This window comes from Bos grunniens, chromosome 8 (assembly GCF_055505025.1).
Source record: "Bos grunniens cultivar Pamir isolate PY7600 chromosome 8, Bosgru_T2T1.0, whole genome shotgun sequence".
Classification (NCBI taxonomy): Eukaryota; Metazoa; Chordata; class Mammalia; order Artiodactyla; family Bovidae; genus Bos; species Bos grunniens.
This window is the reverse complement of record NC_141172.1, coordinates 69790331-69929501: the sequence shown is the minus strand read 5'-3', so window position 1 is coordinate 69929501 and position 139171 is coordinate 69790331. Positions and strand designations below refer to the sequence as shown.

Genomic DNA, 139171 nt, shown 5'->3' with positions numbered 1-139171 from the left:
CCAATTTTTTGACATGCTGCCGAGTTGCCCAAAACTCAGCAAATGTGACCAGGCACTCTTTATCAGAATTGGCTGAGACTTTATAAAATCGAAGGCTCATTTTGTCTTATTGCTTCAAAAAATGATGCTACTGGGATTTCCCTGATGCTCCAGTGGCTAAGACCCCATGCTCCCAATGCAAAGGGCCTGGGTTTGATCCCTGCTCAGGGAATTAGATCCCACGTGCCACGACTAAAGATCCCACATGCTGCAACTAAAAGATCCAGCACGATGCAGCTAAGACCCAGCGTGGCCAAATTAGTAACTATTTAAAAACTGGTGCTAAGACCCAGCGTGGCCAAATGAGTAAATACTTAAAAGGTGGTGCTAAGACCCAGTGTGGCCAAATAAATAAATATTTAAAAACTGGTGCTGGAGCCAACTTGTGGGAGAGGATGGGGTGTGCTCCCTGGGGTGCCCAGCATGCTGGGTTCCAGGTGTGCGATGCTTAGAGGAGAATGAGTGTGATCTCCAGAGTGAGGACACAGTGGCTGACACCCAGAGGTCTTAGGCCCCATAGACACAGCCAGCTGAGGCCACTTTCTGACTGGGGAGGAGGGAGGGGGGCTAGCGACAGTTGGTACCATCCCGTAGTCTGTCATAAAGTCTAAGCCGAAAGAAGCTCCCAGAATACTGCTGTCCCTGGGGTTTTGCTTTGGTGGTTTTAAATTATGTCCTCAAGTTTTGGGGTGTTCCTTTGCTCAGAAGGGAACCCAATCTCCCTCCCCTTAAGTATGGGCCAAGCTTAGTGACTCGCTTCTAATGAATAGAATAAGGTAGAAATGACAGCATGTAACTACTGAAAAGAGGGCCGTCAGAGACATTTCAGACTCTTCCTCACTCTCTCTCGGACTTCCTGCCGTGTGCGAAGCCAGCCGCCATGTTGTGAGGACGCTTAAGCAGCCTGAGGAGAGGTCCGTGTGGGGAGGAGCTGAGGCTCCGCCAACAGCCCTGTGAGTGTGCCATCTTGCAGGCTGATCTTCCAGCCCCAGAACCACCTTCAGAAACCTGCAGCCCTACATGACATCTTGACAATAACCTCACGAGGGACTCCCAAGCCAGAATCGCACAGCTAAGCCATTTCTGAATTTCTGACCCCACCGAAAGAACCTGAGATAATAAATACACGTTATTTTAAGCCACTAGGTTCTGAGGTTGTTTGTTACACAGCACAAGCTAACTAATATACTTCTTATGGTGGCTCTGGGTGGTGAGTTCATCCATGTCAACTTGTTCTCTTTCATGGACTCAAGGTACTGGCACAGTTTTCTCTGCTCTAAGATCCCACTGGCACAGACGTCTTAGTTTACTGGATACCCTACTTAAAACGTATGCCAACTCTTTGCTTGATAAAGAGTGAGTTTTGGTTTCTGAGACTGGTGTTGTACCTGAGAAGCAGGTCTCTGACCAAGGCTCTTCTACAGACCTCTGCAGGAGAAGACCCCGGAAGCTGGCTGACATCTGTCCTAACCACCCTGCTGTTGGTCTCTCACCCTTGTGTAGGGTTTGGCGGCAAGCTCAACACAGGATACCCCGTGTAGACAGAAGCCATGTCATGGATAATTCCATGGTGGGATTACATGGTTGGTGAGAATGCTGAGGTAGATTGAAGCAGGGTGGGTTCCAGCACTGCCCTCTCCTGATGTCTTCAAACCATCTCATGGGAGCTTCACACACGTGCCAGAGACAGGCACACAGGATGCCTTTTTGGTAATGAAGCACTTGCACGCGGCCAGCACCCAGGAGCCCCCTTCCTGACCCCCAAGGGGAAACCACTACCCCGATTCTTATCTGCTCACAACGCTTCACTCACCTATTTCACTCATCTGTCCACCTGGACACCAAACTTACCTCCAAACCCCCAGTCAGAGTCAACATGCAAGCAGTGCTTGGAAAGCTTTGACTGGTGTTCATGGCCGATAGCTGACTGGAACAGGGGCAAAGTAAAGCTTCAGACGCCCACCAGCATTGCCACACTGGACCCGCCCCCCCGACCCTGAGGCAGCCTGCACTTCTGCTCAGTGTGGGTGATGCAAACAAAATCACTCAACGTGGAAGCCGGCCCAGAGGGAGGTAACTCCAGGGGGCATCGCAACACCAGGCCCCCCAGTCAGGTGTTCCTGAACCCTCTCCACACCAGGCTCCCCAGAAGTCTCCCAAGAACCCTAGCCATAGGAGGCCTTCCGAGGTGCCTGGGCGTGAAGAAACAGGAGGCCAGCCCCCAACCAGAACCACAGAGCCAAGAGCCTGCCAATGACTCCTAAGCCCACTTCCAGGAAGACTGCTGGCAGTGATCACCCTCTTCAGGTGGGACACTGCCAAAGCACATGACCCAGGAATCAGGGCACAAACTGGAACACGGATGGCATGCTTCAGGCACACCATACATTCAGTGTCAACACCTGCCACACATCCAGCCTGCCCAGGTGTGCAGTGGGGCCTGCCACCGCCTCACGACCACCAGTCAGGGAAGCGGGTCTGGTGACTTCTCAAGGCCACATGCTGACCGAGCAGTCCACTCCGAGCTTTCCGCTGTGTGGTCAGCAAGCCATGGCCATGGCCCACATCCAGTACCGAGGTTCTTTGTAAATAAAGCTTTCTGGAACATACAGATGTTTCTGAACATCTGTTCATTTACAAAAAATCTATGTCTAACTTTGTGTCAAGACACTACGGCTAGTTTAAGAGCCAACCGAGACCCTATGGTGTCCAGGAAGCTAAAAATATTTATACCCCGAACTCTGAGCGGCCCCGTGCTGCTCTAGTCGCCCAGGCCCGACCCTTAGAGGAAGGCACCAGGCTCTCTCGCCAGAATGGAGAGTGGTCACAGACCTCTTTGTGGACACTGAGGACACAGGACAGATGACTGACGCATGACCCAATGCCAGGCGAGGAGGCGGCTCGTCCAAAGCCCACTTCCTACTCAGGGAGTCACCCCTACCTTGGCTCCCTCCTAAAATAAAGCGAGGGGCCTGCTGGCACACTACCAACTCCTCTCCCACTTGTTTATCTGGAACTTCAGCGGTAGCATTTAGGGTCCAACCCCCACAGGGTCACCACCACCTCTGACAACTCTGCAGGCAGCTCAGGGCGCATGTTCTTCCACAGCCGGGGAGCAAAGCAGGTTTTACTTTCCAGTCTGGAGCTGTTACTTCCTCTCCCTCCCAGGCTGGATCCAATGCCCACAGCTAACAGCCGATCCAGAGCACCGCGGCCTCCAAAAACCTGTGGCAGAGACCATCCATCTGCAGCTTCAGGGTCACACCCAGAAAACATCAACAAGGGAACATGGAGGCAGCAGCACCCAAAGGATCCCCCAGCATGACTCTTCATCGCTAAGAAGTCAGAGCGAACTCTTCCAAAAATGTGGCCAGAGTGAAAGCTTAGTGATTCTCCCAACTTTCTGATCAAAACAGCTTTCTCCCCCAGATTGGCCTTGGTCCTACGCTGACGAGACTCTATTTCTTATTAGACAGTCAGCACCAGGCAGAGCACTGCAGGAAGCAGGGATGACACTCTGGTCGTGGGGGGCGCCCCTCTCTCAAGCAGGTACTGGCCTGCGAGTGACAAGTCCTGTCATTCTGGGATGAGTCCGATCCGGGCACAAGAGGGACAGGGTGGAATTACAGAGGAACCCGACCCCAGCTGATACCTCAGCACAGAGTAAAGGCAGACATCTCAAGTTACCCAGCCTGGGAAACGCGCACCCGCTCCACTGCAGACGCAGCACACCTGCTCCGGTCTACTGTCCTCTCTGCAGGGCGGACACAGCCCCAGCTGACTCAGCCTGAGAGGTCCAATAATAGCCATATGGGAACCTTAAATAGACCCAGGAAATGAAAAATGTCTCCATAAAATCAAGATCTATGACCACTGAACAAACTCTGTGTTAGACAACATATGAAAGACACAGTATGGAAAAGAAAAAGACTTCTGAAGTAAAAAATGGGAAGGGAGAATGAGAAAGCTAGTATATTGACAGAATTGTCTGGTCAGAATACAAGCAGTCTACAAAACAAAAATAAAATAGAAGGTAATGCACAGTTGGATGACATCATCCACTCAACGGGCATGAGTCTGAGGAAACTCCAGGAGATACTGAAGGACAGAGAAGCCTGGTGTGCTGCAGTACACGGGGTCACAAAGAGTTGCCCACTGCCGAGTGACTGAACAACAGCAACAACAATACATGCTCGTGTCAAGTGAGTAGAAGAGATAATAGCTGTTGTGTGTGTGTGTGTTAGTCGATTAGTCGTGTCCAACTCTTTGTGACCCCACGGACTGTAGCCCACCAGGCTCCTCTGTCCATGAGATTTCCTAGGCATGAATACTGGAGTGGGTAGCATATACTTGTATGAGTCATACATGTATGTGTATTGTCTATTGGGTAAATGCTTCGAAGTGAAATTGTTGTGTCAGTGGGTTAGAGAATTTTATACCTTTGCTCAGATAATGACAAAGCCCTCAAAATAAAAAGGCTGGATCATTTTAACTCACACTAAGAGTAAACATTCAGAAAACTAAGATCACGGCATCCGGTCCCATCACTTCACGGAAAATAGATGGGGAAACAGTAGAAACAGTGAAAGACTATTTTTTTTGGACTCCAAAATCACTCACAGCCCTGAAAATTAAAAGACGCTTACTCCTTGGAAGGAAAGTTATGACCAAACTAGACAGCATATTAAAAAGCAGAGACATTACTTTGTCAACAAAGGTCCATCTAGTTAAGGCTATGGTTTTTCCAGTAGTCATGTATGGATGTGAGAATTAGACTATAAAGAAAGCTGAGCACAGAAGAATTGATGCTTTTAAACTGTGGTGTTGGAGAAGACTCTTGAGAGTCCCTTGGACTGCAAGGAGATCCAACCTCCACCTAAAGGTCCTGAGTGTTCATCAGAAGGACTGATGATGAAGCTGAAACTCCATACTTTGGCCACCTGATGTGAAGAACCAACTCATTTGAAAAGACCCTGATGCTGGGAAAGATTGGGGGCAGGAGGAGAAGGGTATGACAGAGGATGAGATGGTTGGATGGCATCACTGACTCGATGGACATGAGTTTGAGTAAACTCTGGGAGTTGGTGATGGACAGAGAAGCCTGGCATGCTGCAGTCCATGGGGTCGCAAAGAGTCCGACACGAGTGAGCAACTGAATTGAACTGAAGAGTAAACAAGTTTCCCTGTTTCCCTACACCCTCGCCACATTGAACTAGTAAAAATGGGGCACCACAGTATTGTGGTTTAATTTCCATTCACATCACAGGAAAGGTTCTTGTGCCTTTCATGTACAATGTGGGCTTCTCAAGGAGTCTGGATATGAAGAGGGAAGAGCTCGTTGTTTAGTCGCTAATTCATGTCCAACTCTTTGTGACCCCATGGACTGTAGCCCACCAGGCTCCTCTGTCCATGGGATTTCCCAGTCATGAATACTGGAATGGGTTGCCATTTCCTCCTCCAGGGGATCTTCCGGACCCAGGGATCAAACCCAGGTCCCCTGCCCTGCAGGCAGATTCTTTACCGTCTGAGCCACCAGGGAAGCTCAATTCCATCCATAATTCCCCCTTAGTTTGCCTTCAGTGGTGTGGTCCAAACCATGGGAGATATTTGATAGCTTCCACGTCTCTCATTCCTTCTTCACCACAGTCCATATGGGATTCACAGCACGCTTAAGAAAAAATATAAATATTGCACATACAGGGGCAAGAAGTCAGAGGCTGTATCTATAAATCTGTCAAATTAAGGTATAGATCTTGGGTCTAAAAAAAATTAAGTGCTATTGTGTCCACATAACTGGAGGGAGAAGATTAGACTTTCACATAACCTGTCAAAAGCCTGTGGGTCTCCAGTGGAAAACCCCAGGTATTATAAAAAGATTTTTTTTCTATGCTTCTACCACTTCTAAGTTGATCCAAAAAAGCAGATGTGATAGGTATTGTAATTTTTTTCACTGATATATATCCTTGCACAAACAATTATTTTCAACTCATCCCTTTAACCGAAGCAAAAGCTCTTGGGCTTTTCCCTCCTGTGCATCTCCACTCTGCCACAAGGAATTAATATCAGCTGTATTTTTAAAACATTGATTGATTTTTCCTTTGTGAACAAGTCTATTCATATTATTACCTTTCCCAAGAAAGAAATAGACAATTGGTTATTTTGTATGATACATATGCTTTTATTGCCCCTGAAAGAATTTTCCAGTGACTAAACATACTTTTCCATTCCTTTAGAATCTTGACCTGGCTATTGGTTTTCTCACCAGAATAAAAGGGAAGCTAGGAAATAAGTTTTGTAATATTGACAAGTCATTCCTACTTATTATAAGACTTCTCGAAGCTGATCTCGAAGTTTTGGTAAGATATTCCAAGAGTCCAGAAAACTTATCTGCTTTTAAAACTTCTGGGCTTCTCCAGTACAGCTCTGCTTAAAGTGGCAAACTAAGCTGTGGTCAAACTCCTTTGTTCTGTAAGTCCTCTGAGGGACTAACTATATCTTCATACTTCTTAAAATACCAAGCCACGTTTCTCTGAGTCTTGGCCTCTTCATTTTGCTTAATATTGTTCCTGGGTTTTAGAAGGACAAGGTAATAATCCAAAAAAAAAAAATCAAAGGGCTTTTTCAAAGAGTTTATCCAGTAGTGAGACAAAAAGCTTTTCCTGTAAGATCGAGAATAAGAGCAGGATGCCCTGTTTTACTACTTCTCTTCAATATCTTATTGGCAATTCTATGCACTTTATTTTGGCTATCATTACATCAGCTCCACCTCAGATCATCAGGCATTAGATCCTGGAGGTTGGGGACCCCTGCTCTAGGGGGTGTTCCCTCTGTTGTTGGGGGTGGACTATGTAGGCGGTGTCATAGGCCTGGTTGCTAGGGCCTACCTTGTGTGGAGGCTGCCAGCTGTTCATTAGTGGTACCTGGTCCCAAGGAAGCTGGCTGCAGAGCCCCATGGGACCTGGAGCTAGTGCTGGCTCACAGGTGGGCATGGCCAGGGTCCAGAAAACTCCAGGGCTGTTGCCCACCCACTGGTGGGTGAAGCCAGGTCCTGGGGTTAGTGCCAGATGACTGGCAGGCAGAGCCATGCCCTGGAGTCTGGCTACAGGGCCCAGGTATCCCGAGTTGGGGTCAGATCACTGGTGCAGGCTGGGGGTAGGGGATAGTTCCTGACACAGTTGGGGATCGAATCCGGCGTGTCCTGAAGCTTGTATTGGCCTGCTAATAGGCAGGGTTGGGGCCCATTTGGTCCTAGGACAGGGTGTCACCTGCTGTGTACAGGTTGCGTCCACAGTCTGCAGGACTGTGGTTTTCTTGCATTCTGCCCCCTGGTGGATGAGGCTGTCCAGAGGCTAGTGAAGGTTTCCTGGAGGGCAGGGCCCTTACCTGCCCACTGGTGGGGGAAGCTGGGTCTTGGCCCACTGGTGGGCAGTGCCATGTCTAGAGGCATGCCTAGAGGTGGCGGTGAGCTCAGGACGTCTTTACTCAGCTGTCTGATGATGGGTGGGGCTGTTAGTTGTTTGGCTTGAAGCATCCCAGCACTGTGGACAGTGACTGCAATCATGAAATTAAAAGACACTTGCTTTTTGGAAGAAAAGCTGTGACAAACCTAGACAGTGTGTTAAAAAGCAGAGACATTACTTTCCGACAAAGGTCTGTATAGTCAAAGCTATAATTTTTCCAGTAGTCATGAACAGATGTGAGAGTTGAACCAAAAAGAAGGCTGAGAATTGAGGCTTTTGAACTGTGGCACTGGAGAAGACTCTTGAGAGTCCCTTGGACAGCAAGGAGATCAAACCAGTCAATCCTAAAGGAAATCAACCCTGAATATTCATTGGAAGGACTGATGCTGAAGCTGAAGCTCCAATACTTTGGCCACCCGATGCAAGACCTGACTTATTGGAAAAGACCCTAATGCTAGGAATGATTGAGTGCAGGAAAAGAAGGGGGCAACAGAGAGTGAAACAGTTGCATGGCATCATTGACTCAGTGGACATGAATTTGAACAAATTCTGGGAGATAGTGAAGGACAGGGAAGCCTGGCATGCTACAGTCCTTTTGCATGCTGCAAAGTGTTAGACACGGCACCCCACTCCAGTACTCTTGCCTGGAAAATCCCATGGACGGAGGAGCCTGGTGTGCTGAAGTCCATGGGGTCGAGAAGAGTCGGACACGACTGAGCGACTTCACTTTCACTTTTCACTTTCATGCATTGGAGAAAGAAATGGCAACCCACTCCAGTGCTCTTGCCTGGAGAATCCCAGAGACGGGGGAGCCTGGTGGGCTGCCGTCTATGGGGTCGCACAGAGTCGGACACGACTGAAGTGACTTAGCAGTAGCAGCAAGCGTTAGACATGACTTAGCAACTGAACAACAATAACAACATCCCAGCAGTGGTGCCTACAGGCTGTTGGGTGGGGCTGACCAACCTCACCCAACTCATTAGCTACTGGGGCTAATGAGCTAGTGGGAAGATCCCACCATAGTGCCTATGAGCACCCGTGTCCACCAATAGAAGAAGCTTCCAAGTATGGCTGTTACTGTTCAGTCGCTAAGTTCTGTCCAACTCTTCGTGACCCCGTAGACTAGCCTGCCAGGCTCCTCAGTCAATCCCCTTTATGGATCACAGTCTTGTCATGGCAAAGGGGCTTGCTTAATTCAGTGAAGCTATGAGCTATGCTATGCCGTGCCACCCAAGATGGGTGGGTCATGGTGAAGAGTTCTGACAAAACATGGTTCACTGGAAAAGGAAGTGGCAACCCACTCCAGTATTCTTGCCATGAGAATCCCATGGACAGTGTAAAAAGTATAGCTGTTACCAGTGTCTATACCCACAGCCTGAGCCGCACCCACCCACTGCCTCTCTGGGACACTCTTTAAGACCAGCAGGCAGCTCTAACCCAGCTTCCCATCAAGTGACCACTTTTGCCCTAGGTCCCAGTGCATGTGTGTGCTCTTTAAGACTGAAGTCTCTGTTTCCTCCAGTCCTGTGGGACATGCAGAATTAGGACCCTGCTTGCCTTCAAAGCCTAAGGCTCTGGGGGTTCATCTTGCTGATGCAGGATCCCTGGGCTGGAGAGCCCAACTGGGGCTCAGAACTCTCCTGTGGAAAAACCCTGCAATATAATTCCCTACTTGGTGGGTTGTCCAACCAGGAGTATGGTACTTGATGATATTATGAGTCTGCCCACTCCAACCATCTCAGTGTGGTTCCTGCTTTATGTCTTTAGTTGTAGAAGATCTATGCTGGTAGGTTCCTGTCTTTTTTATCAGTGCTTGCTCTGCAAATAGTTGTAATTTGGGCTGCCCGTGAGAGGACCCAAGCTCAGGCTCTTTCTGCTCTGCCATCTTGCCCCATCTGTATTGTGATCTTGTTTTCAGAATAAAGACATGCAAGGGGGCCTCTCCTGGTGTCTCCTCCCCTTCTCTGCCTCCTCCTCCGTTTACCTTTCCCAGTTCTTAGTGGGAGGTTTCCTTGCTTGAGTACTCTTAGTGTGGAAGATGCACTGCAGCACCCTCAGTCCAGGGAGGGCACATCACTTCCTCTTACTTTAAAAAAAAACTTTGTAAGCACTTCAGCCCTCCTTCCACCACACCTATCTCTACAGTATTCCAGTCATGGCAGGGTGATGTTATGAAACTAGTACTCCTCAGTTTATCTTTTCCATCTCAAAACTTCGTGTGCCCAAGACTGGCATGGCGGGACCCAAACTAGAATTGGCCGAGTATGTAGGGACCCTCAGGGTATGGTGCCCCAGTGGAGTTTGGTAGGGGTCCTACCTCAGTGGCCTTGGTGCAATAGCCCTTTGCTCTTCCCTTTCAGAGGTCCTGCCCTACTGCCCCTCTGTTCCCCGGAAGTCACGTGTTTCTTGCTTTTGCTGTTCCTTTTGTGGAGGGCACTCTGCCTTCATCTTCAGAGGAAGATAGAAATGAACTCTTGTCAATCAAGTGTCAGGTCACTTATCCCTTTCTCGGAGGACGTCCTTAGTGCCCACCTAAAGTATTAGCCTTGTCAGTGTTCATCATGTTTATTTAAGGTAAGCTTGAGGAGAGCCTGAAGTTGCCTTGTTTTATATCCAGTCCAAAGAGCCCCTGACCCACGACAGGCACTCAATTGTTTCACTAGTGGTTGTTTATCTTTTCACTCTTCTCTCCGTTGGAAGTTCTCACCTTAGAAGAGTTTGTTGGAAATATCAAACAGTACAAGAAAGGCCATTAGGTACAAAATACTCATGTGTTTATGAATTCATGACCAAATTAAATATGCAATTTTATATAAAAAGAGGCATGTGTGTGTTTTTCTCCCCCATCCTCCCGTTCTCCTCTAGAGTTCTGAGTGACGCGGGTGCAGGAGTGTGTGTTCTTGCTGTGTGACCCACTCCTTCCTTCTCGCTTTTATGCCTCAGGCTCAAGCTTGCCCTGTGTGAATGTGTCTCCTGCTCTGACTCATGATTTCTGGGCACCAGGTTCCTGGGGGACTGGAATTCAGCCCCTCCTCCATCCCTCTCCTCCCTGCCCTTCCCCTGACTGGGCTGGCCCAGGTCCCCCACAGCCTCCCCAGGTGGTATCTCTGAGTCCCACCTGGGCTTGCTGGGCTCCTGGAGGTATGGACTGGTTCTGACGGAGCTATTGGAAGGGGTGCCGAGACCCTGCCTGCTGGGATCCTGCTGTGGCCTCTCACTTGTGAGCCTCCTGCCACTCCTGAGCCGCCTTCCCTTTCTGTCCCTGCTGGCCTTTCTGCATCCTCATCTTTGGGCCAGACGCCTCAGGCCTGTAAGCTCATGGAGACCTAATTCCCCTGCTGTTGGATTTCAGGTCCTGGCTCTCCCACCCCCCTAGAGTTCTTGGGAGGCCCCCATGGCCCCTCCTACACCCTTCCCAGAGTGAAGGGGCTGGTGCAGAGCAGCACACCCCACCTAGGAGGTTCCCCTTCTGTCCCCTTCACCTCAGCCTCACCCTGAGCTCAGCAGAAGTGAGCTGACCAGCCAGTAGAGGGCAGCACATGTCTGGTTTCCAAGCCTGCCACCTGGAGGACTTGGAGGGGAGGCAGCCATGGCCTTGAAGTCTAGGGCTCTCGGACACCAAGGGTCATAGCCATTGAAGACGCACTTGACCTGCCACCTCCTGCTCCTTCTCTTGACAAGGCCTTGACCTCAAATCTCTAGGTCTTGGCACCACAAAATTGATGCAGAGGTTCCATTTTTTGTGCGGGGGGGGGGGGGGCGGCGGGCGGTTGCTCTATGCCAGATAATTGGGGGTAGAGCCCCCCACACCGGGCCCTGGGACCAAAACCCAGTTCCTCTCCTTAAAGCATCTTTCTTAGATGAGATGAGTCCTGAGTGCTGAGGACAGGAGCTCAGTCTCTCTGGCTCCACCTTCATCAGAGGGACCCTGTGTTCTGAATCTAACAAGGGTGTGTGGAGTGAGATACAAATCAGAATCAGAAAAGGGGGAGAGGGTCAGTTGTGGCCCAGCTTTCCCCCATGGGCTGCAAGATACTGTCTTAATCCTCCACCATCCTCCAGTCTCCTCCCTCCTCTTCTCTGGACTGACCTTGGTTTTGCTCCTGTTCAGTTCCCCCATTCTTCCCTGTTATCACCAACCAGCACTGAGTAAGGTCACGTACTTCATTACGATCCTTCTTTACAAAGACTCCTATTCTCCATGTCAGTGCCCTTTCCCCTGACCTTTGACCCCTACCGCATCCCACCCCTTCAACACGGTCATATCCTATGGAGTTACCTGCTGAAGCTGACAACAGATTGATTCTCATGATGGGTCCAACACCATGGTGATTCCTGAGCCCCCCCTCCCCGCCCCTGCAATCTCATCCCCAGCATGCTGAAGGCATGCACCATGCCCTCCAGAGTCAGTCAGTGGGGCCAGGACATCCTCGGTCACAGCCGGTTACACTGCTTTCCTGAAAAGCATCGGAGTCAATTTTACCACCTCGACCATTGCCTCATCCACATGGGGTCCCCTGCTTGGCTTTATAAGAATGAGAGCCATCCAGGGTCTTTTTCTGCTTTTCTTCTTTTGAGGGGACAGAGGCCACAATGCTTTTGTCGGTGGTGATTTTGTTCATTGTCTGCGTATTTTTGCAAAATTTACCCTCTCCCCATTAGAAGCTGTGCTGGCCAGCAGCGGGGGGGAGGAGCCCAAAGGAGCATGGGATTGCTGTACTCAGGTCCCATCACCCTCTACTTTCTCTCCCCCTGTTCCAGTGTTTCCTTTTGTTTCCATCTCCAAACCTGAGCGGTAAAGGATGGGGGGAAAGAGAAGTTTCTCATTGCACCAAGAAGCACTGCTTCCAGGGCTGAAGCTCTGAAAAACCTCTGCCACCTTCTCAGGCCTGGTTGCCCACAGCCCGGAAGCAATGCTGGCAGAGGGCAAGCCTTCTACTTGCGGCTTCTGGCAGCTGCACCACAGAGGTGGAAGCCTGGAGTTGGGCTCTGAAGGCTTAAGTTCTACCCTGACTTTTCCAGTGAGGATTTGAGTAGGCTCCATGTGGAAAGGCCCACAAAGCCACTATAACCCTTCAATTCCATAAATGGAGACGTGGGGCCAACAGAGGTAGGACCCTGCCTGCCCACTGCTGCTCCCTGGGAGGGGGCTGCCTGTGCAGACCAGGACACACAGCTTCCCAGCAGGAGAATTTCCCCTTTGATGCTAGGGTTCTCCGACCCACAGACAAGATGCCACAGTCCTCAGCTCTCTCCCCGATGCCCGCCTCCAAGAGTTGTCTCCCGGCCAGCCATGGAATCAGGACCTCTGCACAGGGCCACTGCTCTGGTCCACGAGGCCAGGCTCCCTCCTCTCTGTGCTGAGCTATGTTGGCTGGTGAGAGCAGCTCCACCCAAAGGGTCCTGGTTATGCGAGTCCTCTGTCCCTGGGAGGTGGAGGGGGTGATGCGGAGGAGCAGAGGGGCAAAGACAAGTGGGGACAACAGCAGCAGGGTCAGAAGAGGGTGGCAGCATCTCAGACCACAGCCGAGGAGGAGGATGGGGACGCCGAGGAGGCGGCCGAAGAGGACGCCGAGGACGGACTATTCCAGAACAACCAGCGCCGCTTGGGCTGCCGCTTCAGGTGCAGATAGTCCTCCTTCTCGCGCTCCTTCCGGGCCCGCTGGTAGTGGTCTTCCTCCTTCAGGTACCAGACGGGTGGCCACCGGTGTTTCTCGAAATACTGCTGGTTTTCTGGGGCAGAACGGCAGTAGGGCTGGGTGAGGAAGACGCAGGAGGAGGGGCAGAGGGACTCCCACCCCTGCCCCGCTGCCATGGAACATGCCTCTGGTCCTCCTAGGCCCACATGCCAACCCCTGGGGACCAGAAGTGGAAGCCCTGCCTTCACTGAGCCCCCAAAGAGAGTCAGCTGCCCAGGGAGTGGAGCCGACGGTCCACACTGGGGAAAGGCATTTCCACTTGCGTCTTTCTTCAAAGGCAGAGGGAAGATCCTATCAAGGCTTGGAGAATAAAGCAGGCTGCGACAAGGGATGAGGGAGAAATGGTGAGAAGAGCTGTGGGCAAGAAGATGCTCGGCCTAGCTGGGCTGACAGCAGGTGCAGCTGGCAGAGCTGAGGTTCTGAGAGGGGAGGTGCGGGGGGTTGGGGTATGCAGGAGCTCAGATGGGAGGGAAGGCTAGGCTGAGGGGTTTGGACTTCTTCTAGAAGGTGTGGGGGCTCCACGAAAGTTTGGGACCAGGGAAGTGAGGCAGTTGGAACTGTGCTTTAGAAAGAAAATGCTAGAAGGGTGACGAGGAGAGAGCAGGAGTGGGAGAACTGGTAGAGTACTAGGGAGGAGGGTCACAGCAAAGCAGATGGTGCCCAGTGAAGACCAACTGGGGGAGGCCAGCCACACCTCTCCCTGGATCCCATGAATCCTGGACCCCTGGATTCCTGTCAGGCCCCAGGACCTGAGACATCAATTAAGCAGAGACCAAGCTGCAGGGACCCCAGAGGATGCCCAGATCTGTGTTGTCCAAGCTGTGACTTGTGCCCATTCCCAGGTTATGAAATTAATGTCATGAGTCGTGAACAGTATTAAAAACAACTGATAAATTTTTCAATATGTGTACTCGGTCACAAGGTAAAATGTAATTCTTGATAAGCTAGAGGGGTGGAATGTGGGGATGGGAGGGAGGCTCAAGAGGCAGGGGATATATGTATAATTATGGCTGATTTGCATTGTTGTTTGGCAGAAACCAACCAACATTGTAAAAATCAACAAACAAAAATGGATTTCTTATTGTGGAGTTTGATCCACAAACATCTAAAAAACACCACCTCTAGTCTGACTGTACCTGTGAAAAGCAGAAGCTCAGAGGGGCAGAGTGAATTGCCCACGGTCTCTGGCAGGCTGGGGCTGGGGGGCCGCCCTCCACACCAGCGCTTTTTCCAGGACCCCTCCGCTGGGCTGGGTGCATGTTTGCAGGCTACTCCCCACCCACAGGGGTCTTTGGCAGCCTCTGGGCGCCCTGGGATCAGGTCAGAGGCTTGGACCCAAGGAGAGGGAGGCGACAAATGCCGCTGGGGATGCTCACCTGGGGACATGGCCTTCATGTCTCGGGGGAACTTGCGACACACATTGTTGTAGTTGGTGCAGATGTGGTGAAGACACCAGTCAGCCAACTGGTACGCACAGTGGAACTGGGAACAGACAGGAGCATGTCTGTGCTGGGACCGCTGGGCCAAGGTCTGCACACAGATGTCTACTTTTGCCTTCAGAGCCAGAGCTTTGGCGCAGGTGGCCAAAGGCCCTGAGTCACAAAGAACCCACCTCAAGTGGCAAGGCCACACAAAACCACGATGGAATGACATGGATTTGCTCCTTGGCACCATCACCACCACCTCACCCGTGACCTGCCCCCAGCAGCCGCAGAAACCCACAGTCCTATGAGGTGGCCTCTTACTGGGTCTGCCCTCCTCAGATCTGACCCCTCGTCCTCCATGCTGGGCCAGAGCAGCCTGCACTAAGGTGCTGACAACTGGGCTTAGAGAGCTGACCACCCAGGCATATCTGCATTATTTTAACTTCAGAAACTAATCTTTACAATGTTTGGCACCCTGAGGGCTCGTAGGGGAGATTTTGCTTGCCTGTTCTGGGTGGCTCAGACAGTAAAGAATCTGCCCGCAATGCAGGACACCTGGGTTCAGTCCCTGGGTCAGCAGGATCCCCTTGAGGAGGAAATGGCAACCCACTTCAGTATTCTTGCCTGGAGAATCCCAGAGACAGAGGAGCCCGGCAGGCTAAAGTGCACGGGGTCGCAGAGAGCCAGACATGACTGAGCAACTGACACTGTCACTTGGGAAAATGGAGGAGGAAGTTCATCTTAGATGGAGAGTCCCCAGTGTGCCTTAAATGACCCCAGCCGGCAGCAACCACGTCTATACAGGGCTCTGGTTTCCCTCCCCGGCCCAACGGTTGCCTGAAGTCTCTGTCCCTTCCTACCACAGCCAGCCTCTTCTCTTGGCATGTTGGGGTGAATCCTCTGGCCTGCAGGATAAGATGGGTCTGCCCACTGGGGGAACCAAGTCTGTCAATGGGTTTCCTTCCTACCCACCACCTCCCAAACCCTCCCCATTTGCTGCCAACAGGCAGAGCCCAGAGCTGAGAATGTTGCAGAGATTCCTTCCCTGTCATCCTACCTGAGCCAGTTCCAGGAACACAAGGACGTCCCCGTCGATGTCCACCATCATCTGGGTTGCTTCCATCAGCCCAGTCACTGTGTACTGCTCTGTGACACACACACAGCCAGGAACGGGCTGAAGAACCACAGGAGTGGACAGGCACTTCTTTATCCCCTCCCCGACCCCAGCAGGGGCCCAGAGCAGGGCAAAGAGAGGTCCGGGGCAAGTCCCAACAGGCCAGGAAAGGCCATAGGAGATTTAAGTCTGCTCCTACCAGTGAGGAAACCAGGATTGGAGCAAGACTTTCCCACTGGAGATGAGGTGGGAAGTGAAGGCGGAGACTAGAATAACCTATGAAGCTTTTTAAGCTACATATGTTGCAGCAAGGAGTTATACAGGTGGGGTGAAAGCCCCCACCCCTGAGAATCAGCCATTGATACTGATGGGAGAGGGTATTAAATCTCAAATTTGCTAAGAACTATAGATTAGAACTAAGGATTAAATCAAGTTGTTCATTTTAATTTAAATTTTGTAACAAATTGTGTACTAACCTTGCATTTCATGTTAAGACCTTTCTAGGGAAGAAGTAAACACTTTGAGTTCTGAATTTTAACTATCAGTATAAACTGATAAAGTATTTTATCTTTAAAAGTAATATGTCTCAGCTGAGTCCATGGGAAAAGACCTAGAAACAACAGCCATCCCAATAGCAAAAGCATTGCTAATGCAAATACTGTAGCCTTGAAATCCCATTTCCAACTACAGGAAGCCAAGACTTCTTAGAGAAATGGCTGATACGGGTATGGGGCAGGAAATGTACACAATGAACCTGGCACATCTTGTCATTCCAGAGCATCGAAAGCTCTTCTAGAGACTCTGCAGCCAACTTGAGAAGACTTCTACAGGTTAAAGGAACAGCAGAGTATCTGAGTTTCCATAAAGCTAATTGCAATTATTTAAAACCGATAGCTGGAATCAAGATTGCCGGGAGAAACATCAGTAACCTCAGATATGCAGAGGGCACCATCTTTATGGCAGAAAGTGAAGAACTAAAGAACCTCTTGATGAAAGTGAAAGAGGAAAGTGAAAAAGTTGGCTTAAAACTCAACATTCAGAAAACTAAGATCATGGCATCCGGTCCCATCACTTCATGGCAAATAGATGGGGAAACAATGGAAATACTGAGAGACTTTATTTTGGGGGGCTCCAAAATCACTGCAGATGGTGACTGATGCTGTGAAATTAAAAGATGTTTGCTCCTTGAAAGAAAAGATATGACCAACCTAGACAGCATATTAAAAAGCAGAGACATTACTCTACCAACAAAAGTCCATCTAGTCAAAGCTATGGTTTTTCCAGTAGTCATGTATGGATGTGAGAGTTGGACTATAAAGAAGGCTGAGTGCTAAAGAATTGATGCTTTTCAATTGTGGTGTTGGAGAAGACTCTTGAGAGTCCCCTGGACTGCAAGGAGATCCAACCAGTCAATCTTAAAGGAAATCAGTCCTGAATATTCATTGGAAGGACGGATGCTGAATCTGAGACTCCAATACTTTGGCCACCTGATGTGAAGAACCGACTCATTTGAAAAGATCCTGATGCTGGGAAAGATTGAAGGCAGGAGAAGGGGACGACAGAGGACAAGATGGGTGGATGACATCACTGACGTGATGGACATGAGTTTGAGTAGGCTTCAGAAGTTGGTGATGGACAGGGATGCCTGGCATGCTGCAGTCCATAGGGTCACAAAGAGTTGAACACGACTGAGCAACTGACCTGAACTAAAAACCAATAGAGTATGTTCAAGTCCAAAAATTCATAATCACATGTAATATTAATAACAAAAAATCAACTGGTCACTCTCAAAAGATGATAGCAAACAAATGTGTGTCTTGAAAACTGGTAAACAGGGACTTCCCTGATGGTCCAGTGGCCAAAACTCTACACTTCCAATGCAGGGGACCAGGTTCAACCCCTGGAAAGGGAGCTAGATCCCACATGCCGCAACTAAAGATCCTTCGTGGCACCACTAAGACTCCACTGCAGCCAAATAAGTACATAAATATAAGAGAAAAGAAAAGCAACTGGTGAATTAAAATACCACATATTCACCTGCCTTTCCTACATGAACTATTCTACTGGGAAATCAAACCATAGGTGAGGGAAAGTTTCCCTCCTTTTGAAAGTATTCTAACAGATTAAAAAAAAAAAAAAAAGACCGAACTGGAATATTACCATTTCACAACACTTAATAAATGAATGGATCCAGGCAATAAAATTCAAAGGCTGCTAACACCACAAAAAGCGAGAAAAGCAGATGATCTATGTTTCTTGATGAAAAGCAGAAACAGCCTACAAAATGTAGTCTCACCAAAAGAAGACTGGATCTAATCTAGCCTCTAGACCTGAAGGCCAGTTGATAAGACGGAAACATGGTGGACTACAGAAAGGCGATCAGTAAAAAAATCTAGGTTCCCTGGATCAGAGGGTTTTTCCAACATATCCCAAGGGAAAGTTCTGTTTTTGTTTTTAACAGACAAGGAACTTACAGATTAAAAAAACCTTAAAAGATATATAAAAAATAAAATCATGCTATAGTGTTTCAGGATGCACACTTGGATGATATAACTATGAAGAAGAGTAAGGAAGAACAATCATAAAATCTTAGAGCAATAGGCAGAACGGTTACTTCGGGGTGGGGAGGGCCTATGGTTGAGAGGGACAGACTCAGGGCTCTGGTGTGGCGAGCAAGGCCCACTTGGTTTGTAATAATTTGTTAAGATGAACACATATTTCATGTTTTTTGTGCAATATTTAATATTTTAAAAATTAAGCTTAAATTAATAACTTCATAGTAAGCTTATATCACAAAACATGTCACTTATTATACAACACTTGGCATTTTCCACTGTTCCTTGGCAAGGTACATAGAAACATATTTTTTAAATGTGTTTTTTAGCGATTATGAAGCATTTCCCAGGAAAGGCCATTCAATGTTATTTTCTATAAGCCTTTCCATGCAGCAGTGAGAGGTAACATTATTAATGGCTACCTTGCAAAAGCCATCCACGTGTGCTTAACCAGTGTGCCTGTTTGACTTGTCTCTGATTGCTTGCTATGATGAAACAAACTTAAAGAAACACCTGAATACATTTTTTTTTCATTTGGGCCATTTCTGTGTAGCAAATCTTTCAAAAGTTATTTAGTCTAAGAGTTTTGGACTATTTTCTGTGTTCTGGGAATGCTGCACCACTTTTTCAAATTGTTGTAGCTGTGATCTTATTTATTTTTTATTTATTTATTGGTTGAACCACTCAGCATGCAGGATCTTAGTTCCCTGACCAGGGATCGAACCCGTGCCCCCTGCAGTGGAAGTGCAGCCTTAACCACCAGACCACCAGGGAATTCTGCAGTTGAAATCTTTAGAAGCCTCTTACTCCCTGCCCTAAAGCCCTCAGTGTCCCCTGGCCTGCCTCTGCAGGCTCAGCTCTTAACATTTGATTCTGGTCAATCATTTCCACCTCTTCCAGGGACCAAGCGCCACCTTTCAACTCATTTCTCATCATAGGATCGCTGCTTCCCTCATAGCCAAGTCCCAATCTTGATCATCTGCCGAGGGCCACAGCAGCTCTGACACCAGGTCCTTCCCTGAACCTCAACTCAGTATCTGAGGCCTTGCTCTCTGCTGCCGACCCACCCAAGGACATTAACCTGGACATCAATGCCAGTACAGGTACCAACACCAACATCAATGGAACACACATGCTGACTCCAGCTCAGGAGCACCACCTGTCGGCGGGCACCACAGGCTCCACATGACTTCTCATCTGCACTGCACCATCTCTCCTCCTGCCCTGGCATACCAAGCGCTGCTCCTTGGTCTCCCTCCTGCCCCAGCCCCTGCTCCACCCAAGCCTCTGGGGTTGGTCCATCCTGAAACCTGAGCTCTAGCTCACAGGATCTTCCAGGAATCAAAGAATTAGGAGTGACCAACAATTAGGTCAATGTTTACTGTGTTTCTAGAAGAAAGAGAAAGGGAAGGTGGAAGAGAAGAAGGAAATGACAAAGGGGAAGAAAAACGAAAGGAAGGAGGAGGAGATGCAAGGGTAGGAATGAGGAATGGTGTTCTGTTCTTTCTGGCTTCTTAAGCTTGCCTAACTGTGGCCAAGCTGAGAACCTCGAGCCCTGGCATCTACTGGTGCCCACTTGCTGCACCGCAATAACCTCTAGAGAGACCTATAAGGTGACCCCACCAAGCATCCCTCTCACACATTTCCTTACATCCACGTCCTCACCACAACCCCAATACGCACCGACGTATCTCACGCTATGTAAACGTATCCCCTTGGTGCTGGCGGCCTGTCCCCTAGGAGGAGACAGGTGAGAGAAGAAATCACGACTCCCAGGGGGTCCCCTGACTCCTCCTCCTCCCTGGAGGCCCCTCCCCTGGGCTTAGCTACCTGTGAGGGCGACCAAGTGTGGCAGGCAGAGGCGGTTGGCCAGGATGATGAGTTTCATGTCGTCCAGGTCGGGGCTGGAGGTGAACATGCCAGTGTACAGGTACTCCAGCACGGCCTGCATGCAGCTCTTGCTTGTGTAAGGAAATACCACCTGCGGGTGGGAAGGAATGGAGCAGGCTGCAGCAAGGTCCAGCTTTAGGGAAAGAGCAGCAGTTCTGAAGAACTCAGAAGGCCCTGGCCTGGACAGTTGGTCTCCCATAGACAGGCTGCCACCCCTCTGCGGTCCCTGGACCTGCTCAGAACCCCTCCTTCCCCAAAGGCTAATCTTCCACACCAACAGCCTGCAATGAACCCATCTGCTGAGCACCTGTGAGCAGGGCTCCAACAGCTTTTAAAAGGACCTGGACTCGCGTTAGCATCTTTCTGGTTTGGAGGAAGCATGAAGGAGTCCTTCCAGTCACCTGCACCTGGCCCCACTCTATCCTTCAGGGAGCAGTGCAAGTGGGATGTGGATGAACGGAGCGAACACCAGCTGGTCTCTCTGGGCTGCTTGAAGCTACAGCTCTGGGCCTCTGGGATCTCTCCAGAGCGGGACCAACACAAAACTGCTTTCTCATCAGCCGCCAGCCTCTCCAGGCTGCACTGGGAATTGGCTGGAACTTTACAGCTGCTTCTGTGACTCTGGAGAGTTCCCATCTCACACGTTGCACATCTCAACCCACTCATGCTTCAGGGAGCAGAGACAACTCAAATCTCGAACTCTCCTCTTCACCTCCCAGAAGGACTCCCTTTCCAGTGTGTGCTAAGTCGCTTAAGTCATGTCCGACTCTGTGCGACCCTATGGACTGTAGCCCGCCAGGCTCCTCTGTCCATGGGATTCTCCAGGTAAGAATACTGGAAAGGGGTGCCCTTCCCTCCTCCAAAGGATCTTCCTGACTCAGAAACCTTAGGAAATGCCTTCTCTGGGTTATAGGATGCTATGCTCTAACATTCTTTGTTCAGCTTTTCATTACAGTGCTTGCTGAGCACTGACTAAGGGACCAGAGCTGAGAAGGGTACTCAGCAGAAATAAAAGACCTCATCCGCATACTCAAGGGAAACCTCAGATCAGCTGGAGAAACTTGGTGTGGACCCTTGGAACTTTAAGTAGATTCACAAAGGAGGACACTGTTAACTACAAGGCTGAGGAACAGACAGTCAGTGTCAGAGTTCAGAGAAGGGTAGAAAGGAGGTCAGACTTGAACCCCAGTCTTGATTTGGCTAGAACTCCCACTGACTCCTGATGTTTCCTCTAAGTAATTTTCTACCCACTGACTCCCACCCTACACCTTGACTATAAACTCCACTTGATCATGCTCAATTAAGAATTAAAACCAGTTCTATACTGAGGTCTCTTTTCCCCTATTGCAATAGTTTCTGAATAAAAAATCTGTTCTTACTGCTTTAAGAGAAAAGTTTTTTCTCAACTATAGAGCTAGGATGTGACCATAATTGCCCATCTTGGTATATTGCAAAGTCCTTGGCTATAGGAGCCATCTCATAAACTTCTCTTGGGCCCATCACTTGGTGGTTTGTACAGAGTCAAGGCTGAAGGAAGCACCATGAAGTGACAGATGCCTCAGATGGAAAGGGAGTAAGCCTCTCTCCCTCCCAGCTGTTTCCATCCTAGCCTTACCTCCCTGGTGGAACTCTCCACAAATGGTCCCCCAAACATGGCAGCCATCCAGTCACAGCTAGAAATCAACAGGGGCTTGTGGGCGCTGATGGTGCCATCATCCAGGATGAAGGTCACATCTGTTGGGTGAGAGAAGATGCATCACGTGAGGATGGGGTGAAAGAATATGGGACAACCAACCCCTCAGGTCGACACTGCTCCCAGATGACTGCTTCCTCCTGAAGCCACAGTCTGTGAGCACCACATGACCCAATCTCAAGCTCGGGGCTCTAGGTTTCAGGAGCAGAGTTGTGGTATCTCCAGGACATCAGTGGCTGAGATGACTCAGAATGCTACTCGGACCAACCCAGATTCTGCAGAAGGCTCCTGGAGGGAAGTCCCCTGCCTTTGGGACCCCAGCTCCTAAAGCCTGTTTCATACCTGAGAAGGTGCCTTTGGCCAAGCACTCCTTAACCCGGTTTGTTCGGCGGACATGGAAGGCCTTGGTGATCTCCTGGTTCATGAAGGCCTCGTTGTTGAGGATGTTGGCCACCATCATGCGCAGATCAAAGACCTCAAGCAGCTCAGCGATGTGGGCGATGTGCATGAGGTCTCGCTCGTTCTCGTCCAGCTCCCCCGTGTACAGGTACTTGAGAACAGCCCGGAACGGCCCTGGCTGGATGGAGTTGTCCATTTTCACCACCACCATCAGCCGGGATTTATAAGTCAGTGGGTCTTCTGTCATCTCTTCCTGGATGCTCACAAAAGCTCGGCTCCAGGAAGACAGCACTCGACCCCGCCCAGGCAGGTACCCTGTCCCATTGCCCCGTAAGATCCCGTCGCTGGTGGATGCCTGGAGCCCAACAGGCCCAGAGCCCCCGCCCTCCTCCACACTCTCACACACGTCAAAGCTGGCTGCCCGGAGCAGGAAGTCCCGGCCATGGTGGTGGTGGTGGTGGTGATGGTAGTGGTGTTGATCAGGGTGACCCCGGTAGTCCTCTGAGCGGGGACCCCCTGACCCCGAGGGTCCCCCCAGCTCCCCCTCACTCAGGTCCATGAGGAACAGGTCATAGAACTTGGAGGAGGATGTGGAGAGGTAGATCTTGTGGGCGAAGATGCGCACCCGCTCCTGAAGCACAAGGATGACGTCTGCACACAGCGGGTCCTCCAGGAGGTGGGCAGGGCACTCCTCGCTGCTGGAGGGGGGGTCGGGCACCACAATGAGCGGGGGCGGCGGCTTGGGGGGCAGGAAAGGCGCCTGAAGCAGGGGCCACTGCACATTGCGGAGGTGGGACTTCCAGAACTGCAGGTGCCGGCGGGAGATAAGCGCTGCCCGGATGGCGTTGTCGAAGACATCCTTGATACCGAACTGCGCCACCACGCTCGTCTCGTAGTAGGGGATACCCAGCTCCTTGGCCACCTCTCGGCCCTTCTCCGGGGGAAGGATCTCATTGGGCTTGATGGGCCTGGCACATTCAAGAAGGGAATGTGGTGGTGGAGGGGTGGGGGGCAGGGAGATGCATTCCCCAATCCTGTGTGTTTTTCACCTGACTGGGGGTGTACCTGCTGAGGATCTAGGTCTAAGCCCCATTCCCGCCCTGCTCATTTCCACTCCCTTTCTCCTCTGTTTGGCCAGATCCTACCATTCTTTCACTTTCAAAGCTCACTTCTAATCCCTTCTTCTTCCAGGAAGCCCTCCATTATCTATGGTAGGCCTGGGTGATCTCCCCAGCTCAGAGTAGTGGGAGGGCTGACTACCTCTCTGGCAATTAGCATGCTGGTTTTTAACATATTCACCTATCCAGTTCGTCTCCCAGCAAGACTATAAGCTCCTTTCATACAAAGATTACCTCTCCTTCTCTCCTCATGATGCTTAGCCCAGTATTGCCCACTCAGTGTGTAATGGATGGATGGATGGATGGATGAAAGAATGACCATTCTTACTGGCCCCCTATGTGAGTCTGCTTCAAATGGAGGGAGAGAAGTGAGGCTCTGTGCATTCTCTCAGGGCTGAGCAGGGAGTTGAGAGACACACAACTTCCCCCCACCCCCTCTTCCCCTTCCCCATCTGCCACCTTTCCCTCCCTAGGCACCAGGACTCCCTACCTAGTCAAGGGTCTCCTGGCCCTATTGACAGCGTCCAGGTCAGCATAACGCAGGTCCAGCTGGCAGCCCACCAAGATGACAGGTGCTCGGGGGCAGAAGTGCTTGATTTCTGGGTACCACATGGTCTTGACATGGTGGAGGGAGTTGGGGTTGGCAATGGAGAAGCACAGAACCACCACATCAGATCTGGGGTGGGAGAGAGTGAGGTTATAGGCAGAAAAAGCTAGTGATAGGTTCCCTGCTGCTGGAACAAGGGAGAACACATACCCAATGGCACCCCTACACTGCAGTCCCATAACTGTCATATGGATCGGCTCACGTGATCTCCCCCAAAACATTTAATCATAGCACTTCCTATTTCTGTACCCCCAAGTTAGCACTGGAGAGATTTCAAAGACTCTTGGGTTGACCTCACAGCTCTCTTGAGATTTAGACATGACCGCTTTTACCATCTCATCTGAACAGCCTTCCTAATTGGTCAAAGTCCCAGTGTTACTGGTTAACAGGGGAGAACTGAAACCAGGCCGCCTGACTGCAAAGCCGGCTCCCTGCCCAGCCCAGGCTGCCTTCCCGTCAAGGGTCTCCCAGGGCTGTTTTCTCCACTCCTTCCTCCCAGTTTCACAGAGTGAAACTCCTTCCACTCAGTTTCACAGAGTGTCCTCATACCTCAGGGAAAAACCCCATCCACTTGGCTCCCTGAGGCAGCGGGGGTCTTCCCTACCTCCCATAAGCAAAGCGCCGGTCTTTGTGGTGGTCTCCGAAGGTGTTCCAGAAGCGGAGAGACACGCTCACATCGTCCACCACATCTCGGGAACATTCTAGCACTTGGTGGGGGTGGGAGGGGGTGTGGTGGGACAGGGAGAGGGGAGGGAAGCGAAGGCAGTGGTTCCTGGGGGCCCTGAATGCCGACTCGGGGTGGGGTTAGCTCACTCCTGGGTCCCACAGCATGGGGGCTTGAGGGACAACTAGAGTCTCCCTCTGTGTGTCCTAGAACACCTGAGTCCTCTAACAAGAGCTGGCCAGGACAGAAGAGACTCCAGAGGACAGACAGTCATGGGAGTGATGCGATCTCCCAAGGAGCCTATCCTTGTTCCCAGCTGTACCTGCCAATCAGATGTTTCCCAGCCTTGGGTCTTCTGGTATCATTAGCCAGCAGTTTCTTTTCTCCCGGCAGCTCTCATCTCTCCAAAGCACCACCCCTTTCCCAGCTCCAAGGCTTCCCATTACTGGGGGCTATGTTACACAAGATGCCCCAGGCTTCTGCTCAGACAAACACAAAGGGCTGGGGACCCCTCCCCTGGAGTGGACTCCCCTCAGGCCTCTCCCAGGGATCTGTGCTCTTCAGCTGCCTCTACTCAACCTTTAAAGGGCTTCCGTGAGCTTAGCATAGGGCCCCTCTGGAGAGATCCCTGGGGAAGAAGCCCAGATGAGTGAGGCCATAAACTTACAACCTTACCTCTTGGCATACCCGATACTGGTCAATGGTCCAAACCGTGGGCATGTGGGTGGCAAGCAGCTGGTACTGGGTGAGGGTGGCATTGCAGGCCCGGGCACAGATAAGCCTGGTCTTGCCCACAGCGTTGTCCCTCACCACCACGCACTTGATGGTCTCTACGTTTGGCCTTTCATAATCCATGTCAGAATCCATTAATTGGGACCTGAGGGAGAGAAGAGAAGCAGTCAAGACAACTTCGCACACCAGCCCCTGAGGGCCAGGGCCAGCAGCTCTTCTCTGCCGGGGCTGCCCCCTCTCTGAGCATTTGAGCAGAGAGGAGGACAAGGGAGTGGGTAGCTTTCCGGGCACAGGCTCCACAGGGGCCCGAGGAGACAGGAGTCCCTTCAGGCTGAGAGGCACAGCTCCACTGGGTGAATCTCTGGTCTTCCCCCTGTTGTCTCCATCCTCCAGCAGCAGGGCTTCTGGTTGGGGAATGCCAGAGAGAGATCCCAAGGCGGAGTCTGCTTGGGGGCTGGTCCCCACTCTCCTGGGAAGAGAGGTGTCTGCCTAGGCAGCTCATTTATCATCTGCTCTCCTCCTCCAGCTTTGTCTTAATTTTATTTCCTCTTCAGGTCCCACTCCAGCTCATAGCTACACCCCTTCCCCACAGTATATGGTGATGTATTTTACAACTTAGAAAAATTCTGTATCCCTAAAACACGTAGTGTTTCTTTTGTGGAAAAAATATTTATGAGTGAGATTGTATGATATTGTGGCAGGAGGTTGGGTGGAGGACAGTAGAGAAGTACCAGTGAGTATAAATTTCATATTTTGTACCCAGCACATAGCTCAACACTTAGATATTGTTCAATTAAAAAAGAAAGAAAGAAATCACCTAGACCTGCATTCTGGTTTCATCTCTATTAGTAAAGAGCTACATGCACTAAGAGAGGCAGGTTTCCTCTCAGATTCCTCTTCTGTGAGTTATAGGTTTCTACATTATGATCTTGAGTTTTTTTTCCTAACTCCTGCTTTCTGATTTTAAATGTAGTATCTCCTGTAAATGTGTGATTGCAGAAATCCTCTGGTTCTGGGGAGTCTGAAGAACAGAGTGTCACCTAAACATCAGTGTGTCATGGCTGGGATATTTCTATACTGATGCCCCAATATGTTTTTGGCCAGATACTAAAGCAGCCTAACTTCAGCCATGAAGTACAAACATTGCAGATATTTCAAACACTGCAATGCCTCTGTGATGCACAATGCCCCATGTCATTTCTCCTGCTTATTGGCAATGCCTCATCATTGTTGTATAAATATGCATACCCTGTTGCATTCCCCATTTATTTCTAGTTCTCATCCCTATGATTTATAGCCATTAGGACTTGGCGAAAAGAGGAATGAGAAGGAAAATACATTATTCTTAGCTTGTGAGGTTTACTAAAAGATTCTTACTCCTTGGAAGGAAAGTTATGACCAACCTAGACAGTGTATTAAAAAGCAGAGACATTACTTTGCCAACAAAGGTCCGTCTAGTCAAGGCTATGGTTATTCCAGTGGTCATGTATGGATGTGAGAGTTGGACTATAAAGAAAGCTGAGCGCCGAAGAATTGATGCTTTGAACTGTGGTGTTGGAGAAGACTCTTGAGAGTCCCATGGATTGCAAGGGGATCCAACCAGTCCATCCTAAAGGAGATCAATCCTGGGTGTTCATTGGAAGGACTGATATTGAAGCTGAAACTCCAATACTTTGGCCACCTCATGCGAAGAACTGACTCATCTGAAAAGACCCTGATGCTTGGAAAGATTGAGGGCAGGAGGAGAAGGGGACAACAGAGGATGAGATGGTTGGATGGCATCACCGACTCAATGGACATGGGTTTGGGTGGACTCTGGGAGTTGGTGATGGACAGGGAGGCCTGGCGTGCTGAAGTTCATGGGGTCACAAAGAGTCAGAAAGAACTGAGCGACTGAACCGAACTGAACTGAACTGTGAGGTTTACAGAGAAGGCAGGCTTGTTAATATTCTGTTCAGGCACTGCTGTGTTATGGGAGACTTTCCCAATCTCTTTCTTTCCTCTTCCTTCCTTCCTGCTCTAGGCTGGATTAGGTGTCGCTCCTTATCCTTCTGTAAGCTTGTGTTCCTATCATTTAATGTGCCAGATTGTTTCCTTTTATTTATTTTATTATTATTGGCTGCACTAGATCTTTGTTGCTGGGCGGGTGGGGGGGTTTCTGTAGTTCTGGCAAGTGGGGGCTACTCTGCGTTGCAGTGCGTGAGCTTCTCACTGCAGTTAGGTGGCTTCTCTGTTGCAGGACACAGGCTCTAGGGGCATGGGCTTCAGTAGTTGTGGCTCCTGGGCTCTAGAGTGTAGGCTAAGCAGTTGTGGCACATGGGTTTAATTGCTTAGAGGCACTTAGGATCTTCCCAGACCAGGGATCAGACTCATGTCCCCTGCATTGGCAGGCGATTCTTACCCACTGTCCCACCAGCGAAGACCCCACGTTGTTTTCTAAGTTTCCGTTTCTGTGCCTGTATCTCTGACTGGCTGAAGTGCCCTCCTGTTAGGGACTGTGTTCTTAATTATGTTTGTTTCTAGCACAGTGCCTGGCATATCCGGAGGACTTTGTTGAATGAATAAATGAATGAATTTAATTGACCAAACTCTGAATAAAGAAACAATTTAATCAAAGCCTATCTGTTATTTACCTGAATACAATGTATTAATACAGTAGTTGAATCTTTGATCTATTTGAATGACTGTTTCTTAGCTGTTTGGGGCTGAAATACCTCTAAATTTGATTGCCTCCATGTTCAGACTGAGGAGTTTGAGCAAAGAACAGGTGTGGGAAATCCCTTTTCTTTCTTCAAAGCACCCAGACCACAGAGGCTGTTGCTATCTACCTATTAACAACCACGACTCTTTAGAATGACTCAGTGACCATTTGTGATTCTGTTCAATTTCACTCCAAAGAATTTATCCCCGTTTATTTTTTTTTTAATATTTATTTATTTGGCAGCGTTGGGTCTGAGCGGTGGCATCCAGGATCTTTTATTGTGGCACCTGGGCTCAGTAGTTGAGGCTTAGTCACATGTGGGATCTTAGTTCTTTGATCAGGGATGAAACCCATATCCCCTGCTTTGGAAGGCAGATTCTTAACCACTGGATCACCAGGCAAGTCCAAATGTATCACTTTTTCATTTCACTGTCTTCTCTTCCACTCTTTCCCTCTAAATTGTTCTATATTTCCAGTCCAGCATATAAGTAACTTGGAAGCCATCATTTTGTCCTAACAAAGATCTGAAAAAGCAATAAATGAACAACTCTTAGACCCATCAGAGAACTGAGGTCAAAGGGCAAACTTCTATCACAAAAACTGGGGAAACAGTTAAGCTACAGAGAATCACACTTACTAAGCAGACACCTGCAAGAGAAATCCTCCTTTGAATCCAGCATCAAAGTATCAAAAAACTATATGTGTGGATAAGTCTGAAAATTAAAAATACCAAGAAGGTCAGTCTTAGAAGGAATCCCTCTAAGTGAGGAGTTTTACTTCCAGGAGCTCTGCCAGGTTCTCGAAGTGAAGATTAAAAAAAAATCCTGTTGCTTCCGGCAGGGCGGAGGGGGACACTAGCAATTGAATCAGGGTTTAGGAGAAACTTTTTTTTGGTGTTCTTTGGAAGGAATGATGCTAAAGCTGAGACTCCAGTACTTTGGCCACCTCATGCGCAGAGTTGACTCATTGGGAAAGACTGATGCTGGGAGGGATTGGGGGCAGGAGGAGAAGGGGACGACAGAGGATGAGATGGCTGGATGGCATCACCGACTCGATGGACGTGAGTTTGGGTGAACTCTGGGAGTTGGTGATGGACAGGGAGGCCTGGTGTGCTGCGATTCATGGGGTCGCAGAGAGTCGGACACGACTGAGCAACTGAACTGAACTGAAGTGTGGTTTTATTAACCATTCAAGTACAGGAGGATCTGGGAGTGTTAGTCTCAGTTGTATCCGACACTTGGCGACCCCCATGGTCTGTAGCCCACCAGGCTCCTCTGTCCATGGCATTTCCCAGCAAGAATACTGGATTAGTTTGCCATGCCCTCCTCCAGGGGTTCTTCCCGACCTGGGGATCGAAACTGGGTTTCCCGCATTGCTGGCGGATATTTTACCATCAAAGCCACCAGGGAAGTAGCATCCAGGAAGATGTGGGCAAAATCAGGATTTCAAAGTTTCAGCATCTTAACAGTATGAAGGAAGTCCCTACATACTCTCCTCAAAAATGCTTTTCTGCAGCTTTTGATATGAACAAATCATATTCTTCTTTAGCTTGTTGATGTGGTGGATTACGCTGAATGATTTTCCGATATTAAACCAGTCTTGCATACCCGGGATAAATCCCACTTGGTCATGGTGTATCATTCTTCTTATGCTTGATTAGATGTGCTAATGTTTTGTTGAGGATTTTTGCATGGACATTTGAAAGATATTAGTCTGTAGTTGTCTTTTCTTGTAATGTCTTTTGTTTTGATATTAGGGTAATGCAGGCCTCATAGAATGAGTTAGGAAGTATTCCCTCTGCTTCTATTTTCTGGAAGAGACTGTGGAAAACTGGTAGAATTTCTTCTTTAAATGTTTGGTAGAACTCACCAGTGAACCCATCTGGGCCTGGTACTTTCTGTTTGGGTATTTTATTCATTACTGATTTGATTTCTTTAACAGATACAGGCCTATTCAGATTGTCTATTTCTTCTTGTTTAAGTTTTGGTAGATTTCTAATCTACCAAATAGAATTGGTCCATTTTATCAGGGTTATCAAATTCATAGACATAATAGTAGTTCATAATATTACTTTATTATTCTGTCAACATCCCTGGGATTAGTTGTTATGGTCTCTGCTTCTTCCTTAAAATTTGTAATTTCTCTCTCTCTCTCCACCACCTCCCCCCACTTCTCTCTGTCCCATGAACCTCATGGGAGATTTCTCAATTTTACTGATCTTTTCAAACATCCAGCTTTGGTCTGGTTGATATTCTTTATTAATTTCCTGTTTTCAATTGTGTTGATCTTTGCTCTGGTTTTTATTTGTTCTTTTCTTTCTCTTACTTTGAATTTAACTTGCTCTTCTTTTTTCTAGTTTTCTAAGATGAAATCTTAGATTATTGATTTTAGATCTTCCTTCCTTTCTAACATGTGCATTCATTGCTACAAACTTGCCCCCATGCACTGCTTGTGCTGCAGCCCACAAAGTTTAATACATTTTATTTTTACTTCCATTTAGTTCAAAATATTCCATTTCTCTAAATCCTTTTTCATTTGACCATGTGTGATTGAGAAGTTATTATTTAATTTCCAAGTATTTTAGGATTTTCCAGTTGTTTCTGTTATAGATTTCTATAGTTTTATTCCATTGTGGTTTGAGAGCAGACATTGTAAGGTTTTTATTCTTTAAAACTTGGTAAGGAGTGTTTTATGGCCCAGACTGTGATCTATCTATCTTGGTGAATATTCCATGTCAGCTTGAAAAGAACATGTATTCTGTTGCTGTTGGATGAAGTAGACTATAGATGTCACAGATGCAGTTGACTGATGGTGTTGTTGAGCTCAACTAGAATCTTACTGATTTTCTGCCTGATGGATCTGTCTGTTACTGATGGAGGCTATCGAAGTCTTTAGCTATAATAGTGGATTCTTTTATTTCTCCTTGCCTTTCTATCAAGTTTTGCTTCATGTATATTTTGACACTCTGTTGTTAGGTGCATTCACATTAAGGATTGTTATGTCTTTGGAAAAATTATGCAGAATTGACTTTTTTTTTTTTCCATTGCATGTTGCCCCTCTGTAATCCTGATAATTTTCCTTACTCTGAAGTCTGCTTTGTCTGAAATTAATATAAGCATCCCATCTTTCTAGTTTTAGTGTTAGCATATTTTTATCTACACTTTTACTGCTTGTCTATATCTACATTGCCTTTTTTTCCCCCCCAAACATCATGCAGTTGAGTGTTGTTTGTTTTTATCCAGTTTGACAGTCCCTGCCTTTCAGTTGGAGTATTTCAACCACTGATGTTTTAATTATTATTTATATAGTTGAGTTATAAATCTAAAATATTTGTTACTGTTCTGTACTCATTGCCTTGTTCTTTGTTTCTTGTATTGACTTCCACTTTTTCTGGCTTCTGTGGGTTTAATTGAACACTTTATATGATTTCATTTTTAACCTCTGTTGGCATATAAGTTTTACTTCTTCTTTTTCTTTTTGTACTTTCTAAGTAGCTGTCCTTTGGTTTACAAAGGGCAACTAAGCCTGTGCACCAAAACTGCTGAACCCACCTGCTGCAACTAAGACAGTGCAGCCACATAAACAAATAACAAGAACTTAAAAATAAACTAATCCAAGTCCTTTTTCTAATAACACTGTATCATTTCACAGGCAGTACAAATACTCCATAGCAATGCACCTCAACCCCTCCCTCCCATCCTTCATAATACTGCTTTCATTCACTTCACTTATCAAGAAGTTATCATCACTACATACATTTTGGCTAGTATCATTTGGAACGAATTGTTGTCTGTCCCATCAAATGGGCTTCTCTGTGGCTCAGACGGTAGACACCTGCAATGTAGGAGACCTGGGTTTGATTCCTGGGTTGGGAAGATTCCCTGGATAAGGGAATGGCTACCCACTCCAGTATTCTTGCCTGGAGAATTCCATGGACAGAGGAGCCTGGTGGGCTACAGTCCATGGGGTCACAAAGAGTCATACACGACTGAGTGACTTCACTCCAGAGTTTTTGTTGGACCAAATGAGAATAAGTAATCTTAGAATGTCATTTGTCTCTAATCTGAATGAAATAGTCAAACTTCATAGCAATATAATTAATATAGTTTTCACTGAAGAATCAGAAAGTGGTTTGTGGTTATATTTACTAGTGGATAAGCTCCAGGATGACATTCTGGCTGTCCAGAGTCTAAATAGTTACTGGTCCAGAGTCGATGTTCAATAAAGAACTGTTGAATATATAGACCTTCTTTCAAAAAAATAAGTAAAGGATTTTAATTTGCCTTTTTAAAAAATCTGTCTTATTTTATTCCTTCTCTGAAGCTATTTTCTTTACGCAAATCTTAGTCTTTGAATTCTATCATTTCTTTTCTTTCTGGAAAAAAAAAAACAACCTTCCTAAATGCATATCTTGCAAGGCCCAAGTTTCCTCAATTTTTGTTTGTCTGAGAAAGTTGTTATTTCTCTTTTTACTTCTGAAGAATAATTTTCTTCCACAAAGAACCCTGGTTTGGTGGGATTTTCTTTCCTTTCACACTTTAAGTATTTTACCTCACTTTCTTCTTCTTTTTTTTTTTTTTACAATTCTTATTCTTCATCTTCTGCAGGTAAAATGTTTTCCCTTCAGGATTCTTCTTTTTTAGAATTGTAATTCAGTTTATTCACAATCAATCTTGAAACCATACAATTAAAAATTTTTTTTAAGTTGGAGCATAATTGCTTTACAATGTTGTTAGTGTCTGCTGTACAACATCTTGAATCAGCTATCTATATATATACACATATCCCTTCCCTCTCGAGGTTAGGCCTCTTTTAAGATTCTCTTTTTTTTCCTTTGGTATTTTGTAGCTTGGGTATGAGATGCCTATGCATAAATTTTTTTAAATATTTTTCCTGCTTGTTGTTCTGTTAGTTTCCTACATATGTGGTTTGGTGTCTATCATTTATTTTTGAAAATTTGAAGTCATTATTTCCTCGAATACTTCTTTTTCCTCTCTTTTCCTTTTCTCTCTGGTATTCCCCTTGTGTTTATGTTACTTCTTTTTTCAATTGTCCCACAGTTCTTGAATATTCTGTTCTGCCCTTTTAATTCTTTTGTTTTCCCCTTTGTAGTTAGGTTTCTAAGTTTCTGTTGACATTGATTCAAGCTCACTGATGCTTCCCCTTCCGTTGATTCTATTCATGAGGGCAGGAAAAGCATCCTTTATTTCTGTTACATTGTGGGGTTTTTTGTTACTAGAATTTCTTTTTAATTTTTTTCTTGAAGTGTCCATCGCCCTGCTTACATTTCCTATCTGTTCTTGCATGTTGCCCACTTTTCTATTAGAATCATTAGCATATTATTCCTAGTTGTTTTAAATTCCCGATGTGGTAAGTCCAACATCTCCACCACATCTGTGTCTCATTCTGGTGCTGGCTCTATCTCTTAAAACTCAATGAGTGTTTTTGGTTTTGGTCTTTTAGGATGCCATATAATTTTCTGCTTAAAGTTAGACATAAGGTAACTGGTAAAGGACCTGAGCTAAGTAGGTGTTTAGGGTAAGGTTTTATTTTTGTCTGGCTAGGAGAAGGTGTTTACTGTAGCGGTTGCTGTCAGAGACTAAAATTCCCTTGTTGTGCTTGTTTATCTATTCTCTGTTGTCTTTGGGTTTCCCTTGAGACTTCTTTGTCAATAAAGTATAATACCTTCTCTGTCGACTTTCCTGGTGGTTCAGACAGTAAAGAATCTGCCTGCAATGCAGGAGACCCAGGTTCAGTCCCTGGGTTGGGAAGATCCCCTACAGAAGGAAATGGCAACCCACTCCAGTATGTTTGTTCGGAGAATCCCATGGACAGAGGGATTTTAACATTTTCTGCTATCGATACTTCCCATTACATATCTCTTCCTTCCGGGTAAAGTTTATATCTTTTTACTGGTTCTCACCTCTAATTCATAATAGAATCTCTTTTGGGGAGCTTTAAAATATATGTTCGGTCTGTAGAAAATTATTAAAATGAACAGAAGTTAGGATATCTCAGCACAGAAGTGATAACTATAAAACAAGAACCAAAAGGAAATTTTAGAACTGAAAATCCCATTATCTGAAATTAAAAATTCACTTGAATGTTATTAACAGAGTTTGAACACTGCAGAAGACATAATGAGCGAACTTGAAGAGAGATTTGATAGATCGAAAGAGCATTCCATCTGAAGAGCAGAGGTTAAAAAAAACTGAAAGAAAACAGGGAACAGAGTCGGGTGACCTTCGGGACAACACCATGGAATATGTTTGGAATTGAAGACTGAAAAGAAATAACTAACAAATGAGAAAAAAAAATGGCTGTAATTTTCTCAAATGTAGTACAAAACACCAATTTACAAATTCGAAAAGCTTAGAAAGTCCCAAAGAAAGATAAATATAAAGAAAACACCACCTGGGCACATCATAGTAACAAAGAGAAAATTTTGTGCATAAAAAAAATTTTTTTTGCATTCAAAAGACCAATGAATGACCTGACTTAAACAATGGAGCTAAGAATTAAAGTGGTGAAAGAAACCTGTTGACTCATTACTCATTCATACCCAGTGAAAATATTGTTAAAAAACAAAGGTAAAATGAAGAAATTGTGGCAAATCATATATTCTGAATAAAGCTACAACAATGAATGTAACTAGAATAAACACGTCAATTATAAGGCTGAAATTCTCCAACTGGAAAAAAGCAAGCTGAAATTATAAGCTGTCTACAATATGCTCAGTCAGTCACGTCCCCCTCTTTGGGACCCATGGACTGAAAAGAAAAACCAATAATCTCAACCATTCCACTGAAAGTAGCATCAGAAACATTTGGGAATGCATTTACAAAAGATGTATACAATCTGTACACAGAAAGCTTACCAAATGTTGTTAAGATTAAGTAAGAAAGGTCTAATATAAAACCACCTCATTGATTGTAAGACTCAATATTGTTAAAATGTCAATTCTTGTCAATCATCACTTTCAATGCAATATCGATGAAAATCCCAGGACTTTTTTAATTAAATATTTTATATAAAACTTATATCGAAACACAAACAATTTCAGAGGAAAAAGAGAACAATTGGAGGACTTAAACTACCTGATTTCAACACTCACTATAAAGCTATGGTAATCAAGGCAACAGGCTTCCCAGGTGGCTTACTGGTGAAGAATCTGCCTGCCAGTGCAGGAGCAGCAGGAGACGCAGTTCCATCCCTGTGTCAGAAAATCTGCTAGAGGAGGAAATGGCAACCCAGTCCCGTATTCTTGCCTGGGAAATTCCACAGCCAGAGGAGTCTGGCGGACTCCAGTCCATGGGGTCGCTAAGAGTGGAACACGACTGAGCACACACACACACAATCAAGGCAACGTGGTATTGGCACAGGAGAGAAAATGAATAGATCCATGGAACACAATATAGTGTCCAGAAATGGAACATATAGACGGTCAATTGAATTTCAACAAAGGCAGTAATATTATTCAATGGGAAAAGAAAGTGTTTTCAATAAATGATATTGGAACCGCTGGATAAACATATGGAGGAAAAAGGAATTTTAATTCCTACCACACCGGCCTCACAAAACTGATACAAAAGGGTGGAGCTGGAGGCTCCCGGTTCCTGTCTCCCCTGCCCAGTCCCCAGCCCACAGTCGCCCTAGCCTTGTAGGACCTAGTCTTGTGCCGCTCACCCAATACTGGACTCCCCACAACCTAAGTCCAGCAGAGCGCGGATGTTTCGGGACAGCTGGACGAGCCCGACCCACGTGGGGACCTCCTCCTCCCGGCCGGTTTGGTTTCCTATGCCAATTAGCCACCAGCAGTTCTGTTTCCCAAAGGCTTTAAAGACTCTACAGGGAAGAAAAATCTCCAAGAAAGGCTGAATGGAGTGGATTCCTCTAGCTTGCCTGACTGCAAGAGCAGCAGTAGGGTCGAGAGGAGTTAGTATGAAGTCCTGCGTGTGAAAGTCAGACGTTGACCCTGGCATTACTGCAACGCACAGGTAGTGATGGAGGAGATCCGAAGCCTATTTGTGACCTGAATTCAGACCCACCGATGGCAGTCTCTGTGACCTTCATCCTGTCGACCCACCTATTCACTGAGTATCTGCTCCAGTCAGGCACCTGGCTACTAAGATGCTAAGAGCAAACCTCTGATTCAACAACTTTCCCCTGGCACAGAGCTGCCACGTGACTCTGGAGGCAGTGATACCCCTCCCCTGCACCCACACTGTCAATGAGCCTGGGAGGAGCAGAAGCTGAGAGCCAGTAGAAGGCGGTAGTCAGAGGACTAGAGGTAGCTCAGGAGGGTCGTTGCCCCTGAGAAGGAATCTGGTTCAAGAAGAACCTTTAATGCCAACTCTGCGTGCTTCGGCCTTCCCAGGTGGCTCCCTGGTAAACAATCAGTCTGCCAATGCAAGAGATGCAGGAGAGGAGAGTTCCATCCCTGGTCGGGAAGATTCCTGGAGGAGGAAATGGCAGGCTACTCCAGTATTCTTGTCTAGGAAAGCCCATGGACAGAGAAGGCTGGTGGGCCGCAGTCCATGGGGTCAGCAAAGAGTTGAACACGACTGGGCGACTGAGCACGCACGCGGGCTGCGTTCAACTCGCCGTCGAGAGGGAGACGGAGATACTTATTTTTCCGGCACTGATTGAGCAATTTCCTGAGTAAGACAAGGCGGGGCCACCTCCGCCTGCTTTCTCCGAAAGCTTAAGTACAGTGCGCCCGGGCGGCGGTATACAGAAGAGCTCCGCGGCGGTATACAGGAGAGCTCCGCGGCGGTATACAGAAGAGCTCCGCGGCGGTATACAGGAGAGCTCCGCGGCGGTATACAGAAGAGCTCCGACGTCTGGCCATCAGAGGCCGGCTTTCCAAGTTCCACGGACGACCGTGAAGATTCCTCATGACCATCAACCTGCGGGGACCTCGACAGCAAACACTGCCCGACCGCAAGGGGCAGCACGGACGGAGGGCACCGGCCTCCTCGATTGCCGGTGGCCCCAAACTTCGGTTCGGGTGCCTCGTCTTCGTCATGGGTGTCGTGTTGCGGGTGAGTACCACCGCGGGTACGTACCACCGCGGGTACCACTCCGCAAGGCGCGCCGGGTGGCCGGTAAATGGCGGCGGGAAAAGGCCCGGCGGTGTGCATGCCCGGGTCAGCTGCGGCCGGGGCCTGTCCGAGCGCGATCTACCGTGGGCTGAATGAGGAGGAGGAACAGGTTCAGGGCCTGGCAGGACCGACCCGGGCCCAGAGGGAGAAGAACCCGTGTTCTCCGTCCCGGTTCTAGGTTGTCTGGCTGTCCCAGAAGTAAATTCCAAAGGAAAAATAATAGAAAACTCCTTTGCAAGCCTCTCAGCTCCCCTTCCTTCCCCCCTCCTCCCTCCCCTCTCCCTTCTTCCTTTCCCTCTCTCCTCTCCTTTTATGTTGAGATTCTAGAATATGCTCATCGCATCTATTCTTCCCCTCGATTTTTACAGAAAAGTAGCTTTCCCACCCTCCCTTGCATTCAGCACCCCTTCTGGGCTGCTGTCGGTCATTTTGCAAATTCCTTCCACTTTCTTCCGCAGCAACCCACAGGGCTTACAGGGTAAATCCCCAGTAATCAGGCGGCTAGCCTCAGGGGCTCTGTCTAGTTTAGGAGGAAAGGGTCTGAAGATGTTATTTTGATTTCTGTTTTGAGTCTGAAACAGGTGTGGCATGCATCCTGAAAAAACTATTTAATGGCTGCCCTGAACTCCAGGCGGAAGGGTCTACGGTTAGCCTAGCTGTGTTTTTACTTGTAAAAACAACTACCCACAGCCACACAAATCTTAGAAGAAACAGGTCTCAGAGCTCAGGAAGACCTTGAGAACGAGTCTGACACTATGGCTTTGTCACAGCTGATGGGGTTTAGAGTAAAAGAGAAACCCTGTATGATGTTACTTACACTTACACGTGCAATATAAAAATTACAACAAACTAGTGAGTAACACACAAAAAAGAAGCAGACTCAGGGATACAGAGAACAACCTGGTGGTTACCAGTGAGGAGAGGGAAGCAGGGAGGGGCAAGATAGGGATGAGGGGAAAAGAACAGTTATTGTGAGATTATATGAAATCCTGTGTGTGAATCGCTTGACAATTGTAAAGCAGTATAGAATTTAAAGAATCTTTTGTTCAAAAAAAAAGAAAAGAAAAGAAACGGTGCAGCTTTTAGGGCCCATTTGTCCCCAGGGAGGAAAGAGTAGTGTTGTTTTGGGTGACCTATCAAGGGAGAGTGAAAATCAAACTAGACCCTAAAACAGTTACGTCAGCTCCAGGAAGTAACCTGGGCACACAGCAAGGTCCAACTAGACTCTGCAAACCCAGCTAACAGTATTGCATCACTTTCGGGGTGTAAGTGCTAAGAAGCACGAAAGGAAATCCCCACTCGGGACTCATCTCTGAACTTCACCAGCTTGGTAGCAGAGTGGACAAATTGCTGAGCCGAACTGAAGACACTTCCACAACCCATCGTCCGTTCTCAGTTGCTTTCTTTCTTTTAATTGGCCAAGGCTCAAAGGCTGCAGGAATCAAGGTTCCCAACCTAGGATCCAACCTTGACCCCTGCAGTGAAAGTGCGGCATCCTAACCACTGAACCACAAGGGAAGTTCCCTCGTTTCCCTCTCTTTTGTCCCATGCTGCTGCTCCACCGCAGCCCTCCTGTCTCCCTCCTCTGTCTCTCTCTCTCTCTCACACCCCCAAGCCACCCTCCACACACACACACGCCACAAGTCTGTGAGTGGCAAAGTCTCACATCTCCACCGCACCCTGGTGCACCCCAGTGTTTGTCTCTCAAACAGCGTGCAATGGAGATTACACACCAGGAAGCCTCCTCCTCGTCCATCCCAGCCCCAACCCCCTACTCCAGTTACTTTGACTTCGTTCTTGTGATCCTGGCACTGTGGGACTTTTCCCTCCATGTCCACACCTGTTCCCTGCCACTGGGAGTCTTGTCCCATCTGCCTTGCAGCCCTTCCAGGCTCTTTTCACCTTGGTAACTTTATGGGAATCTCTGTCGCTGCCTCAGGTTTCTGTGGCCAGAACTGCCCTGAGGAAAGGAAGGACCTGGCCTTGTCCCCGGTGCCCCACAGCCCCTGCACAGGGCTACTCAGCAGGCTGCAGACAGGACTCCCCCTGAATGCGTGGGTGGTGTGGGTTCTAAGATGCCTGCACTAATGTTACTGTTTTGTCCTGCTCTGAGAGGAATGGGGGTATTGATCTGGGTGGTGGGAAATGTGACCAGCAAGCTGGGGGCAGAACAGAGATAACTGGATGTCAGTGCTGAGGGATTGCCCAGGTCCATAGAAGACTATTTCAAGTTTTCATCTGATGTTACCAAAGATTTTTTAAACCTACATTTGTAGTGTTAAAAGTGTCAATTCATCAGGAAGACATCTTAACCATAAATATATTGTGCCTAATAAAAGAGCTTTAAAAATACATAAAGCACAAATTGATGAAATCAAAGGACTATCATATCACCCTTTAATGAAAATGAAAAAGAGTAGTAACATTATTGAGCTTCCCCAGTGATTCAGTGGTAAAGAATCTGTCTGCCAATGCAGGAGACACAGGTTAGATCCCTAGGCTGGGGAAGATCCCTGGAGGAGGAAATGGCAACCCACTCCAGCATGCTTGCTGGAATATCCCATAGAGGAGCCTGGCAGGCTACAGTCCATGGGGTCACAGAGTCTCTCACAACTTAGCCACTAAACAACAGCAAAAGTTAACACTGTCAACCATAATGGGAATTCCTCTGACCGTTCAGTGGTTAGGACCCTGCTGTCTTATGGAGGGCACAACAGGTTCACTGGGTGAGGAACTAACATTCTCAAAGCTGCACAGAGAGACCAAATTAGAAAAAAAGAAAAATCAACCATCTTGATTTAATTGACATTCAGAGAGCACGCTTGCAACATCTAATGAAGACTCATTCTTTTTTGATGAATGTGATACTTCCACTAAGATAGACCACATTCTAGACAATTTAAAAAGTGTAAATAAGTTTAAAAGCAATGAAATCATATAAACTCTGTTCTCTGACTTTAATGAAATTACATTGCTAGTCAAGAATGATCTCTAGAAAAAGACTCCAAAATTTGAATATTAAGCAACATCCTTCAAATCATTATGGTTCTTAGATGAAATCAAAAGAATTTTTTTTTTGAATTTCAAAACAAATAGTAATGAATATATACTAAATGGAAACTTGTGAAAAGCTGCTAACACAGTGCTTAAACTGCAGTTTTCAATTAAAGTGTGCTACTGCTGCTGCTGCTGCTAAGTCGCTTCAGTCATGTCCGACTCTGTGCGACTCCATAGAAGGCAGCCCACCAGGCTCCCCCATCCCTGGGATTCTCCAGGCAAGAACACTGGAGTGGGTTGCCATTTCCTTCTCCAATGCATGAAAGTGAAAAGTGAAAGTGAAGTCGCTCAGTCGTGTCCAACTCTCAGTGACCCCATGGACTGCAGCCTACCAGGCTCCTCTGTCCATGGGATTCTCCAGGCAAGAAGAGTACTCGAGTGGGGTGCCATCGCTTTCTCCGAATTAACGTGTGAATGCATGCTAAGTCACTTCAGTCGTGTCCTACCCTTTGTAACCCTATGGACTGTAGCTCGCCATGCTCCTCTATCCAAGGGGTTCTCCAGGCAAGAATGGAGTGGGTTGTCGTGCCCTCCCCCAGGGAATCTTCCCGATCCAGGGACTGAACCCACATCTCTTTAAGTCTCTTGCATTGGCAGGTGGGTTCTTTACCACTGGTGCCACCTGGGAAGCTCTTCCAATTAAAGATGTTCTATTAAAAGAATAGGGGGTTGGGAGAAATGGGGAGTAAAATTTTTTTTAATTAAAGAAAAAAAAGCGACCTGAAGATTCACATTTTTAAATCACCATAAAATAAGTGCAAATTGAACTCAAAAGAATAGGGAAAAAATAATAATATGAGTAGAAATCAATGAAATAGAATACAAATAATGAAAGGAATTGACACACCAAGTGTTGATTCTCTGAAATGGTTAACAAAATTAACAAACCAAATTTTAAAAGAAAAAAGGCCAAAAAACAAAAAGTACCAATATCAACAATTAATGATAAGATATTATAACAAACTCTGCAGCCATAGAAAGGACAATAAGGGGAACTTAGGAATAATTTCATGCTGATAAATTTGACAACTTGAATAAAATGGACAAATTCCTTGAAAATATTATTTAGCAAAAGAGATACAAGATGAAAATAAAATCTGATTAATCCTATATCTTTTTATGAATTAGAATTCATCACTTAAAATCTTACAGCAATGAAAACTGCAGGCCCATGTAGTTTCATTGAGGAATTCTATAAATATTCATAGAAAAAATAATATCAGTCATATACAGATTCTTTCAGAAAATATGAACAGGCAACAGTTCTTCACTGTTTTATAAAGCCAGCACAACCCTGGTATCAAAAACTTACAATGACATTACCAAAAAAAAAAAGAAAATACCAATGGACATCTATTATAAATATACATGCAAAAATCCTTCATGAAGGGACTCCCCTGGTGGTCCAGTGGTTAACACTCTCCCTTTCCAACACAGGGCTTCCCTGGTGACTCAGATGGTAAAGAATCTGCCTGCAGTGGGGGAGACCCAGATTTGATCCCTGGGTTGGGAACATCCCTTGGAGAAGGGAATGGGTACCCACTCCATTATTCTTGCCTGGAAAATTCCATGGACAGAGGAGCCTGGCTGGCTACAGTCCATGGGGTCGCGAAGTCAGACACAACTGAGCGACTAACACTTTCACTTGCATAGTTTGAAATCAGGAAGCAAGATGCCACCAGCCTTCCTTATCTTTTTTAAAAAATTACTTTGGCTCTTCGGAGTCTTTTGTGGTTCTGTAAAAAGTTTAATTATTTGTCCTATTTCTGTGAAAAGTGCCATTGAAATATGGATAAAACTTGCATCAAATCTATAGATTTCTATGGGTATATGGACATTTAAAAATATTGATTATTCAAATCCATAAGCATGGACTGCTTTCCCATTTATTTGTGCAGTTTTCAATGTACAGGTCTTTGACCTTCTTGGCTAAATTTATTCAACTTATTCATAGGAATTTTAATTTTTTCATGCCATTGTAAATTAAATTGTTTTCTTATTTCTCTTCCTGCTGGTTTGTTATTCATGTAAAGAAATGCACCATATGTTTTCATATTGATTTTTATATCCTGTAACTATACTGGCTTCATTTATTAGTCTTAAGAGGTTTTTTTAAAATGGAGTGTTTAGCATTTTGACGGTGGTGTTGGAGAAGACTCTTGAGAGTCCCTTGGACTGCAAGGAAATCTAAAGCAGTCCATTCTGAAGGAGATCAGCCCTGGGATTTCTTTGGAAGGAATGATGCTAAAGCTGAAACTCCAGTACTTTGGCCACCTCACGCAAAGAGTTGACTCATTGGAAAAGACTCTGATGCTGGGAGGGATTGGGGGCAAGAGGAGAAGGGGACGACAGAGGATGAGATGGCTGGATGGCATCACTGACTCGATGGATGTGAGTGTGAGTGAACTCTGAGAGTTGGTGATGGACAGGGAGGCCTGGCGTGCTGCGATTCATGGGGTCGCAGAGAGTCAGACACGACTGAGCGACTGATTTGATCTGATACATAATATCATGTCACCTGCAAAATGTGACACTTTTACTTCCTCCTTTCCAAGTTGGATGCTTTTTATTTCTTTTTCTTACCTAATCGCTCTGGCTGGGACTTCCAATACTATGTTAAATAAAGATGACAAAAGTGAGTGTCTGTATCTTGTTCCTGATCTTAGAGGAGATAATTTCAGCTTTTCAGTATAGAATGTGGTGTTTGCTGTGGCCTTGTCACATAGGGTTGTATATGTTGAGGTGTATTTCCTCTGTGTCTGCTTTGTTGAGAGTTGTATCGTAAATCAATATTGAATTTGTCAAATGCTTTTTTTGTACCCATTGAGATGATCATATGACTTTTGTTCTTCATTTTATTAATGTGGTATATCACACTGACTGATTTGTGATTTTTTTTGATTTGTAAATTTTGAACCGTAGTTTGCATCCTTAGAATAAATCCCACTGATTATGTTGTATGGTCCTTTTAATGTATTGTTGAATTCAGCTTTCTAAAATTTTGTTGATGACTTTTGCATTTGTGTTCATCAAGAATATTGGCCTGTAAATTTCTTTGTGTGTGTATGTGGCTGACTTCTAGTCGACCTGAATATAGGCACTGAGATCTTCCCCTTTGGGATAGTGTTACTGAAAGTGTGTGTGTGGGTCTGGCTGCTCTCTGCCCAAAAGCCAATAAGCAGGCCAGGTTGGTGGTAAGGAAAGTTTGCTTTATTTCAGATGCGGACAACTGGGGGGCGAGAGTGGTGAACATCTCTCCGAAGGCCGACTCCCCGCCCCCACCGGCAACCTGTGGGCAAGAGCTTTTATAGACAGAAGTGAGGAGGGAACCACATATAGAAACAGCAGAGTCAGCTCTGATAGTCATCTTCAAATTGGTCATCGGTGGTCTGACCAGCATCATCTTGATTGTTTTAGGTACAGTTCCAGGGTCCATTTGTTTCCATTTCTCTGAGGCCAGTTCTTGGAATTGTGGCACCTCATATCCTGGGTACAGTCTGGTCATCATGTAGTTAACTTCTCCACTTGGGGTTTCAGTATCTGTAAGACAGCTCAGCATGAAGATGCTCAACATCACTCATTATCAGAGAAATGCAAATCAAAACCACAGTGAGGTACCATCTCACACGGGTCAGAATGGCTGCTATCAAAAAGTCCACAAACAATAAATGCTGGAGAGGGTGTGGAGAAAAGGGAACCCTCTTACACTGTTGGTGGGAATGCAAAGTAGTACAGCCACTATGGAGAACAGGGTGGAGATTCCTTTAAAAACTGGAAATCAAAATGCCATACGACCCAGCAATCCCACCGCTGGGCATACACACCAAGGAAACCAGAATTGAAAGAGACATGTGTACTCGAATGTTCATCGCAGCACTGTTTACAATAGCTAGGTCACGGAAGCAACCTAGATGTCCATCAGCAGATGAATGGATAAGAAAGCTGTGGTACATATACACAATGGAATATTACTCAGCTATTAAAAAGAGTGCATTTGAATCAGTTCTAATGAGGTGGATGAAACTGGAGCCTATTATACAGAGTGAAGTAAGTCAGAAAGAAAAACACCAATACAGTATACTAAGACAAATATATATGGAATTTAGAAAGATGGTAATGATAACCCTGTATGTGAGACAGCAAAAGAGATACAGATATAAAGAACAGACTTTTGGACTCTGTGGGAGAAGATGAGGGTGGGATGATTTGAGACAATAGCATTGAAATATGTATATTATCATAGTTAACTAGATCGCCAGTCTAGGTTTGATGCATGAGACAGGGTGCTCAGGGCTGGTGCACGGTGATGACCCTGAGAGATGGGATGGGGAAGGAGGTGGGAGGGGGTTCAGGATGAGGAACACATGTACACCCATGGCTGATTCATGTCAATGTATGGCAAAAACCACTACAGTATTGTAATTAGCCTCCAATTAAATTAATTTAAAAAAAAAAGACAGCCCACATATGGCTCAGAATATTATCTATAGCCCTTGAGAAAGAACTAAAGATCCTTGACTAAGTTTAATGACTACATTATTATAATTTGGTCTCCTTTGACTATTTTCCTTTGTTTCTGCATTTCTCACTTCTTTGATGAAACTTATTCTTGGACTGAAGTTTTCCATAGACAAGAGGCAGGCAGAGGACGTAGTGGGGGGAGTGCAAGGACCATAGTGTCCTGCTCCGTTGCAATAGGACAGGTCTTGGCACATGCTCAACTACTGGGAACTCTTAAAAAATATAGTAGGCTGCTTCAACAATCCCAAGAGTTTGAGAGATGACTAAGAGCAGGGGTAGGGCTGAATGAAAAATTCATTTCCTACACAAGGCCACTCCTTCAAGACTGGGAGAGAGGTGGTTGTTTCATCTACTGTCTAGAAACAAACACAGAGAATCAAGCAAAATGAAGAAACAGAGAAACCTGTTCCAAGTGACTAAATAGATAAAGCCTTAGAAAGAAGCCTTAATGAAATGGAGATAAATAATTTAGTTGACAAAGGGTTCAAAGTAATGGTCATAAAGAAGCTTGCTGAACTGGGGAGAAGAATGGATGAATACAGTGAGAACTTCAACAAAGAGATGGAAAATATAAGAAACTGTCAAATAGAAGCCACAGAGCTGAAACATACAATAACTGAACTGACAAACAATAGAAGGGTTCAGCAGCAGACTAGGTAAAGTAAAGAAAGGATCAGTCATCTCAAAGACAAAGCAGTGGAAACTTCCCTGGTGGTCCGTGGTTAAGACTCCAGCTTACAATGCAGGGGAAAGTGAAAGTGAAAGTCGCTCAGTCGTGTCGGACTATTTGGGACCCCATGGACTGTGTGGATCACAATAAACTGTGGAAAACTCTGAAAGAGATGGGAATACCAGACCACCTGACCTGCCTCTTGAGAAACCTGTATGCAGGTCAGGAAGCAACAGTTAGAACTGGACATGGAACAACAGACTGGTTCCAAACAGGAAAAGGAGTATGTCAAGGCTGTGTATTGTCACCCTGCTTATTTAACTTCTATGCAGAGTACATCATGAGAAACGTTGGACTGGAAGAAGCACAAGCTGGAATCAAGATTGCCGGGAGAAATATCAATAACCTCAGATATGCAGATGACACCACCCTTATGGCAGAAAGTGAAGACGAGCTAAGAAGCCTCTTGATGAAAGTGAAAGAGGAGAGTGAAAAAGTTGGCTTAAAGCTCAACATTCAGAAAAATAAGATCATGGCATCTGGTCCCATCACTTCATGGGAAATAGATGGGGAAGCAGTGTCAGACTTTATTTTGGGGGCTCCAAAATCACTGCAGATGGTGATTGCAGCCGTGAAATTAAAAGATGCTTACTCCTTGGAAGGAAAGTTATGACCAATCTAGATAGCATATTCAAAAGCAGAGACATTACTTTGCCAACAAAGGTCCATCTAGTCAAGGCTATGGTTTTTCCAGTGGTCATGTATGGATGTGAGAGTTGGACTGTGAAGAAAGCTGAGCACCAAAGAATTGATGCTTTTGAACTGTGGTGTTGGAGAAGACTCTTGAAAGTCCCTTGGGCTGCAAGGAGATCCAACCAGTCCATTCTAAAGGAGATCAGTCCTGGGTGTTCTTTGGAAGGACTGATGCTAAAGCTGAATCTCCAATACTTTGGCCACCTCATGTGAAGAGTTGACTCAATGGAAAAGACTCTGATGCTGGGAGGGATGGGGGGCAGGAGGAGAAGGGGACGACAGAGGATGAGATGTCTGAATGGCATCACTGACAGGATGGACGTGAGTTTGAGTGAACTCCGGGAGTTGGTGATGGATAGGGAGGCCTGGCGTGCTGCAATTCATGGGTTCGCAAAGAGTTGGACAGGACTGAGTGACTGAACTGAACTGGACTATACAGTCCATGAAATTCTCCAGGCCAGAATGCTGGAATGGGTAGCCGTTCCCTTCTCCAGGGGATCCTCTTAACCCAAGGATCAAACCCAGGTCTCCCACATTGCAGGTGGATCCTTTACCAGCTGAGCCATCAGAAAAGCCCAAGATTACTGGAGTGGGTAGCCTATCCCTTCTCTAGCAGATCTTCCCAACCCAGGAATTGAACTGTGGTCCCCTGCACTGCAAGTGGATTCTTTACCAGCTGAGCTACCAGAAAGCAATGCAGAGGATGTAGGTTCAATCCCCAGTCAGGGAACTAAGGTCCCATATGCCACGGTGCAACTAAGCCCATGCTGCAACTGCTGACCTCACACACCACAACTTGAGAGTCCATGCACTGCAACAAAAGATCCCATGTGACAAAACTAAGACCTGATGCAACCAAATAAATAGGCAAATATATATTTTAAAAAATGTTTTAAAAAAGACAAGGCAGTGGAACTCACCCAATCAGAACATCAGAGAGGAAAAAGAATGAAATACAGTGAAGATAGCTTCAGGACCTTATGGGACAACATTAAAGGATATTATAGGGCAATACTGCATTATAGGGCTCCAAAAGAGAACTAGAAAGGGGCAGAAAACTTATGTGATTAAATAATGGCTGAAAACTTACCTAATGTGGGGAAGGAATCAGACACCTAGATATAGGAAGCTCAGAAAGTTCCAAATAAGGACCTTAAAGAGATCCTTACTGCTGCTGCTGCTGCTGCTGCTGCTGCCTTAAAGAGATCCTTACTAAGACACATTATAATTAAAATGTCAAAAGTTAAAGATAATGGAGAGAATATTAAAAACAGCAAGAGAAAAACAACTTGTTACCTACAAGGGAACCCCCATAAGGCTATCAACAGACTTTTCAGCACAAAAATTGCAAGTCAGAAGGGAGTGGCACAATATATTCAAAATGCTAAAAGGAAAAAAACGTCTAACTAGTAATACGCTTCATAGCAAAGTGATTATTCATAAACAAAACAGTTTTCCAGACAGGTGGCGCTAGTGCTAAAGAACTCGCCTGCCAATTCAGGAGACTCAGGAGATGCAGGTTCCAGCCCTGGGTGGGGAAGATCCTCTGGAGGAGGACATGGCAACTCACTCCAGTATTCTTGCCTGGAAAATTCCATGGGCAGAGGAGCCTGGTGGGCTCCAAAAAGTCGGACATGACTGAGCACATTATGGTTATGGTGAGACAAACAAAAGCTAAAGGAGTTAATCACTAAACTGGCCTTAAAACAGATGTTAAAAAAAATTTTTTTAAGCTGAAAATAAAAGCCATCAAATAATAACAAGAACAGATATGAAAGAATAAATCTCACTGGAAGGTAAATATTTAGTAACAGTACTGGTTTGATTACCTATAAAGCTAATATGAAGCTTAAAGACAAAAGCAGTAAAAATAACTATGATTACAATAATTAACAAAGGGATATTCAAGATGAAAAGATGTGAAAAGTGACATCAAAAATGTACAATGTTGGGGGTAGGAGACTAAAAATGATGAGCTTTAGAATGGGATCACACTTGTTATCAACTTAAAATAGACTGTTATAGATATAAGTTGCCATATGTAGGGCTTCCTGGGTAGCCCAGCTGGTAAAGACTCCCCTGCAGTGCAGGAGAGTCCGATTCAATTCCTGGGTTGGGAGGTTCCCCTGGAGAAGGGATAGGCTACCTACTTCAGTATTCTGGCTGCTGTTGCTGCTGCTGCTGCTAAGTCACTTCAGTCGTGTCCGACTCTCTGCGACCCCAGAGACGGCAGCCCACCAGGCTCCCCCGTCCCTGGGATTCTCCAGGCAAGAACACTGGAGTGGGTTGCCATTTCCTTCTCCAGTGCATGAAAATGAAAAGTGAAAGTGAAGTCTCTCAGTTGTGTCCGACTCTTAGCGACCCCCTGGACTGCAGCCCACCAGGCTCCTCCGTCCATGGGATTTTCCAGGCAAGAGTTCAGTATTCTTGGGCTTCACAAAACAAAACCTATAGTTAATACACAAAAGATCAATGTCTTTTAAAACCTGAGGATAGTTCCTTAACGTTTGATCCTGTGATCTGATTTTTTGTTTGTTTGCACTAAGTATAATGCTTATTTGTAAAAGTGTGTGTGAGTGTGTGTATGTGTGTGTGAACTGCTTGAGGAGGGAGAGGGAGTCTCCTCATGGGCCAGGGTACCTGATTCTTGGTCCACACACTTGACTTTGCTCCAGGGGGTACAAGCCATGGCCACGAGCTTCCTCTCAGGGCACCTGGGTACAGACACAGGGATGATGTAGGGGACCCAACAGGGACAGCTGGCTGGATGAGGAGGAGGAAGGGGCAAGCTCCTGTCCCAGGTCTCCTGACAAGACAGTGGAGAGGGGACAGGCTTCTGCTGTCTGCAGGTCAGGATCCCCTCAGTCCCCCTCATTGGGTGGGAAAAGGATCCAGGCTTGTGCCCTGCAGCCCCCGGGCTCCTGCTGAGTGTTCAGAGCTGTCCTTGCAGGGCCTCTGCAAGGCCCACCCTGGCCTCCATGGGCTGCAGGGGGAGTCCTGTGAGGGGAGGCCTCATCTAAGTCAAGGGTCACAAGGGTGTGGGCACAAGCTGAGCTTCATCCTTTAGTCAAGCTTTAAATACGAGGCCCTCTCGTCCTCCACCTGTTGACTCTTCCTACCAACCTCAGCCAACACTGGAGTGTCAGAGGACAGCGAATTACTATTGACCTTCAAGTCCCCAAATAGGAAAGATTCAGGTGCTACTGGGGAACAGGGCTGGGTGTGAGGCCAGTCAAGTTGGCTCAGGGTTTTATGGGAACCTTGAAGGAGCACACTCATGGCCTCATTATGACTCTGTCTGCTGTCAGCACCTTTGGGCTTTCTAGGCCCCTTCTTGCTTACAAAAATAATTAAAGATTACATTTCGGACTCAATAGGTATAAAGATGAATATAACTGAGATTGAACTCTATGCAAATAGTTTTGTATGATTTCAAGATTTTTTAAAAAATTGGAGTGTAATTGCTTTACAATATTGTATTATTTTCTGCTGTACAATGAAATGAATCAGCTATATGTATACACATAGCCCTCCCTCTTAGACATCCTCAATCCTCCAGGTCATCACAGAGAATGAAGCTGAATTCCCTGTGCTATACAGCAGGTTCGCACTAGTTATTTATTTTACATGTGGCGGTGTGTATATGTCAATCCCAATCTCTCAGTTCATCCCATCCCTCCCTCCCCCACCTCCGCCCCCGTCCCATGTCCAGATGTGTGTCCTCTACATCTGTGTCTCTCCTCCTGCCCTGCAATAGGTTCATCTGTACCATTTCTCTAGATTCTACATATATACTGAAAAATTTTTCATGGGCCACTGATGGGATCATGGACCCTAACCTGCAGCCTGCTGTGCCCAGTGGAGAAGCTAGCTTGGCCTAAGGGGAAATGTGTTGAAGAGGTGTGGGGATGGACAGGGCAAGGGGCAGTGTGGGGCCACACAGTCGGATGAGGAGGGGCTCTGCAGCCTCAGAAGACCCCACCAGCATGGGAAAGCCTGGGGGCGGTTGGGGCTCTATAGGAAGAGGGGAGAAAATGGGGTACAGGGAAGCTCAGGAGTTTCCCTGGTGGCTCAGATGGTAAAGAGTCTGTCTGCCACACGGGAGACCCAGGTTTCACCCCTGGGTGGGGAAAATCCCCTGAGAAGGGAATGATCCCCTGATCCCCTGGAGAAGGCAGTGGCTACCCACTCCAGTATTCTTGCCTGGAGAATCCCATGGATAGAGGATCCTGGCAGGCTACAGTCCATGGGGTCGCAAACAGTTGGACATGACTTAGTGACTAAACAACAACAATCAATATAAAATACTGCTGGACTTTTTTTTCTTAAATATTGTCTTTGAAATTCAGAACGTATTTTTCACTTGCAACACATCTTGATTCAGAGAAGCTGTTTGAAGTGCTCCATTCCCATAAGGACCTGGTGATTACTCTATTGAACAGCACCACCTGGGCCTCTAGAACTTAGAGAAGGAAGTCCTAATTCCTGTTCTCAACGAGCTCGTAGTCCTTAAGAGACACAAAGAGGCACAGAACAAATACAGTGATGAGGGAAGAGCCTTCAAACAAAGCCCATGCCATTGGGCCCTGGCGGGAAAACAAGAGGAAAAATGGTCCGACCTGTAGAGAGTCACAGTGACCCAAAGGAAGGGGGTTCTGTGATCTGGAACTGAGCTGAAGACTTGGAAGAGCTGTCACAACCCGGGACCCCATGTCCCTAGGCTTGACCTTCACTTCCTGGGCTTTCCTCCTTCAGTGACCTCAGTCTTCCTTGCAGGATCTGTCTCTCTCATCTAATTCATATTTATTAATAGTGAAAGATGCTCTTAAAAAAACCCAACCTTTAAAACCTTTCCTCAATAATGTGTTATGATGATGACACTTCCTATTAATGATAAAAAACTAACTCTTCAATGATGATGATACAGCAACTAGGATGACTTCTGAAAAAGAATGATGTTTCTTCCTTATGCTCTTCTTATTGGATAATTAAAAGTAGGTGGATCAATCAATTAATTGTAATATATGAAACCAGAAGAGTACTGCAAAAATATGAGAAAAAATTTCTTACCACTTTGGAGAGGGGAAGAACTTCTTCAGTATGACAACAAATTATAAAACTTGCCTAAAGGATATATAAAAATTAAGAAAGCCAAAGGGAAGGAATCATAACAAAGATAAAAACAAACTAGAAAAAAAGTACTCAGAACACAAATCACACTTAGAAATGTAACTTCCTTAATCTGTAAGGATTCATAATGAACCGAAAGAAGATCAACGCGAAAATGGTAGACATGAACATTATAAAACAATTAGATCAACAGACATCTATTGAATACTCCAGTCAAGAACAAAATACATTCTTCTCAAGTGTGCATGGAACATTCTCCAGAATAAACCTTATGCTGCTGCTAAGTCACTTCAGTTATGTCCGACTCTGTGCGACCCCATAGACGGCAGCCCACCAGGCTCCCCTGTCCCTGGATTCTCCAGGCAAGAACACTGGAGTGGGTTGCCATTTCCTTCTCCAATGTATGAAAGTGAAAAGTGAAAGTGAAGTTGCTCAGTCCTGTCCGACTCTTAGCGACCCCACGGACTGCAGCCTACCAGGCTCCTCCATCCATGGGATTTTCCAGGCAAGAGTACTGGAGTGGGGTGCCATTGCCTTCTCCAAATAAACCATATACTAGCTCATAAAACAAATATCAATATATTTAAAAGGAGAGCCATAATAGAACACATAGCCTCCCACCACAATGGAATGAAATTAGAAATCACAAACAGGAAGGGATTGGGGAACTTCACAGCTATGATAAAATTTAAACAAGACACTTTCAAATAACCAGTTAGTCAAAGAAGATATCAAAAAAGAAATTGTTAAATATTTTGAGATAAATGAAACTGAAGATACCGTATACCAAAACTTATGGGATATAGCTAAAGCAGCTGAAAACTTAGAAAGAAATTTATGCCTATAAATGACTGCATTAAGGAAGAAGAAAAATCTCAAATCAATAACCTAATACTATTCAGTGACACACTAGAAAATGAAGAACATACTAAAGGTAAAGCAAAGAGAGGAAGGAAATAGTACAGATTCGAACAGAAAGTAATGAAACTAAAGCTAGAAAAACAACAGAGTCCGTGCTGATGAACGTGTGATGGATCTTGTGAGGCCCTGGCCCTTCTGCTTGCCCAGGACTGCAGTAGAAACAGGAAAAGGCCGTTCTGGTCCCACCTTCTGCCCCAAGAGGAAGTGGTGAAGGAGGGAGATCAGGTTCATGGAGGGGAAGGGAGCCAGCTGTGGTAGACTGGCTGCTCTAAGAGATGTTATGTTACTTATTACCTGTCTTGTTTTCACTAGCTGTCAATATATTCCTGAAACCTAAAGCAGACAGCACAGAGCAGGTGCTCCTATGGTTGTTGAATGATTGAATAAAGGCTGCATGTATGCCACTGTGTGGTTATTATAATATTTAGTAATAAGCCTCCTAAAACTAAAAATTTCTGATTTTTTCAAAATTATTACATTGAATATATTTGAAAATAAAACCATATATGTTTTCTGATGACGTTAGTAGGTGACTTTCTAGAAGAGTAGAATCTGGGTCAACCCACCAAGCATATTTTGTACTTGTAAATATACAAGTGTATTTTTACTGTAACCCAGCCTCACACACACACTTGGGCACAGGTGCGTCCAGCTTTGGTTCCTGGAATTCAGTAGCTTTGATCTGATGTTGTGGGTCTTTCTTTGTTTTATTTTTCCTAACTGTGAAAAAAAAATTTCATGTGATCCATTTATTTATTTATATTTTTGGCTGCGGTAGGTCTTCATTGCTGCACGTGGGCTTGTTCTAGTTGCAGTGAGCAGGGGCTGCTCTTCAGTGCAGTGCCCAGGTTTCTCATGCAGCGGCTTCTCTTGTTACGGAGCGTGGGCGCCAGGCACGAGGCCTCAGTAGTTCCAGCCCTTGGGCTCATTAGTTGCAGTTCGAGGGCTCTAGAGCTCTGGCTCAGTAGTTGTGGTGCGTGGGCTTAGTCGTTCCACAGCATGTGAGATCTTCCTGCACCAGAGATGGAACCTGTGTCCCCTGCATTGGCAGGCAGATTCTTATCCTTTGTGCTCCCGGGGAAGTCCTAAATTAAGTTTTAAGAAAAGAATGAGGTTGCATCCTAGTTTCATGTAGAAATTCTTGTCATTGTGGATGCAGCCTCCTGTTTTGAGATGGTTTCAAAAAGTCAAAATTGGTACTTAATTTTATCTTTTCACCTTCCCTGGAGACTATCGCATGCTTTCATTTCCTTATTTAGACTACTGATAATGGTGCAAAGCGTCTCCGCACTTGTGGAATAACTATTCTTCTGTTTTCCTAAGTGCCCTCATATATATTCCTCATTTGAGTCCCATATATCCTGGGATGGAGTGCCTGTCCTGATGTGGTGGGTGGGAAAGGACTACTGGGGCAGAAGAGACTGTGTGGGGTGCTGGGAGTGTTCTGTGTCTTGACTGGGTGATGGCTACTCAGCTGCATACAGTTATCAAAGCTGGAGCAGATACTTAAGAAGTGAGGATTACTGCAGGGAATGGTCTGTAAAAATAGAAACTATCAAAAGGAATCAACACAAAATTGTAGGGCTGAAAAGTCAAACAGCTGAAGTGAAAAATCCACACTACACGTGTTTAACTGTGCAATTGACCGGTAGAAGAAAGGATCGGTGAGCTTGACGATAGGACAAAAGAACACAGGACAGATAGCCTCTGCATGTGCATTTCCTAAAGAAAGCGGAGTCCCTGGTTTATCTCTTCTAGACAGGGAAACAGTTGGAGATCCCTTTGAAGAGTTTGTTGATATTATCAAACAATACAAGAAATAGCTACATTATCCACTAGCTAGAAGAGACTCGTATATTCATGAATCCATGACCTAAATACATAACTTTATATAAAAAGAAGCATGTGTGTACTTTCCTCCCCCTCCTTGCAGTCTCCTCTGGAGAAGCTGTGAGTGGCACAGGGGCAGGGGTGTATGTTCTTGCTGGGTCATTCACTCCTTCCTTCCCCTCTTTGTTCCTGCATGGGTGTGTCTCCTGCTGTGACTCAAGATTTCCAGGCACCAGGTTTCTTGGAGACTAGAATTCAGCCCCTCCTCCGTCCATCTCCTCCCTGCCCTTCCCCTGGGAAAGGGGCCCCAGCCGGGCCTGACTGCCCACAGCCTGCCCCAGTGGTGTCTCGGGTTGCACCTGGGCCTGCTAGGCTCCTGGAGGTGCAGACTGGCTGTGACAGCTGTCGGGAAGGTATCTTGCTTGCTGGGGTCCTCCTGTGGCCCCTCACTTGTGAGCCTCCTGCTACTCTGGGGACACCTTCTCTTTCTGTCCCCACTGGCCTTTCTGTAACCTTCTCAGTAGGCCTGGTGACTCAGCCCTGCAACCTCACAGAGACCGTTTTTTTTTTTTCTCTCTCCTGGACCTTAGGCCCTAGCTCTTCTCCCTTTGAGTTGCTAGGAGGCTCCACAGTCAGGCTTCTGTCCCCTTCCCAAAGCCAAGGTGCTGAGTACAGAGCTGTATCCACTCCCAGGGGCTGCCCTTCTGCCCCTGCCCATTGGCCCCTCTGCCTCACCCTGAAGCCATGGCAGCCCTCCAGTGCCATCTCTCCTCTGCTCCACAGTCTGCTCCTGCTCAGTTATCCCCGCTTTCCTCCAAACCAGCACCAGATGTCCTGTGACAGCTCACAATAGGAAACTCCCATCGTCCAGCTCTGTACCTTTTTTCCTGACATTTCACTTTTTCCCCAATCTCCCCACCCCAACATGGACACTACATCTCCTGTGGGGCTCTCTAACAGTTAGGAAGATAACCGTGAGAAGATAAGTGCATTCCCAAGATGGCATGTATCTGTTGTTATGTTGGAGCCCTTCAACCATCCTTTCTCCCAAAAACCTCAATCACCAGCATCCTGAGAGCCAAGAACTTGTGAATATATTTGAAAATAGATTATATTAGATTCTTGATGATGTTCTTACTAGAACATGGGGCTTCCTAGAAGAAATAGAATATCTGGGTTAACCTAGAGGGGTATTTTTTCCTACACACACACACACACACACACACACACACACACATAAAAATACCCATGCACTCTTTTGGTTCTTACCAACAGTTTGTTCATTTCGGTCTGGAGATTGGGGGAGCTATGATGTTAGGGTTGCTCACAACTGATTCCATGTACTTGTTCTGCCCCATGATGGAGAAAAGTCAGGCCCAGGACTGGAGTTGAGAAGTCAGAGGGTTTTATGTTGGGGCCGGGACAGGGGCAGGTCTGTACAGAGCTCTTCAGAATTCTGCAAGTGAATGAGGGCAGACCCTGGCAGAGTATTCACACCTTCAGAGGGAGCATGAGATCTTCAGAGGGGGAATATCATCACCGTAGGGAGGGAAGACCCCGTGGGAGGGAAGTGGTCCAGACAAAGCTCACCCCCATCCTGTATGCCCTGGTCTGTAGCGGAAAGCAGGGACCTGCATTTCCTGGCTTCCCTGGTGGCTTAGATGGTAAAGAATCTGCCTGCAATGCAGGAGACCTGGGTTCAATGCTTGCGTCAGGAAGATCCCCTGGAGGAGGGAAAGGCAACCCACTCCAGTATTCTTGATTGGGAAATCCCATAGACAGAGGAGCCTGGCAGGCTATAGTCCATAGGGTCGCAAAGAGTTTAGCAAGATTGCAACTAACACTAACTGTTATAGAAAATAAACATACCATTATGGCAACAATCAGATAATACATAAAGGTTCCTATGAGCAATCTCTCTCCAGCACTGTCCTGTTTGGCTCTTGACTGCAGCTAAGGACAGGGAGAAATCTGCCCATGAAAAGATGTCCCAAAAGGTGATGGGGTGACACATGACGTCACCCATACCATTCTCAGCTGCCCCAGGAGAAAGAGTAATGGCGATTACAGTGACTGCTCCCTCCAAAGCGGATTCATTCTGGTGTCTTCTTGTGTCCTTCCTCTAAAGGGGAGGATCCCACATGTGACTAGGCTTTTGAAAGCATAACTCCTTCACAAGAGAGGTCTGAGAGAAGCCTAGTGGTATTTGAATCTTGTTTAATGTTTTTTGATTGTAACTAAAGGGCAATAAGAAGTACCCTTTGCTGATCTAGAGGTGTCTTCCTTATCTGGAAGTTCTCTGCGTGGCATAATTCACAGGAAATCTGAAAACTTTTCCCCTAAGATCAGGAAAAAGACAAGGATGCCCCACTGACAACTTTTATCCACATAAGTACTACAAGTCCAAGCCAGAGGAATTAGGCAAGGAAAAGAGGCATCCAAATAGGAAACCAAGAAGTAAAACTGTCGCTGTTCTCAGATACATGATTTTATATATAGAAAACCCTCAAGACTCCATCAAAAACTCTTAGAATAAATGAATTCAATAAAGCTACAGGATACAAAATCAGCATGAAAAACCATTGTATTTCTTTATATTAATAATAAACCAGCAGAAAGAGAAATTAAGGAAATAATGTCATTTACAATTGCATCAAAAAGAATAAAATTTCTAGGAATAGATTTAACCATGGAGGTAAAAGATATGCATATTGAAAAGAAGACATTGAAGAAGACACATCTGTGACAACATGGATGGGCCTTGAGGGCATTATGCTAAGTGAAATAAACAGGACAGAGAAAGCAACTACAATATAATCTCTATTATATGTGAGATCTTAAAAAAAAACAAGCTCAGAGATACAGGAAACAAATTGATAGCTGCCAGAAGTAGGAGGCAGCAGGGTGGGGTGGGAGAAATGGGTGAAGAGGATCAAAAGGCAAAAAGAAAAGAAAAAAGGACTGGATGTAAACTGAGAGTTAACAGACTCAGGAGAGTGTATGACTGCAGGCTTTAGCACAGGGACTGGGGAGGGTTTTGCGGGGCTGGTTAAAATGTCTCTTGCTTCCTCTTGGTTCTCAGTGTCATGGTAGGTGATGAGGCTGGGGGTACACAGGACCTCCACCAGCCCAAGTCATCAGTTGCATCCAATCTGCCTTGGGTTCTCTCTGGCAGTTTCCCTCCCCAGGACCAGCGTAGACTCCCCCCTCCCCTAGTTGGACTGTTAACAAAAGACCTGCCTCAGGCCTCAGGGGTCAAGGGACAAAGTGTACCTTTTTTAAAATTGTTAAATTAAAAACAAAACAAAACACGGGGATTCCCGGGTGGTCCAGTGGTTAGGACTCTGTGCTTCCACTGCAGGGGCACAAGTTTGCTCCCTGGTCAGGGAACTAAGTTCCCACATGCCATAAGGCAGCCAAAAATAAAATGAAAAAAAAAAAAAAAAACACAGACACCTTTCTCCGACTTCCCTGGTGGTCCAGGGGTTAAGAGTGTGCTTGGCAAAGCAGGGACAGGGATTCGATCCCTGCTCCGAGAAGATTCCATATGCTTTGGGGCAACTAAGCTCCTGCACCACAACTTCTGAAGCCTGGGCTCTAGAGCCTGTACTCCACAACAAGAGAAGCCAGGGCAATGAGAAGCCCGCCCACCAGGACCAGAGAGTAGCCCCTGCTCTCCGCAACTTGAGAACAGCCAGTGCGCAGCAATGAAGACCTGGCACAGCCAGAAATGAATGAATTAATTAAAAAATTTTTTCCAAACAAACAAAACCCCAAACTTTCCTCAAGTCACACAGGGATTTATTGACTCTGGATGATCAGAATTCAGAGCTCTTAGTGGACATGTTGGTATTCTGGTCCACAATTTAAAAAAAGAAAAAAAGAATCCAATACAAGGTCTGGCTGTGGGGCACTGCTGTGACAAACAACACATACGAAAGCTCTTCCCCACCCTGGGCCCCCACCAGGCTTCTGAGGGGGCAACTTCGAGAACACCTCCCAGGGCTGCCCGGCAGCCCAAGACAGAAACCCTTGTTTCCAGTCTGCAACATTCTGACAGGAAGCAGGCCTGTGGCGCTTCCTGTCCAGAAAGCAAAGGCAGAGAGGGATTTAACTCCTTTTGGAACCAGGCTCATCTGAGAGTAGATTATTCCTTTCAGTGGAAGAGGTTTTCATAATAAGGGTTCCTTTCTCTTTTTATGTTGCATGACTAAATCTGAAAGGTGCTGTAACAGACTTTGATGGAAACTTTAAAAAAAACAACAATTTGTACTTGCCTTGCTGTCATAAGCACTCACACCCTCATAGGATAGAGAGCCCAGCACCAGTGAAGTATGGGGGACAGACTTGGGCTCGGGAACAGCAGAAGTATGGAGTCCGTGGGGAGAGCCCACACATATCAGAGACCCTCTGGGAGGTGAGAGGAAGAGTAGAAGAAGATACTGGGAACCCTGAGGAGTGAATGCTAGCTTTTTAGGTACCATCAAAGGCGGTATGGTACCTTTTTAAAAATAGATTTTATTTAAAAGCCAGTATTTATTGATTTGTCTGCCTTGGGTCTTTGTTTCAGCAGGGGGGATCTTCCTTCCATCCTGTGGGTTTCTTTCCTTGTAGTGCATGCACTCTCTAGTTGTGGAGGGCAGGACTCAGTAGCTGGGGGTGTGCCAGCTCAGTAGCTTGAGGCATGTGGGATCTTAGTTCCCCCTCTCAGGGATCAAACCTGAGATCCCTGCATTGGAAGGCAGATTATTAACCACTGAAGCACCAGGGAAATCCTGATTTGGTAACTTGTTGATCCTGGCAAACTAGGGAGATGGGACAGTCCAGGGTGACTTGGACCCTTCTCTGAGCCTGATGATAGGAAGTGCTGCATTGCCTCAATGTGAATGGTGACCCCAGTTTGTGAAATCAGAGACATTCAGAGTTGTGAACATAAAATAGGACTTGGTGGATGTATTCATCTGCAAATAAAGTGTTTCAACTACATAGTCACAGCCAGGCCACGTTCTTTCTCCTGGATGCCACTTATATTGGGGCGGGGAGTTATTCACCAGACTCCAAAACGTTCTGTTGGGTAGAACTTCAGGTTTATAAAATAAAAGTGACAAAAGTAAACTTAGAAACTGTGCTAATGATACTTCAGATCTTTGAAAAGTAGAGTTCACAACAGGAAAATATGGTGTGTATCATTTGCCTCTGGGGGCTTCCCTGGTGACTCAGTGGTAAAGAATCCACTTGCCAACACAGGAGACTTGAGTTCCATCTTTGGGTCGGGAAGATCCCCTGGAGAAGGGAATGGCAACCCACTCCAGTATTCTTACATGGGAAATCCCATAGACAGAGGAGCCTGGCGGGCCACAGTCCATGGGCTTGCAAAAGAGTTGGCCATGACTTAGCAACTAAACAACAATTCTTTGCCTTTAAATAAATACTTATTTGTAATTCTATAGTAAAGTGATTATTAACTATTTATATGATATAGGCCCAGGGCAAAAAGGTTCACCAGGTCTGTCTCATTTCCTAAGTACTTAAATCTCAGAAAGTGCAAGTGAGTCTGGCAACCTCCTCATTTTTCTAACAATTCAAGATTTCTTAGTTGACCCATGACTCCCCTACAGTACAGTACAGGGCACCTCTTGGATCTCCTTCTTGGCTGTCCATGTTCTCTGGCCTCCTTGGGGCCCTGGTCAATGAAGGGCGGGGCGGGGAGGAGCAGAAGCTGGGAGTGGGCAGAAGGCAGTAGTTAGAAGACAGGTGATTCATTCATTTTCTCAACCCGTGGGGCATTAGGACCTGCCTGGAACGAAGGCACAGACCTGCCTGGCGCTGAATGAAAAACCGTGTCACACGCGGTTCGCTGGCGGAAATTCCCCTTTTGGTAAAGCCCAGGCTCCTCTCCTGAGCCACGCGTGGTTGGCTGGAAGTGGTAATGATTATATCAGCAAGCACTGGCTCATTCGCTACCTCGGGTGGCGCAATCCCAAGTAGAGGTAGGCTAAGCTAAACAGCTGAGCTCCGCTCCGCGCACCTCGCAGGGGTGATCGCGCGCCCCACGAAACACACTTTCATTTCTGATGGCTCTGGAGGCTGTCACCCCGCGGCAACCTGGACAGCGAATGCTCCCCGATGGCACCGTGCAGCGGGGACAGAGGGCAGCGGCCGCCTCGAGCTCCCGGGCAGGGTGCACCCAGGGCCCCAGGCCTCGACTCCGGGGCCCCTGGGCTCTCATCTTCACCGTCTTGGGTGTCTTGTTGTTGGTGAGTTCCCGCCGCGAGTCCTGGCTCCAAAAGGCGCTCTTGGTGGCCCGGAAAAGGCCCGGGCGCGCCTGGCTGGGCAAATCCCGTCAGGACCCGCCTGGGCAAGTCCAATTCGCGGCGTGTTGGTGGGGGGCGCTAGAGGAGTGCGGGTCCCTGGCATCTACTTGCTGCCTGGAAGATCTGGCTCCTTGGAGAGCCTGACCTCTGGATTGGCCCCAGGCCCAGGGAGCATCAGGTCTCATTTCTTTCCTTTCCCTTCCCTTTTCCCTCTGCAGACCCTCCTCACTCTTTTCTCTCTCTTTTGCTATTTTGCACTGCATGTATCTTCTAAAACGTGTCCTTTGTAAATCATTAAGTGTAGGCTCCATCTTCCCCCCACCACTGCCTTAAGCACCCTTACATTTCCTTTTCTCTGAAAGGAGAACAACTTCAAAATTGCTTCCAGCTCCTTGCACTTTATGAATAGAAACCACCAATCAACTCAGCTTGGGTCAGATTCTCACCACTTTCTTTCAGAGGGGAGTTGGAGGCTCTGGGTGTGTTTCAGCACTGCTGGTGCTGCTGAGTTGCTTCACTCGTGTCCAGCTCTGTGCGACCCCATACACGGCAGCCCACCAGGCTTCCCCGTCCCTGAGTGTGCGTTTTTAAGAAGCTCACCATGGGAAAAAATGTGCACACTTGGCACCGCTTTCTTGCATTGTTTGAGGCTCTTTTCAAAGCTGCTTAGAGGGTCAAATAAAAAAAAATTAAGGGTCTAACAAAGTTACAGGAATCGTGAAAATATGCATCTTTCATTGACCAAATTAGTACCAAAAATCTGGAAAGAAATAGCATTTTGTATTCACAGGAAGTATAGAATTCGTTTTTAAAGTATCGGTTTGTAATAGGTAGGACTCATGTTGAACACACGTGATGAATGGGTCTGGGTGCCTGGCAAGTATCCAGTGTAGCCATGTGCATTGTCTGTTGGGTAACTCCTTAGAAGTGGAATTGCTGGGTCAGTGGGTTAGATAATTTTACACTTTTGCCTAGATAATGACAAACTGTTCTCCCAAAGAAGACTGGACCATTTTAACTCACACCAGGAGTCCACAAGGGTGCCCTATTTCCCTGCACCCTTGCACACTGAGCTCAAACGGTAAAGGATCTGCCTGTGATGCAGGAGACCAGGATTCGATCCCTGGGTTGGGAAGTTCCTACGGAGAAGGGGATGGCAATCCACTCCAGTACCCTTGCCTGGAGAATTCCGAGGACAGAGAAGCCTGGCGGGCTACAGTCCATGGGATCGCAAAGAGTTGGAGACAACTGAGCGACTAACGCACGCACGCACGCACTTGCACACTGAACTTTAACACTTTCCCAGTCTAAGAAGTAAAGATGGGGCACCACAGTGTCATGGTTTTGATTCTTCCATTCCAGTAGAGTGTTTCAAGGATCCATGAGATTGCTGAGACTGGGAGTGGATAACCAGGAGACCCCAGGTTAGGACATAGGGGAGGGCTCAAAAATTCAGACAATAAAAGAGCTAACAAAAATCTTGACACAAATTCTTTCAGACAACAGGAGTTCTTCACTAGTTCTTCTAAGGCCAACATAACCCTAATACCTAAACCTAACAGAAACATTTGAAAAGAAGAAAAAATACTTTTAAATACCCTTCCTAAAAGCAGAGGCAAACCCCATTCCTTTACAAAGCAAATAGTTAACTAAATTCTAGATCTTTAAAAACTATGGCAGAAACATCACATAAAGTAACTATCCTCTAATTAAAAATTTAACACATACACACAAACCAGTGTAAAGGAGAGAAGCTATATGAACAGCTTAACAGATGCAGAAAAAGAATTTGAACTGACACTTAACCCCCTGTAATGAAAAGGTGAAAGTGTTAGTTGCTCAATCGTGTCCCAACAATTTGCAACCCCATGGACTGCAGCCTGCCAGGCTCCTCTGTCCATGGAATTCTCTAGGCAAGAATACTGGAGTGGATTGCCATTCCCTTCTCCAGGACATCTTCCTGACACAGGGATTGAACCTGGGTCTCCTGCATTGCAGGCAGAGTCTTTACTGTCAGAAAAAAGTCTCATTTTATCAGGGTAGAAGGGACCTTCCTCCAAATGATGAAGGCCACTCCCTCTTGGAGTCACATTAGAGATTAGGATAACTGAGGAAGGGGCATGAGGGAATGTTTTGAAGCAAGCTAATTTCCATGATCTAGATAGAGGGTTTGGATTTCCCAAGTGTATGCATTAAAAAAAAAAAAAAAAACAAAAACCTCTTTGAATGGTACCCTTAAGATTGTGCACGTCTTTCTTTGGAAATCTTAACATTGAAGTAAACTGTAAAGAAATACTGAGCTTGAGTTACTAACATAATGCCAATGTATTAAGAGTTGCAGATATGAATTTCATCATAAAAATAAGACACTTAGGAGAATGGACAGAGGGGGATGGATAGAGAAAGAAATATGTGATACACCTAAGTTACAGAACTTAGGTGGTGAGCATATAAGAGTTGAGTGAATGAATCTTAGAACTTTGTTGGATGTTTGAAACTGTTTGTAGCAAAACATTGAGGGAGAGAGTCTGTGAGAGGAGAACCAGGGAAGAAAGGAAGGCATAGGATTGTGAGGGCAGGGAAAGGAGAGTCCACCAATTTGGGGTGACTCGAAGGAGGCCCGGACTGGGGAAGGGATGATTAGGGACACATATGAGCTTAGCTGTCCCCAAATACTTAACAGGTGGCATTTTATCTTGTTTAGATCCAGGCAGTTGAACTGGCTCAACATAAGCTGCTTCCAGTTTAACTTTGTTTTTCTTTCTTTTTTTTTCTCTTCATGTCACTTTCTACTTTAAATCACTCCCAGATTAAAGTTACAAAACTATACAAAACCCTTTGTTTCCTGTATCATCTGAAACATAGCTGCTGACATGACAGATCCCATGACTGGACACTTGAATGTATATTTCCCACAAATGAGGACAGTCTCCCCCCAAATGACAATACAACCCTGAACGTCAGAACACTATCATCAACACATTAATCCTGGTGGAAGCCTCAGGCTCCAGTGATTTCAGACTGGCCCCATTGTGTCATTTTTAGCACAGAGACTTGGCTAAAAACCCTGTATTGCTATTTCTTCTTTCTCCATGTGATTCTGGTATTTTGTGGAACACTGACAGCTTCCTTTTGGGGACCGCGTGTTGGATTAAAGCCACAAGTCCATTACTCAATATGTGATTCTATATCCTGATTATGAAAAATTGTATGCATGACAGAGCCGTCATTTGTGAAAATGTATGTGTGTGTGTGTGCACGCACATGTGAGAAAGAAAGAGAGAGCCTGAGAGTATTCACACATATGGTCAAATAGAAGAAGTCAAGACACAAAATAATGGATGTTTTCTCTAATCCAGGGGATCTCTATGGTTTCTGTATTCTTCTAAAAACAATTTTCCTTGCCCATACTTTCTGGGCTTCCCGGGTGGTGCTAGTGTTAAAGAATCAGCCTGCCACCACAGGAGATGCAAGAGACTGAAGTTTGATCCCTGGGTCGGGAAGATCCCCTGGAGGAGGAAATGGCAGCTCACTCCAAAATTCTTGCTGGGAGAATCCCATGGACAGAGGAGCCTGATGGGCTACAATCCATGGGGTTGCAAAGAGTTGGACGTATCTGAGCACATACTTTCTGGCATAAACATATTTTAAGAGGAAGGAATACAGGGGGAAAAACTAAAGTATAAGTTACTTGCCGGCACAAAAGGCCAAAGAACAAACATGAATGAGAGTTTAGAGCTGGGAAGCAAGGTCCCAGTTCTGTTTGATTTTGCAGGTAGTGGTCAAGGAAATGTGGGGTGGATCCTAGAAGGGGTAAGAGTGTGGAAGCCACTCATGCCTGTCCCTGCTTTGTCCCCATAGGTCAAAGCTGCTTCAGCCATGTCTGTAAGGAAGGATGAAATTCACCAGCAGTCATCAGCCCCACTGGAACGGAGCCCCCAGCAGAAGTTATGTCCACCAGGTAGATTCTAAGACTGGTCTCCAACCCTTGTCTTCATGTCTGTGTGTTTATTTCTGGCTGTGCTGAGGCTGTGTTGCTGCATGGGCTCTCTCTAGTTGTGGAGAGCGGGGCCTGCTCTCCAGTTGCGGTACTTGAGCTTCTCCCTGGGGGCTTCTCCTGTTGCAGAGCACAGGCTCTCGGGTGCACGGGCTGCAGTAGTTGCAGCCTGTGTGCTCAGTAGTTGTGGCTCCCGAGCTGTAGAGTGCAGGGTCAGTATTTGTGACACGTGGGCTTAGCTGCTCTGCAGCCTGTGGGATCTTCCCAGACCAGGGATCGAACCCATGTATTCTGCATAGGCAGGCAGAGTCTTTACCACTGAGCCACCAGGGAAGTCCTGGCCTTTCTTTTTACTGTTTAATGTGCCAGCTGTGAATGTGACTTGAATGTGTGGCTTGTAATATATTTCTGTTGGCAGTGCTGGTCTAGGGTATGTGTTAGATGAAGAATCAAAAGATGAAAGCCCGGTTGAGGAGAGTTCCCCTTGTGGATTCCACAGATGGCCAAAAGAGGCCTCCCCAGCCACACTGGCAGCCTCAGGGTATCCTGCGGGGATTTACTCACCAGCTTTTCCCTTCCTTCCCAAGATTCTATATGAAAGAAGCCATTGGAGGTTGTGCCGCATACACCAATGGGATAGACTACACCAATCATTCAAACACTCTCCCTTCTTGCTTACTTTGCATGACTTGCAAATCAGGTACAGAACCTGCAGTCTCCCATGCCTGCAGTTAGGGTGCTGAGTGATGAGATGGGATTTAAATGGGACGAGGAGTCAAAGACCTGATTTCCAGCCCAGCTAGGTCTTCATCCTGTCTTAGGTCAGTAAAATAATGAAAACAGAAGTTATTTGCATAACGCATGCCAACTGGTAGGGAAGTCTTTCAGAACATCAGCTGGAAAGAGGAGAATAACGTGTCCCTTGATGAAGGGGGCTGGATGGTAACAGTGCAGAAGGCCTGCGGGAGTGGGGCAGGGCTGGGTTTGAGCTGTGTGATGTGTCTGATCCTGGACCAGGCTCCTGTGGGCGCCATGCCCTCTGCTCTGGGGTCTCAGCCTCTCTCAGCCTTCATGACCTGAGGTCCCTCTGCCTCTCCAGCAGGGCATCACCCGTTGGGACATCACCCAAGTGTTCCTCTCCATCCACAGCATCTCAGATTACACGTCACCCCAGCCCACTTGCTCCTCATTTGTGATCTAAAACATTTTTCTTCACAACCCTGATGCAATCCGTAATGATGCACAGTCCCTTTTGTATGCCTCTATTAGTGACACGCGAACAGTGGCTGTTCTATGGATGGTCTATGTGTGTTGCCACAGAAAATGACCCCAAAATTACTTAAAAATAGATTAATTCATTTATTTTTGGCTGTTCTGTGTCTTTGTTGCGGAACAAGGGCTTTCTCTAGTTGTGGTGAGGGGGGCTACTCCTTGTTGCTTCTCATCGTGGTGCACAGGCCCTAGAGCACAGGATCAGTAGTTGTGGCACACGGGCTTAGCTGCCCCGCAACATGTGGGATCTTCCCAGACCAGGGATGGAACCTGTGTCCCCTACTTTGACAGGCGGATTCTTAACCACTGGACCACCCAGGAAGCCCTCTGAATTACTTCTTGAACTGAGTGGATGGAGATCTGGGTGGTGAAGAAGGGTTGAGAGACATATGAGGGAAACACACCCTCAAAACCTTATCTTTGGTCTCTAGGAGAAGAAGAAAAAAATTGCTGCACCCTGATCAAGGACACTGAGTGTCGGTGCAAATCTGGCACTTTCCATGGAGAAGATGCACCTGAATTCTGTCAAAAATACAGCACCGGGTGAGACACAGGAGCCTAGGGGGGCTTCCAACCCACAGGAGACCCCAGTTTCCTTGTACCCACTTCTGTCTCCTGCTTCCGTGAAGCCCCTCCCACCTCCCAGAGCTCGTTGTGCCTGTGGGGTCTCCTGAGCCTGCAGCAGTTCTCCCTACCACCACTGTTTGTCCTGCACGGCTTTCCCGGTGGCCCCTTCCCACGTCTCCTCGGGAGCGGCCTAGAAAGACCGAAGTGCTGACAGCAGACAGAAGTCATGAGGAGGCCATGTGTGTGCTCCTCCAAGGTTCCTATAAAACCGGAGCCAACTCGACAGGCCTCACACCCAGCCCCTTGTTCCCCAGTAGCACCTGAATCTTTCCTCTTTGGGGACTCGGGGGCCAATAGTAATTCACTATCCTCTGATGCTCCAGTGTTGGCTGACATTGGTAGGAAGAGTCAACAGGTGGATGAGAGGGCCTCATATTCAACTTTGACTAGAGGATGAGTGAAACTTGCGCCCACACCCTTCTGACCCTTGAGCTGGACGAAGCACCCCCGCCTCACAGAGCTTCCCATGCAGCCCAGGGAGGCCAGGCGGGCCTTGCAGAAGAAGCCCAGCTCCTGAAGGACAGCTCTGAACACTCAGTAGGAGCCTGCGGGCCGCAGTACACAATATTGGATCCTTCTCCCACCCAGGGAAGGGGAGTGAGGGGACCCTCCCCTGCAGACAGCAAGAGGCTGTCTCCCCTCCACTGTCTTGTCAGGGGACCCAGGACGGGAGGCTGCCCCCTCTTTCTCCTCATCCAGCCAGCTGTCCCTGATGGGTCCCCCTGTGTCTGTACCCAGGTGCCCTGATGGGAAGGACATGGACATGAACTCTACCCTCCGGAGCAATATCAAGGGTATGGACCAAGAATCAGGTACCCTGGCCCATGGGGAGGCCCCAGTTCCTGGAGAGCTAGCAACCATGAGCCAGAGACTACCCATGACTCCCTCTCCCTCCTCAGGCCCTTCAAGCCTGATGATTGGAATTGTAACTGGAATTGTAATCACCGTTTTCCTAATCGGATGTGTGGTATGCTACTTGAAAGGTGAGGTTCTAGAAGGGAAGGAGATGGTGCTGGCTCCCTCCTCCATCTCCCCAATCCTCCTGTTCCTTCTGGCTTGTCTCTGATCTTGTTACCCAGGAAACCCCTCCTCCTCCCACCTCTGCTGGTCCTACAAAACTGATCACATCGGGCCCCCAACTCAGCTGACGGTCTCCTCTTCCCCCTGGCCGAGTCTGGTGGGAGGAGGCAGGAGAAGAGGGTGGTTCAGTAGCACTGCACAGAGATTTTACATGGGTTTCATTTTACTTCATTTTCTCCCTTCTCTTCTCCTCCCTGAGGGTTCTCCAGATTCAGAACGTCCCGCTTGCAGTCACAGGCCTGGGGCTCTTTGTTCAGTGTCTGAACCCCCAACCTGCACCCTGTCCCTAGGAAGGGAGGTGTGGCAAGAGCGCCCTCCCCACCATTCAGTGGATGTCTCTTCTCTTCTAAGTCTCTTTAATGAGTGCTGGCACAAGGTGATCGGTTTCTCCAGCATCTGGCGGCCTCAGACCCTCGGTAACTGCATCTACAACAAAGCCCAGGGTGGACATGGTCCCCGGTTTGTCCTATGCTGTTGTCCCTGACTCTCTCAACTGGCCTAGGGGCTCTAGGCTGAATGTAGGAGGGAGACTGGCCTGCTGAGAGCTGTCCTATGGCTGGTTGGCAGCGCTGGCCCTGTCCTTACTGTTTGAGACACCCTCACTCTGTAGCCCTGGGGCATGGGGGGTGTCAGGCAGGGGTGCTCAGTTCCCCTTTGCATCACACCACAGTCTGGGTGCCATCAGCAGAGCCCAGATGTGCTGAGTCTATGCCCACTTGGTGGGCACAGCACAGGTGTAGGTGGGAAGGCAGAACCCACTGTGTCCCCTCAGAAGCTGTAGGGGTTTGTGGGTTTGTGATTCCTGGGTCAGTGCCTTGGTTTTTCAAGGCCCTTTTCTGGCGCTTATGTCCCCCAGGAAGGTCTGGTGCTCTGGACTATGCACACAACAACAGGCTGAACAATGGAGATTGACTTTCCATTCTGGTCCCTTGGCAGAAAAAGAAGCTGACAGAAGACAACGCCCAGTCCCGAGATGCAGCAAGCAGACTGTCTGTTGCTGAGTGTGGGGCTCTGGCCCTTCTGCTTGCTTGGGACTGTGGTAGAGACAGGGAGAGGCAATGGGTCAGGTCTCCTCTTCTCTGGGGAGGTGGTGATGGAGGGAGAGCGGGGCATGGAGGGAAGGGAGCCCCAACCCCTGCTCTGGCCCACTGGCAGCTCTGATGCTACTTCTCATCTGTCTTGTCACCACATCCCTCGTCTAGAACAGGGCAGGCGAAGGGTAATCACTCCTCCCATCACTGACCCAGTGATGGAGTCAGAGCTACATAATATTTTTCTGTGTGACTGTTACATACTTTTAAGCCATTCCTCATCATAGTGGGAATTTCACGTTTATTTCAAAAGTATTGTTAAGTTGAATCTACTTGAAGTAAAATTTCTTTGTCAACATATAGAAGTATTTTCACTATGTATATGTGTGTGTGTGTGTATATATATGACGTGGGCATGGCAACCCACCCCAGTATTCTTGCCTGGAGAATCCCCATGGACAGAGGAGCCCAGCAGGCTACAGTCCATGGGGTCGCAAAGAGTCAGACATGACTGAGTGACTAAACATATGTATATAATATATGTATACATACACAGATACACACACACACATACACATACAGAGACGTTTACAGTTTGGGGTCGTATCATTTCAATAGTTTTGAGGTTTTTGAGTATTACCTTAATTTATAAATTAATCTAGGAGGAATTGAGATCTTTTAGCTATTCTATATTTTTCTTATGAAAAGAGTTAGCATTTTAAGTTAAGAGTTTTATAATACCTCAACTCCATGTGTGTTTTTCTTCAGTAAATTGCTCATTTCTTGTTGAGGCTGTATCTTTGTATTACAATGTTCTATAACCTTATGAGTGTATCCAACTCATAATTCATTATAGAATTTATTGTCATAATTTTTAACATTCATCCATCCACACATTCACATTTAAGTATTATTGTTGAACCATTAGAGTTTTATAAGAACACAATCGTATATAAAATAATGACTCTTCTGTCCGCTCCCTTCAAAGATCCTGCATTGGTTTTGATTTGCTTATGGCTGCATCTGCCAGAATTTCAGAACAAGGTTTACTAGGCTCAGTTCTGTAACCTAGGACCCCCGGTTAAGACCAAGGCTGCTCTCCATTGTGTTTTACAGAAACCAGCAGCACCTGAAGGACCTCAGAGGAGAAGATGGCTGCTGGTTCCAACAGATGTCACTGAAAGCGAGTGTTTTTTTCCTGGGCAGGGGATCAGGAATGGAGGGAGGAGGGACTGTGTCCTAATTTCTGTCTCCATAGCGGTTAGGGCAACTCAGAGAGGGGATGGCTTGTCCATGAACCATCGGGACTCTAATTCCCTCCCTGCCCCCTCCTCTTTTTCCCACCCTGCACCCCTCTGTCCTCTAACAGTGGCCCCTAACACCTCCCTGTCCTTCCCTCCTCCACCATCCTCTCTCCTCCCTGGTTGCTCAGGGCCAGGTTGACCCACTCTGAGACATCCAAGAGGTTGTGCTGTCCAGCAGGGCACCCCCTGGCCCAGGGAGGCTGTGGAGCACCTGTCCATGCATGCTAAGTCTCTTTAATCATGTCTGACTCCTTGCAACCCCATGGACTGTAGCCTGTCAGGCTCCTTAGTCCATGGGATTCTCCAGGCAAGAATACTGGAGTGGGTTACCATGCCCTCCTCCAGGGATCATTCCAACCCAGGATCAAACCCATATCTTACATCTCCTGCATTAGCAAGCAGGTTCTTTACCACTGGCGCCACCTGGGATGCCCCGAGGACCGCCTCAACTGTGGCTAAATCTGATAAGCTGTATTATATAACTCGATACTGTTGTTCAAGGAGTTGGTAGAAAAAAGGACTGTAATTTATCTTAACAGTTTTTTTTTTTTTTTTTTTTGTATATTGATTACATGTTGAGGGGCTTCCCTGGTGGCTCAGATGGTAAAGAATTCACCTGTAATGCAAGAGAACAGGGTTCAGTCTCTGGGTCAGGAAGATCCCCTGGAGAAGGGAATGGCAACCCACTCCAGTATTCTTGCCTGGAGAATCTCATGGACAGAGGAGCCTGACAGGCTACAGTCCATGAAGTCACAAAGAATCAGACACACAACTGAGCAACTAACACTACATATTGCAGTGAAAAAAATTCTGAACTTACTTTTAATTGGAGGATAATTGCTTCACAATGTTGTGCTTGTTTCTGCTGTACAGCAACATGAACCAGCCATAGGTGCACATATATCCCCTCCCTCTTGAGCCTCCTTCCAACGCCCCCATCCCACCTCCCTTAGGTTATCACAGAGCACTGGATCGAGCTCTCTGTGTTATCAAGCCACTTCCCATTAGCTATCTATATTACATATTGAAATGAAATTTTTTAGAATACTTTGAGTTAGTACCATATTTTATGAAAACTAGTATTGTTATTTTTCATGTTTTCAGTGTAACTGTTAGAGAATATAAACTTGTGTTGGGTGCCCTCCTTATGTACTGTGGATGGTGGTGTGCACAGCATTTCACACACACAGCACTGAATCTGCAGCACAGTCCATGAGGCGGGTGGTGTTTCATCCATTTTAAGGTTAAATTCTTGCTCAGAGTCTGTCCCCATCCAGCTCTACCGCAGTGTCAGGCAGTGAGGCCGAGCGGGGTGTGAGGCTGGAGACCTTCCTCCCTCCAGGCCTTTGCTTTGTCCCCAGTGCAGAGGTGGCAGCCAGGGGGCCTCACCCTCCTGAGAAAGGCAGGTGCCCTCCTCTGAGGTCTGTTGCCCCTCGCTGTCCCACCCTCTGTCTCCTATCACAGATGCCTTCTCCCTCTGTGACAGTAGTCACCTCTTCCAGATGGGCCCGCATCCCCTGCTTGGGGCAGGACTCTGCTGACCTGGACTGCCCCCAACTGCTCTGGGTGCTGGCGAAGTCCAATGCCCAGTGCCTGTGTGGCTTGTTTGCTGCTGGGAAGCAGGTTGGGGGCGCAGAGCAGCAGGCTTACCAGCAGGGGGAGCTCCTCCGGTTCCCATCCTGAAGTCTAGGCCTGAATTGAGGGTCCTTGGCCTTTGTGAAAGCCCGTTCCAACTCTGTCTCTGTGACTTTCCCCCAACCTAGGCCTGAAGGTATTCTTCAGTGAGTTTGCAGCTATCTTTTCCTTGTGACTTCTGTGATTCACTCCTGGGGCAGTTGGGCCTCACATGAAATGAGATCCTTGTGGCCAGAGAATAGGCCTGGGTCTCTCCGGATGCCTTGTGTGAAATGCTGCCAGTCACCAAGAAGGGACAGGGGACCTCAGTCAACACCCCGATGGATGCCTTGGAAATGCTGGGGCAAAGGTTGACAAAAGAGACAATTCAGGAGCGCCTGCTGAACTCAGGAAAGTATTAACATGTTTATGAAGAATGTGAGACAGGCTCTGCTGTGCCCTGACTGAGGACCTCAATCTTTGAGTTCAGGACACACTCCTAATAGACTTCTAGTTTTTATTTGTATTTGTTTGAAATTTGTCATTCATATTAGTATGTATGCATTTAATGATGTAACTTATAATGAAGGTGTTAGTCACTGAGTCATGTCCAACTCTCTGCGACCCTATGGACTGTCGCCCACCAGGCTCTCCTGTCCATGGGGTTTCTCCAGGCAAGAGTACTGGAGTGGGTTGCTGTTTCCTTCTCCAGGGGATCTTCCCTACCCAGGGATGGAACCTAGGTCTCCTGCACTGCAGGCAGACTCCTTACCGACTGAGCCACCAGGGAGGCCCCGTAACTTGTAATATACACCATTAAAGTGCAAACATCTTGTATGTCTTGGTACTTTTATGTTTGTGCATGTATTTAAATGTGTAGAAAAACATTTTGCAAATATAATTTCTAGGTTTATGTGGGCTACCTGGTTGAGTACTGGCAATCCAAAGCAATTAGAAATACAAAAGGAGGGCATTCCCTGGCTGTTCAGTGGTTGGGACTCTGCGCTGAGAGCCCTGAGTTCCATCCCTGGTCAGAAAGTAAGATCCTACAAGCCATGAGGGAAAAAAAAAAAAGTAAGATCCCACAAGCCATGAGGCAAAAACAAACAAACAAAAACCTACAAAACAACAACAATAAAGGAGAGCAAGCCCACTGCTGGGGAATTTGACCACTTTGGGATTGCCTGGTGACTTCTTTAGGGTTCAGGCTTTAAACATGTCAACTTTATAGTTGGGTGAATATTTGTATTTTTCATAGGGAGATGTTAACACGTGAGCAGAGAGGGAGGGGAAGTGGCACCCCCGTGCTGTGTCTGGTGACCGTGAACTGGGCTGTCATTCCCCGGGCTTCCTCCTGCTCATCTGGGAGGTTAGGGTGGGACATGGGTTAGATATGAGTGTCAGATAGTTTCTGTGTCACGTCTTTTCTTATCAGTGACCTTCATTGCATCTGGGCTCAAGAAAGAGAGGACAGGGATCTGCCATAGTTTCTGGGAGGAAGAATGGATGGGCTCCTGGGTTATGTTTAGTGTTGGCTTGCTCTGCACTAGATGGGTTCCCCTTGATACTGGTGCTCTGAGCCCAGAATTGCCTTTTTGTGTTTGAATTGGCTAATTAAGGATCTCAGCCCCTCTGTAAGCTTTGACCTTCTGCAGAAAAGACACAGAAATGCTGATTCTTAAATACTGTGAGAACTGACCTAAAATGCCTGCTATATTAGGGTTTTGTATTTTTTTTAATTAAAAAATTTTTTTTTTACTTCTGCTAAACCCTTCTCCATAGTATTCCAGTCACTGCAGGATAATTTAATGGCAGAAGCAGTTCTCAGGGAGGTTTTGGTCTAGTCCATCTCAAGGCTTGTATGTTGTCTTCCCAAGGTTGATGTGACTGGTGTGGTCAAAACTGGAATTGCCTAAAATGTAGGTACAAATGGATACAGTGTGTGGAGTTCTCTTGTGTTTTGAGAAGGGCCGACCCCCCGTGGTCTTGGTGCTACATCCCTCTGGCCCTGATGTCCCTCCCTCTCCTGGAAGTCAGGTGTTTCCTGTCTTTGCTGTTCCTTCTGTGCAGGACACTCTGCCTTCATCCCCAGAAGGAGATAGAAATGAATTCTTCAGTGGTTAAGACTCTGCACTCCCAATGCAAGGAGCCCGGGTTCAGTCTCTGGTTGGGGAACTGAGATCCCACACACCACAACTAAGCATGTGCTCCGCAACTGAGCCCGTGTGCTGTAGAGCCTGCACATCACAGGAGAGGAGCCTGTGTGCTGCAGTGAAGAGTCTGCACAGCTAAAATAAATAAGATACAATAAAATTTGAAACTGTCACCTATATGTTACAAAAAGCATGTGCATTTGTAAAACAGTTTAAAAAAGTAAATAGTCAAGTGTCAGGTCACTTGTCCCTTTCTCAGAAGACTTCCTTGAGTGCCCATTAGAGTATCAGCCTTGTCAGTGTTTGTCATGTATATTCATTTGTACCCATTTATTGTGTGTTTTACTAATGAGAACCTTCAAGAAACGTGAAACTTGACTCGTTTGTTGCTTTCCAGTGGGTGCTTAGTCGCTCAGTCGTGTCCGACTCTTTGCGACCCTGTGAACTAAGCCTACCAGACTCCTCTGTCCGTGGGATTCTCCTGGTAAGAATACTGGAGTGAGTTGCCATTTCCTACTCCAGGGGATCTTCCCGATCCAGGGATCGAACCCGCGTGTCCTGTGTCTCCTGCACTGCAGGCGAGTTCTTTGCCTGTAGAGCCATCCAGGAAGCATTACTGCATTATGCCAATGCAAATGTGACAATTTAAAGTGTTACTTGAAGACTGGATGTCTGTTCAGGTTTCTCCTCAGTAATGAATTTGTGACCAAATTAAATATGCAATGTCATATACAAATTTTATGATATTGAACCAAATAAATATTCAGTGTTATATACAAATTCTGCAGTTTTCTATAAGCATGCAATTTAAAGAATTTGTGGCCAAATTAAATATGCAATGTTATATACAAATTTTATAATTTTATATAAATAAGCAATTGGATGAATTTGTGACCAAATTATATGGCAGTTACATAAAAATTTTGCAATTTTATATAAATATGCAATTTTATGACTTTGTGACCAAATTAAATATGTGATGTGATATACAAATATTATAATTTTATATATAGTTTTATACATTTTGACATGTGGAATGTTATAAAAAGTATAAAAACTATCAAAATGTTATGAAATTATATAGTTTTCTATAATATACAATTTTATGACTTTGTGACCAAATTAAATATGTGATGTTATATACAAATAGTATAATTTTATATATAGTTTTATACATTTTGACAAATGTGAAATGTTATAAAAAGTATAAAAACTATCAAAATGTTATGAAATATACAATTTTATGAATTTGTGACCAAATTAAATATGTAATTGTATATAAAAAGAGGCATGTGTGTGTTTTTCCCCCATCCTCTGGTTCTCTGGAGCAGTTCTGAGTGAAGGGTACAGGGGTGTGTTCTTGCTGTGTGACCCACTCCTTCCTTCTCCCTTTATGCCTCAGGCTCATCTTGCATGGGTGTGTCTTCTGCTCTGACTCAAGATTTCCAGATGCCAGATTCCTGGGGGACTGGAATTCAGCCCCTCCTCTGCCTGCCTCCTCCCCTCTCTTTCCCTGGGAGAGAGGCCCCAGCCTGGCCAGGCTCCTGCACAGCCTCCCCTCTGTGGTGTCTCTGAGTCCTGTCTGGGCCTGCTGGGCTCCCTGGAGGTGCAGACTGGCTCTGACAGAGCTCTTGGGAAGGGCTGGTGGGGCCCTGCTTGCTGGGGTTCTTCTGTGGCCCCTCACTTGTGAGCCTCCTGCCACTCTGGGGCCACCTTCCCCTTCTGTCCCTGCTGTCCTTTCTGCATCCTCATCACAGTGGGTCTGGTGGCTCAGCCCTGCAACCTCATGGAGACACGACTCCCTTCCCCTGGACCTTAGGATAGGATCCCCCACCCACCTAGATTTCCTGGGGGAGCCCCGTGGTCCCAGCCCTGTCCCCTTTCCCAGAGCACAGGTGCTCGTGCAGAGCTGGACACCCCCTGACTGCCCCCACTCCTGCCTGTGAACGATTACATATTACATCAGGAGTGGGAAGGAAAATATTTTAGATCACAAATCAGGAGGAAGAGGTGAATTTATAATTACTTGAAAATAAATTCTTGAAAAGCAGTGTTGCCTGTGTGAGACCCCTATATCAGATCACCTAAGTTGTCCTTGAATGGAGAAGACTGACTGGGCCTCCATTTGTTTTTGTGTCTGTTAACACTTTATGAGAAGCTGAGGGGTGGGGGGTGGGGGGGTGAGGGTGTTAGGGGCAATATTATATAATCAACAGGCTTGAGCTTCCCTGGTGGCTTACATGATAAAGAGTCTGCCTGCAATGCAGGAGCCACGGGTCCAATCCCGGGGTCTGGAAGATCTCCTGGAGAAGGAAATGGCAACCCACTCCAGTATTCTTGACTGGAGAATCCCATGGACAGAAGAGCCTGGCAAGTCCCAGCCCATGGGGTCACAAGGAGTCGGATATGACTGAGCGACTAACATTTCACATATGGGATGCATCTGAGCAGTTTTACAGGATAGGTAAGAGCACGTATTAGTGCAATTAACCTAAAATTTAGTGTTTTAAAACTACAGCCTTATTCTTGTTGTTCAGTCACTCAGTCATGTCCGACTCTGTGACCCCATAGACTGCAGCATGCCAGACTTCCCTGTCCTTCACCATCTCGAAGAGTTTGTTCTAACTCATGTCCACTGAGTCGGTGATGCCATCCAACCATCTCATCCTGTTGACTACTTCTTTTCATGCCTTCAATCTTTCCCAGCATCAGAGTCTTTTCAAGTGAGTCAGCTCTTCCCATCAGGTGGCCAAAGTATTGGAGCTTCAGCTTCAGCATCAGTCGAATATTCAGGGTTGATTTCCTTCAAGATTGACTGGTTTGATCTCCTTGCTGTTCAAGGGACTCTCCTGAGTCTTCTCCAACACCATGGTTAAACAAGCATCAGTTCTTCGGTGCTCAGCCTTCTTTATGGTCCTGCTTTCACATCCGTACATGACTACTGGAAATACTAGAGCGTTGACCAGACGGATATTTGTCGGCAAAGTGATGTCTCTGTTTTCTAAAACGGTGTCTAGGTTTGTCACAGCCTTTATTACATCACCATTTCTAATGGTTCAGTGTAGATTGGTTCTCTGATACTGAGTCTGACCAGACTGGGGCTGTGGTCCCTTCAAGGCCTGAATGGAAAAGGACGTGCTTCCAAGCTTACACATGAGGTGGGGCTGGATTCAGTTCTTGGGGCAGTTGGCAGGAGGCTGTCCTTTGTCCTTGTGATGTGGGCCTCTCCATTTATTGTTTAGTCGTCACTCAGTCATGTCAGACTCTTTGAAACCCCATGGCCTGTAGCCTACCAGGCTCCTATGTCCGTGGAATTCTCCAGGCAAGAATACTGGAGTGGGTTGCTATTTCTTTCTCCAAGAGATCTTCCCAACCCAGGGATCAAACCCAAGTCTCCTGCATTGGCGGGCGGATTCTTCACGGCTGAGCCACCAGGGAACCCAGTCCTCTCCATATGTCTGTGTGTACCTGCTAAGTCGCTTCAGCTGTGTCAGACCCTTTGCGACCCTATACCAGGCTCCCTCTGTCCATGGGATTCTCCAGGCAAGAATACTGGAGTAGGTTGCCATGCCTTCCTCCAGGGGATCTTTCTGATTCAGGGATTGAACTGGCATCTCTTAGGTCTCTAACAATGACAAGCGTGTTTGTTACCCCCAATGCCACCAGGGAAGCCCGGACCTCTCCATAGGGCTGAACAAAACATGGCGGCTTGTTTCATCAGAGCAAGTGAGCAACTCGGCGAAGGAGAGTGGGGTGTGGGAGCTGGGGAGGAGTCACCATCCTTTTACCCTGATCTTGAGACATCCCATTGCTTCTGTTGATCCATTTCTCGGTATTTTGTCTGAAATTCTGACAGGTCTGAGATCCTACTTGCGAGTTAGTGAGTTTTATTACCACAGTTATTTATGTGAGTCTTTATGAGTGTGCATGTATACCTGGGTAGCATGTATATATCAGTATACAAGTGTATGTGTATGCATACAAACATACATGCTAGCCAACTGTGCACACACCATCCCGTCGTGAGATCTGGATCAAGGATCAGACTGTTTCGTTGCCGAGTAAACGTAGCCCTGGTTCCACACAGAGGGAGAGGGTAGAGGCACGTGTACCTGTGTGTGCAGTGGGGTTTATGCATCAATTCCAGGTTATGAAACTCAGAGCTTAAATGGATGGCTGACACATCTACTCCTGCTCTCCTCCTCAGTAAGAAAGATCCTGTATTTTCTTCTGGAATAGAAACAAAGTCTCTTTTGGAGGAAAGAAGCCTAGAATGTGAGTACACAGCCCTGATGGGCAGGGGACAACCTCTAGTCCCTACAGGGCAGTAGCCAACCTCTCCCTTCTAAAGCGTGTTGCATGCTAAGTCGCTTCAGTCATGTCTAACTCTTTGCAACCTTATGGACCTTAGCCCACCAGGCTTCTTTGTTCATGGGATTCGCCAGGCAAGAATACTGGAGTGGGTTGCCATGCTCTCTTCCAGAGGATCTTCTTGGCTCAGAGATGGAACCAGCATCTCTTAGGTCTCCTGCACTGATAGGGAGGGTTCTTTACCACTAGCACCACCTGAAAAGTCCTGCTAACCAAACAGCCTTTTAGCAAAGTTGTCCACAATCTTTGCTCAAAAAACATAAACTTTAAGCAAATCTGAAAAATGTCATGTCCATTTTATACATTGAAGATAATAGGATTAAAGGCCAGAAATTTGTCCCCAATAGTAAAGATAAGCAGGGTGCACACAGTCTCTCTACCTGGATGTTAAACATTCAGTCTATGGAATTTCATTAAATACATATAAACTTTTAAAGATTTTTTGACATCCCCCAATAGTTTGAGTTGGACAAATAGAAAATACAAAACTCAGTTTTTGGAATAGATTTCCACAACAACATGAAGTGACTTTTCACCCATCCCTTTCCTGGGTCCTGAGTCATCTTTGCCTCTTTTTTCTTGACTCCTCAGACTCAGGTTTTACCATGTCTCAGCACTTGACTGCTCTTCCTCTGGTTTCTTTTGTCTTTTCTGTCCCCTTGGGCACACCTCATGCTCTCCCTGCTGAATCACAGCAAAAGGTCTCTGGCTTTGACAGCTCTCTCTGTCCTCCATTATGCTATGATCCCACAGGAGTCTGGAATCTTCCTGATGCAAACCACTTCCCAGGATTTCCACCCCTCCCTCCCTGGAGAGTGTCCAGACAATGTCTTATTAAGCACTTGGCTTTTGCTCCATTCTCTGAGTTGCTGAAACCATTTCCACACTAATGAGGATTTTAGTATACCTATTAGCCTTGTTAAATAATCATGGATTATAGAGACATTTGGGCTTCCCCGGTGGCTCAGATGGTGAGGAATCTGCCTGCAATGCAGGAGACCTGGGTTCAATCCCTGTTGGGAAGATACCCTGGAGAAGGGAATGGCAACCCATTCGAATGTTCTTGTCTGGAGAACCCCCTGGACAGAGAAGCCTGGCAAGCTACAGTTTGTGGGTTGCAAAGAGTTGGACACAACTGAGTGACTAAGACACATATAGACACTTATGTGACAAAATGTTTTTGTAGTATTATTCAAATATCAAAAACTACAAAATAATTAAAATGTTCCCAACGGGATCCCGGTTAAGTTACTGGTGTTAGACCCATACAGTATGTTAGGGAGTTATCAAAAGTAACGTAGCAAAATAATTAATGAAATGAAAAAATGTTGGGAAAAAAGTGTTTAAAAATGTTAAGAGGAAAAAACAAGATTATTAATAGTATTTACCTGTGGTGGTTTTAAGGCAGGTGCATAAATTCTTTGATCTTTTTCTTTCAAGATATATAGCTGAACATGTGGTGCAATTAGTGACTCATCTGTAATCATCAGGACATGGCAGAGGTGGCTATACATGACCAGCTGCTAGAACTGGGCTCTCCCTTCCAGATCGAAGGGCCAGCAACAAGCCAGCACAGCAAACAGGTCCTCAGGACAGCCCGGTAACCGTCTTTTAGGGCACTAAGCCATGTCAAAGGGGTCCATGTCCACGTAGGGCATTTGGCCCAGAGTCAAAAGCTAGCTCCCACAGCATCACTCTGAAGGCCCACAGGTCACTGGCACTGGAGAACTCATTATTAACCAGACTTTCAAGGGCCGTCCACCAAACCCGCCTGTTTTCATTGTCCCCCAGGCATTGACATAGTCCGTGGGAAACAAGTCTCTGCAGACGGCATTGTCTGCGATCTTAACTTGAAGTGTGTCCTCAGCGATACAGTTCCTAACAGCCACATCTTGGTGGAAGACTTCCCTGCTGGACAGACAGCTCATTCCTCAGGCAATCTGAACAGTCATGTGAACCAAGTCTTGTTGAGAAACCGCCTGTGGATTATGGGCCTCTACTAATTGGCACTGCCGTAAAAACAATCTAAGATTCCCCCAATTCATGTAAGCCAGTATCCCCATGGGCTTTTCTCCTTCTATACACACCCTGGTGATAGGAAGAAGATTTCTGTGATGAAGACCTCATAGCTTACAACTCTCAGTGAGCATCATTGTCACCTGAATTTCAGAAGCTTGATCTTTAACTGTTTTTACAAATACTTGCTTTTCTTTATTTGGATCTTTTTCTTTTTTCCCTTTAGCCACAGACTTTATTGTTTGAATATTTGCAACTATTATTCTATACACTTTTAATTTCTTCCAAAACGCTATGCTCCATATTGCTAGGTCACTTCACTCTCCATTTTATTCTACGTTTCCATCAAGCAGTGTTTCCCCAAATCGCAATCTGCCTGATTGTGTGTTGTTGTTGTTCAGTTGCTAAGTTGTGTCTGTCTCTTTGTGATGCCATGGACTGTAGGCCCCCAGGCTCCGCTGACAATGAGATTTCCCAGGCAAGAATACTGGAGTGGGCTGCCATTCTTTCTCCATATTTGGATCTTTTTCATCTACTAAAACCCCATGGAAAATATGCTCAAAAGTATCTTATTGAAGTTCATCTTTTAGAAGTATCCTCTCCCTGGATATTGCATTACCCTTCACCTTAGCGTTGGCCTCCAAAAGAGTGACACTTCTCAGGTCATTCTTCTGTCTTCTGTCTTCAGAACCCTTCTTGAGTGCAAATAAAAACAAAAAACCAAACTCTGTTGCTATGTCAGATTCGATATCATCAACATAGTTCAGAAGTGACAATGCAAAGCAATTTTTTAAACAAAAGCATGTTTATTATGCAATCTCAGACAAAGTGCAATCAGGAGGGAACCTGATTATACTTTAAAAGAAAATGCACTCAGGAGTGAGTCTGGAATCAGAAGCAGCTTTGGTATTTGTTGGACTGTCATCCTCAGCCACTTTTGCCCAAACACGCAGAATGGATGGGTCTGGTGCCCTGTCTGCTGGGCTGCAGGCCCAATTTCTTAACACAGGGCAGACTAACTGGGCCAGCCACCCCTGTGCTCAGTGGGCAAAGCTGATCACTCTCCTGTCCTCGTGGGGCCAGCGGGAGGGACTGACTGAAGACAAAGCACCGTGGGTTACACTTCAGAGGGGTGTGCTGCAGGAGGACGGTGCCGGTTTTACTGATTGCAGCCCCATCCACTTCTTGTTCCATCTTCCTGGCTTCCTCCAGTTCTGGATTTAACACCAATTAACCTCAACTTTGGCCCCTTACCTAGATTTCTCAAGAATTTGATCTGGCTATAAATAGGAAGAGGAAAAAAATAAATAAATAAGAAAACCTTTTTGCTGTGCTCAAAGACTCTGCATAACCATCCTGCTTTTAAAAAACAGAGTATAGCACCAGAACACTACATCTTATTCCCTTTCATTTCCTTTTATAATCGTTGAAAATCACATGAGGTGCTTTGGCCGAAAGTCAAGCTTGTTCTAGACCTGTGACTACCCTACAAAGCCACAATTACATGAAGGCTCTGCAGAGCTCCACCTTCTCACCCCACAGCACAAACCCCAGTTCCTAGCTAGAGACCTGGGCCAGGATGCATTTCTTGGTCAGCCTGCTCTCTTACCTTCTTCTAAGCAAAAGCAGGAAATCTGGAAATGAGTTTTCTAAAATAAAGCAAGGCACGTTCAGGAGATGGTTCAAATGGCAATAATTTCGTACTAATTATTTTTCTAGATCATTTGAGGTACTGGAGAAGACTCATGAGAGTCCTTTGGACAACAAGGATTTTGGCCAACTGATGGGAAGAACTGACTCATTGGAAAAGACCCTGATCCTGGGAAAGATTGAGGGCAGGAGGAGAAGGGAGTGACAGAGGATGAGATGCTTGGATGGCATCACCGACTCAGTGGACATGAGTTTGAGCAGACTCTGGGAGATAGTGAAGGACAGGGAAGCCTGGCATGCTGCCGTGCATGGGGTAACAGAGTCAGACACAACTGAGTGACGGAACAACAGCAACAAATGAGGATTAAAGTCATGGACATTGGATGCTCAGTGTATGGGACCATTGAATAAATTCACTCTGTTACTGTTGAATCACTGTGATTACTGCAAATGTAGAAACTGCCTGGAATTCCCCTTTCAAAAAAAAATTTTTTTTTTTAGGACTTCGATGTTGGGCTTGTGGTTAAGCATTCACCTGCCAATGCAGGGGAGACAGGTTCTGTCCTTGGTCCAGGGATATCCCACCTGCCATGGGGCAACTACGCCGGTGTGCCATAACTACTGAAGCCCACACGCTCTGCAGCCCATGCTCCAAAACAAGAGAATCCACATCAATGAGAAGCCCGTGCATTGTATCTAGAGAAAGCCTGAGCATAGCAATAAGATCCAGTGCAGCCAAAAATAAATAAATACGTGAAAAAATAAAAAAAAGATTAGTTCATGTCTAAAAAACAATTAGCATTGTTCAAGGAAATGCTTGCTTACAAGCATTTGGTTTGCTGGGAGAAATAATTACACTAAAGTAAATTTTATCATATTAAAAAGGCCTCTCTTATAAACAGGGTCAAACATTGTATATTTAAAAATAATATTTATTATATGTTTTGTTAGACATATTTGCTGCAGAAGATTAAAATGATACATATATATAGAAGCCTCACTGTTTTTCCATCATCTAGACATAGCACTCTCAGCACATTCAGTTCAGTTCAGTCGCTCAGTCATGTCCGACTCTTTGTGACCCCATGAATCACAGCATGCCAGACCTCCCTGTCCATCACCAACTCTCCAAGTTCACCCAAACTCATGTCCATTGAGTCCGTGATGCCATCCAGCCATCTCATCCTCTGTCGTCCCCTTCTCCTCTTGCCCCCAATCCCTCCCAGCACCAGAGACTTTTCCAGTGAGTCAACTCTTTGCATGAGGTGGCCACAATATTGGAGTTTCAGCTTCAGCATCAGTCCCTCCAATGAACACCCAGGACTGACCTCCTTTAGGATGGACTGGTTGGATCTCCTTGAAGCCCAAGGGACTCTCAAGAGTCTTCTCCAACACCACAGTTCAAAAGCATCAATTCTTCAGCCCTCAGCTTTCTTCACAGTCCAATTCTCACATCCATACATGACCACTAAAAAAACCATAGCCTTGACTAGGTTTTTCTAGTAGTTATGTATGGATGTAAGAGTCGGACTATAAAAAATGCTGAGCACAGAATTGATGCTTTTGAACTGTGGTGTTGGAGAAGGCTCTTGAAAGTCCCTTGAATTGCAAGAGATCCAATCAGTCCATCCTAAAGGAAATCAGTCCTGGGTGTTCATTGGAAGGACTGATGTTGAAACTGAAACTCCAATATTTTGGCTATGTGATGTGAAGAGCTGACTCATTTGAAAAGATCCTGATGCTGGGAAAGATTGAAGGCAGGAGAATGGGACGACAGAGGATGAGATGGTTAGATGGCATCACCAACTCAATGGACATGAGTTTGGGTAAACTCCAGGAGTTAGTGATGGACAGGGAGGTCTGGTGTGCTGTGGTTCATGGGGTTGCATAGAGTCAGACATGACTGAGCCACTGAAATGAAGTGAACTGAACTGAATAGATACACAGATGTAGAGGAAGGACTCGTGAACTCAGCTGGAGAAGGAGAGGGTGGGACGAATTGAGAGAGTAGCATTGAAACATAGCCACTACCACATGCAAAATAGCTAGCTAGCGGGAAGTTGCTATGTAATACGAGGAGCCCATCATGGAGCTCTGTGACGACCTAGAGGGTGGGATAGCGGGAAGTGGGAGGCAGGCTCACCAAAGAGTGGATAATATCCTTATGGCTTATTTGTGTTGTTGTATGAGGAAAACCAACCAAACATTGTAAAGCAGTTATTCTTCGATTAAAAATAAATAAATACAATCTGAAAACTATCATTCAACACATCTGTACTGTCATCTAAAGCTATATGGGATCATCTTCTATTCCTAGTTATTTTTCCACTATAAGTGCTTAGAAATGTCATTAAAGGTTTTGAAAATATGATTTTAATAGCCACAAAGTATTGTTTAAGATATCATACATAAATAATGAAATTTCAGTCTCAACATAGAAACATAATACCAAAAAAGGTTTCCATTTTAAACTAAAGCTTGCATTTTAATTCAGCTTAATGATAATTCCTCTGACGATCTAAAATTCTTAGGAAAAGTAAATTATGTGGAGTCCTTCTTGCTTTCATCTGTTATGCCTTATTGTCATTTATTTCTAAGGACTCTTGGACTTTTGACATTTTGCCTTTGACTGTAATTTTTGACTGAGATAAAATCTTAAATTTAGGTGTGAAGAATGTCAAGAAGCAGTCTTGTAAGTGTGAATCACTCAGTCATGCCCAGTTATTTGTGACCCATGGACTGTAGCCCACCAGGTCCTCTGTCCAGAGAATTTCCCAGGCAAGAATATTGGAGTGGGTAGCCATTCCTTTCTTGAGGGGATCTTCCTGGCCTAGGGGTCAAACCCAGGTCTCCTGGATTGCAGGCAGATTCTTTACTATATGAACCACCAGAGAACCCTGACCCTGGTGGACACGGATGTAAAAATCCTCAAAAGAATATTAGCAAACCAAATTGATGAATACATTAAAGAATCATAACACTATGATCAAATGTAAGTCATTCCATGCCTTCAAGCATGATTTAGTATCTGTACATCAATCACTGGGATACACAATATGAGCAAAATTACGAATAAAATCCCATGATCTTCCCAATAATTGCAGAAAAAGCTTTCGACAAAGGGTAACATCAATTTTGATACAATCTCTCAATACAGTGGTTATACATGGAACATGCTAAAGGGTACATAAGACAAGCCCACAGCTAACATCCAGCTCAGTGGCAAAGAGGTGAAAAGTGACAGTGAAGTCCGTCGGTTGTGCCCGACTCTTGGGGACCCCCCCTACCAGGGATTTTCCAGGCAAGAGTACTGGAGTGGGTTGCCATTTTCTTCTCCAGGGGATCTTCCCAGCCCAGGGATCGAACCTGGGTCTCCCACAGTGTAGGCAGACGCTTTACCATCTGAGCCAACAGGGCTTTCCGTAAAAGATTAGGAAAGAACAAGGATGTCCACTCTCACCAGTCTTGTTCAACATAGTAGTGGAAGTGTCCTACCCAGAGGAACTAGGCGAGAAAAGGAAATTAAAGGCATCCCCATCGGAACAGATGAAGTTACACTGTCACTATTCGATTACGACAGGATTTATATGAAACCCTAAAAACTCCACCAGTAACAACTATTAAAACTAATAAACTCAGCAATATAGCAAGATATGAACCATCAGAGAGAGAACAAAACAGTCCCATATACAAATGCATCCAAAAAAAAAAAATACTGAAATAAATTTAACCAAGGGGCAGAAACATCTGTACAGTCATGGGCTCCAAGACATAGAGTCTGGGTTCAAATCCCAGCTCACCTGCTGACCTGCAGAGTGACCCAGGGCAAATTGCACAATGATCTGAGGCTCAACATGTTCAACTGTAAAATGGACACAAACCCAGTATCTCCTCCCAGGGCTGTGAAACTCCAAGGAAATGCTTATTTAGGCCTGGGGGTTGGAGTGTCTCCAGGAGCCTCTCCTTGTATGAAACTCCTCTAGAAGTGGGCTCTCCTGATCCTGTGGGTGAGGGTTAAGGGTAGAGCCTGGGAACCAAACGGGACTGGACAAGGACGAGGACAAAAATATACTAGCTCTGTGTCAATGAGGGAAGCCACCTCCTTTCCAGATCTCAGAGTGGGGCCTGCACCGAGGGCCCGGGGGATGCACAATCAGAAGTGATAACTCCGAACCCCCCACAGCAGGGACGGAGCCTTCCTGGCAAGAACCTTCTCTCTGGTCCAGGCTCCAGTGTGATGTGGTGCTACTCCCTGAGTTCTCCATGTCTCCACCAGGCAAAAAGCTCTCAGGAGCTGAAGGTCTATTAAACCACAGGTGCCTGAGTGTCAGAATGACACAAGGACTAACAACATTGAAAATTAGCTATATAAAAAAAAATGACAGAAGTACAGATGAGGCAGGGGATGAGAAGCAGAAGGATTGACTACCTCTCAAGCTGTTAGCAGAAATATCTCCACACTATCTCAGCAGAGCCCACAGGAGGAAAATATAATGGAAAAGCAGGCTATGCGTATATCTCTACACTGCTGGACCCAGAGACCCAAGTCCCAATCCACCAGCATTGTTCTGCGTATCCAGACATGGAGAGGAAGAAACACAGACCTTGCCTTAGGAAGTCTCAGCCAGACTTAATATATTGGGGTTGCTGAGCCTAGTTACATGGTCACTATGGACTCAGACCCTCCTCCATGCTCACATTCTCTGTTCTCACAGAAACATACACGATTCACTACGGAGAACCCTCTGAGGGTACTTGTGTATACTAGAAACTGGCAATGGTCAAATGCAAAGAGAAGACACAGAAATGGAAATATGCCTCTGTGGCGCTCTACAAATTAAAAAAATTCTGAAGTTCTTGATACTTGGCATTTTAAAAAAAGCTTCTTAATATGTAAACCCAGAAAGGACATTTCCAGGAGAAAGGACAAAGGAATCGTCCCTTTGGGACAATTTGGTATCCATATGGAAAAGTAAGTTGGATCCCTACCTCACAAAACACCACCAAACCAATTAGACACACACTAAGAACCAACCTGGCATCTGATCCTATCACTTCATGGCAAACAGATGGGGAAACAGTGTCAGACTGTATTTTGGGGGGCTCCAAAATCACTGCAGATGGTGACTGCAGCCATGAAATAGAAGACGCTTACTCCTTGGAAGAAAAGTTATGACCACCTAGATAGCATATCGGAGAAGGCAATGGCACCCCACTCCAGTACTCTTGCCTGGAAAATCCCATGGATGGGGGAGCCTGGTAGGCTGCAGTCCTTGGGGTCGCTAAGAGTTGGACACGACTGAGCGAATTCACTTTCACTTTTTACTTTCATGCATTGGAGAAGGAAATGGCAACCCACTCCAGTGTTCTTGCCTGGAGAATCCCAGGGATGGGGGAGCCTGGTGGGCTGCCGTCTATGGGGTCGCACAGAGTCGGACACGACTGAAGCGACTTAGCAGGAGCAGCAGCAGCAGATATCATATTGAAAAGCAGAGACATTACTTAGCCAACAAAGTCCGTCTAATCAAGGCTATGGTTTTACATTGGTCATGTATGGATGTGAGCATTGGACTGTAAAGAAAGTTGAGCGCCGAAGAATTGATGCTTTGGAACTGTGGTGTTGGAGAAGACTCTTTAGAGTCCCTTGGACTGCAAGGAGATCCAACCAGTCCATTCTAAAGGAGATCAGCCCTGGGTGTTCTTTGGAAGGAATGATGCTAAAGCTGAAACTCCAGTACTTTGGCCAACTCATGCCAAGAGTTGACTCATTAGAAAAGATCCTGATGCTGGGAGGGATTGGGGGCAGGAGGAGAAGGGGATGACAGAGGATGAGATGGCTGGATGGCATCACGGACTCAATGGATGTGAGCTTGAGTGAACTCCGGGAGATGGTGATGGACAGGGAAGCCTGGCGTCCTGTGATTCATGGGGTTGCAAAGAGTCGGACACGACTGGGCGACTGAACTGAACTGAACTGAAGAACCAACAATTGAAAGAAAAACTTTACAAAATTTCGAACAATTTTTGATGAAGGAATATCTTTTCTTTCAGTTGAGGTATTGTTGATTTACAATAATTTGTTTGTTTAAGGTGTACAGCAAAGTGATTCACTGATTTCGCCTCTCAGGTGCTTCCTTGGACAAAACTCATTCCCTTTGGGAGGCCCGTGGACCATGCCCTCGACTCACAACAGCTAAGAATCCTGAATACGCAAAGCAGCATGTGGTGGTGCTTGTGGGGGGTTTTAGACTGAAGAAATTATTCTAACACGACAGAGGAAACAAGGCCAGAGGTTAAGAGAGGATCTCCAAACCTATCTTCCAACAGGAGGACCTGCTCCCTTGAATGTGGGCGCGTGAAACGGCACTTGGGAAGGGAAGAGGTGTGTCATGAATATTGTGCGTGCAGAGGACGAAGTGGTGTGTAGAGAGGATGCGCAGGCACGTCCCAGGACACTGAGCACAAAGACACAGTGACTGGACTCTCAGCCCTGCTTTGGGGGTATCGCACGGTCTCCACCGCTGACACAGGGGGAGCAGCTCACACGTGTCCTGGAGAGTATGGTCACATGACCTGGCCCTGGCCAATCGGTGTGTTCTCTCCCCCCTGGCCACCGTGATTGGCTCAGGACTGGTGCGATGACCAATCGGGGCCCAGGGCCGGGCCTCAGGCGGGAATCAAGGGAAGAGGAGCTGGCCTTCTGCCAGAAGGGGTGGGGCTGGGTGGGGTCAGGCTACAGCAGTGGGAGGGGCGTGAGGTCAGCCTGGGGCAGTTGGTGGCCTTCCTGAGCCCATCAGGGCAGAGCTGCTGGCCTGAGAATGAGGCCACTGCTGAGCCCAGGGGTTGAGAGCGCCGGTTCCTGCTGTGGTCCCGGAGCTCCACCTGAAAGCGGAGGGAAGCCATCTGCCTGTGAGTCCTCTCCTGCTTGTCTGTCAGCTTGTTTGAACCGCGCTGGGTTTTCTGTCCAGCTGGCTAAGTGGAGACCCTGGAAATGCAACTGTGTGGGTTTTGGCTGGTTTCAGGGAAGAAATGCCAGATGACACTTGGAGACTCCAGTTTAATCTGGATTCAGGTCATATCTCTTGAAAGTGAAGTGAAAGTCCCTCATTCGGGTAAGATTCTTGTGACCCCATAGGCTATACAGTTCATGGAATTCTCCAGGCCAGAATACTGGCATGGGTAGCCTTTCCCTTCTCCAGGGGATCTTCCCAGTCCAGGGATTGAACCCAGGTCTCCCACATTGCAGGCAGAGTCTTTACCAGCTGAGCCACAAGAAAAGACAGAATACTGAAGTGGGTAGCCTGTCCCTTCTGCAGTGGATCAGGATTCCCAACCCAGGAATCAGACCGGGGACTCCTGCATGGCAGGAGGAGTCTTTACCAGCTGAGCTATCAGGGAAGCCCAGTATCTCTTAAGGCCAGCTATTCATTGATATCTCTTAAGGCCAGCTATTCATTGTAGGATTACCCTAATTAGTCCTCACAGGATTAAGGCAGCAACCTGCTAAGGTAGCAATCGATGTCTTTTTTCTAGAGGACAAAACTGGGGCTCAAAGAAGGGGGTAACAGGTAACACAGCTACAGCAAGGAAGTGTGTACCTAGACAAAATCCCCAGATCCTGCTGTTAGAACTCAGGAAAGCCATATGGTGTGGCCTGACAGGGGCTAAGGCACCCGGCCCACACTGGATACTGTGGGGACCTGACTTGCTAAGTGCCTTCTGGCAGCTCTGAGACTCACAAAAGCAATTTGCACTGAAGAGAGGAAGGATACCTCCCTTCATCCACCCCACCACACCCTCCAGGTACTCCCACACCCTGCCCCCTTTCTCTGGCTTTGTGAGGGAATAAGAGTCACACTCATGTGACCACATTGGCTGCCCACTGTGCACGAGCTACCAACTGGAGCTGCTACAGGAGAGGCCACGAGCCTTTGCCCCTGAGTACCTCTCTTTCCTTTGCAGTGTGGGGGCCCTCCTCCACACCTGCACACCAGAGGCCTTTTCTGAGACATGTAGGGACCCTCCCTCAGTTTGTAACAGGTTACATCCATCGCTGTCCTTTCAATGCCTCCCTTGAAACTCAGCTCATGAGCTCCTTTGTTTACATCATGGCCCACCTGGCTGCCACAGGAGGGACGGAGCTGACAATGAATCCAAAGCTCAGATCTCACAGCCGGAAATCTGTACAGAAAGGACCTGATTATTCACACTGTAGAGGCTGTAGTAGGTTCCAGGGATCCGTAACCAGGGCTTGGGCCAAAGTGACTCCACAGCTGTTTTAATGCCTGGGGAGGGTTCTGGCTATAGTGGGGGTGTGGTGAATCTCCTGAGGTTCTGAAGGCCCCCTGTGTGCAGGTTCATGGTGCAGAGAGAAGAGAAGGCAGAGTCCTTCCCTGGAGGTGGTCACAGCTTATGGTCAAGCCAGACAGGCAGGCAGGGCACGATAGCACCTGAGCTGCCTTCATGAGTGAATGGTGTGGGGGCAGAGGAAGAGCATCAGGTCTGCTCCCTTATGTGGTGCCCAGGGCAGGTTGTCACCAGACTAAACACTATGGTGATGACCATCACTCCCGTCTGCAAAGGGTTTGCCTTGGTGTGTGTCTACATCTGAGCAGTCAGGCCGTCTCTAAACTACACTGGCCGTGGGCATTGCCTCTCCTTAGAACTTGATATGGTTCATCTCTTCCTTCCTGAACATTCATTGCCAAGAGGGTTTTGGGGCCACAAGGATGTTGGGTTGTTCTCTAGCTTTGTCTCATGAGGAATGCTTTTCCAGTTGTTGGTGTGGTTTGTTTTTCCAGCTCTCTTTCCTGGCTTATTTTGTGAATTTGTTTCTGCCAGAGGAAGAGCTTCGGATCTGCCTTCTGGCTGAGATGTGACACTTACAACAGCAGCACTGACCTGGATATCACGACCATATTTGCCAAAAGGGCTTTGTTTTGCAAAAGACATCTTGAAAGTACCTACACTGTCCTTTCAAATACCCAAAGGCTATTTGAAATGAAATAAAAAACAAGAATTCTCAAGTTTAGTCTTACAATATGTGGGGAGTCAGAAAAATCCCCGGAGAAGGGAAACACTACCCACTCCAGTATTCTGGCCTAGAGAATTCCTTGGAGTGTATAGTCCATGGGGTCGCAAAGAATCAGACAAAATCGGATGACTGAACACCAACAGCCATGAAGTTTCACCATTTGTCAAACAGAGATACCAACAGTATTTGCACGACTGTGTGCATGTTCAGTTGCTCATTCGTGTCCAACTCTTTGCAGCCCTGTGGACTGTAGCATCCAAGATCCTCTATCCATGGAATTTTTCAGGCAAGAATACTGAAATGGGTTGCCATTTCCTCCTCCAGGGGATCTTCCCCACCCAGGGATTGAATCCAGGTCTCCTGCGTTTCCTGCATTGGCTGGCGGGTTCTTTTCTGCTGAACCACCTGGGAAACAAGTCAGTACATCACTGGGTTATCCTAAAGTACTTAACTTAGAGTCTGGCACTCGGGTCATTCTCACTGGTGATGTGAATATTCAGTCATATCATTATTGCTCATATGATAATGGAATGGCCATGCTCACAAAGGAGAAAGAATAGCCTTTCCAAGTCCAATTAAATCCTTCACCACACATACCTTCTTTAAAACTTCTGACTTTGAAATAAACATCAAGCATAAAGACATTGGTTATGGCCACCAGGAAAGATCGCGTTGTACTAATCAGTGACGAGGCTTCTTCCAGTTCCAACATGCATGCGTTGTTTCCCCAGCACAACCCAACACTTCTGTGACAGCAGCTGGGGGTCCTGCAACTTAACTCAGTGTGGACTCTGCCTATCTGGGGGTAGTTCCATACCCCACAGGTTAAAGGCTCAGCCCTACAAGACCTTCCCCCGACTCCCACCATCATTTGCAAGCCCAGAATGTCACCTGCCCTCTGACCCACCGGCTACCCGTTCAGAGGTTCTAATGACTTTGGGTTCTATTAATTTGTCGAGTGGTCACGGAACTCAGAGAAACATGTTGCCTAGTAGATCACAGCCTTATTGCAAAAGGTAATAAACTCAGAAACAGCAGATGGAGGGGTATCCCTCCATATATATCCCTCCACACATACACAGGACAAGGTGTGTGTGTGGGAGGCATGGAACTTCACACTCTCTGAGCCTCACTTTCCCCAAATTTGCATGTGTTCATCAACCCAGAAGCTGCCCAGACTCTGTTTGGGGGTTTTTATGGAGGAGTCATCACACAAGCACAATTGATTAAATCACTGGCTGTTGGTGATTGCTTCAAGCAGAAGCCCTTCTGGCTTTCCCAGACATGGTGGGCGGGGGCAGGGGAGGGACTGAAAGTTCCAATCCTCTAACCATGTGCTTAGTTACCCTGGCAAGCAGCACCCCTCTTTGGAAAGCAGGCCCTCTTCGAAAAGTCACCTCATTCACCTAACAAGAGACACCTTGTCTGCTCTCCCCACTTAGGTAATTCCCAGAGTTTTAGGAGCTCTGTGCCAGGACCGGGGGACAAAGGCCAAAAATGTATTTCTTATTATTAATACAAATCACAAGATCACAGTGACCCCAAATTTCAGTGATGATTTGGTTCTGTAGCCTTAAAAGTTTTTCAGCGGTTGATTGGACCTTTTTTAAAAAAAACTTTGGGGCCACATCTCAAGGCATGCGGTGATCTTAGTTCCCCAGCCAGGGATTGTACCCACACTCCCTGCATTGGAAGGCAGAGTGTTAACCGCTGGACCACCAAGGAAGTCCCTGATTGGGCCCTTTTTAGGTGAAACTGTTATCGTGGCATAAACTAAATGGTTCAAGATTTCGAAAAGCTGGAGCTGAGCATGAGCCATCTTCCTGTGGTGTCTTCAGATCATTACCGATTTTTCCATGGCCCCTGCAATCCTGAGCTTTCCCATGAGATGAGTCAGGCCCCAGGAAGCCTGTTGCCTGCCCCTGCTCGAGACCAGAGTCTCTTCAGGGGCCGGCTGGGCACAGGCAGCGTGCGTGGTGTGTGCGGGTCCACACCAGCCCGATTAGTGGAGAGATGTCCGCGATGACTCATTCCCGGGTGTGCTCTGATTCCAAGAAGTGAGAGAGTTTGGGGAACAAGATAGCCTCGGAGAGAGCCCAGCCACACGACCTTGCCCACTGTGAGACAAACTTGGGGCTTATGAGTGCTTCCCCAGGGAGAAAGAAATCCACGGATTCCACTGGATCCTCAAACAATGACCCCCAAAAGATGAAGAGTCTTAAAGTGGGATTTCTCAGCCTTGGTGTTGTTGGCGTTTAAGATCTTGCAGCATTCATAAATGCAACTGAAAATGTCCCCAGATGTCACCAGTGTCCCCTGGGCCCAAACATGAGGGCCAGCTGGACAGGCTGGACCAGGAGCAGGGATGAATGAAATGAAAGTTGCTCGGTCGTGTCTAACTCTTGGAGACCCCATGGGCTACACACAGTCAATGGAATTCTCCAGGCCAGAATACTGGAGTGGGTAGTCTTTCCCTTCACCAGGGGATCTTCCCAACGCAGGGATCGAACCCAGGTCTCCTGCATTGCAGGCAGATTCTTTACCCGCTAGCCCCAAGGGAGGCCCTAGGGAAGCCCAGGAGCAGGGGTAGGGGGATGCAAAAGGACAGTGAAGCAGGAGGAATGGGGGCAGATAAGCAAGTCTGCCCTCCTGAAATGTCTGCTGGCCCGGTCGTCTGCAGTTCTGACTGGGCAGGGTGTGGAGGTCACAGAGGCTCAGAGGTGTGTGACCCCCTTTGCTCCCCCTGGGCCAGCAGGTGTGTGAGGCTGAGCCGCTCCGAGGCAACATGGGCTTCGAGCCCCACACAGATGGGGCCTCTGTGTGCAGCGTGAGCCTTTCTCCCGAGTCAGGAGGTTAATTGTTGAAAAGACATCCCATGATGACCAGGGGAAGACTGGCCTGGATGAGGTAGTGGTCAATTGGTGGATCTTAGGGACACAGAACATTGAGTGTCCCAGGTGGGGCTTCTGATACCGATGACCACAAACTGGGGTGGCAGGAAGGCTTAAAACGATACTATTGATTCTCTCCCAGTTCTGGGGGCCAGAAGTCTAAAGTCAAGGGTCAGCAGGACTGGGCCCCCTGACCTGGGCTCTGGAGCAGCATCGCTCCCAACTCTTCCAGTTTCTGGGGCTCCAGGTGTTCCTGGGTTTGTGGCCACATCCCCCCAGCCTCTGCTTTCTCCTCACACGGCCTCCTTCTCTCTGTGTGTCTCTCCTCTTCTTATAAAGACACCCATCATCCTGCATAAGGCCCACCTAATCCACTGTAACTTTATCTAAGTTGATTTCATCAGCAAAGACCCCATTTCCAAAAAAAGGCCCCCTGGCAAATATGGGGAGTTGGGATGTGGGTGTCTCTTTTGGAGGGCATCATTCACCCCGCCACAAAGCTGAGCCTTTACACACGAGCAGTTATCCCAGGAATGGGGGGAGCTCACACGGGACCCCTCGAGTACAGCCATGGGTGGGGGAGGCACAGTGTGTGGTTGGAGGGATGAGAAGGGCAGGTGGTCTGGCGGGGACCAAGCCTCGGCCTGGCTGCCTCGGTGTAGGGTTCCGGGGTGTGCACGGAAGCCCCAGAAGTCATCAAGATGCAGGTTCTGACTTTTAGCAGGTCTAGGAGTGCCCCACAGTGCGCTTCTCACCTGCTCCCAGGGTGTATAAACTGATGACCCTGGTCCATGCTTAGAGGTGCGAGGAGCGTGCAGGCCTGTTTCCCAGGAGCTGTCAGAAACTTCCCAAGGAGGCCCCCCTGTACAGTGTCCACGCAAGTCCCCGATCCCCTGTCCAGTGCCCCAGAGGTACCCCAGACAGAGACCTGTACACAACACTGGGTGGCCGGGCCAGGAACCCAGTGGAGGGGGAAGTGGTGAGTCTGGAACAAACGTGCTCATAACTTTGCGTATAGGACAGATGGAGGCTGAGCCTGGCCGACTGGCTGTGACCACGGGTGATCCACTTGCCCCCCACCCTCCGCCAGGCACCATGGGCCCAGAGGAACTCAGCTTAAAAATTGCTTCCCCAGCCACCCACAAGAGGGGCCCTCATTGTCAAATTAGGATCTGACACCTTGATCCAGAAGACGGCCCCCGAAGTCAGTTTCACACATGAAGGTCCAGGAGAGGTGTCATGTCAGAGACCCCTTGGACAGCAGACAGGATGGAAATGGTGGGGAAAGGTCCTGGAGGCAGGCGGCCCAGGCCTGCCTTCTGCAGAAGCGCCTCTTCCGCCCAGCCCTCACTGCTCTGTCCCTCCGATGGCGGTGGGGTTAGCAGCCAGGGTTCCCAGGAAACGGACAAGAGCAGCTTGTGGCCAACATGTTTCCTTGTAACTGAAACCCATCAGCATTTTTCAAGCGCAAACTCAAAGCCAGAGCATTATTTATGTTCACTGGTAATTGCCGAAAAGGCCACACAGGAAACTCCCGGCTGTGTACTGGGGGTGACCAAGGCCCACACCTCCCTGATGTTGAACTTGACTCTGGATTTGGCAGAATTGTTAAGGCTGCAGACATGTGACCCTACAAGGTCAGTTTGCTTTCAAGCTGCCGTTCAGGGCTCGCCACCGCACCCCAGGGCTGGCAGGCTGTAGTTTCTCCTCATTCCTCCCCGGAGCTGGTGTGGGCCGTGGCGGTATCTGTTTCCCGTCTTCGTGGATATTGTTTTTTAAAAGCAAGCGAGCAACTGCCTGCTGGAGGATGGGAGCCGCCTCCACACCAGACTCCAGGATGGCTGGTCAGGCGGTGAGGGGACCTGAGCTCCCAGGGAGACTCAGACCCCGCACGGCCCCTCTGAGGCCACGTGTGTGTGTCCAGACCCAGCCTGGCCACTTCCTGGGGGCTGAGCAGCCTCAGGCAAGTGGCTTCCCCACTTGAGACCTTGGTTTTTCCATCTTAGAATGGAGGGGCGTTCATCTGCTGGGGCATGGGGAGGGTTGCCATGGACATGGGACAGGGGAGAGGGGGATGTTTCTTGCAGTTTCCAGCTGAGGCCTTGTGGGCATGAGCTGGTGTCCGAGCCAGTTCCTTGACATGGCTGTGTGGTGATGAGCATGGAGTTGGGGGGCAGGAGTCCCTCCTCATAGCCTGGACATTGGGGTGGGGGTTCTCAACTTGGAGGCACCTCAAGTCTAATTTCAACAACTCCATATGTAAGGATAATGCAGCAACAGATGTTCTCGGGGACTTGTCAGCCTGGATGCAAAGCCCCATCCCCACCCCACCTTCTGTGGGCATCCTGACCTGGCTTGTGGTACAGGGATCAGATCCCTTTACTGAGGGAAGGAACTGAGGCTCTGAGAGGTGAGGCAAGGAGATCAAGGCCACTGGGCCCGAAGGGTAGAGCCAGCACTTGAACCTGGGTGCTGGGTCCTCATGTCAAGTCCTCATGTCAAGTCCTCAGGTCCTCTTCGCCCTGAACCATGAGAACTGGAATATAGAAAGGGCTGAGCACCAAATAATTGATGCTTTTGAACTTTGGAGTTGGAGAAGACTCTTGAGAGTCCCTTGGACTGCAAGGACATCAAACCAGTCAATCCTAAAGAAAATCAACCCTGAATATTCATTGGAAGGACTGATGCTGAACCTGAAGCTCCAATACTTTGGCCAACTGGTGTGAAGAGCTGTAAGACCCTGATGCTGGGAAAGATTGAGGGCAGGAGGAAAAGGGGGTGTCAGAGGATGAGATGGTTGGATGGCATCACTGAGTCCATGGACATGAGTTTGAGTGAGCTCTGGGAGGTGGTGAAGTACAGGGAAGCCTGGTGTGTTGCAGTCCATGGGGTCTCCAAGAGTTGGATGTGACTTAGTGACTGAACAACAATAAAATGTGGTCTTCAGCCCCCATCTCACTCCTACCCCCAGGCTTAATGCCTATGCCATGAGCCTCTCCTACAGTGAGGTTTCAGGGGCCATTGTCTAGTCCCAAAGCTATTCATATCTCTATTCATAATTCCACCATTACACATTCATTTCTTTGGCCATAACATTTTTAAATCTCTTGAGTCTTAAGTGCTGAGGCTTTTATACACCCCACCTGGCTTCCTTTGGGCCTCTCTTGGTTTTGTGGAAGTGTACTTGTTATAAACTGAGGAAGGAAATGGCAAAGTTATAAAGTGAATTCTGGACATGTTATAAGAGTCTTGTCTTCAAAGTTCCCAAGGACGGCTCTTCCCGGGCCTGAGACTCGGCACCCCTAATTCCCTGATGGCAGTGACGGGGCCCTCTGGGGTGGGCGGCAGCTGTGGGGTCAGGGTGGGCTGGGGAGGTGTGCTGCCCAGGAGCCCTCTTTGGGCAGCTAGGGACCCCAGGCTCGGCCTCACTGAGGCCAACCTTCCAACAACCTAGGTGGCTGCCCTTCAGCAGAGACGGGTGACCGTGACGCACAACACGCCGGCTCAGGCAATCGTGGGGACGAAGAGGGAACCTTGGCATCCTAGACCACCAGGAATCCCCCACGGGGACGTTTTTGCTTGCCCTGTGATTGCCTTCTTCCTTCTAAAAGGAAAGTGCCGGGAACGACTGTGGTGAGGTCGCTGTTCCAGTGAGTTGAGCCAGGAGCAGAGGGTTAACCCTGTCCAGACTGCGCTGGGTGAGCCTCCCCCCTCCCCTCCCCCACCTCGGACAGCACAGTCCTGGTCACTCTTCTGGGCCTTCTTGGCTCTTTAGGAACTTTAAGGTGTGGTGTTTGTTATTTCTTGTCTTGGTCCAGCATTTGGTGGCGGTCCATTGCAAGGGCCTGACCCTGTCCCCTCCCCGAGCCCCTTGGCCCTCCTCATGCCCACGCCAAGGCTCGAGGCCCCTGCGGTTCTGTGGCCTCCAGACTCCCCACCAGAGGGGCCAGTCCGTACAGAAGCCACAGGTCTGGGGCTTCCAGCTGGGAGAGGGGACCAGCATCTTATTGTTTCTTCCTGCCGGGAGCAGACTGCTGTCAGGCTAGGCACCAGGGTTTAAAACATCCTATATGTGTAAGAACGAGGACATCCCATGTGTCCACTGAGTCCCACGACCCTGTCCCGATCCTGCCAGATGTTTTTCTGGGAGGGACCCTGTCGCTGACGTAAACAGCTGAGCGTGTTTTCCCAGGGATGTGGCCTGGGCACTGCTTCGTGGCTAGTGTCGAGAGAAATCTCCATGGACTCGGAGGAATATATTTTGGGTCTTTGCATGTGGCTGAACAGAGCACACAGAAAGAAACGGGAGCTGTAACAGGAAAGACCGGGTTGGCCGTGTGGGGCCATCCACGGTCACTCCCAGGGCCCCATGTGGTCATCCCCGCGCCAGGAGCCCCCAGGCTAGAGGCATTGCTGCTTCTTGTCTCGGTGCCACAGGGCTTCCTATGGTAGGGGAAGCGGCTTCCAGCTTCTTTGCAAAGAGAGTCTGTGCAGTGGTAGTCTTAGCGGCCTCAAGGTCATGGAGAGGTGGCATAGCCCCAGCCACGGGGTGGGCGGGGTTGCTGAGAGCACCAAGATCTCCCCCCAACTGTGAAGCAAGTCACGAATGGCAAAGATTTGCAGAGGAGCAATAGGTGGTCTCTGAGAGGCTGAGTCACTCGCCAGAGACAACACAGCAGCAGACCGGGACTCCGACCCAGGTCGTTTAAACCACGGCTCCCTCCTGTGCCCATCTGACCTGCCCCTTGAGGGCAGCAGGAAGATCTGGGCTCCCCTGGCCTGAGTGGCCATGCCTGCCTCCCTTCGTCCGTGCTGGGATGTGTCCATTCCCAAACCATGCGCTGTGTCCCCCGGCCCCAGGCCGTCATGTCAGGCTCCAGGCTCCCTGCAGGTGAGCCCCACACCCCCAGCACAGCTTGGAGCCCTGCTCATTTGGTCCCTGTGCCTGAGTGTCCTGATCCTAACTATCTTCTTGAGGCAGCCTTAGGACTGAAGTCCTGGAGCCCTGCTTCTTTGAAGCTCCCTGCACCAAGCCCAGTGAGGCTCTGCCCGGGGGCTTCATGACCAGTATGGTGGGCTGAGTGGTGGCCCCGAAACCATCCATCCTTCCGTAGCCCGCAAAGGTGACCTTATTCCCATGAAAAGTCTCGGCAGGAAGTAAGTTACTGATCACTGCACCAGATCACCTGGGACGCATGAGGACCCTAAATCCAATGACGGATATGCTTGGAAGAGAAGAGGGAATGATTTGAAGCACAGAGCCACCCAGGGGTGGATGCAGGTGGATGCAGAGGTCGGGGTGATGTGGCCACAAGCCCAGGGAGGCCTGGGGTCCCCCAAGAGCTGGACCAGGCCGGAGGGACCCTCCCCTGGAGCCTCTGGAGGGAGCTGAGCCCTGCCCACACCTTGATCACAGGTTTCTGACTCCAGACCTGGGGGCGAATGAGTTTGTGTTAAAGCTGTCCAGTCTGTGGCCAGTGGCTGCAGCCACCCCTGGATACTGAGAGTGAACTTGCCGGCTCCAAGGTGAGAACAGTGGCAGGACCGGCCCCCCGCCCCACACACAGAGACACACAACCTTGTCATGAGGTTAAATGCGTTAATACGCACAGATGCCTGAATCAAGGACTGACACTTGGATCTTAGCCCCTTCACCTCTTCCTCCTCGTCATCATCACTGTCATTGTTAGAGGCCCTCATCCACTCGTTCAGTGGACACACGGTGCTCGTGCACGGCCCCAGTGTGTGCAGCGAGGCCAACAAGCTGGGAGGCTCTGCACAGGACTCACCCTGCCTGCTGGGGCCACATGGACAAGGCCTGTGCAGTGACACCGATGCCCCAGGAGAGGCTGAATCCTCTGGTCATGGGAGTCACGGGGGCCTCAGCATCAGAGGTGGAGGGGTGAGCCAGGTTCATCCACGGGGGTGCAGCCCTTCACTCAAAGTGGGGGAAGAACGCCATGTGTCACCCGGTGTCCGGGAGGCTCCCCTTGCCCTGGTGGGCTGTGGGCACAGCCTTGGATGACCAGGAGTCTGCACCTCAGTAGGGGCCGAGGCTGGCACTGAGTGAATCTTCAGTGAGGTTTTTTCCTTAAAAACCATCCTAAGTGACTTCAGCTCCATTGCTTTTTGCCAGAAACCTACAATGATCCCAAGAACTTTGTACACTCCAAGAGTGGTGACTGGATGTGGAGCCCAGCACAGACCCAAGTCAGTCCTGCCCTGAGTCCCACGGGCCAGCCACACCATCCCCCTTCCATGGCCTGGCTTTATTCTGCCAGGACCTTCAGAATGGTGGAAAGGCAAGTGTGGCCTCAAGCTGGGGGTACCCAGCATGGGCTCCTAGCCCCTGGGAGTTCCCTTGGGACATCTGGTGGACCATAGTCCCCACTGCCGTCGGGCAGCTCTGTCTCGGGGAATGTTGTGTTTCTTTGCCTTTTTTTGTGATGCAGCACCCCAGTTACTCTCGGGGCAATTGGGAAGTCTGCTGGTGTTACATGCTCCTGCCTTAGATGGGGAACATTATTGCTGCATTGACACTGCTCACTCCATACTGGGAATCTGTTAAACACAAATGGCAAGCGGAACAGAGAAAAAGAGAAAAAGAAAAATGGAGAGTTGCTTGGTTGCTTCAGGTCTCACCTGTGATTAAGAGTGTGTACAGCCTGCACATGAACCCGAGTTCCCATACCTGCCAGCTATAAGGTGCCAGGCCCTGATTTTAGAGCCCTAGCTTCACTAAGGAGTCACTGACAGATACAGTTTTTGTGTATTTCAGGTCTACATTGTGATGACTTGATGCCCATAGAATCATGGAATGATTGCCCAACATACGCATCGCCTCACACAGTTAACTCTGTGTGTGTGTATCTTTAATGTTCTTATAATCCATGGAGAAGGCAATGGCACCCCAATCCAGTACTCTTGCCTGAAGAATCCCATGGATGGAGGAGCCTGGTGGGCTACAGTCCCTGGGGTCTCTAAGAGTCGGACACGACTGAGTGACTTCACTTTCACTTTTCACTTTCATGCATTGGAGAAGGAAATGGCAACCCACTCCAGTATCCTTGCCTGGAGAATCTCAGGGACGGGGGAGCCTGCTGGGCTGCTGTCGACACAACTGAAGCAACTTGCAGCAGCAGCAGCAGCAGCAGATGGAGCTGGATGCCATGATCTTCATTTTTTGAATGTTGTGTTTTATGCCAGCTTTTTCACTCTCCTCTTTCACTTTCATTAAGAGGCTCTTTAGTTTCAGCCCCTGGAGGCATTTCTTATTCCCCTTTCTGTCTTTTCTCTACCATGAGGGGCCCCATTTATAGTTTTTAACAATGTAGTTTAACAACAGGCTCCTTCAATATATTCTATACTTTTTTCCTTCTTATATATATTTTTTTAACCTATCTATCCTTCAGTTCACTGATCCTCTCTGCAGCTACGTCCAATTTGATGTTAAGCCCAGAGACTGAGTTCTTAAATTCAGTCACTGTTATTTGAAAGTTCTAGAATCGGTTTTGATTCTCAGACGTTTTTCCTTTTGTCAAGTATATTTTTGAACTGGTGAAGTTTGCATCTGATACCTCTAGCATACCTCTGATGTGCTGATATACATCTGATACCTCTGGATCTGTTTCAGTTCTTTTTCTCTTTCCTGTTTGTTGTTACACCCTTTTTGCTTTTTTTGGTTGCATGTTGGACATTATCTATGGAAAACCCTAGAGTTTCTGGTGATGCTGTCTTCTCCAGAGGTTCCTCTGAGGCAGACCTCTAGTGGGGACAGAGCTGTCTGTTCACTCAGGGCCTGAGTGACTTGAGGCTGGGGTGTCCTTGTAAGCTGAGTCTCAGCAGCCTTCACCCACCTTCCCCCTGACCGCGGGGAGGAGCCCTCCAGCGTGTCCATCTGGAAGCCTGGGGTGCCTCCCGTGGCCTCCCCCGCCCCCTTCTCGCCCAGTCCTGAAGCCCACCATCTGTCTCCCGAGCACCATGAGGTGATTGATACTCAGCGCTCAGCCGGTTTGGGCAGAGTGTTGGGTATGTTTTCTGTGCCTCCCTTTTCTTGGGGAGCTTAGTCTCTAACATCCGGACTGACTTGTCAGGCCTGAGCTCGAATTTTTGTCTTCCCAGCCCAAGGAACCATCCAGAGCTGTGTTAGCCAGTACCCTCTGCTTGACTTTTTCCCTGCCTTTTCTTCCCAGAGTCAGCTTTGTTCAGATGCCCCGAGGGAAGGAGTGGCCCTCTCAGTGTCCAGCTCCCTCACTGGGCTTTTTTGAAATCTTGGATTGTGGCTGCCTAAGGACCTCTTTTTAAAATGTATTTAGCTTCTATAGCTCTTGGTAGGCTGACCCACAAGCTGCCTGCGTCTGTAACTGCAAGTGGGGAAGCCCTAGGTGTCTTCTCTCATCTGAAGCCACATGTAAAATTCACAGTAATTATATTGATCATCTTTGATACCGGGGAAAACAAGAACCAGAGATCCTCCCTTAGTACCCACAGTTGTGTTTCTGATCAGAATCCCCAGCGTCCCCGGGCTGTGTCAGCGCCACTTGAACTTGGAAAGAAGGTGAAGCAAGCGGCCCATGCGGCCTGGGGACAGAGGAGCCGGTCTGCCCTCCTCCCCTGCCCCTGACGGCCCAGGGCAGGCCTTGCGATGACGGGCTGCTGGTAGTCGAGGAGAAGGCTGAAGAGCCAGGGGTTGTGTGAACTGTATTCTGTGACGTGGTCACGTGTGTGTTTTCTTTTTCAGTTTGAAAAAATGACTGCTTTTAGTCTTCCCTCCAGTTTGACTTTAAGGTTGAAAATGAAGATTTTATTCTTAAAGTTGAGCACAGTGATTTTACAGTCTTTTTGAAAGCAACAGTTGAGGTTTTAAAAAGACATCTCAGAGAACTCCAGCAGATAAAGCGAAACAAAAAGAGAATGTGTTCAGGGTGAACTGCGGGCGGGACCCCAAACTGTACTCTGTCCCTCCCAGAGTCCGTAATTGCTGAGAGGGGTGGATATAGGGCCCCAAGCACCCTGGGGACGGAGGTCCTCAAGTGACAGCTGAGGTCCCGGCTGAGCCAGGAGCAGTGTGGCCTGTGCCCTGGTGAGTGGAGAGCCGCGAGGCTGGGAGTGGGGCCAGGAGAGGGGGTGGGAGACTCGGGTGCGGAGGGAGGGGCAGCACCTGGCGGGGTCTGGGAGGAGCTGGCTGTCGCGGCTCGAGGCAGGGACACCCCTGAACCTCCACCGTGCAGCGCCCCCAGGGGCAGAGTTGTCTGGCATCCCAGGGTCGAAGTTAAGAGGGTGAGTTCGCAGCAGATTGACGGAACTCCTGTACCCACTGTGGGTTCATTTTAGTGCCTGGAGCGAGGTTGGTCAAGCCCTTGCTGAGCTTGAGTGAGGGAGTCATTCAGGGAGGACCGAGCTCAGGGTGAGAGTGACGGGCAGCTAGCGCGGTGAGTCCTCCTCACCTGAGTGGGTTCCGGGGACACCCTTGAGTTCAGGGGTGCCCTTTCAGTAGCCTCACTGAAGCCTTGTTTGGGGGGTGAAGGAGGCAGAAGCCCACTTAGAAGACGTGCTCATTCCTAGTGGTGGTGCTTTCTGAAGCAGTTTATACTATTTGGTTCGACTGTGAACTAGTATCCTTGCAGGGTTATGTTTGACGGTGGGCCTGAGCTGTGGGCACGGCTTTCCTTCTCCCACACGCCACACTCACCTGACATCTTTTTGGCAGCCCCTCCCCCCTCTCGGCACCCCTGATGGTGGGCTTGAGCCCAGCCCCCCTGTCACCATGGAAGCCCCTTGTGACTGAGTGGGTTCCAGGTTCCGGGCTCCTGGGAGACATGCTGGAGGCAGAGCCTTCGTGCCATTTCTTCTAGAGACAGCAGTGCTGATGGTCATAGTGTGAAAGCGGTGTGTGTGAGAGTGGTGTGTGAGAGCGTTGTGTGCGAGAGTGGTGTGTGAGAGTGGTGTCTGAGAGCGGTGTGTGTGAGAGCAGTGGTCGTAGTGTGAATAGTGGTGGTCGTAGTGTGAGGTCGGTGGTGATAGCTCCGGTGCTGAGCTATCTAACCGTGAAACAGCAGTTGCCCCCGAGTGGGGGACTGCCCCCATCCGCGAGGATGGGTCGCAGAAGGGCCCGCCTATGGGCACTTTTCCAGTGCTGCAACCCCAAGGCGAAGGCCAAGACAAGGAAGACCTCGGCCTCGGCCCAAGTTATGGAAGCGGAGTGGACTGACGTGAGAGCAGCCAGGGGCTGGGCCCGTCGGATTGGCCCTTACCCGGTGAAGCACTGGGGCTGTGTTTCATTTTGTTAGCATGGCTGTGGGCCCTGCCGGGGGTCCCTGCCAGCCAGGGCGTTTTGCCCTTCTGGGCAGGATCGACCCCAGCAGGTTGACCTTGTAGGTGGTTGTGCAGGTGCTGCGTGGAGGATGGCCGGGGCCCCACCACAAGCGAATCGCTGGCTGGAGGAGTCACTGGGGCACGTGGATTGAGCTATAGAGTCAGTCCTTGAAGCAGAAAGGCTAAGCCCCTTATCACCTCCCATCTTACAAAGCACAGAACAGTGTGTCCAGTATTTTAATGATGGCTACCTACTGCTTACATGTATAACATACACCCTCATAGCTTCACATGTCTACTACATGCCTCTTACAAGTGTTGGGCAGTGTTCTAGGTGCTTAATACTCAGTGTGTAGTAGGGGATATGCAGCCCAGGACTTTTTTTACGTGTGCGAGGAAAAATAGAAGAATGAAAGATGCTGTGTGGTTCAGTTTGAGCAAGTTCACCACGTGGACGGCACCGCGTGCACGAAAATTGTGATAAAATACATAAAACATGAATTTAACCTTTTAACCAGTTTGTTGAATGACTGGGTGACTTCAGTGGAGTCAGCCTAACAGATGGCTGTGGGGTGCCATCAGCCTTTTTCCCAGAGGAACACTCCAAAGCCTGGTGGCCTTGTAGATTTTCCCTTTCTTCTGCCCTCTCCCCAGTGGTTCTAGGTCAGTGGTCTGTGTGTCGTTTAAGAACCTCTTTGTCCACTTTGTTGTTAGGTTTATGTTTAGGAAAGTTTCTCAGACTTCCCTGGGTCTTGAGAAGGCAGGCTTGGATTCCGGGTTCTCCCCTGCCGCATGCCTGCCAGGTCAAGGTGGAGGCTAAAGGCCGGTCTGAGTTGTGGTGGTCTGTGTGGTCTTGGGGTCAGCGGACCCCTCTTCTCCGGAGGGGCAGGGAGACCCTCTGTGTGGAGCCTGGAGAGACTTGACAGGGTCAGTCTTCAGTCTCGCTCTCTTTTTAATTTGTGTTTGCATTTAGTTACTTACTCATTTAACTGTTTTCTAGGAGTTGGCATCCCCTACGGAAGAACTCAGTGCATGCCGAGAGCAGCTTCTAGCAAGAGAAAAAGAGATAGCCGAAATGAGAGCCGAAAGGAACAACACCAGGGTCAGTAGGGGGATTCTCACGTGTTGACAGTTGCCCCGCGGGGGTCACCACTGGGTTCCGTGTTGCTGTCTTTAAACTCTGGCTTGTTTTCAAGTCATTTTTCACATCTTCCCACTGAGCAGACCGGGGTGGATCCGATCGGGGTTCTCATACTTTGCTTCAAATTTATGATGAGAGCTAATATAATTTTAGTACATTTGAGGAGGGAGTTCTCTTAACTTACATTTTTGTCCATGCTACAGTGTGTGTGAGGTCTTAGTTCCCCGAACAGGGATTAAAACTCAGGACCCCTGCAGAAGTGTGGAGTCTTAAGTACTAGGCCACTGGGGAAGTCCACTCTAACTTTAGACTGAACTGGCAGGATTCTGACTTGCCTTAGCATGGTTTTGGTGTTAGCGTGAGGCTGAGAGGAGTTATCGGCCCTGAATTCAAGTATGAGGTTGAAGGTGCTCCTTTGGCCCTGCCCTGCAGCTGCTGCTAGAACACCTGGAATGCCTGGTTTCCCAATATGTGCCATCGCTCCGGATGACGATGGGCAAGCAGCAGGCGCGGTCCCCAGCCGGCATGAAGAGCGAGGTGGAAGTGCTCAAGGCACTGAAATCACTGTTTGAGCACCACAAGGCCCTGGACGAGAAGGTACCAGCCACCCGGCCGTCCTGGATTTGTACACTTGCTGCCTTGTTAGGTGGATGATGCATGTATTTATGTAACTAGTTGACTTTTGAGCTTCTTGAATTCTTGTAAATACATTTTTTCTGTAAGAAGTCAGAATTTTATATGGTTAAAAAGTGTTGCCTGTGTACATGCTCAGTCATGTCCAAGTCTTTGCGACCCTGTGGACTGTAGCCCACCACGCTCCTCTCTCCCTGGGACTTCCCAGGCAAGAATACTGGAGTGGGTGGCCATCTTCTACTCCAGGGGATCTTCCCGACCCAAGGATCGAACCTGCCCTCTTGCATTGGCAGGCGGATTCTTTACCACTGATCCACCTGGGAAGCCCCAGGTAAAAAGTATTAGTTGGCATAAATGTCTCAAGATTTATTATATTCTGTATATCAATTTGCAATTAAAAACTAGGTAATAGAATTAGTTTAGGAACATGTTTTTTCCTCTCTAACTTAGAATTTAAAGCTGTTAATAAGCAGATCTTCTTGACATTAAGGTCAATGAGATGCATTAAATGTCTTCCGTTACAGCAGCCGTGTGTTGGGGTGAGTGTACACTAAGAAGTGCACTAAAGTATATACACACTTCAACACACAGTGACTCGGCCCCTTTTATTTCAGTTGAGAGTGATTACGAGGCGCACTTGAAAGGTGTAGTTTGTTAGAAGAAGAATTAGGTGCCACACACAAAGAGAGGAGTTTGATCAGTCATCGTGTAATTTCAGTGAAGGGTTTGTCATTTGTATCCTTTCATTTAAAAAAGTATGAAGGCTGTAGTGGACGTCAGATGTTATTTATCTTTCTGATTGAGGACCCTCCCACTTGGGTTATTTTAATGACTAGTAAACTAGACTTGTGGCTCAGAGCTGCAGGATCTCTTAAGTACCCCTTTGTCCAGTAGAAGACAAATTCTGACTCTGATCACCTGGTTCTCTTTGGGATGGATAGCATCACCATGTATTTTCTTTTTATGCTGTATTTTCAGTTTTGAGTTGAGTTTTTCCAAATGGAGTTTTGCTGTCTTTACTAATTTCTTTATTCTGATTCAAACTTTTGGTTTTAGCTGATGATTCTTAAAGAGAAGAAAAACCCGGAAAAGATACTGATGGATGGGGTGCTTGATGTAAATCCCAAGCAAGAAAACATGCCAAGTGCCAATGGAAAGGCAAGTCCTCGGTCTCACTCTCTGTCTGGTTCTCGTCTTACCATCCAGTCTGTGCGGGGCTGTTGGGACCTGTCACCAAAGCACCATGTAGTTCTGTGCGACTGTGAGGGTCGTGTGAGCTCCAGAGCACAGAAGGCAGTTTTGACCTCACCGGTTGCCCGGAAGTGCTGTGTTCCCTCCCTCCCAAAACAAGGCTGTCTAAGGCTTCCTTTCCCCCTTAGAGAACCCGCGACGGCTCTCTGGCTCGGGTGATCCAGCTCCAGGAAATCATAAACAACCAGTTGCGAGATCAGAGCCAGATGAAGGAGCTCCTGGCAGCCCTCTCTGCGCAGGTGACAGACCTGGAGGAGGACTTGGACACGGCCAGGAAGGATCTCCTCAGGTCCGAGGAAGTAAACGTGAAACTACAGCGGGACGTCCGAGAAGTGAGTGACGGTGGACGTGTTTGTTGTCCTGAGGTGGAATGTGGGTCCCTTGTTCTCCCGGTGGTCTCAGCCTTGGGATGGCTGCGTGAGCAAGAGCAGAGCTCTGGCGAGACCACGGCTGGTGGCCTCCCTGCCTCTGCGTCGAGGTCTCGGGGTAGAAGAGGCCTGGTCCAGACGGTCCATTGCAGTGGACCAACATAAGGGCAGCCCTAGCGCTGTGCTGCACCCTGGGTGTGGACTGCTCATTTCTACAAGTTCTAGGGGGCCTAGTGTGTTCCTTTTTAAAAATTCATTCATCCGTTCATTCATTGATTTGAGTATAGTTGCTTTACACTGCTGTGTCAATTTCTGCTGTACAGCAAAGTGAATCAATCATATATATATATATATATGTACACACACATATCTCCGTCTTTTTTAGATTTCCTACCCATTAACTTCACCACAGAGCACTGAGTAGAGCTCCCTGTGCTGTACAGTAGGCCCTTACTCACTGTTGACTTTATGCACAGTATCAGTAGTGTATTGTCAACCCCAGTCTCCCAGTTCATCCCCCTACCTGCCTGTTGAATGTATTCCCGATGATGCTGAAATTTCCTTCTGATTCACTCAGGCGAGTCTGGTGACGTCTGTGGAGCCCGTTCTCTCGGAGAGATGGGAGCATGCTGTGTGGGCTCTGCTGAGGCAGCTTGCCTGGCCATCTTCTTTAGTTTTCTAAGGTTCTGCTCCTTGAAGGGATGTGTGACAGTGACACCGGTGGTCAGACAAGACGAGTGGCCTTTGCTCACCCTCAGATCCTCAGGCCCGTGCTGTGTAACCATGTAGAATCATGATGTTTCTGGTGGTCATGTCTGCGGGTGTCATGATTTATGAGAAACTACCTAACAGTCAGTGTGAAAACAGAAGTGTGCTGGGAGCTCAGGCCTCCTCCTGTGAGCCTCAGCTTTCCTTTGTACACAGGCAGACAGTGCCCACCCTGCCCCACCCCTCTACCGTGAGACCGTCTCAGAGAGAACCCCTCCAACATGTGTTCCAGCAGGTGTACTTGTTTAGTAGCTTGGTGTGAGTAATTCTGTGTGAGAACTCAAAACAGAAGTATTTGCACATATTTGTATAACCTGTTCACATTACTCTGGCAATAGGAGGAGATTAGGTGGCAGAGTTTAATATGTAGAGAATTCTGGAAAAAGCGTTTTTAAGACCTTTCACTTTTAATGTTAGGACAACACTGGTTACTTAGTGACTACGGAGGGACCTGAAATGGATTTTGAGCTGGCAGGCGGGAGTTGCACCAGCAGCAAGTTCTGGTCCTGGTGTGAGCATTTCAGACATGTGGTGTAACTCTGCTTTAGAAGAACTAGGCTTGAGCAGGCTGCTTCCAGTTGTGTTACACTTTGACTTCTGTTTCCACTCACTGATATTCTTACTTTAATTTTGAGGAAATTGCATGAGATTTTTTCCAACTTTTGCCCGAGGAAATGAGCCTCAGAGCTCCCTGTTGGATCTGTTGAAGGTCCCTCCGTGTTCTGGGTCAAGCCCACCTGTATGGTGTAGGAGACAGAGGTCCTCATTTCATGCCAGATCCCTTCCGTCCTGGAATTCTTGCAATGACAGGGTAGTTTAGTGTACTTTTTGTTTGCTGTTTGGGTTTATTATGTAGAAAAGAAGCTTGGTAAATCGAGTGGCGAGACAGACATTAAGACAGATGGGTGCCATCGTGGCAAATGTGACATTTGAGGTAGGCGCGTTTTTGCTCACGTCTAAGAAAACTGCCATGTCTAGGAGTTTAATTTTGAGGATGCTAATTTTATGTTTGATTTGAAACTTAGGATTTAGTCCAGCTTTTTTACTCTTAAGTGTGCTGGAGTATTCCACAATAATGACTTACTTTTCTCCTCTGTAATGCCCGGTGTAGGCCATGGCCCAGAAGGAGGATGTGGAGAAGAGAATCACGACACTTGAGAAATGCTACCTCGCCGCACAGCGCGAAGCCTCCTCTGTGCATGACCTTGATGATAAACCTGAAAAGGAAATCGCAAATAAGGATTCTCTGCATCGACAGGTAATGGCCTTTACTGACCTGTGTCTGACTTTTATAGTAGTGAATACTGAAGAAGGAAGGTAAAGACCTTTTCATGTGACTCCCATGTTGGAAATCAAGTCCCAGTGTAAAGTTCTTATGACCCGAAAATACTGTGTTCAAAAGTGTGGATGTACATCATGATAAATCAACTGTACTGAAAGGAAATCCAATGTTTAAAAATTGAGGGTGACTGCAACTTACAGGTTTGAATGATTTGGGATTTGGTTTAACCATGTTGTGGAATTCCACTCCTGACGCTTTTGTTTTACTTGAATCTGTTGACTTGTTAGCATTTTTTCTGAAAGAGCAGAGAGCAGCAGGGAACTTCATGGCAGCTGGCTGCCTGTTGGGAACTGGGGTCAAAAGGCAGGGTTAGAGCTCCAGTCTGATTAGGGTTGGTACTTCCTATGGTTGGGTGAGCTTTACTCGCTCCTGTTCCCATGTCATCTCAGATAATCAGGACTTACCCAGGAAAACCAAATCTGGCTTCTCCAAAACAAAGTGAGTCAATCTGGTGTGTGACAAAGTGTATCATTGGCCCCACCACAAAAATAGAATACTGGAAAGCCATTGAAATTTATGATGTGGAACGCTAATTAAGAACATTACGATATACAAAATAATGGCTGTAAAAGGCAGATCAGAAAATACTACGTACCATATGCTTTTGTTTTCTGAGGGTTTTAAAGCATATCATATTGTTTATGTATGTACATAGAGTAATACATACAGAGAAAACATAAGAAAGCTGCTTAGAAACAAATGCTAACCTCTCAGGAACCCGAGCGTATAGATAATTTAATTTTTTTTCCTTTTCGAAAAAGAATCTGTCTAAATGTTCTACATTGAAAGTTTTTCAGAGTAAGAAGATCTGTTAAAAGAATAATCGTGCATTTACAAATATTAGTTGACTGGCATTTCACCAGGCACACTCTGATCAGATCTTTGTTTCAGAGGAGATGAAAGCCATGTTTTGGCTTACAAGCCCGCGGCCATCTGCGGTCGGTAGGGTTCCCTTCAAATGATGATTCTGGTGATGTTTTAAGAAGGGTCAGTACTGAACCCTTATTCCCTTAACTTGTCAATAAGAATGAATACACTTCTACAGATAACTGATCTTCTTTAATATATAAGAACTTTTTTTTTTTAAGACTTCTTTGGGGACATTTAGGAAAAGCAAATACTCTGGCAGGAGGTGTTCTGCCCACTGAGACCAAGCCCAGGAACACTGAGAGAAAAATTACCGTGACGCAGCTCGCGAAACAGAACTAATCCAGTAGAGACGTGCATTTAGGTTTTGTCTCAGCTTACTAAAAACAGCAGAGGCTACACCACTTGGCCTGTTTGGATGCTCTGCTCTCCCTTTGTAGGAGGAGGATGAAAACCGACCATTGCAGGAGCACCTGGAGCTGGAGGAGCAGAAGCTGCAGCAGACGCTGCTGAGGGCGGAGACGCTGCCTGAAGTGGAGGCTGAGCTGGCTCAGCTGGTGGCCGCGCTCTCCAAGGTGCTGCTCTGGGTCCCTGGGGGGCGGGCGGGGGAGGGTCTGTTCCATGCTGTCCCGCCGTGCCCCTCCCCGTGCTGCTCAGTCCACAAAGGAGCGCAGACGCGGGGGCGTGCTGCCCGGCTGGGATGGGAGCGCGCCCTGAGTGTCAGACAGTCCCCGCTCCCGTGTCATCGTTCCGTTGATTTCCCTCCAGTTTTGTCCCCTGTTCTGTGTGTCCCCAGGATACTTCAGCTCCGAGTCACTGCTGCTCAGAGTTCAGTCAGCAACTCAAAGCCTAGCAGGATAGAGAGCTAGAAAAATCCCATTCTCGTTTAAGAGATGGCCAAAATAGCTCTGTAATGAACACAGTTTTGTCTTTATTCATACATTGTTGAGTAAGTCACAGCGGGGCACGGTGCAGACCCGGGGCCCCACTCCCAGCTTGCAGTCCCCGGGAGCCCGCGGCTGAGAGGCGTCCCGGAGACGTGGCGCTGCTGGGGGCATGGTCCCCATACCCAGCCAGCCACCCCGTCCCTCTGATGGGAAAGGTGTGGCCCCGCACTGTTGGTGGGTACTGGCTGGGCATGGAGAGGTGGGCCCGTGCGGGCGCGGCTGTCCGGAGCGTTGCCCGGAGCTCAGTGAGCGGCTGAGGGGCCGGCCAGTCGCGGGAGGCCGGTGGTGTCGGGTGCTCGCAAACCCAACCAGAGCAGGGTCACTAACAGCCGCCAGGGGGCACCCTTCTGCCTGTGATCTTCCTCTCAAGGGTTGGTTTCTTCTCTCCCCTGACATCTCTGCTGTCTGTCCTGGGTCGTCCTTGTAGTCTGAACTTTGGTCTTCCGGAAGCTCTGTCACTAAGGAGGCTAAACTGTTGGAACTTATCTCCCAGCTTAGGAAGGTAGAACGTGTGTTCTTGTGAGTCCCGTGCTTGCCACTGCCCTGCCCGCGCTGGCTCACCACAGACAGTCTGAGGAGGGGGTGCAGCGGCGGCGGGTGTGGGGCCCGGGGCGGGGACGAGCACGTCTCCTCTCACGAGCCGGTCACCAGCACCCTCCGTCACCCACGTGTCACACGCGAAGCCGCGCTGGCTGCTTGAGCAGGCGTGCGGGCGTGCCCCCCACGAACCCGGGGCCAGTGGTCTGCACAGAGCATAGCCCGCTTGCATCAGGACAGGGTCGTTGCGAGAGGAGCTGACGCTGTTCTTGGCCGACAGGTGGAAGAGAGACACCGTAACATCAAGGAGAGGCTGCGCCAGATGCAGGCCCAACTGGAGGAGAGGAACAAGGAGCTGCTGTGGGTGCGTGTGTTGATGGGGAGGCGGCGTCTGGGCCAGAGATGCGGCTTGGGCAGGGGCCGCTGCTCCCGTCTTTGCCATCGAGTGTGTGTGTGTAGCCCTGTCTGCTGATCCAGGCACCCAACCTCGGGAGCAGGGCCAGATGTGGTCGCCCGTAGGTGGTGGGCAGGGGGTCCCCACGTTCAAAGAGGCTGCTTGTTGCTCTGAACAGCCAGGCGGGGGAGCTGCTCGGGATACAGTTGGACCTTATGAGTGCCCCTCAGACAAACCTGAGGGTGCCAGCCCGAGGCTCATTGGTGCCCAGGTGTGGAGGTGTTTGCCTCGGACGTGTCGCTGGAGTCCCACATGCCCGACTGCTGGTCCAGACATGGTGTGTGTGTGTGGGATGGCTGCTCCTAGGCAGGAGGAGAACCGTAGTTCCGTTGTGACAGAAGGCCCGTCAGGAATGGGCGATGGTGGGGGCTCACATCAGAGAGTCCTGAGAGAGGTTTCCCAGAAGGGTTGGCCACATGGCGATACAGACCATTCAGGAAATGGAGTGGGGATCCCAGGTCCAGCCTCAAGTGTCAGTACTGTCCCCACCATACCTGTGTTCTTGGGGCTGACTGCAGAGCCTCACACGCGGGCTCCCAGGAGGCTGTGGTTCTGACTCCCATCATGAGACCTGCAGTGAGGCTCCCTCCCTGCTTAGGCAGAGAGGTCAAGTTCTCACAATCAGGGATGCACTTCCTTACTTTCAGAACTGCTACTCAGAGGCTGTTGAGATTGGGATGCTGTTTATGACTAAGCCAATTCAAAGTCAAGTTTTGTTTTGCTTTAAAAATATTGGAATGCCGATGCCTTATTGGGGAAGCTGTGACAGGTTTTATTTCCGTGGGCTCAAAAAGGGGTGGCCGAGCCCTGGGGAGGGGTCGTGACAAAGACAGAGGGTGAGGGTACTGGCCACGGGGGATAGGGAGCTGGCAGGCCAGCACCTCGAGGCTGCCCCTCGGTTGCTTTGAAGTCATGTCTGGGAAATCAAGGCAGGACCTGGGTGAGAGTGGGGCAGTGGGGGGAGACTTGTGGAGAGAAGGGTGTGAGGTGTGAGAGCGGGAGGGCGGCACGGGGCCCAGCAGGCACTCTCCCGTGCGTCTCAGATGACAGAGCCGCCCTCGCGCTGTGAGGGGCCATCCCCAGAACAGCCCGAGGGCCTGTGCCCCGAGAGGAGAGCCGCAGAGGGGCTGGCCCTCCCGTCCCCTGGCTGCCCCTGCTCGCTCCTGTCTGTGCGTGTTCAGACTAGCCTGGGAAACGGAGGGCTGGGAACCCGCGAGGACGGCACTCCCCGGTGAACTAGTACCAGTGATGACCGCTGAGGGGGACCCAGCGGCTGTGGAGCTGAAGGATTTTTTTCTAATTTTCCTTCAGCCTGGCTGACGGAAGCATGGATGTATTTTTTTAATGTTCGGTTTTTGTCTCTGACTCCATCAGCCCACCCTTGTGAATAACCTCATAGGATTGCCTTCCGTCCACACTAAGACCTGAGTGTCACCGGGCCATCTAGGAACTGGATTCTCCTCCTGCCCGTTTCTTCAGTTCTGCTTGCTTAAGAGATGGCAGTGTCTCATAAGCATGGCCCATTTGTCCAAAGTCAGGGCTTCCATGTAAAATTGTGTTCAGTTCCTGACAGACTTGAGCTGCCCAGAATGTCGCTGACGAGACGTGGTCCTCTCGTGCCCAGGTGCAGCCCCTGAAGGATCAGGACCGGGAGCACGGGCGGCAAGCCAGCGTGCTAGCCAATGTGGCCCAGGCGTTCGAGAGTGACGAAGGCACGTCTGACGGCGAAGGCGACGGGGTCACCCTCTTCAGCTCGGCCGCTCTGCTGTCGCCCAGCGGGCAGGCCGATGCCGAGACTCTGGCCGTGATGATTCAGGAGCAGCTGGACAAGATCAACGAAGAGATCCGGTGGGTGTGCCTGAGCCCAACTCCCCGGAAACTCAGTTTCTCTGAAGAGCTGTCTTCTGCTTAGAGAAGTCTGAGTGTTCCATAGTAAGAAAACTGACTTCAGGTCTGCTTCAAGAAGTTTCCATTCTGAGATTGCCCTTGATTATAGAGCTCCGTCAGCCAGGGCATTCTGTCCAACGGGTGGTGTCAGCACTCTGTGGAGGGTCGTTGTGGGGTGTCCCCCCCTCAGCTCGGGGCCCCAAGGTGGGTGAGGTGCCGAGGTGGTGTCCCCTGCGGCCCGTGCACCCTCTGGCACTGAGGGTTCGTCCTCATGTGTCCCTCGGAGCCTCCCACGTTCTGGTGAAAAGCCACCTGGAACAGAAAAGCTGGGGTTCTGGGGTTGGCAAATTCCCACTCAGATCTGCATTTCCTTTTTAACTTAATACAGTGTGAAGATTGGCTTGTTGTAAGATAGTGATATGTTACTGTATGTCACTCTCAGGACATGTGTTTGAGTTTTTCTCATCTCATCAGTATATATAAAATGTTTTCTTTAGACACAGTCTTGGCAGTTCTAACAGTTTACAAAACAGGATAGAACCCAAAGGCCCGCCTCGTGGTGAGCAGGGGGCCTTGGGTCTGGGTGCAGCCGGGTGGCTGGGGGCCCTGAGGCCTGCCTGGTGCCACACCCGCGCACCTGTGCCTCCTGTCCCGAGTCCACGTTCAGAGTGGCCGCAGGCCGGTGGCCCTGCACAGGGCCTGGCAGAGCTGCTGCTCAGATTGTTCTCGTCCCGTCAGCCCTGGCCGAGGTGCCCGTTCCTGCCGGTCGAGTGCGGGGGGCTCGGGCAAAAGGCAGGGGTGAACGCCACAACCAGCAAACACAGATGTGCTACCTGCACTTTTGACGCCGAGACAGACTGCTTTATGGGCCGTGTTTGAGCACAGACAAGCTCAGAAAGACTGTCTTTTGCATCCCCATAGGAAATTTGGAATGGTTATATATTAATATTTTTATTTTTACAGCAAGTTGTCAGGTAAAAGTGATTTTTCCTTATGCAACAAGTTGACTTGATGTAAATGGTAAATTCTGTCCATCAACTTGTCAACACTGAAAAACTTTCAAGATGTATAAGTAGAAGTGAAACTGGAGAGTTTACTACCTGTAAGGATCTTGTATTTTAATTTGAAAAGCATTTTATTTGCATAATCATGTATTTAACCTGTATATAAAATCATCCACGACACATTAGGGGAGAAGAGCAGTAACTGAATTCTAGGTTAATGCAGCACATTGACATGAATCCAGAAACTCACACAAAGCTGGCGGAGAACTTCAAGTGATGCGTTTGTACATATACAACCTTAAAAAAAAATTTAAAAGATCACCTCAGCACTTCATCTGGTCTGGAGACTCGTGTTTAGAAACTCTAGCTTGCTCGTGAATCGCTGTTTTGGTTATACAGAGTTCCTGATTCCCAATGGAAAAGACTTGAGGCACTGACATGCATCTCTGCCCTGAGAGCAGGGAAGGTAAAGGTTGTCAACTTCAGGTATCTCCTTACACGGAGAGAGTCGCCACCCAGACCCCATCAGAATGGTAGAGTAAATAGGTCAAATCAAACGTGAATGATCAGGGGCCACTTTGTAAGACTCAATGATAAATTATTCTAAGTTTGAGACTATTCCAAAGAGGGAAAGTTGAACCTTTTTGCTGAGATGTTAATTGAGCAACTGTTCGTGGAATTTGCTAATCGTGACACAGAATGCAAGCCCAAATTTGTTGTCCAGACACATTCCTCTGCTGACAAAGGCAGGTGATGATTTTCTTCTATTTTAGGTTGATCCAAGAAAAGAAGGAGAACACGGAGCAGCGGGCCGAGGGGATTGAGAGCAGGGTGGGCACGGGGAGCTCAAGCAACCTTCGTCGTTTTAAATCCTTGAACTCCCTCAACCTGAATGCCACCTCCTCGCATGCTGGCTCCTGCCCGCCCAGCAGAGGGTGCTCCAAGCCCCGAAGGAGGCGGCACAGCCTGGCGCGGAAGGTAGACAAGCTGGGCATCATGACTCTGGTATGTGTCGGCCTCCTCCCTGCCGCGTCCCTCCCCGAGCACACTACTTTTCTTTTGTTTGTTTGTTTTTTCTCTTTTTACCCAGAAGAAAGTCAGGTACATTTGCTACGCTCAGAGGTCTAAGATTTTTAAAACTGCCTAGTCTTTCATCGGGCTTCCCTAGCGGCTCAGACGGTGAAACATCTGTCTGCAATGCAGGAGACCCGGGTTCGATCCCTGGGTTGGGAAGATGCCCTGGAGAAGGAAATGGCAGCCCACTCCAGTATTCTTGCCTGGAAAATCCCATGGACCGCGGACCCTGGTAGGCCACTGTCCATGGGGTCGCAAAGAGTCGGACACAACTGAGCGAAATCATTCCATAATCGCACAGCGACAAATTAGTCTTGATATTTGGACCACCATTCCATAATCGCACAGCGACAAATTAGTCTTGATATTTGGACCACAGGCTTAGCACGTCATCATGAACTCAGCTAGAGCCTGCCTCTGTAACGCTGGGCCTGGCCTGTGCTGGACACAGCAGCTGCAGGAAGTTGCTGTTCTCAGGGAGCAGACCGCTTCGTGAGAGTAACCGTAGGCAGCTCTCACTGCACGTGGAAACCGGGCGGCACATTTCCCTCTGGGGATGCCTGGCTACAGGGTGCAGGGCATGCAGCGGGAACCAAACCAAGAATCTACACTGGTCTGCTTGCTGATGGGCCTGGCCGCGCGCTCAGGCCAGCTCTGCGTGTGAAACCAGGTTAAAAGCCCGGTGCCCCAGGGCCCCAGGGAAGAGGTCGGGCTTCTTCACTCTTCCGAGTCTGAAAACAGGATGACGACCTAGGGCTTTTGGTGACAGAGTGTGCAGCTCTAAAGCACGTGTTCCAGCTTTCTTCCATGTTTAGCTTAGGTTTTGGGAGTGCATTGCTGTTTACCCCATGAAATCATGTTTACAGCACTCTGCTTTGTCACTGCACTTGTATTATCCCTTTTTTTGTTGTTACCACCCATTTCATGTTAGCTGCATTGTTAGTCAGCATATAATTAAATTAACTGTGAATCATTTTAGCGGCATGTGAAGTGGTAACTAGTCCATTTTGTGGTCTTTGGAGACACTGTTTTTCTAATTTGCATCTTTGGCTAAGTAGTTGATATTTAAAATTCTTTGACGATTTCTCTGTGGTTTCATGCTTGATTTCCTTCCGAGTATTTGTAGAAGAACAGTTCTGTATATTTTGTCCTGTTGTTGGAGTTCTCTGACGGTGTGTCTGCTTTCATCATTGGTTTTGATTTCCTGGCTCATCCTGTTGTCTGCTTAGTGGTTGTCAATCCAGACCCCAGCTTCCCACCACTGCCCCCCTCGCCCCCCAGGCTGTAGTTTACCCATCCATCTCCCCTTCCCCGTCCTCCCACCTGCTCTGGTCATAGCAGTGTTGTGGGTGCACTTAGTCGGGTTTGTGCTTTGTCTTCATGTCTCATTAAATGGTGTTTTCCCCCCAGAGCAGTAAGTTTGAATTAGCCTATCACTATGCATTTACAAGCATAATGTAGATGGATCCTCAACTACATATCATGTGTAATTCATAAATGAGATTATCCTTACCTATAGAAATGATCTTCTTAAGTGTAGAATTAATGGACTTTTGACACAATATCCTTTCTATTTTGGTGCTTGTATTTAAGACTATAAATCTCATCAGCTTTTGCACAGTTAATGTTTCTACTAGACTCTTTAAAAAACTATCTTCTATGGTGAATAAAATGTAAAGACTGCACCTGCTATTATGCTAGCTTCCATTCTTACATATTTTCACAGGGAACCTACTTTAATAAATTTATTTTGAGAAATTTTACATCAAATTCTAGGTAAGCGTTTTACATTAATATCCAATAGGTGGTTAGATTTGTTCAGTGTTAACATAGGTATTATGGTAACTTCCTCATCAGTTAAATCACTATTTTAAAGTATAACATCTTTTTTATTAAGAGAAACTAACTTATAGAGAAGTTTGGCTGAGAATAGACAACTGTTAAGGCCCTTTATTGTAGAGAATGCTGTGCTTTAATAAATCATGATGTTGTAATAGAACTGTATCTTCCTGAGTAATAATTTATAGTGTTTCTCTAGTAAATCTTGAATAGCTTATTTCACTTCTGTGGTCAAAAAAAATGTTCTGTTTCTAGTTACACGTTGTCTAAATCTTCATCTCACTTCTATGTTTGCCATCGTTTTGGCTATACTGTGTTTGTCTATGCCGATTCTTGAAGTTTTAGCTTCAAAGTCACAATACATCTGGTTTCTCTTCCTTTCTTTGCATGCATCTATCAGCCTAGTGATTTAAGGAAGCATTGTTGAAAGGTAAACTATTTAGTAATTTAGCATGCCTTTGTTTCTCTGTGAAGTATTAGAGAGTCCTTATCATTTTATGTGAATGAACACTGTGTGGTTATGTACTGGTGAAGAACTGACATTTTAATGGAAGTAATGAAACTCACCCACCACTTAAAATATGTTGATGGTTCTGTTGGAAATAGGTCATTCGTTGGGACGATTGTAACAGTTTGCCTCTATCCCACTTGTTTGCCTTCTAATCATCTCATGCTTATTTATAGTAGACATAGTATTATTTATTATTTTTAAAATTTTCTTTACTTATTTTTTTGGCCATGCTGCACAGCTTATGGGATCTTAGTTCCCCAACCAGGGATCAGACCGGTGTCCCGGCAGTGAAAGTGCCAAGTCCTAATGTCTGGACTACCATGGAATCTCCGCTTAGAGTTTTTTTAAAACAAATGACTGACTCAGAGCCATAGATGTTAGATTTGGAGGAAGCCAATTTAATGATGGTGGGTAGCAGTGTGCAGGAGACTCTGTGCGCCAGGCACCGTGTCAGATGCTTTCCGAGTCTGTCATCTAATCCCGTAGACACCCAGGTGAGGTCCAGGCTGCTGTTATCCCCATTCAGCAGACATGGACACTAAGGCTTAGAGAGGCCGGGCACCGTGCCCAGGCTCGCACACCCAGTAGCAAATGTATAGTGAGACCTGTCTGGACCCCGAAGGGGTTAATCTGTTCCCCACACTGTTGCCACCAGTGTTTCCTGTCTTCAGACCCAGGACCAGCGGAAAAGCTGGGAGTCCAGGCGAGATCATTTTTTTTTAATTAGTTTATTTTTTAATTGAAGGATAATTGCTTTACAGAACTTTATTGTTTTCTGTCAAACCTCAACATGAACCATCCATAGGTACACATACATCCCTTCCCTTTTGAACCTCCCTCCCGTCTCCCTCCCCATCCCACCCCTCTAGGTTGAAACAAATCAGTTCTTAGTGAAGACCTAGGACGGAGGAGCCTGGTAGGCTGCAGTCCATGGGGTCGCTACGAGCCGGACACGACTGAGCGACTTCACTTTCACTTTTCACTTTCATGCATTGGATGAGGAAATGGCAACCCACTCCAATGTTCTTGCCTGGAGAATCCCAGGGACGGGGGAGCCTGGTGGGCTGCCGTCTATGGGGTCCCACAGAGTCGGACACGACTGAAGTGACTTAGCAGCAGCAGTTTACTTTATGTAAACCACAGTGAGCAAATTACACTCAAACTGCGTGTAAGCACTTCAGTGTGTAGCCCCCAGTCTGTATGTTTCTGAGAAAGCCGAGCCAGACACGTGGTGTTCGCATGCAGGGGTTAGGTACCTTTTCTATACTTCACTTGTTGTCATAGGTTCAGTGACCTGCATCATCACTAAACATGATCTTGGGTGGTGGTACAAGCTGTTTCCTTTTCTCCTTCAAACAGAAAGGTCTGGACGGCTTTGCTGAGAGGTTTCTTACTCTTGCTAGTGGTGCTCCTGAGCAGCATCTGGCGATGAACACAGTCCTTTCATCAGGGCAGTTCATGCCATACAGGGTTTACGGTGCTGGCGTGGCTCCGCTGTCCTGCCTGGCAGGGCCATCTGGTCGCTGGATTCAAGGGAGAGTGGAGCCAGGCTGCAGGGAGGCTCCAGGCCAGGATCTGTGCACTCAGTAGGGTGTTCTCGCTGCCCCACGGCCCCGCTTCTCTTGAACAAGACAGTCCTTTAAGATGGCATTAAGCTAGAACAACACATTTTTTTGTACTTGGCGGATAGCATCGCTACTATGTTTTCAAATAAGTTTCTGGTTATAATGTAAAGCCTGTGTGATTGCCTTTTTCGACACAGTCTATCATTAGCCAGTTTCACACTTACCTCACTCCCTCAGCTGCCACCTTTACCGGAAGAGGTACAAGATGACAAGACCGCCATCAAATGTGAAGCCTCGACCCCCGCCTTGCTGCGGTTCCTTCGGCTAGACCGGCTGGACAGGGGGTCACCGCACAGAGCCAGCTATGAGGACATCAGGGATGCCCACAAGTAAGGGGCCTGCGTGCCTCGTCGTCAGTCTCAGGAGCCCTGCGCCTCTTGTCTTCAAAGAGTTGCAGGGATGATTGTAAAGGAATCCCACTGGATTCAGTGCCTGTGTTTAGTGGTGAACTTCAGGTGCTGGGGTAGAAGAGCTCAGTGACCTCAGTGATTTTAGAAAACATCCGTCTCTACGTATTGACTCCTGTGGGAGATTTCTTCCTGCTCTTGCTAGAGCTCTGCCCGGCCTGGGTGCATTCCTGATGGTTACGGCTCCGTGCCTCTTGGATTTGCTCTTGAGGGTCCCTCCCTTTTTCTCAGGGGTCTCCTCTCAGGAGACTGTCTGTCACCTCCTGTGACTGACCCTGTCCTCATTCAGACCCCCACCTGCTGAGCTCCCGTTGTGAGCCAGGCAGCACTCGATGGAGGGCACGTGTGGTCACCTGACCAGCAGCCCTGCACAGTGACCGTCACTCTCCTGCCACGGCCGGGGACGGTCACCCTGCGGGAAGCGGGGGGAACTGCCCAGAGCAGGGGAGCTCGCCTTCTCTGGGAGGGTCATCACCTGCCGAGCAGCGACCCTGAGGGAGGGTTGGAGAGCCCTCTGCACCAGCTCGTCTGGAGTGAAGCCCTCCTCAGGGGAGAGCTCCAGGCAGAGAATCTCAGCTTCCCGGGGCCATTGTTTGTGGCCGGAAGCCTGCATTGCTCGTGTGGAGTGTGGTTGGTGAAGGAGACTCCACTGTCTGCTGCGAGGTTGAGGCGCGGGTGTTGCTGGGTGGCCAGTTCTATCAGTAGGTCTTGTGGAGGGGTGTGTGTTTGCACAAGGGTGCCGGTTAAAGGTTGTTTTCTCTCCCCAAAGCTCGACAGGCTCTCAGGACGGCCCCGGGGGCAACCCCAGCAGCAGCAGCAGCAGCGGCCAGGACTTGCTGCAGAAAGCCCCAAAGAAGAAGGGCATCAAGTCCTCCATCGGCCGTTTGTTTGGCAAGAAGGAGAAGGGCCGGCCTGGACACCCCGGCAAGGAGGTGCTAGGACCAGGTGGGTGCTTCACCGTTCAGAGGGAGGAGGGTCTGCATGCATGTCCCTTCTGTGTCTCTCCGGCTGTCCCCATGAGGCCCCTGTTACTCACGCTGGGTGTCCTCCTGGGAGGAGCAGACGAGGCATCTGTCTTCTTTAGGGTCCGAGATGATCGGATCAGTTGATGAACGGATGTGTGGATGGATGGAAGAATTAAATTAAAGGATGGATGGATTAGTGAGTGGATGGATGGATGAACAGATGGCTGGCCAGATGGGTGGATGAACAGAGCATGGAATGAATATTGCAGATGTTTATACTGCAGTGCTAGAAACATACTCTACGAATGAGTAGGAGCTGGGCAATGATTGTTTCCTCCAGAACAGTGACAAGTGTTTGGAAATGGCCTAAGTGCTCATCAGTGAGGGGTGAGGTAAAATCTGTGGACACCCCACAAGGAACAGCACCTCTCCTTCCTGCCACTTTCCCCATCCCCAGGAGCTCATCACGGGTTCTGCCCATGCCCCCTACTCCATCCCACAGCCACGCAGGTCCTCCTGGCGTCTCCTCATCACACAGTGTTATCATCAGGCCCCCATCTCACTCGGCTTCATCTCCTTAAGGACAGGATATGTTCCTGCCTCTTCAGCCAGAGATTTGTTGAGTGTCTTGTTTGTGTTGGGTGTGGGATTTATAAGGGTAAGTAAAACAGATGTGGTCTGGAGTGCAGTTAAGTGAGAAGAGAGAAAAAGGAGCAGATTATTAAATGCTATCCTTATTATTACTAAATGTAACGCTGAGATGGATGGTGCATTGATTATATACCAGATGCTGTGTGTGCCCCTTACCAAACAGGTGCTGCCACCTCCCGATTTACAGAGGAGGAGACAGTGATGGTCATGCGGTTAGGGAGTGGTGAGGGCAGGTTCACACCCATGCAGTGGGACCATGCACTTTGCCGAGCCCCAGCCACCTCTCTGGTGGATGCAACAGGAATGAGATGGTTCTATGGCATCGCTGATTGGATGGACATGAGTTTGAGCAAACTCCAGGAGATAGTGAATTACAGGAAAGCCTGGAGTGCTGCAGTCCGCGGAGTGGCAAAGAGTCGGACACAACTGAGCGACTGAACTAAAACCTGAGCGTGTGCTGAACTGCTTCAGTCGTGTCTGACTCTCTGTGACCCCAGGGACTGTAGCCCACTAGCTCCTCTGTCCATGGGATTCTCCAGGCAAGAAGACTGGAGTGGGTTGCCATGCCCTCCTCCAGGGGGATCGAACCCACATCTCTCGTTATCTCTTGCAGTGGCAGGCAGGATCTTTACCGCTAGAACCACCTGGAAAGCCCCAGTGAACGCTGACAACTAGGAAATGCAGAAAATAAGGGCTGCTCCTAAGTTAAACTGGAAGAGCAGCAAGCACAGATTGTAAAGAGGAAAACACACGATGACCGACAACAGTGCTGACAGAAACAAGCAGGGACGCGTTCACCCACATCAAGAAAATGTGCCATTCGGAAGAGGAGCCCTTGGAGGGACAGTTGGAACCGGAATGAAAACTGAGGCCATGGTAGGCAGTGCCCACTCACACGGCCCGAGTGGAGTGGTGTCACTCGCCGGGCTTTCTGCATCCCCAGAGCTGCTGGCAGTAACATCTGGGCGCTGAGGCCGGGCAACGTCCCCGAGTGAGCTAAGGCACCCCTGCTCTCCTTCCAGTGCTGCTGCGGGGCCCTCTGTGGGCGGCCACCCTCATCCCCTGCTCTGCCACCCACTGGGGCCCGACTGTTCCCCTGGGATCCTTTCAGCCCTTGAGCTTGTGTGTTCCCAGCCCTCTGCCACACCAGACTGGGATGCAACTCAGGACTTGGGCTTGAGATATTAAGGAGACCGTGAATCTGGAAGGACACAGCCCTGGGGCCCTCGAGTGACCACGTGAGAGAGCTGGAGAGCAAAGCCCCCTCGGGGAGGAAGCAGAGCTTTGAAACGTGCCCACACCCACTGCTGCCTCGGCACAAAGTGCCTTTTCTTTGCCTCTCCTTGGCCTGAAACAGACCCCAGCTGCTACTGCTGCTCCGCAGGTGATTGCTAAAGATGCACCTCCTGCAAGAGCTATTGTCCTGCTGCTCTGGGGCTGCCTAAGTGTGCTCAGGAGTATCAGACAAGTGGGGCTGCCACGCCTGATGCTGGAGGAGGGCCTGATGCTGGACTAGGGCCTGATGCTGGAAGAGGTCCTGATGCTGGAGGAGGGCCTGATGCTGGACTATGGGCCTGATGCTGGGGGAGGTCCTGATCCTGGACTAGGGCCTGATGCTGGAGGAGGGCCTGATGCTGGGGAGGGCCTGATGCTTGGGGAGGGTCTGATGCTGGACTATGGCCTGATGCTTGGGGTAAACGTCTGATGCTGGCGGGAAGGTGTGATGATGGTGGGCAGCCTGCTCCCAGATGTACACAGAGTTGTGATTATAAATATGAGAAATCTTTTTTTCATACTTTCCTGACCACCTTGCTATGTTCTTTTTTTCTGAAACATAATTCTGTGCAATATAGATTTGATTTCTGCCATACATCAACATGAATTAGCCATAGGTGTTCAAATGTCCCCTCCCTCTTGAATCTCCTTCCCACCTCCCTTTGCTACATTCTTGTCTCTATGGATATATGAATAATAAAGACTTGACTAAAATAAGATCAAAAGCTCCCACACACAAGCATGTACACGCACACTCCCTAGTGCATCATTCGGGTCCGAGTCAGGGTTGCCCTCGGCCACCCCGCCCTGGGATCCACGGTGAGCCTTGACACCTGCACTTTGTTCCCACCCTGGGCCCGCTGCCCAGGCCTCAGCAGCAGAGGGGCCTTGTCCCCGCAGATGCTGAAGTGATGAAGCCTCTTGTCTCCGGAGCCAAGGGTACGAACACCTAGTCGGTCGTCCTTTGGGGACACCTATACTTCTGCCTTCTAGCCTTTCCATTGTATCCATCCGTTTCTCTTAACAGAATGTCCGTGTGATGACACGGGCTCCCATTACCAGCTCTGGTCTGTTCTCATTGAGAGTACAGCTTACCCTCGTCACTCTTTACTGGCAGTGGGAAATTTTGCTCCAGTACTTTATTGAAGCAGTGAGTGCAGTGAAGTCGCTCAGTCGTGTCCGACTCTTTGCGACCCCGTGGACTGTAGCCCGCCAGGCTCCTCTGTCCATGGGATTCTCCAGGCAAGAATGCTGGAGTGGGCTGCCATTTCCTTCTCCAGGGGATCTTCCCAACCCAGGGATCGAACACGGGTCTCCGGCATTGCAGGCAGACGCTTTATCCTCTGAGCCACCAGGGAAGCTCTGACTTTATTGAAAGAAAGCAATAAATAATACTGTGATAAAAATAGTTCAAAAGTAGACTGTACATACTTTGTCACATATTCAGGAAGATCACAAAAGATTAATAGAAAAACAGAATGGTAACAATGAATTGTACAAGGAAATTAAAGGCAGAACCCACATGTAGAGAGACATGCTGTCTCTGTCTACCGAGATATCAGCTGCATAAGGTACCATGATCTGAACGCATCTCTTACTAGCTTTTTTAATGTGCTGCTGAAAAAGTAAAAGTTACATTTGCTACTTATACTATTCAAAATGGCTATGTCACCAAAATCTAAAAATGTACGCCTAGGTCCATTCTTTAAACATGTTTACAAACAGATGTAAAAAGATGATTTACATAAGAAAAATAAGGCCTTTGTCAGAGCTGCACTATGCTGTCTGTCTGTCCGGGATGTGGTGCCCTCCGTGTTCAGCTCGATGGCTCCACAGCGGATGCAGGGCACCGAGGTTGGTCCTCGAAGAGTCTCACCGGAGGCGAGGGATCCAGGGCCACAGAGACTAGGTTACCGGAGAGATTTTCATAGTCGTCTTCTAGTCATCCTTTCAGCCCAAATTTCATTAGAAGCTCACATTTAACACCCAGTACTTTTAAATCGCTTCACACTGCAGACAAAAAGCATTTCCTCCTAGAAAAAAAGTACAGTTTAGGTCAGTCGTTAAAATACAACAATTGGTTGAAATTAAGTTTGCTCATTTCAGAGTGATTGTTGGACAGCTTGGTTACATTCTGGAAGGATAATGCACACCGTGTCATGATGATTTTACAATCGCAGTAAAACCCCTTCTCTCATGGTTTAACATTTAAAAATTAAACAAGAATAATTACAATAAATGCATCATTTATAAAAGCCCTATATTTGTTCATAGGATTTATACAGACAAGCATTACAGTACATACATTTGAAAGACTAAAATCAGGTATCAGAACATGAACTGATCTGAAAGGAGATTCATAGCCCAGATATACAAGAAAAAGTAAGTATATAAATGAAGTCATAAGTTTACATAAATAAAAGAAACATTAAATTTTAAAATATTTTCTCTATGGTATTCATGAATTTTTCACTAATTAAAAACTCGGTAATAAAATATCTTAGGGTCCATATAACAAGTATTAACAGATTAAAGATTGCATTGAGTTTAAAATGTAGTCTTTTGTTGTATTCTGGACGCTGTATAATCACCTGCAGAATTAGTGCAGGTAAACTGGAAACAAACAGACGAGTCAGTCCTGGGACGGCGACTGGTGCCTGAGTCCCTGCCCCTTCAGACACCCCCCCAGCCCATTCTGGGCTTCAGCTGCTTTGAGAATCCAGAGAAACACGAAGGACCAAGCAGATCAAGGAGAGAACTCTGTGGCTGACTTTATTCTGACATATAGCTAAAAACTGCTGGTAAAAAAAACTTAAAACCCAATCCAGCCTTCCAGCTGAGCCGTGAACAGGACAGAGCAGACAGCCTCCTGCTCTCAGAGCGGCTCGAGCAGGGCTGGCTTCCCGGGCCGGACCCACCAGAGGACCACCCAGAGCAGCACCTGCAAGGGACGGTGGCCCCTCAGTGGCGGCCGACCCCCTAGATGCCGGTGCACTTCAGTGTTAAACACTGGCCTCCAGACAGAGAGGCCCAGGGCAGGGCAGCCTCGTGAACCCTGATGCTCTGGGCCCTGTTCCCTCTGAGAACGTACACACAGGGCGTGGCCAGCAGCACTGCCGCTGTGGGAGGGACACCCGTGTGCCGGGACGGGAGGGAGACTCAGGCCGTGCTCTGACTACTCCGGCGGCAGCCAGGTGCCAAGGTCATGTTCTCTGCTGCTGAGGGCTCTCCCGGGCTGACCTCTGGAGACCCGCTGACCCTCCACTCCTAGGGTGTGGCCTCCATGCCCCTGCGGGACCAGGCCGGCCTGTACTCACCCCGAAGCTCAGCAGGAGTAAGTCCTGACTGTAGCAGAATCCAGCCTCTGCGTTCCCGCCATGCTGCATGGTCCCATGAGCGCGGGAGGAAGTGTGCAAACACAGACTGCGGTTAGTCATGCAACATCACATGGGGCACGAGGACACACACACTCACACTCGCAGCAGCGCCCACTGCTACTGAGGGTCTGGGGAAACTTTTAGAGGGTGGATGAGCCGGAGAGAGCGAGCCTGGGGGCTGTCACGTGGGGGTCCCTGCCACCTGGGGGGAGGGGCGGGGTGGTCACACTAGAGCAGCACCGGCACATTCGATGACAGAAATGCTGTCATGGGGACAGCTACTCCACGTGACCAGCTAGCTGCCAGTCTCTCCTGAGACCTCCAGATTCACAGAGCTCCAGATTCACATATTCGACACAGTCTATTGTTACTCAGTTTTACACTTACCTCATTCCCTCAGCTGCCAGCTTTACAGGAAGAGGTACGAGATGACAAGACCACCATCAAATGTGAAACCTCGACCCCCACCTCTCTGCAGTCCCTTCGGCTGGACTGGCTGCAGACGGGGTGCTGTGCACGGCCAGCCACGAGGACATGCGGGACGCCCTTAAGTAAGGAGCCTGTGCGCCTCGTCGTCAGTTTCAGGAGCTCTGTGCCTATTGAAAGTGATGGAAGGATAATTTTAAAGGAATCTCAGTGGATTCGGTGCCTGTGTCTAGGGGTCTGTGTGTGCATGTGTGTGTTTTCTGGTAGGCAGGTTTCTCTGGATCTGGTGTTAAGGTGGATGTCTAACTCTGTGTGTGTGTGTGTGTGCACATGCACAAGTGGGTTGTTCTTTGCTCTGTTGCTACGTGTGGCAAACTCTAGGATGTTCTGGTGGCTTCATAGAGAACAATTCAAAGTACGAGGATTTTCTGACCACAGTGGGTAATCTCAGTTCTGTCACCGACTCAGGGAAAATGCCTTATCTATAAAACGTGAAAAAATGTTTTAGTATTCCAGAAAAAATATCACTTGATATATTGTTTAACATTTATGGCATTATAGATGTGAAAATCAGTTTGTTTCTCAAAACTATTTTCTTTCTATTAAGCCCCAATTTGTCTCAAAAGTATTTTTAATTGCTAAATGTACGCAGCCAATGCATCCACTTTCAGAGCATTTTTGAGGGTTGGTGAATCTCAGATTTTCACGTTGCGTGGAAACTCCCAGAGAGAGCACTGCGGGGTCACCAGGTGCTGGACGCGTTCCGTGAGGAGGGGAGGCCGAGGCCGCGGGACCGTCCGCATCCCTGTTGGTCACTGCAGTGTCCTGGGTGTGTGGGGACTCCCCTCAGGCATCACGTACCTCCTGCTCTAAATGCTGTCTTTCCTCTTCCCCTTGGTGGACATTGTCACGCGCCAGCTCGCAGGGGAAGCCGAGTCAGCAGGTGTGCTGAGCTGTGTGTGCCCTGAAGCCTCCCCGTGGGGCTCATCCCCAGCTCCAGGCTCTGAGCTGAGCAGCGCTGCAGAAGTGGGGCATGGTGTTGGTGAAGGGGAGCCCAGCGAACCCTCGTAGGAGGTGCTGGGCTGTGCGGACGGTCAGTCTCGGAAAACAAGGCCACACCTGTTGTCTGGGTGGTGCCACGTGTGTAGCATTTGATGGGAAGAAGCTCACACAGCCATCTTGTTAGGAAAGACAGCTTGACCGTGGTGCTCATGTCCTGCTTTAAAGTGCCCGTTGTCATCCACAGATGGTGTGGCTTTCTCTTGGGCGTGTCTGTTCCCCATAGAATTCACCGTATTTCCGAATATCTTTCTCCTGTGGCTCTAATTTTAAGGCAAGGAAGCATGCCACGTCAGTTTACTGCTAAGCAAGTGTTTTAACGAATTGTAAAACAGGGGTCACGAATTTGACCCTCAAGGGGGCAGAGGAGGTCTGAGCTAAGTAGCCCCGCAGGGTGGCCCGAGCAGGGTCATCACAGTGTTCCACAGAGCAGGCAGCCCCCCAGGCTCGTCTCTGAAGCTGTCTCTATAAAGCTAGGTTTCAGCTGAGAGAGAGCCGGTGACAGCAGAGTGATGCAATATCTTATAGCCGAGGAAGGAAATAAACCCCAGCAGAAGCCAAGCGAGTCTTCCATTTGCTTCTGGATGGTGCTTGTGGTTGGGACGCGAACTCCAGGCACGTGATACATGCCTTGTTCCCCTGGGATATGGGAATTTAAAAAGTTTGCCTTTTTTAAAAACTCTCCCTGAGCTATTAAGGGGCTTCCCTGGTAGCTCAGACGGTAAAGCATCTGCCTTTACCAATGTGGCAAACCTGGGTTTGATCCCTGGGAGATCCAAGATCCCCTGGAGAAGGAAATGGTAACTAACCCACTCTAGTACTCTTGCCTGGAAAATTCCATGGGTGGAGGAGCCTGCTAGGCTACAGTCCATGGGGTTGCAAAAAGTTGGGCACGACTGAGTGAATTCACTTTCACTTTCACTTCTTGAGCTATTAAGATACCTGTTGTGTTTTCTGGTATAATTATTCCTAGAAAATAGAATATTTACTATTCTAGGAAACCTAAGGTTGACTTAAAGGAACAGTTACTTGAAATTTGATGTGAAACAGTTCGAGCTTTAACCATACATAGACTTCACAATCTTAAGTAAAGTCTAACGCCATTTGAGTGTATTGAAAAGCCACTGTGTATCTTTAGGGAATTCCCTAGCAGTGCAATAGCTAGGACTCTGCACTTCCACTGCATGGGGCCTGGGGTTTGATCCCTGGTTGGAGAACTAGGGTCCCGCAAGCCACACAGCGGCCTAGTCAAAAAAGAATGACCAGTATCTTAATTTAGCACATGGCTAATTAGCTGAACAGCAGTGCAGGATAGAAACAGCCCCCATCCAGCCCTCTCCTTGCTTGCTGTGTTAGAGTGTTCTGTGTTGAAAGTCTGCGCTGCTCTTTGTGTGTCTGTTGTGAAATGCTGTGCATCCCTGAAGCTCTCTCAGGGACAGGTTCCTCTGCTCAGACCCCGGTGTGGTTTCCTCTTCTACGTATCTGTCCTCACTGTTTAGAAAGGGAAGAGTGGATGTTTTTCCTTGACTACCCTCCTCCCTTGGATGTGCAGACTTCTGAATCCTTTAAGGTTGGCGATAACTCTTTCATCGGGAAGGAGGTGATTCTATAAGGAATTGCGGGGACTCATTCAGCATTTCATGACTCAGGTGTTCTTTGTAATATGTCTGAACTTTTATTAAGTAGATGGTTTAGAAGATTAAAGGAAAATGATGAGATGCATACTATTTCACTTTTGCAAATTTATAAAGAGAATAAATACTTAGGTTAACTTGTTTTATACCCGTGTGTAGTAGTGATTCTTGAATTTTGAATGTTTCCTTACTTGTAGGCATGAGTTGCTGGAGGAAGCCGGGAGACAAGGTGTGCCTTCGCACACTGGGACGGGCCAACTGTTGTGGTCTGGCTGGAGGTGTGTATGCGCCCCCTCACCTCCACCCACACCCGCGCCCGCACCTGCGGCCGGTGCATCAGTCCCTCCACAGCCACGCATAACCTCCTGCCTCCTGTCTCCCGTACCCAGCTCTGGGTCGGGATGCCGGCCTGGTAGGTGGCTGCTTGCTGAGCCAACGTGAAGAGCGGCGTCATCATGTCTGCCCTGTCACACGGAGATCCAGCGTGAGATCAGCATCAGCAACCCGCCGCATCGGCCGAAGCTGCGCCTGGGGATCCAGGAGATCATGTCCCTGACCGGCCCCTAGCCCCTCCCACGTCCAGAACGGTGCACCTCCCTCCTTCAGTAGGGAGAGATAGCCCCCCCCGCCCCGCCCCGGTTGTGTCGCTTGCGGGGTTCTCTATACAGATGTCCACTGTTCCTGCTTAAATAAAGTTCTAGCATTCAAAACCATGACAGCTTTTCATTTGCGGCAGTTGTGTTGTTAAAAGATAGATGATGAATACTTCATACAGATTATTTTTGTAACAGCTGGGCTGCAGTGGCAGTGTAATACAGAAATGGAAGTTTTTGAAAACATGAAAAAGGGACTTTTGAAAATGTGAAAAGTGTAAAAAGAAAGGAAGTTTTTGAAAATGTATTAAAAGAAATGTAAATATAAATGTCAAGAAAGTGAAAGAAAAGGCTTAGCCCCCAGGCTGCATTGTTTTTCCCGCATTTGACTTGTCAGGCCTGTCCTATTCGGCAGATTCCTTTATGGGAGCTGTAGACCCTGGGCTCTCAGGGTTTTAAGAGTCTGTACATCTGCCAGGTCACACCAAGTCCTATCGTGCTCATCCAAGTTTCCTCCACGTGGGAAGACCTTGAAAGTCCTGTAAGAGGGTCCTCCTAGTTGGAAAAATTAAAACGAATCTGGTGGAAACATGGATTGCTGCCAGGAGCTCAGGGCCGGCCAGCTCCTCATTTCTCGAGTGCAGACTCAGGACACAGCTCAGTCCCCACACTCGGTGTGTCCACTCTGGAGAGGAACCCTGGTGAGGAGACGTGACCTCCCAGATGTACCTGCCCTGAGGAGCAGGTGGAGCCTGACTCAGGCTCACAGTTATTTTACACAAAAAGAGTGAAGGCTTTCTTGTCCGTTTGTCTTCCTTGTTTCTAAGTGTGAGCGTGAGGGTGGTCAACTCACCCCGCACTGATGCGCTTGTTCCCAGCGTATCTGCTCTGCTCTCTGTGCCCCAGAGGGTTCACCAGAGCCACCTTTTTAGAAATGAAGGTGCTGAGGGTTCCCCGGAGGTTTTATTAAAGTATCTCAGTAAAGGGAGCTTCTTATGAGTTGAGTTTAACAGGTGGTGAACTCAAGCAGCAACCCCCGTGAGGATGGGGTTGGGGTTGGGGCATGGGCAGAACCCCTGATGAGCTCCTGGGGATGGGGAAGGTGGCAGGAAGGAGGGTGAGGGCTGTTCCTTGTGGGGTGTCCACAGATTGTACCTCCCCCCTCACTGATGAGCACTTAGGCCGTTTTCCAAACACTTGTCACTGTTTTGGAGAAAACAATCATTGCCCAGCTCCTACTCAATTGTGTAGAATATGTTTCTAGAATTGAAGTGTAAACATCTGCCTTATTCATTCCATCCTCCGTTCATCCACCCTCCAGCCAGCCAGCCAGCCAGCCATCTGTTCATCCATCCATCCACTCACTAATCCATCCATGCATCCACTCAGTAATTCATCCATCCATCCATCCACCTGTCCATCCAGTCAGCCAGTCATCTGTCCATCCATCTGTCTACTCACTAATCCATTCATCCACTCATCCATCCATCCTCCATCTGTCTATCAATCTATCCATCTATCCAACCACCCATCTGTCCATGCATCTATCCAACCACCCATCCATCCATCCACCCATCCACTCATTAATCCATCCAATCATCTGTTCATTCATCCATCCATCCATACAAACTTCCTTCCTCCTCCTCCCTCCCCCGATCCCTTCCTCCCATCCTTTGTTCCTCAGGAGAACTTTACGTTTTTGTGCATATTGGTATTTTATTCCTCTTAAGTTTGATCATAGGGTATTTCTATTTCTCCCAGCACCTTCCTTTTTTGGATTGCATCCTTTCTCTGCTGCAGTTTCCAGCAGGTACACTGATTCTTTTGCCAACAATAACTCTGGAGAGTTGTTAGCATCTGACTCCCTGACAGAGCTGTTCTATTATCACCATGTTTCAGCTGATACTTTTGAGTTTTTCAGGTAGGCCATCATATCATCTTCAATCAGTGGCTAGTTTATTTCCCTCTTTCAGCAACTACAATTATTATTGACTTTTCTTGTCTGATAGCACATTCTAGAACTTTCAGAGCATTGATAATTAGCAGAGGTGATCACCACATCCTTGACTTGTCCCTGACTTCAATGAGACCACTTGTAACACATCACTATTCAGTGCGATGTTTGGCCCTTGGCTTGAAATAGATGTTTCTAACTCTGTTTCAAAGCTGTCTTTTTTGCTTTTAAAGAGTTTTTAGCAGGAAGATGTTCAGTTCTATCCAGTGAAGTGGGAGACAGAGGATGAGATGGTCAGGTTGCATCACAGACTCAATGGACATGAGTTTGAGCAAACTCCAGGAGATACTAAAGGACAGGGAAGCCTGGGGTGCTGCAGTTCATGGGGTTGCAAAGAGTAAGACACAACTTAGCAACAGAACAACAATAACAACAGCGGGAAGATGTTGCATTCTATCCAGTCTCTTCTTCAGCATCAAGTCAAGAAGACCACACATGGAGTGGATTGTAGGAGGCCATGATTCTCCTGCCCTGGCCTGTAACTGCCCCCTTTGCCACATTACTTTGCAACATTTCCTGTCAAGAGGCATGGCATATTTCTACAGCTTCTGGGCTGGCCTTGTGACTTGGCTTGGCCAACAGAAAGAGGCAAAGTGACAAGCTTCCAGGGCCTTGAGAGCATTGCTCTCTGGCCACTTCCCTGTGAACTAGCCCAGGCCAGCCTGCTGGAGGACAAGACTCCCATCATTATCCCTGCCAACAGCCAGCTTGTCCATCATGAACCATGGCTACCCTTGAGCAGCCAACCTCAGCTAACCCACCAGCTGACTGTGGATGCAGGAGTGTCCCCACTGGAGATCGACCACACATCAGGCCCCAATCAGCCCCCCGACCCACAGCCTGATGAGAGATAATGGGTGGCTGTTTGCAGCCACTAAGTTCTGGGTGGTTCACTGTGCAACAGTAGATAACCACACAATGGCTGTTCTCCTTTGGCCTGTTGAACATGAACTGATGTTTACTGTTGTGTCCTGGAAATCAGAGAATGAGTCTGTACGTGTGATCGGGCCCAATTTTTTGACATGCTGCCGAGTTGCCCAAAACTCAGCAAATGTGACCAGGCACTCTTTATCAGAATTGGCTGAGACTTTATAAAATCGAAGGCTCATTTTGTCTTATTGCTTCAAAAAATGATGCTACTGGGATTTCCCTGATGCTCCAGTGGCTAAGACCCCATGCTCCCAATGCAAAGGGCCTGGGTTTGATCCCTGCTCAGGGAATTAGATTCCACGTGCCACGACTAAAGATCCCACGTGCTGCAACTAAAAGATCCAGCGCAATGCAGCTGAGACCCAGCGTGGCCAAATAAGTAACTATTTAAAAACTGGTGCTAAGATCCAGCGTGGCCAAATAAATAAATATTTAAAAACTGGTGCTGGAGCCAACTTGTGGGAGAGGATGGGGTGTGCTCCCTGGGTTGCCCAGCATGCTGGGTTCCAGGTGTGCGATGCTTAGAGGAGAATGAGTGTGATCTCCAGAGTGAGGACACGGTGGCCGACACCCAGAGGTCTTAGGCCCCATAGACACAGCCAGCTGAGGCCACTTTCTGAGTGGGGAGGAGAGAGGGGGGCTACCGACAGTTGATACCGTCCCATAGTCTGTCACAAAGTCTAAGTTGAAAGAAGCTCCCAGAATACTGCTGTCCCTGGGGTTTTGCTGTGGTGGTTTTAAATTATGTCCTCAAGTTTTGGGGTGTTCCTCTGCTCAGAAGGGAACCCAATCTCCCTCCCCTTGAGTATGGACCGAGCTTAGTGACTCGCTTCTAATGAATAGAATAAGGTAGAAATGACAGCATGTAACTACTGAAAAGAGGGCCGTCAGAGGCATTTCAGACTCTTCCTCACTCTCTCTCGGACTTCCTGCCCTGGGCAAAGCCAGCTGCCATGTTGTAAAGACACTTAAGCAGCCTGAGGAGAGGTCCGTATGGGGAGGAGCTGAGGCTCCGCCAACAGCCCTGTGAGTGTGCCATCTTGCAGGCTGTTCTTCCAGCCCCAGAACCACCTTCAGAAACCTGCAGCCCTACATGACATCTTGACAATAACCTCACGAGGGACTCCCAAGCCAGAATCGCACAGCTAAGCCATTTCTGAATTTCTGACCCCACTGAAAGAACCTGAGATAATAAATACACGTTATTTTAAGCCACTAGGTTCTGAGGTTGTTTGTTACACAGCACAAGCTAACTAATATACTTCTTATGGTGGCTCTGGGTGGTGAGTTCATCCATGTCAACTTGTTCTCTTTCATGGACTCAAGGTTCTGGCACAGTTTTCTCTGCTCTAAGATCCCACTAGCATAGACGTCTTAGTTTACTGGATACCCTACTTAAAACGTATGCCAACTCTTTGCTTGATAAAGAGTGAGTTTTGGTTTCTGAGACTGGTGTTGTACCTGAGAAGCAGGTCTCTGACCAAGGCTCTTCTACGGACCTCTGCAGGAGAAGACCCCAGAAGCTGCCTGACATCTGTCCTAACCACCCTGCTGTTGGACTCTCACCCTTGTGTAGGGTTTGGCGGCAAGCTCAACACAGGATACCCCGTGTAGACAGAAGCCATGTCATGGATAATTCCATGGTGGGATTACATGGTTGGTGAGAATGCCGAGGTAGATTGAAGCAGGGGTGGGTTCCAGCACTGCCCTCTCCTGATGTCTTCAAACCATCTCGTGGGAGCTTCACACACGTGCCAGAGACAGGCACACAGGATGCCTTTTTGGTAATGAAGCACTTGCACGCGGCCAGCACCCAGGAGCCCCCTTCCTGACCCCCAAGGGGAAACCACTACCCCGATTCTTGTCTGCTCACAACGCTTCACTCACCTATTTCACTCACCTGTCCACCTGGACGCCAAACTTGCCTCCAAACCCCTAGATGGAGTCAACCTGCAAGCAGTGCTTGGAAAGCTTTGACTGGTGTTCATGGCCGACAGCTGACTGGAACAGGGGCAAAGTGAAGCATCAGACGCCCACCAGCATTGCCACACTAGACCCGATGCCCCACCCTGAGGCAGCCTGCACTTCTGCTCAGTGTGGGTGATGCAAACAAAATCACTCAACGTGGAAGCCGGCCCAGAGGGAGGTAACTCCAGGGGGCATTGCAACACCAGGGCCCCCCAGTCAGGTGTTCCTGAACCCTCTCCACACCAGGCTCCCCAGAAGTCTCCCAAAAACCCCAGCCACAGGGGGCCTTCTGAGGTGCCTGAGCATGAAGAAACAGGAGGCCAGCCCCGAACCAGAACCACAGAGCCAGCAGCCTGCCAACGACTCCTAAGCCCACTTCCAGGAAGACTGCTGGCAGTGATCACCCTCTTCAGGTGGGACACTGCCAAAGCACATGACCCAGGAATCAGGGCACAAACTGGAACACGGATGGCATGCTTCAGGCACACCATACATTCAGTGTCAACACCTGCCACACATCCAGCCTGCCCAGGTGTGCAGTGGGGCCTGCCACCGCCTCATGACCACCAGTCAGGGAAGTGGGTCTGGTGACCTCTCAAGGCCACCTGCTGACCGAGCAGCCCACCCTGAGCTTTCTGCTATGTGGTCAGCAAGCCATGGCCCATGGCCCACGGCCCACATCCAGCACCGAAGTTCTTTGTAAATAACGCTTTCTGGAACATACAGATGTTTCTGAACATGTGTTCATTTACAGAAAATCGATGCCTAACTTTGTGTCAAGACACTACAGCTAGTTCAGGAGCCAACCGAGACCCTGTGATGTCCAGGAAGCTAAAAATATTTATACCCCGAACTCTGAGCGGCCCCGTGCAGCTCTAGTCACCGAGGCCCGACCCTTAGAGGAAGGCACCAGGCTCCCTTGGCAGAATGGAGAGTGGTCACAGACCTCTTTGTGGACACTGAAGACACAGGACAGATGACTGACGCATGACCCAATGCCAGGCGAGGAGGCGGCTCGGCCAAAGCCCAGTTCCTACTCAGGGGGTCACCCCCACCTTGGCTCCCTCCTAAAATAAAGCGAGGGGCCTGCTGGCACACTACCAACTCCTCTCCCACTTGTTTATCTGGAACTTCAGCGGTAGCGTTTAGGGTCCAACCCCCACAGGGTCACCACCACCTCTGACAACTCTGCAGGCAGCTCAGGGCGCATGTTCTTCCACAGCCGGGGAGCAAAGCAGGTTTTACTTTCCAGTCTGGAGCTGTTACTTTCCCTCCCAGGCTGGATCCAATGCCCACAGCTAACAGCCGATCCAGAGCACCGCGGCCTCCAAAAACCTGTGGCAGAGACCACCCATCTGTAGCTTCAGGGGTTGCACCCAGAAAATATCAACAAGGGAACATGGAGGCAGCAGCAGCCAAAGGATCCCCCAGCATGACTCTTCATCACTAAGAAGTCAGAGCGAACTCTTCCAAAAATGTGGCCAGAGTGAAAGCTTAGTGATTCTCCCAACTTTCTGATCAAAACAGCTTTCTCCCCCAGATTGGCCTTGGTCCTATGCTGACGAGACTCTATTTCTTATTAGACAGTCAGCACCAGGCAGAGCACTGCAGGAAGCAGGGATGACACTCTGGTTGTGGGGGGCGCCCCTCTCTCAAGCAGGTGCTGGCCTGCGAGTGACAAGTCCTGTCATTCTGGGATGAGTCCGATCTGGGCACAAGAGGGACAGGGTGGAATTACAGAGGAACCCGACCCCAGCTGATACCTCAGCACAGAGTAAAGGCAGACATCTCAAGTTACCCAGCCTGGGAAACGCGCACCCACTCCACTGCAGACGCAGCACACCTGCTCTGGTCTACTGTCCTCTCTGCTGGGCGGACACAGCCCCAGCTGACTCAGCCAGAGAGGTCCAATAATAGCCATATGGGAAGCTTAAATAGACCCAGGAAATGAAAAATGTCTCCATAAAATCAAGATATATGATCACTGAACAAACTCTGTGTTAGACAACATATGTAAGACACAGTATGGAAAGAAAATGACTTCTGAAGTAAAAAATGGGAAGGGAGAATAAGAAAGCTATTATATTGACAGAATTGTCTGGTCAGAATACAAGCAGTCTACAAAACGAAAATAAAATAGAAGGTAATGCACAGTTGGATGACATCATCCACTCAACGGGCATGAGTCTGAGGAAACTCCAGGAGATACTGAAGGACAGAGAAGCCTGGTGTGCTGCAGTACACGGGGTCACAAAGAGTTGCCCACGGCTGAGCAACTGAACAACAGCAACAACACTACATGCTTATGTCAAGTGAGTAGCAGAGATAATAGCTGTTGTGTGTGTGTGTGTATGTGTGTGTGTGTGTGTGTGTGTTAGTAGATTAGTCATGTCCAACTCTTTGTGACCCCATGGACTGTAGCCCACCAGGCTCCTCTGTCCATGAGATTTCCTAGGCAAGAATACTGGAGTGGGTAGCATATACTTGTATGAGTCATACATGTATGTGTATTGTCTATTGGGTAAATCCTTCGAAGTGAAATTGTTGTGTCAGTGGGGTAGAGAATTTTATACTTTTGCTCAGATAATGACAAAGCCTCAAAATAAAAAGGCTGGATCATTTTAACTCACACTAAGAGTAAACATTCAGAAAACTAAGATCACGGCATCCGGTCCCATCACTTCACGGAAAATAGATGGGGAAACAGTGGAAACAGTGAAAGACTATTTTTTTGGACTCCAAAATCACTGCAGATGGTGATCGCAGCCATGAAAATTAAAAGATGCTTATTCCTTGGAAGGAAAGTTATGATCAAACTAGACAGCATATTAAAAAGCAGAGACATTACTTTGTCAATAAAGGTCCATTTAGTTTAGGCTATGGTTTTTCCAGTAGTCATGTATGGATGTGAGAGTTGGACTATAAAGAAAGCTGAGCACTGAAGAATTGATGCTTTTAAACTGTGGTGTTGGAGAAGACTCTTGAGAGTCCCATGGACTGCAAGGGGATCCAACCAGTCCATCCTAAAGGAGATCAATCCTGGGTGTTCATTGGAAGGACTGATGTTGAAGCTGAAACTCCAATACTTTGGCCACCTGATGCAAAGAGCTGACTCATTTGAAAAGACCCTGACGCTGGGAAAGATTGAGGGCAGGAGGAGAAGGGGACAACAGAGGATGAGATGGTTGTATGGCATCACCGACTCAATGGACATGAGTTTGTGTGGACTCCGGCAGTTGGTGATGGACAGGGTGGCCTGGCGTGCTGAAGTTCATGGGGTCACAAAGAATCAGACACAATTGAGCGACTGAAGCGAACTGAACTGAACTGAACTGTGAGGTTTACAGAGGGCAAAGCCAGGCTTGTTAATATTCTGTTCAGGCACTGCTGTGTTATGGGAGACGTTCCCAATCTCTTTCTTTCCTCTTCCTTCCTTCCTGCTCTAGGCTGGATTAGGTGTCGCTCCTTATCCTTCTGTAACCTTGTGTTCCTATCGTTTATTGTGCCAGATTGTTTCCTTTATTTATTTTATTATTATTGGCTGCACTAGATCTTTGTTGCTGGGCGGCTGGGGGGTTTGCTGTTGTTATGGCCAGTGGGGGCTACTCTGCTTTGCAGTGCGTGAGCGTCTCACTGCGGTTAGGTGGCTTCTCTGTTGCAGGGCATGGGCTCTAGGGGCGTGGGCTTCAGTAGTTGCGGCTCCTGGGCTCTAGAGTGTAGGCTAAGCAGTTGTGGCACATGGGTTTAGTTGCTTAGAGGCACTTAGGATCTTCCCAGACCAGGGATCAGACTCATGTCCCCTGCATTGGCAGGCGATTCTTACCCACTGTCCCACCAGCGAAGACCCCACGTTGTTTTCTAAGTTTCCGTTTCTG

General features: G+C 48.0%; 3 protein-coding genes and 2 long non-coding RNA genes across 28 annotated transcripts; 4 read left to right on the top strand and 1 right to left on the bottom strand.

The window, feature by feature from the left end:
• Window positions 1–12922: 12922 nt before the first annotated feature.
• Window positions 12923–25544, bottom strand: LOC147367374 (rho-related BTB domain-containing protein 2-like). Its single transcript, XM_086416433.1, has 9 exons — window positions 25340–25544; window positions 24603–24708; window positions 23882–24067; window positions 22217–23241; window positions 21797–21915; window positions 20122–20272; window positions 15680–15768; window positions 14575–14680; window positions 12923–13232 (listed from the first exon to the last, which is right to left on the bottom strand). The coding sequence occupies exons 1-9, from the start codon at window positions 25527–25529 to the stop codon at window positions 13015–13017; spliced, it is 2190 nt and encodes a 729-aa protein (XP_086272559.1). The 5' UTR covers window positions 25530–25544; the 3' UTR covers window positions 12923–13014.
• A 9553-nt stretch (window positions 25545–35097) lies between these two features.
• On the top strand, window positions 35098–74758 carry LOC147367373 (tumor necrosis factor receptor superfamily member 10A-like). 24 transcript variants are annotated; one of them, XM_086416396.1, is made up of 7 exons: window positions 59808–60338; window positions 64257–64356; window positions 66096–66207; window positions 67030–67085; window positions 67191–67274; window positions 67581–67787; window positions 68228–69228. In XM_086416396.1, the coding sequence occupies exons 1-7, from the start codon at window positions 60156–60158 to the stop codon at window positions 68281–68283; spliced, it is 798 nt and encodes a 265-aa protein (XP_086272522.1). In that variant the 5' UTR covers window positions 59808–60155; the 3' UTR covers window positions 68284–69228. The 24 variants fall into 24 exon arrangements, with proteins under 24 accessions (XP_086272540.1, XP_086272539.1, XP_086272535.1 ...); XM_086416394.1 differs by having other exon boundaries at window positions 67030–67103; XM_086416414.1 differs by lacking the exons at window positions 59808–60338; window positions 67581–67787; window positions 68228–69228 and adding exons at window positions 35098–37139; window positions 69519–74758.
• Window positions 74759–77567: 2809 nt separating this feature from the next.
• Window positions 77568–81942, top strand: LOC147367372 (uncharacterized). The gene is made up of 2 exons (XR_015170037.1): window positions 77568–77748; window positions 81580–81942. It is a non-coding gene; the product is annotated as an uncharacterized LOC147367372 (long non-coding RNA).
• A 6240-nt stretch (window positions 81943–88182) lies between these two features.
• LOC147367371 (liprin-alpha-1-like) lies at window positions 88183–123815 on the top strand. The gene is made up of 13 exons (XM_086416288.1): window positions 88183–88419; window positions 104750–104851; window positions 105323–105487; window positions 106580–106681; window positions 106903–107106; window positions 109022–109168; window positions 110560–110694; window positions 111884–111967; window positions 113682–113905; window positions 115722–115953; window positions 120175–120326; window positions 121174–121349; window positions 122634–123815. Exons 2-13 carry the CDS (start codon window positions 104825–104827, stop codon window positions 122693–122695), a joined length of 1710 nt encoding a protein of 569 aa, XP_086272414.1. The 5' UTR covers window positions 88183–88419; window positions 104750–104824; the 3' UTR covers window positions 122696–123815.
• A 6171-nt stretch (window positions 123816–129986) lies between these two features.
• LOC147367370 (uncharacterized) lies at window positions 129987–130501 on the top strand. Its single transcript, XR_015170045.1, has 2 exons — window positions 129987–130069; window positions 130181–130501. It is a non-coding gene; the product is annotated as an uncharacterized LOC147367370 (long non-coding RNA).
• The last annotated feature ends 8670 nt before the right edge of the window (window positions 130502–139171 follow it).

Excerpts from the sequence above, each read along its gene's own strand:
- LOC147367374 (XM_086416433.1), bottom strand. The coding sequence starts at position 25,529 with ATGGATTCTGACATGGATTATGAAAGGCCAAACGTAGAGACCATCAAG. Across the intron at positions 23,242-23,881 it reads GCCAGGAGACCCTTGACTAG|GCCCATCAAGCCCAATGAGA; the intron begins GTAGGGAGTCCT and ends TGAATGTGCCAG. Across the intron at positions 14,681-15,679 it reads TGTTCCTGGAACTGGCTCAG|TTCCACTGTGCGTACCAGTT; the intron begins GTAGGATGACAG and ends GTCTGTTCCCAG.
- LOC147367373 (XM_086416393.1), top strand. The coding sequence starts at position 60,156 with ATGGCTCTGGAGGCTGTCACCCCGCGGCAACCTGGACAGCGAATGCTC. Across the intron at positions 60,339-64,256 it reads TCTTGGGTGTCTTGTTGTTG|GTCAAAGCTGCTTCAGCCAT; the intron begins GTGAGTTCCCGC and ends TTGTCCCCATAG. Across the intron at positions 64,357-66,095 it reads GCAGAAGTTATGTCCACCAG|GAGAAGAAGAAAAAAATTGC; the intron begins GTAGATTCTAAG and ends TTTGGTCTCTAG.
- LOC147367371 (XM_086416288.1), top strand. The coding sequence starts at position 104,825 with ATGAGAGCCGAAAGGAACAACACCAGG. Across the intron at positions 104,852-105,322 it reads CCGAAAGGAACAACACCAGG|CTGCTGCTAGAACACCTGGA; the intron begins GTCAGTAGGGGG and ends CCTGCCCTGCAG. Across the intron at positions 109,169-110,559 it reads AGGATTCTCTGCATCGACAG|GAGGAGGATGAAAACCGACC; the intron begins GTAATGGCCTTT and ends CTCCCTTTGTAG.